The following is a 144179-nucleotide window of genomic DNA, read 5'->3' as shown; positions in this document are numbered from 1 at the left end:
TTTCAAGAAATTGTTGACATAATTGAGGCGATATAAAAAAGAAAAAACGAATTTGTGGTAAATTAACTTGAAAATGGAAATTAAATAAGTTGTCTTTATTAACTAAATGGAAAATTCATGTACAAAATTATTCAATTTACACCGCAAAATTGCTCGTTATAATTGCTGTTAAAAAAAATACGTCAACAATTTTTTTTATTAATAAACCTATCAAAACTGAAAATAAACTAAACACTGGCTATATAATCTGAAAATACCACAAGAAAGAAAACTAGATGTCATATAGTGGTGTTAAGCTTGTCAGACGTGATTCTAATTGGTATGTTGGGTATGTTGTAACATGTTGGTGGTGGTGTGTTGACGATGCGTTCAGCTGTCAATTGCCCCCTTTATAATTTACTGGATATATCAGTTGGAACGATGTACAAAATAATTCACCAAGATCCAATACAGTTCAAATATTACACTTCATATTATTACTGGCAAATCATGGTAGAATATAAAAATATATGTTTTTCCATCCTCTTAAAAAACTAACTACTCTTAAATAGAACGATATTTCATGTCTTCATTCTCCACATTCTAAAATGCAAGTTATATAGAGTTTAAGGTCATACACAATCAAAATGACTTTTAAACATTTTGGTCCAAAAAATATACTTAAATTGATAAGTTCTGAATTATAAATGACGGCATTTTAAAGTCTATTGATTTCACATCGCCATCCCTATGTATCTTAGTTAAATAAAGTAATAATAATTGTTATTTTTTTGTACAGACCATTCATTCTTTGTTTAGCCTCAAGTGTTCTTCATCACACAATGGCAACAGTTTGAACATTAAAATAGTACATACATGAACATGTATTTTTAATGTTTAAGATAATTGTAAATAATCTGGCCCGTTAGTGAACTTTGATCGCTGGGGTTTTAAATCATTTGATGATAGGACGTAGTGTACTATAAATAAATATTCATTTTAGCTGCCTAGAAAACTTGTTGAAATCTTTTATTACCAGACTGTCTTAATGTCAAGTCATTTTTTGTCTCCAAAAACCAATATTTTTAATAAGAGAGAACAAATATTTTCATATTGATGAAAAGAAATTTCACGTATTGTGAATCTATTCTATTTACTGCCAGATCGTCTCGCGCTGTGTCTCGTGAATTTCTTCCACGTGACTACTTTTGAGTGAAATATTCGAGATATTTGACAGGGAAATAATTTGTTGAAAACGACGGATTTATAATTCACCGATCTGTAGTCTCATCAAGCACATTTCTTTATAGCAGTAGCTTTTGCAATAAAACTCCAATGTCATTTTGTGTTTTGGGTTTGTCTTTTGTTGATTGCGCGGTTTGTTTACGGGTATTTTGTTTGTTTTTATAAATACGAATTACACTAAGATTGATGGGGATATTAAGTTACAAAGTTGTGTTTCAGTGAGAGTGTTGGCTAATTATATCCGGTTAATGTTTTAAATTTCCGTGACCTCGGGGTCATCACACCTGGTTGTGGTTTGTTCACACCTTGACGTCAGGTAGTTAGCACCTGTAATAATGACAGGTAAACCGCTACATCTGTAGGATCATGTTACACACAGGTATAGTTGACTTCTCTAACCTCTCAATGAGAAGTAGGCCTAGAATGAGTTAATGGGTTTAAAAACCGTCATTGAGAAACGTTTGGTGAATATACGTAATAATAATCTCTAGAGCAAACTTTCAGAATTATTATTTTTAAAGATACATTATGGAAGATTAGATAAAGAGTTGACGGTTCTCACTATAATAGTTAAAAACTAGATAATGTAAAGGCAATTTGCTGAAAATTTCAGTCAAATTGATCCACTATGAACCGAGAATTAAGCGATTGAAATTTCGGCATAGCCTCGATCATCATTACAAAAATCGGTACGATAAAAAAAACATAGTCTCGATTATCCATTTCATGATTAAATCAGAAAATTATCGGCTGGTATTTCAGATTATGCATCTACCTCCGAGTTCGGCTCATGATAGGCCATACCAAGCTCAAACTGATCTCGGCTGTTTATATTTTTACGACAGATTTGAATTTTAAAGCAGCAATTTCTATTATGAAATATTTTTCTCATTTTCGGAATCCGTAATCGATTCCCACTGGAAAGTTATATTATAGTTACAGGTCAAATAAACGCCGCAGCAACACTACAGAATGTATTGACCACAATTACAACTAAGATAATACAAGATACATGTAGATCTAGGATAAAACATCTACAAAATGCAAGAGAGATCTAAGATAAACAGCAAAGAAATTGCAAGATATAATGAACATAAAAGAGTCAGGAAAATACAAGATAGATCGATACAGCTTTAGAAGAATATACAAGATAGAATGAAACAACTTTAGAAGAAAGTGCAAGATATATCGTAACAGCTAAAGAAATACAAGATATATAGGAACAGCTAAAGAAATACAAGATATATAGGAACAGCTAAGGAAATACAAGTTATATCGAAGCAGCTACGGAAATACAAGATATATCGAAGCAGCTAAAGAAAAACAAGATATATCGAAACAACTAAGGAAATACAAAATATATCGAAACAGCTAACGCAATACAAGATATATAGACACAGCCAGGGAAATACAAGATCTATCGAAACAACTAAGGAACTACAAGATAGAATGAAGATAAAACAGTAAGAAAATACAAAATAGTAGACAAAACATTATGAAAATACAAGATAGATCGAAACAGCTAAGAAAATACAAGACAGATCGAAACAACTAAGAAAATACAAGATAGATCGAAACAGCTTTAGAAGAAAATGCAAGATATATCGTAACAGCTAAAGAAATACAAGATATATCGAAACAGCTAAGGAAATACAAAATATATCGAAACAGCTAACGAAATACAAGATATATCGACACAGCCAAGGAAATACAAGATCTATCGAAACAGCTAACGAAATACAAGATAGAATGAAGATAAAACAGTAAGAAAATACAAAATAGAAGACAAAACAGTACGAAACAGCTATAAAAATACAAGATAGATCGAAACAGCTTTAGAAGAAAATGCAAGATATATCGTAACGGCTAAGGACATACAAGATAGATCGAAGATAAAACAGGAAGAAAATACAAGATAGAAGGTAAAACAGTAAGACAACACAAAATATATCGAAGATAACCCGTAGGAAAATACAAGATAGATCGAAGATAAACAGTAAGAAAATACAAGAAAGATCGAGGTTAAAACACAGCTAAATCCGTTACTATTTGGCGATGGTTGGGTGGAAATGAGTATAGGATGGGAGCACCTGGACAATTCTTTAATGACCCTTTAGCAATTGGTAAATTGTGTCAAGAGTCCTGAAGAAAATAATACCCATCACTACTTGTCTGATTGAAGCTGCATCTGTAGCTAAAAATGATTTCTGGAAATTTTTGGATTAGATCATTAGAATTGTTTTATTTTGCTTTTGACGGATTGTGTAAGTATCCCCTGTTTGCTGAAATACATTTATACCAAAATTCCAAAGTGTCTTCCGATAATTCAGTTCAGTTTACACCAGGGCCTGTGTGTCTTATGAACGCGACTGGAATACTGAGATAATAAATTAGTTATTGGTCTAATATTGTTGTATATTTATCGACAAAGGTGTGGTTTCCATTTAATCTGAGCGAAAATAAAATATACTGAGATGATAAAATAGTTATGGGTCTAATATTGTTGAATATTTATCGACAACAGTGTGGTTCCATTTAATCTGAGCGAAAATATTGAAACTTTAAGTGCCATCGGAAACTCACACAAATCAACACTATAAACACTGAACACCTGCTTCCGTATTATACAATCTGAATTAAGTATTTTGTACTTTACCACAATTTCAAACAGATAAAATAAAACATATATAGGATATCACCTTTAATTTGATTGTGATAATTTATTACCTGTACCGAGATTAAAGGTTACAAATAGGTACTTGTCTTAATGTACCTGTGTACTAATAGATACTGACATATACACCACATGGTATACGATCCTTTAAAAATGGAGTAACATCTATAGTACAATAAGTAAAGCTAAGGTATACTGTCATTCAAGGTAATCTAATTTATTACCTTTTAAATCGTTAAAGTTTAGAATAGTTAATTTATGTTCAGGTAATAGCTACCTGAACCACACGTGGTGCGATACCTACCCAACAATCACCTAATTAAAATCTTTTCTTTACCCCAAACTGTTACCCAGCATCATTTACCTGTTTCTTTATATACCATCATCTGTCGGTTCTCTTTGAACCATCACTTTTACCGCTACAATGTTCGATCGTGCCTTTGATGTAGCCGCCGTCATCATCGGAAGATTAAAGATGAAGTTATCGATGACGGATGAAGACAAATGACTTAAATCTGATTATCGTCACGTGAAACCTATATCGTTATTCTTAGTGTTTTATGACTTTTAACAAATTATCCATTTCTTTATACTATTTCGTCTATCCTGTTCTTTTCATTCCAAATTAATCGACAACCGATAATGTAAAGTCACGTTTTGTATCCCCAAACTTATCAATAATTATGATTTTCAAGACAACAGCTAAGGTTCGGGCCCTGTACTATAGGGCGAATATGTCCTGAAATTTCTCAGTATATTAAAAATAAATATTACAGAAAGGTTAGGTCCTGAAATTTCTCAAAATGGGGTCTTTTTTTGTTCTCAAACTACAATTTGGAATTATCCCAAGGAAACTTATTGTTTATAGAAAAAAATAATACAGAAAGGTTTTGTTATGTTTTGTTTTTAATTAATATTTATATTAATTTGAACTAGAGAAAAAATATTATAACAATCATGCGAAATTCAAAAACAGAAACTTTTTATTTTTTATTTAGAAATGAGAACATCTAATTTTGTAATCTTTTAATAGCAAGGTAAAATGAACAAAATTCGAAAACTGAATATAGAACAAACGGGAGATAAAAAACCTCCTACCCATTACCGATGGAAGATAGGGGTCTTCACATTAAATGTCCATCGATTACGGTCCAAAGCTAGATTCTTTGCTTCCGCCATGAGATACCAATCGTCTCATATGAAATAGATCAATTTGAAAAGTGTGAATTTTTACGGCTTAATTGAAGAGTTAACTAATAAAAGGCGGGAAAACAAGGCTGTTTATGAGTTTAATTGGCTACTAATTGAGATGATAACAACATAGTTAATTAAATAATTATAGTTTTTGTACACAAGAGTTATCCTCCCAGGGGGCTGTTTGTTCTATTATGACGTAATTTGATGTCTTGATTTATTAGCTATTGCTATTTGCAGGCCTATTCGAGAGCAAGAAAATAACACCTCGACGCATATAAGGCATATAAGTACGTTTTAGATAGTGTTTTCTTTTCTTCATAAATTTTGAAACAAGGGTACTGTCCTTAAAGATAAGGGGGATTCAAAGCCCCAAATTATTAAAACAATTTTAGTGGTGTATTGGTCCGATACTTAAAGAAAAGGGTAATATTTATTTGTTAAAAGAATACAGCGTAGAGGTCATATTCTGTTTGGAAGGCTCATATTATTCGACTTGCCAAGAAAATGTTATTATAAGTTCTAACAAAAATATCTAATATTTTGATTAATTCAATATTATATAATGGATTCCCCCTAATTTAGTTGTTAAGGCAATTTATGTAAATCCTGTTTGTTGCCTTTAAACCAACAAAAATAAATAAACAGATCCACGTGTTTCGGCTGATGATCAAAGACGTTTATTGCCGACTGACTCATTCCAAAACGTTAATGGCTACTTCATAAATGAATGTGTTTCATAAATCGAAATTTGGGGATTTACGCATGTAATTTTAATTTAATTAAGACTGACCGTTTTAGCATGAAAACTTCTTGATCCTTATTTTGATTTAACAAGCAAGTAAACAAGAGTTACACCATTGGGTGAAACAATGTTTCCCAACCTGGACTCCCGACCCTTTACGGGTCCTTGAACAACTTGGGGTGCGGGGGAGGGGGCGCGAGTTAAAAGGAGCTCGGTAAGCAACTATAATTCAGTTTGAAATTGTTGGTATTCGGACAATGTATTTCAGTAGTGCCGGACATCTTGCTATCGGTTTATGCCCAACGTTTTTGATCAGAATTTGAATTGTCGACAAACAGGAATGTATGATGTTATCAAAATACATATTGTTTCATTCATATCTGTTTTATAATTTAATTTTTCAGATTAAGATGGTTCAAATGTAGGTTTTATCAGCTTAAGATGGCCCATGTTAGGGTTTATCAAAGATTCATGTGAGAATATAACTGGGGTTCATAATGAAACATGGGTTCGGCGAGTGGGAAAACGTTGGAAACCACTGGACTAATGTATTCTTATAAATAAACTAGAAAGATGTTTTATTAGAATTGTGTGCCGTATATAATCTAAAATTTAACAATTCATCAGAAGATAGTTTCTTCATCAATGCGAAACATCAAGCCACACCAATCAGATACCTCAAGATACATTCTACAATATCAATATGACATATTCTACATCATTATGATACATTCTCTACATCAATATGATACATTTTAGATCAACAATAGAAATAAGATAATTCTACATCAATAACATATATTCTACATTAGTGAGATACATTCTACATCCATAAGATATATTCTACATCCCTAAGATATATTCTACATCCATAAGGTATTTTTACATCAATAAGATATATTCTACATCAATATACATTCTGCATGACTACATTAATAAGATACATCCTACATCAATGATATACCGTCTACACAAATATCAATAAGATATATTCTACGTCAATGTGATACATTCTACATCAATATTAATAAGATACATTCTATGTTAATAAGATATATTCTATGTCAATATCAATAAGATATATTCTATGTCAATATCAATAAGATACATTCTACACCAATAAGATACATCAATAAGATATAGTCAATATGTCATCAATAGGATATATTCTACACTAATATCATCAATAAGATAAATTCTACATCAAACATCAATATCAACAAGGTACCTTCTACATCAATATCAATATGATACATTTCACGTCAATATCAACAAGGTACATTAATAAGATACATCCTACATCAATGATATACCGTCTACACAAATATCAATAAGATATATTCTACATCAATGTGATACATTCTACATCAATATTAATAAGATACATTCTATATTAATAAGATATATTCTATGTCAATATCAATAAGATATATTCTATGTCAATATCAATAAGATATATTCTACACCAATAAGATACATCAATAAGATATAGTCAATATGTCATCAATAGGATATATTCTACACTAATATCATCAATAAGATACATTCCACGTCAATATCAACAAGGTACATTTACATCAATATCAATAAGATACATTCTACATCAATATCAATATCAACAAGGTACATTCTACATCAATATCAACAAGATACATTCTACATCAATATCAATAAGATACATTCCACATCAATATCAATAAGATACATTCTACATCAATATCAACAAGATACATTCTACATCAATATCAACAAGATACATTCTACATCAATATCAGTAAGATACATTCTACATCAATATCAACAGATACATTCTACATCAATATCAACAGATACATTCTACATCAATATCAACAAGATACATTCTACATCAATATCAGTAAGATACATTCTACATCAATATCAACAGATACATTCTACATCAATATCAACAGATACATTCTACATCAATATCAACAAGATACATTCTACATCATTATCAATAAGATATATTCTGTTTCAAGAAGATGCATATTCTACATCAATATCAATAAGATACATTCTATGGCAATGAGATAGCTTATACATCTACACTCTACACCAATATCGTTTAATAAATATGTTTTGATTTATTCTAATGTTTAAGTTTAGTAAATGAGCAGAAATGTCGAACAGGACGTAAATAAGTGACCGGACCAAGTCTGAGTTAGTAAAACAACACTAAAACCCATCATCGGAGTAGAATATGAAATTGCTTTTACATTTCCAGAACACATAAAATACACCGCTAGTTGGAATGGTCATGTTGTAGAATTATTCGCCCAATGGATTTTAATGTGTAACAGAACCGATTGAATGCGATTTATATTTGTTGTATGGCGAACAATATGTTGGATATTGAAATATGTATACCACTGTTACTGTACCGGTAAGATTGTTGTTGCGACCTAATTAATCAAGTCTAAGAACAAACAAAATAAAACCTGTTAGTAATATTTTTATTTTATTAATACAGACATATATTATATTATATGCCATACTATTTTCAATTGGGTATAGTCTTGATAAACTGTTTTTGAGGAATAGGTTAACACGTGATATGGTTGCAAATTATGAATATGCCGAGCTGATTATTTAACACGTGGGGTCACGTTGGCAAAGTGGGTAAGACGCTGGCTCGCTAGCTTGGAGGTCGGGTGTTCGATCCCTGCATTCGCCGAGAAAGTTCATCCAGATTTTCCGGCGTGATACCCCCTTATCAGTGATGCAGGACGCTGTCTAGACGTTCGGATGGGACCAAAAACCGAGGTCCTGTGTGTGCATTGGCGTGCACGTAAAAGATACTCTGACAGTTGGAATTCCATATAAGAGTAGGCTGTAGTGCCGCTGTCCGGGCAAAATTTCCCTCATGGCGTATGCCCGTCTTCATTAGCCCAGTTCTGAGCAGAACTTGAAGACGTTAAAGCCCATTTCATTTCATTATTTAATAATAGGAAGGGGTGCGATGTGGATATTATTGACCAACTAATCGATTTCCATATATTCTATCATTTAAGCCACTCGAGAAAATGCGTGTCACTGGAAAAATATTGTCAGTCCAGATAATGCTATTCATACTTGATCTTGAAAATAAGTAAAATTTTTATTTTCAGAAAAAAAAGCCTACTTGACGATTGCGAGATATGAATATTGAGATTGGTTCCAACCCCTGTATAATCTGACTCTACATGGAACTAAAATAGTTGGTTTAAACAGGTAGCCGGTTTATATATGTTTGAAACTTTAAACAATTTATTAATTAGAAATTATTTGAACCATATAGTTGTAAAGAAAAATACCTACTAAAAATTGCTAGTCTAAAAGTATCTCATGATTAAACCCCATCAATTACACTTAAAAAGCTCCACAGCTTTCTTTCATATGAGAGAACGTAAGACAGAAAAGTGCTGAAAAAGTACATTTATGAAAAAAATTAGAATCATTTTATAGAACATATTCTAATAACACTATAATTTATCTATGAAGTCTGCATATAGCGTAGTCCCGAAATGACACCTAATCTGTATCGAGTGGACGTTAAACCCCATTTCTCTCTCTCTTTGCATATAGCGAAAATGCAAAACAGAAAATTGCTGAAAAGGTGCATTTATGAGAAAAAATAAAATAAATTTAACATCTAATAACACTATGATTAATGTACGAAGACTGCATATACCTATCAGATGTAGGCTGCTTTCGTATTTCAGAAGATAAAACACCATTATTATATTTCATTCATCTTTTTATTTGATCATCACCATATGGTGTTTTGAGATATACATGTAAATATATTCTACAGTATATACTAATAGCATTTATTTAAATATATGTATTTTGACAATTCATTGTTAATGATATAAACGATCAAGGGATAGAAGCAGTCAGTGAGTCAAATCATTTCTATAAGATATTATAAAACGATTTAAATATTTTCTGCATATACATATATTAGTATACATGAGAGATGGAAACAGGTTTTTGAATATGGATCATAATCTAGAAAGAAACACGTGGCCAAAATTTACATGATCTATTAGCATCTATACACATAAAATACATATTCTTTGGTTTGCTTTAAAAACGGGTCGAATATGGAATAACGCAGACAATAACGATTTTTTAAAGAAGGAAAACTGGACCACAAAAACAGAAATTAGAATTTTTGTTTTTGAAGTATACACGATCGATAAAAACGGAGACGAATCAATAAAAGTGGAAAAGACAATCAGGTTTTTAAAAAGAAAACACAGGAGGTGTTTCTAGACAGGGGCACACGTTTAGTTAAATTGCTTAATAAACAAATTATCCTAACAAAACTAATTGCAAATAAATTCTTTAAAATACTTAAAAATCGTGTCATTCAATTTACAACATTTGTACAAAAAAACAAATAAAATTGTCAAAAAATTTGTGAGATCATAAAAAGGGTGGCAGGTTCAAGTTGGTTGACAAGATTTTGATGGTCTTTTAACGACTATATAAAAGTTCATCTTTTGAACAAAACTGTAAAAAGACAACAGTTTTGTTGCCTCGATACTGCTGAATGGCGTTGTTTTGTTGAGTGAAATCTATTGAAATAGTTGGTCTTTATTAAGTCATTACTAGTCTTACCGTATTTACAATCTATGGTCAAACGCAGCCACATGTTATAAAAGAAGGGGATTACCCCTTTGTCATCATATTGTAAACCAGGGATTGGGAAAAATAATGAAACGCACATCATCAATTTTTGTCTCCTATTCTGCTATTTTTAACACCATACAACAATTGAATTTCGTTCCGTTTTGTCAATCGACCGCACGTGTCTATTTAGATTTGTCAATTGTTATTTTTTATTACGCAAGAATCGTGGAACCATGGAAAAACGAGGCAGTGAACCTAAATCGCTCAACTGACGGGTTTGGGACGTATCACAAAAGGCAAAGACAAACGAAACGAAATTATGAACAGAATTAAAAAAAACATACGGTGTGTGATCTGGTGCTGATTAAATTATCAAATTTCTTCTAAACGAATAAATGAGCAAAGATTCGTTAAACTAAATGTTAGTCAAGTTGCATGGGTTAGTGAACACGGCTTGACAATGTCCTAGCGAACAATACCGTCTCATGAATAACTGGCTCCTCCCACTCGACTCTAATTGACAGGTCGATAATTGCATGGTTGTCGACTTAGTGGGCGGGGACGAATAAACACGTTTATTTTGACACGGAATGCGATAATTCTCTCATTTGTCACAACAATTTGAAGGCAATATGTATGTTTTAGTAGCGAATGAAGCAGCCAGTGATTAGTATCATCTTCTAACAATATCAACCGCATTTTATTCAATTTTATCTGAAGAAGGATTTTCCTGCAATCCGATGATGGTATGAACATACTTGATGAATATACAGCCTTTGTCTTCTATGATTTGAAGCGAGAAACCGAAAGACCGTGTACTGTATTTGGCATTCGTGTGTAAAATTCGTGTTTTGTGACAGATACCTCAAGAGAAACATTTGTTATTTTGAAAAATGCCTCGACCAGGCCGTAATACGTACGATGAACAAAAACCGCCGTATTCATATATTGCTTTAACAGCTATGGCTATTCAAGCCTCCGGTGAAAAAATGCTGCCACTGAGCGATATTTATAAATTTATCATGGACAATTTTCCCTTCTACAGAAAGAACACACAACGATGGCAGAATTCTTTACGACATAATTTATCCTTTAATGACTGCTTTATAAAGATACCTCGTCGTCCTGACCGACCTGGTAAGGGCAGTTATTGGGCTTTACATCCCATGTGTGGTGACATGTTTGAAAATGGAAGTTTCCTCCGCAGAAGAAAAAGATTCAAAACAAAGATGAAGAGTCTGTCGGCATCAATGGAGAGTTTAAAATCTGAATTAAGTTCGGCGGCGTTCATACAGGAACAAGCAAGGATTAGGCTGCAGATGTCGCAAGATTCTAGTCGATTCCAGCCCTACAGTGTCTCTAGCTACACAGCACCGCCCAAGCAACCCTTCACCATCGAGAATATCATCTCTCCTCAGTATAAATCTACTACCCTTCTCCCACAGACCCTCCTCCCCGCGCACCTACCGGGATTTACTCCCCCGTTTCCAGGGGGTATCCCTAATCCTGGACTCCTGTCAGCGTATAACGGTGATTTACCAACGTCCCTTGCGTCAACGTTTTCGTCGATATCATCCAGTTTAGCTTCAAGATTTGGACATCTTGCTTCATTACCCAGTGACTATAGTTTGTTAAAACCCTCAAACTTTGAATCGTTTCCTCTAGGATTCAGGGTGCCGATAAAACCCGCCCCTGTTAGTGCTCTGTCGTATTCAAGACCAGGAGTGTTGATGGGGACAACAGGGCTTTCCCTAGCTCTCCCCAAAATACCATCCTCTTCTGAAAATATCGTTTCTAGTGCGACCCCGGCTTTACCGGCACCACCGTCAGCGACTCCGTTAGCTGTAAGCTGATCTTTTGGACAAATTTAGGACATTTTTGAAATTTAAATTATAGATGAAAACACTGTGTTAAAAATTATACAATATTTGTGACATTAGAGAACGGTGCCCCCCATAAGGTATTGTTATTTTAATTTCTGTGTTTAAGAATTATTTGTGATGAAAATTGTGTTTAATTTTTAAAATATGGAACATACTAAGGTAAGAAATACAGTTTTACTGATGAATTTTATCTTATTTTTTTTTAAATACCAGGAAATATACATATTTTGGATATCTCAAAATTTTATTTGAATTAAATTGTATTCTCGAAATATTATGTTTTTCGTGATTAATGTCTCTGATTATGCTAAAATACTAGTCAAACGTTGTACCTTTCTATTCTTTAAAGAAAAATAATGATAATGTCGCTAAAAATTAAAATGAATTTAAGAAGCAGTATTACTGTCAAATTAATAGTTTGTTTGGATCCGTTGTAGTAAAACTTGTATTTGAACACATTTACTGGGAAAGTCGATTAGAAATTTTGCAATTATTCAGTTAAATGTAGAAATCATCAAGGATTTTCTACTAAATAAAATTTTGAAACTAGATTCAAAGTTTTGTTGATATTTTTATTTTTATTTTTGTGAATTTTGTAAAATTTGTCATTATAATATTGTTTGTTTATGTGAATATAAAATATTCTAAAATTGAATTTTATTGTTTGTTTAATATATTTTTTATTTTATTTTTTGGTTTCCAAGGAGATAGAATTCTATCTGGGAGAAAACAGTATTAAAATGGCTCATTTTTATCCATCAAGTTCTTTAAAATATATGGAATTGAACTGGAAACTTGTGCTTATAGGCGACAATAGACATTATTGTCGTAACGTTTCCCCATATAATTGTTTGAATAGATTTCGTACATATTAAAGGGCCGATAAATCTATGCAAACCATAAAAATCTGTTGTCATTAATCAACCCTATATCATGTAAAAGTCCCGTAGCTTGTTTTAAGCGATATAGCAATTCCTTGCAAACTGCAATATTTTATCACGAATTCTTTAGATTAAAACGTAATAAAATATATGTATAATCTGTTTCAAATTCTACGAAACTATATTGCATTGAAAGGAATTAATACATCCATCATGTATACAATATTCTACTGATTCTTGGTCGCGTTAATTAGATGTGTTTAATTCCAATACCAAGTGTTGAAAACAACATCAATATCTTAACCGCAGTTTAGTATTTATTTACATTTCTCTTAAGCAGTCTTCTTCAATATGTTTCCAAAGAGAAATTTTAGACAATGATTCGAAAATTGGTATTGATTTTATGTCCTCTTCAAATGCTTTTATCCACTTGTCAAATTTCAATTTTTTAAATCCAAGTTATCTATCTTTTATAAAGTTTTGAGAGGCAATTATTACCCAGCGAAATATAGAGTTATTCTGATCAATGCAGTTTTGATATTATTATGACAATTGCGATACGTCTAAGACGAAGCATTTTTATCTTTATAGAGACAAGGGAAATTCGATCTGTTACAACGATATTTATCGGAGATTTAGTTACAAAACAATTATCTCAAAATGACATACTTAGTAAAGTAAATGTCATTTTATTCTCGCTTATTTGTTTTCTTTTCAATTCTTTAGAATTTATAAGGATATACACAGGTTTGCTTCTATCCATACAGAATGTCACATTCGCATAGAAGCTTGTCTGTTCATATTTTTTTTAATTGGGTATATTTGACTTCTGATATTACAACCAAGACCTGTGATAGTACGTGATTTATGATTAAACATATCGTTATTGATTTTGACTAACTGTTTTAAATAAATCAGATCAAAATTGATATATTAATACCTTATCTTGAAACAGAAGACAGGACGAGACATGGGTCTTATTTCTAATATACACTGTGAAGACAAAGGGTGGTAATCGGTTATTATAATTAATCAATCTTTGATCTGGTAGATTTTATTATAACCAAATTTCAAGAGACCAGTTATGTCAACCATTCTGTATGCGGGAAACGCATATATTTGAATGGTTGAGGCAAAAAAGATGAAATCTAAACCCCATTTCATTTTATTTCACCTCACAATTACGTATTAATTGAAGCAGGTTTTTTATGGCTTATCCTCAAGAGTCTGATCATTCATGACATCATTACTCTTTCTCGCATCAAAACTTTATCATCTTAGTATCATGTAACTTTATATTATCGCCTCTATTGTCATATTTGATATGCCTCTTGGAAAAATAAATAAATAAATAAATACATCGGACTTTTATATTCCCAAGAATGTATATCTTCTCTATTTTTAAAAATAAAAAAAAAACTGATTTAATTTTAAATGAAATTATTCTAAAATTTACCTATAATCATTCTAATAATATTATTTGCCCGTAAATTTACCCAAATCAATTGAATATTTTTCTTAAATGTGATTTAGATAATAAATATAAGGTTTAAGATAAATTTTAGTATGTAAATTGAAGATGTTATCTCAATGAAATCAAATATAAATTATACCATTTAATGAATGAAGATGTTATCTCGATCAAATTAATATAATTTACATTTTATCTAAACATTAACAATATACTTAACTAATGCAGAAAGGGAGAAAAACAAATTAATTTTAATTTAATGCATGAATACCTTTTTTTTTATTACTAATTCGATTAGCACTGATGTGAGAAATTATAATATATTAAATGTATGGTAACAATTCCGAGACCTTCTTAAACATAATGAAAGAATGATTGCATTTAATTTGGAGGACTGAAACAGGGTTCCCAGATCCCCAGGTATCTTCACGTAATTATTTATTAAAAATAATTTTAGTTTGGTCTCACAAATGGAACCCTCGCCCTCATCGGTGTAATTTATTGACTGTGCAAAATTAAGAGGACTGAAATAGTATTCCTAAGCGAGGGGTATCCCCAAATAATTAGTTATAAAATAATTTTAGTTTGGTAGCAAAACGGGAATCCTCGCCCTCCTCGGTGTAATTTATCGACTATTCTAATTTCTGGTATATTTAAGTTTGGGCGGAAAATGTTCACAGGAGAATTCAAAATGCTCTAAAGAAATGGTCATTAAACAGAATTTGGCCAAACCTATTTACCAATAAATTTTAATTGATTTGGAATGGTATACATTAGATTTTCCCACTAGACTTCCACATCCAGATGTATTGGTAATCGGAACAGTAATCTGTCGATATATGATATAGTTTTGTCAGTTTCATTTCGGAAAATGCTAAAAAAAAATCGCGGAAATAACGAAATACATAATATTATATTTAGCCAATATCGGATCTAATTAAATAGCTTCATGGTGCCATCTTGAAATTTACAGAACTTACCTACAAATTGAATTAAATATGGTTTGAATGAAAAGATGATGTGTTTATAAACGTAGATGCATTGGTAATCTACTGGATATTAAAGGGGTGTCTTTTGATAAATGATGCACCGGTAATAGTTAGACAATGGTGGGAATTTTGAAAAAAAAAACAACATTTATTTAGCCAACATGGGATCTTGAATTTAATCAGACACCTTTTGTGCCAGTGTTGGCGTTTATACATTAATCATGTTAAGTTGAATATTATACCATCATACCTCAACAAAAGACCGTTTCTTATTTCACATTCATATTGATGACTTCACTCATTTTATACGTTGTTAAAGTTAAAATTATTACAACGCTTTCGGAAACAGCCATTAACCCCTCTGCTATTTCAGCTGTCAAACAATTTTTTTTTAATCTTTAACTTAAAAGTGCATTATGTAAGAGCCAAATTTTCCTCTTGCGGGTCTTTATTTTGGCTTCAAATATATAAACTATTAGTGATAACTTCGCTCAGAATAAAGTAATTTGAACGAAATGAAATGAAATGGGGTTTAACGTCCTACTGTTCTGCTCCTAATATGGGCTAATAAAGACGGGCATACGCCATACAGTGTGCTATGAGGGAAATTTTGCCCGGGCAGCGGCGCTACGGTCTACTCTTATATCGAATTCCAACTGCCAAAGGGATCTTTTAAGTGCACGCCAATGTGTACACGGGGCCTCTGTTTTTCGTCCCATCCGAACGACTAGACAGCTGTCCTTGCCAGGCCCTCTATCCTGCATCACTGGCAAGGGGAAACCACGCCGGAAAATCTGAATGAACTTTCTCGGCCAATGCAGGGATCGAACACCCGACCTCCAGGCTAGCGAGCCAGCGTCTTACCCACTTAGCCACGTGATCCCCTAATTTGAACGAAGTGCCGTTGTTACGATAATAAACAATCTATGCCACATCTTGTCAAAACTTTAAACAGCGATAACTCCGCTCAGGGTAAAGTTATTTGAATGATATTTTCAATATTTTAATTTGCATTATCTATCTTTGAACTATTATAACAAGAAAGGTCAACTTTTTTATCTAAATATTACATAATACATCTTTAAGAAAGACCGTAAATTGATGCCTGACTTCAAACAGTGATAATTTCGCTCAGAGTAAAGTTATTTTAATGAAATTTCCAATATATTCATTTTGCATTAATAATAAAATAATAATAATGTCATTTATATAGCACTAGTCCACACAGAGTATGCTCATAGCACTTGTGATTCAGTTCTGTACAATAAAAGTTCAATACCAAGGCACCACTAAACATAACGTTTAAATAAATATGTCTTCAATAAGGTTTTGAATGCCGAAAAATATGGGCATTTATCTAACTTTGAACTATTATAACAAGAAAGGTCAGCACTTTATCTAAACATTACATTTTGTATCTTTAAGAAAGACCATAAATTGATGACTGACACTGCTATAATATAAATAATTAATTTATATGAAGATATCATCGCCACCAAGAATATACATCAGCTCTGATAAAATCGACATCTTGCTTTATTTGTTAATTCTCATCAACTGTGGTGGGCGTAGACAGAACGAAAGAAATATGAAAGCCAAACTAGTTCTCTCCTTAATAAATTACGTATCACAATAATTATGGATGACTGAATTTAATTGCATGAAAATGTAAACATTAGCATGCAAACATAAGCAAATTGGTTAAATTTTAAACCAACTAGTTAGTTCATCTAATTACACTTTGATCTATTTTTTCATTTCAGTTTTTCTACTTCGTAAGCCTACACCCCAGAAAAAGGTAATGACAAAAAAAATATAATTAAACGAAAATGGAACGATCCGAAAATAAGGTCTGATTTCAATTAGGGAGCATTATTGAGAGTTTTGCATAATACCAGTCTTCATTTAAAACATTTTGGTCATGATATAATGAAAAAGGGTAAATCTAAGTAATACTCAGTTTTTATAATTTCGTTGGCCTAAACAGCATTAAAGGTTAATGGCAAAAATTTAACGAAAAGAGAGAGAGAGAGAGAGAGAGAGAGAGAGAGAGAGAAAGAGAGAGGGGGGTTAACGTCCACTCGACACAGACTAGGTCATTTCGGAACTAACATTTGGTTCAATTTCAATTCAATAATTCGCTTGCGCGTAGGCTTCTATAGCAATGGGAGGAATCCGGAGGACCCGGAGAAAACCCACGAGGTTGGACAGGCGACCCTACTCTTTGTCACGTACAAGCGGGGAATCGAAACCACGCCATTTGACCCAATGACAGACCTTATGATGCAACGCGCACTCGATAACCATTCGGCCAAACGAAAAAAACAAAACAGAAACGAAAGTAAATTCTGATTTAATTAGACGGCATAATTGAGAGTTTTGTATAATACCAACCTTCTTTTAAATGATATTTATGATGTTATTATAGAAATGGTGGAAATATAAACATTGTCCTGGCAACTTAATCTTTAAAGTAGCTAAGTCTCTAACTCGGTATCATCCAAAGCCTTCGACATTGAAAAATTGAATTATTCGTCAATTTAAATACACATTGATGTTGTGATCTTACCGGGAAAAGATGGGCTTCTGATATCCAATTTTAAAGACAAAATAAACATTTTACTATTGGTACACGAATCGTGTACCGTAATACGTTTCAGCGCCATTTGTAACAAGTCACTCGAAGAACAGGGCTAGACATATTCCACAAGTCATGTTAAACGATGACGCTATTTTCGTAACTGGAGAGCATGCTCAATAAATACTATCGGTGTAGACTGGAACATAACTGGTTTGAAATTAGGGTAAAACGGAAACGATTGAATGTAAATCAGTTTATATACATTCATATTACATTATTATATGCCTTGCGACCCATTTGGGTCAATTTCTAGGTCCCAAATATTAGCGATTTAGCTCCTTTAAATACATTCAAAAGACAAAATGTTACTTTATTTTGTACAATAATAAATACGAGTATTTCATTGATCGAACAACAAAAATAGCTTGACATGTTATTCAAGAACGAAGAATAGAGTTTTTGACTTTCATGTTACCTCAAGTACATGTAAAGTTATTATTGACAAATAGTGTCATACACATTTATACATATAATCTATATACTTGAAGTTATTGCCATTATATATTTAACACAAATATATAGCGTAAAATAAGTATACAAAACCCAAATATATAGCGTAAAATAAGTATACAAAACCCAAATATACATAAATGAATGCACAGGATTTAATAAATGTCAATTGAAACATTAAATGCGATGAATTCATTCTGTACTTCATTGATATTGAATTTATATAAGTTTCTCTTTGGTGCGATGTTCATTCATATGTACTATTACAAAAGTTCGTATATGAAGTTCTTTTTAAATGTGTTATTTTTGTTAATTTAGTTGCAATCCTGTTTTGAAATATTAATTGATCTACACGATAATTTGAAGCTAGCAAAAGATATGGGTACATAATGAATGATAAATCAAGAAAGCCGTGTCGTTCAAATGGGCAATGGGATGTAAATGGTAAATAGTTATTGAATAAAATCAGGGTTAAAATATAATGCGATCTATTTCCTCATATTGTATCATATACGACTTTTATATACCATATTGTTGAAAACGTATACGGAAACTAGACACCAAGGCGCGTGTCCGGAAGTGGGTGGCGATGGGGTGGGGGGTCCACGATATCCATTTCTCTCACTTTTTTTTAACAATTTGATCCTGAATTACGGGAACTACAACAAGTGATCTGGGAGCTAGGACTTTCTAGAGATATGTCCAGCAGATGACGGAAAGAATTGGGGTAACTGTAGTCGATTGGCAATTCTACCATATTTCTGAATAAACTCAACATAAAAATCTTATAGTTAATAGACATACAACTTAGATCACCCTTTCAAATAAAAATAAACTAGAGGAATCAATCAAAACATGAGCTACTAAGGCGAATGGAATTATCTTCAACAATGTTCAGGTACTTCTACATTTGTATTGTTAAGTATGCAATTCCACACGCAGAAAAGAAATGCACATTATTGCCCCGTCATCATATGGGGTTTAGCTTGCTATTTACATGCACAGACCGGGCTAATGAAGATGGACATACGTCATGAGGTGAATGTTGTCTGGACAGTGGAGTTTCCGCCCACTCTTCATCAAATTTCAACTGTCAACCTGAGAAAGTCTGCAGTGGAGAATAACACAGTGACAGAATCACTAATGTGGGGTCGCTAATATTAGAAATGATATCTGCTAACAAAATGGAAGATACTCATTGGAAGCAATTACTAGAAAATAAAATAACATCTATGATCACTTTAAGATATAGTAGTTACCTTCGGATATTGTGTGACATTGAGTAGTGTTGTAATGGCATTAGATGATAAATATATCTACACGGTCACTATTCAGTGCTTGGACTAGGTGGAAATTAGCCATTTTTCCTCAAATTTAGGAATGCGACCCCCACAGACAATACAGTTCTGTTGAAGAGAATCTTGTCATCAACTTGTCAAAGACAATATGTTGTAGCCTAATTATCTGATACAGATGATGTGGTGTTTAGGGCATGCTAAGTATCATATTACACTTCTCTATATTTAGATGGGTTTGGATCAGTTTCTATATGAGACTATTAATTCACATTCAAATTAAATGTAGAAAAAAAAGTTAAAATAAAAATTTAATAAATAAAAATAACATTTGATTCAAATATCACATAAAGTTATACTAAGCTTTTTATATTTTAAATTTGATGTAATAGAAGACGTGTTATTGCATAAACAAATTACAAGGTTGTGTGCATATACAAATAAAAATAATAGAAAGATGCATGCAGTAAGCAAAGATAAATATACATGTACATTATTATACAAAGATACACAACTTTACAAAGACATGAACGAATTGTATACAAAAGCTCCCAAATATTCTAAAATGTCTACATTTTTATTGATCATCAGTATCTTAAATTGTTGCGAGCCACGGTTGCTATGTGGTCGAGAAAGTTTGTTGGGATTTTCCGGCCTGGCTTCCCCTTGTCAGTGGTGCCGGATGGGGGGACTGACAAGGACAGCCGTCCAGTCGTTAGGATGGTACCAAAACAGACTGCCAGAGTATACATTAGCGTGCACGTAAAAGATACCTTGGCAGTAGGAATTCGATATGAGTAAGCCATGGTGCAGCTGCCTGGGCAAAATTTCTCTCATAGCACACTGTATGGCATATGCCGTCTTCATTAGATGGACAGAACAAGCTAACAAAGGGGTTTTTTTTACAATCAGTGGTCATAATCCAGCAAGTTACGGTCTGAAGTATCAACATTAGGAACCCAGATCTTCGGGATTTAAATATATAACTGGATGAAAATTGTGACCTCTAGAGGATCCACAAGCTAAACACGAGACCCAGTCTGGTACGCCATACAGTGTGCAATGAGGGAAATTTTGCCCGGACAGCGGCACTACGGCCTACTCTTATATCGAATTCCAACTGCCAAGGGATCTTTTACGTGCACGCCAATGTGTACACGGGACCTCGGTTTGTCGTCCCATCCGAACGACTAGACAGCTTTCCTTGTCAGCCCCTCCGCCCTGCATCACTGACAAGGGAGAACCACGCCGGAAAATCTGGATGAACTTTCTCGGCCAATGCAGGGATCGAACACCCGACCTCCAGGCTAGCGAGCTAGCGTCTTACCCACTTAGCCACGTGATCCCCCTTGAATAAAAAGAATATGTTATGTATTGGGTTGGTTAGAATATTGGTTATATGACAGTCTCCATATGTAATAAGCTGTTATCTATCAACTTCATCATTAAGTTAATTCACCATATTTGAAATGACAGTTTAAGAAATGTTACTTTAATTTTAAAATGAAATGAGCATTTTAAATTTTTATCTAGTTAAAGGGCTAATCCCGATATTTCTTGGAGAATAAAACTGCTTAATTTTGTGTTAAATCCCTTAAAATACTCTACCATAGGCCCGAGCAACTAACTCAATATTTGTGATACGTTTTAAAACAACTTAAACCCGTCAGTCTTTATCTGGAAATGGAGACCGGTGTCCCAAGATGTATTATGCGGTATCTGGATAAAACTAGACGTTTATTTTATAAAAAATAATGTGTAGGTGAAATTTACCTTTTGTTATCAAGTGCAGCACATGGGTCATTCACAATAAAGACCTCCCAAGGAACGGAAATCGATTATCAGATCACCCAACGAAAAAACTGATCCGAAATCTTAAAAGGGTTATGTGTCGGGATAAGCAGTTTTGATGTTCACGTCCAAACGACCCAATATTTTGAGCTGGAATTTTGAGAGAAGGTATATACATCATTCCTCTATATTTTGTCGGTTAAATTTCATACGTACTCTGACTTTTATTTTTCTGACTCTCTTGAAATCGGGATAGTCCCTTTAAGTATTTGCAAATTCTGTGCGAATACCCACTACTACAGTACTTTGTCTCTGGTTTAGACATGCAAATCCTTATCCAATTAAACAACACAATACATATGTTCTGTTTTCAGAAAGAATATAATTATAATTATAAATAGCTCACCTTTATTGAAAGATGTCAATTCTTTATTCTGGCATCCACTACCATTATTTTTAATGATAAAACTTGGTTTTTGGAATAAATAAACAACTAATTTTCCCAGAAATGATACCGATTATAATAAATGATGTCATTTGATACTCCCAATAGCAGGCAGGTTTATAGTTGTCATCATATAAGGTTAATAATACCATCAAATCGGACATGTTGTTTAGATTAGCATACCAGCCAATTAAATGTCAGTGAACTGGACACAACACAAACATCCAAAATTTAGCCCTTTTTCTGGACCTGGTCTACAGACTCTATTGTATGTAATAAACATACTGTTTATTCTTAAAGGAGCTAAAGGTATTATCGTACACGATTTGTGTACCAATGGTAAAATGTTTATTTTGTCTAAAATACTGTATATCAGAAGCCCACCTTTTCCCGGTAAGACCACAACATCAATGTTGGTTTAAATTGATAAATAATTCGTATTATCAATGTCGAAGACTGTGGATGATATTGAGTTTAAGGCTTAGCTCTCTAGTCTTTATAAAGCCATGATAAAGTATATAATGTGACGGGACAATATATACATGTAAAAACAATACTTGGTTAATAATGACCAATTAAAGACATTCTACTGGTTACTTTACTGAAACCTAACGTAATTAACGTACAATTATAATTAAGGCTGATTAGGGTAATGCTAATGAATAGACCGTCTGTAATTCTGATATTATGCCTTCCCGGATACAAGCGGTGTGATCTGATGATACATTTAGACTATTTAGATGATTTATTTATCAAAAGTTTGCTTCAAATCCCCCTCAAGAAAACCAATCTATAAGGTTCAAACGTCGGCTTCCACCGAGGTCGATATCACAGACAAGTTGTCAAATTTTTGTTTTCTTAGCCCACATGTAGGGTCCTTTCCGGGGGAGGGAACCGGAGGAGCCAGGGTAAATCCACGAGGTTGAGAAGGCGCCCCTATCTCCGGCCACATACACTCACACCAGGGATCGAAACCACAACCGCAAACCAGAGGTGACCGTCCAGCCAAAGATCGAAGCGCGACACTCTAGACCACTAGCAGTACAAACCACCCAATGCCGAAAGACTCTGTTTTAAGGAGCTGTGACCCGATTGAGGGAGAATCCATTCTGCTTCTATTAGTAGCTTAAGTAAATTCTTCGATTATCCACTGCCAACACCCTTTCCCGCCGTTTCATCGCGAATCTATTGGACGATTATGTCAACACATAAGAAGCATGCCTTGCATCAATAGATACGACATGCTGCCAGTTAGTGACACCTTTACATTTTTGACCTGTGGTTGCCCTGTGGGTGTTTTTCAGGACATTCAGTATTGTTCTAGTAAGACTGGGTGTCCCTGTTTTCCATGAATAAACAATATGATATACTTTTATTGGAAATATTACCCTATAAATACTTTCGTGGGCACGTGTCTTTAAATAACACGGCTGTGATGATACCTTTTTAATATAAGATGCCATTGAGAACTAAATCTTCGATAATGATTACATACTACATTTAGAACTAATTCGTCTATAATGATGCCATACTGGCAATAGATGGCATTGCTAACTAGATGGCCTGCAATGATTACATACTGGTATTCGATGGCATTGGCATAAGCTGGCATTGATAACTAGCTGGTCTGTAATGATTACATACTGGTATTAGTTCGTCTGTAACCATTGACTTAAGACATTAGATGGTCTAACGTATGATATTAGTTCGTCTGTAATCATTAACTTATTATATATAATATTAGCTCGTCTGCAATCATTAACTTATGATATCAGTTCATCCGTAAGCATTAACTTATGATATTAGTTCGTCTGTAATCATTAACTTATGATATTAGTTTGTCTGTAATCATCAGCATATGATATTAGTTCGTCTGTAATCATTAACTTATTATATATGATATTAGTTCGTCTGCAATCATTAACTTATGATATAAGTTCATCCGTAATCATTAACTTATGATATTAATTCGTCTGTTGTTATTAACTTATGATATTAGTTCGTCCGTAATCATTAACTTATGATATTATATACTATTCAAAAAAAGTAGGGGATATTTGATTTTTAAGTGTTATTAAAGTCACCTAATGAAACTGACGAAGAAACAAATGACAAAATGAAATGAAGTTCACATTCATCGATTTATTCCAAATGATCGTTAGACTAAGTAAGGCACAGACTGACCATTATAAGGGTAAAATGATACCTGGGGTCAAACAGCAAAGTTACCACAGCATCACAACCAAGTCAGTAACGGGTAAATCCTCCTCTGTTTGCCAAACAAGCATTGATCCGACGTGGCATACTCCTAATGAGACGTCTAAGGTCATTTTGGTCCAGATTGTCCCATTCCTGTTGCAACGCAGCAGCAAGTTCTTGGACATTGGCAGGACGTTGTTGACGTTGACGTAACCTCTGTCCAAGCATGTCCCAGACATGCTCGATGGGGGAGAGGTCGGGACTCAGTGCTGGCCAAGGTAATGTGGTGATGTTCTGTTGTTGGAGGTAACCTGTAACGATCCTGGCCCTGTGACATCTTGCGTTGTCATCCTGGAAGATGAAACGGCGGCCATGACGTCGTGCGAACGGCACAACATGGACTGCCAAGATGTTGTCCCGGTAGTACTGGCCTGTAACACGCCCTGCAACAACATGTAAAGCCGTTCTTCCAGCAACAGTGATGGCTCCCCACACCATAACAGAACCACCCCCAAATCGATCATGTCTGATGACGTTAACGTCTTGGAAGCGCTCGTTTCGACGACGCCATACCCTCCTACGTCTGTCCAAAAAATCAACAGTGAACCTTGACTCATCTGAAAACATCACATTGCTCCAGCGTCGATTATCCCAGTGTTGACGATCCCTACACCAACGACGTCTTGCCTGAATGTGATGATCTCTCAAACAAGGGATCACGCGAGGACGTCTGGCCACTCACTCTCACACCAGTGTCTGTTTGAAGACGAGCGCTGATCTGATTTGCTGTGATGACACGATTTCTCAAGGCCAAGGTACGGATAAATCGATCCTGGGCTTGAGTTGTCGCCCTTGGTCGACCTGAGCGTGGTCTGTCCTGTACAGATTGTGTATCACGGTATTTGGACCATAGCCTGCTTATGACAGACTGAGAAACATTCATCGTCCGCGCCACAACCGCCTGTGTTGTGCCGATCTGTAGCATGCCAAGGGCACGTAACCTTTCATTTTGGGTAAGCCGACGCATATCAAAATTTGTTTTCTGGTCACTAAAACAATTAAACTGATGTTTCCACCCTGGAATTCAATGCCACAATGACTGTAACATTCAAAGTCAGAGTCGTGCAAATCTTGGGTTGGACCCCCATGATGATCCCAAGCATCACCTGCATTCCATGCGGTAGCTATTGGTGCGTTTGGGCGTCACATGTAACTGGAAATGTTTCTTCTGTTAGGTTCTATAGTGACTTTTTTCGTAGTCATTTGCATATTTTAGTATTATGCCCCCAAAATCAAATATCCCCTACTTTTTTTGAATAGTATAGTTCGTCTGTAATCATTAACTTATGATATCAGTCCGTCTGTAACCATTAACTTATGATATTAGTTCGTCTGTAACCATTAACTTATGATATTAGTTTGTAATTATTGTATTAATTTCTTTGAAAGTAAACACCACATGTTCTGGATGATATCGATTGTAGAAATGACCTAATTTTAATTTCGGAAGATATGACTGAAAATTAAAATAAAATGTACCGACCTCTATTGTATTCTCATATCGAATACATATAGACCAGGTAATTATAGTATATTCAAATCATCACAGGTCATGATGTCCTTTAATCCAATATGTGGTACGAGCATACCTGTTCTCAAAACACATGTTCGTTTTTTTTATTATTTCATTTGTCTGCGTTCGTTCCATGTATTTACAATAGTTTATATTCTTTCATGAGTACAGGATCATCGTGTTAGGTATTTCATACTAATATTTCCCAATCATGCATTTCACTGCAAATTTAAATGCATCAAACAAAGAAATAGATTTAATTACTCTAAATTAATTTTAACAGGCCTGCATCACAGCAGATGATATTCAAATTCATTTTTGATTTAAACCTAATTGTGAAAGATTATATGGGTATTTGATACTAATATTTCCCAATCATGCACTTCACTGCAAATTAAAATGCATCAAAGAAATAGATTTAATTACTCTAAATTAATTTTAACAGGCCTGCATCACAGGAGATGATATTCAAATTCATTTTTGATTTAAACTTAACTTTGAAAAATTAAAAAAAGTACTTTGTTGCATGGTTGAGTAATATAAAAGCTTGGAGGTAAAAAAAACAACGCACAAAAGTATACACACAAAATATCGAGAAAGAAACTTACGGCTTATATTTCAGGTTGTTCTGTCAACATGCTTGCTTAGTGTTTTTTTTTATTTCCATTGATTTCCATTTTTTATTATATAAAAATTCTATGTAAGAACAACGCAGCGTCATCAAAGCGATACGTCTAAAAAGCTAATAATGAAGAGTGGGATTTTTTTCCATAATGTAAGAATCTAATACTATACAGTATATTTATATAGCTGTAAAGAGATATACATCTATATATGTAGGAGTTTTAAAATTTTATCTTGTAGACCGTGTTAAGTGTATCGGAAAACATTTGGTATATTTACACAATGTAAAGTCAGTGTTTGTAAAGTTAATTTTACACCTGAATGCATTGAAATGTGGGCTAAGCTTACTCGTCTTATACATATTTCATTATATGACCGACTGGCTGATATTATTTTTAACCCAGGCTTTGCCTTTCTTATTACAGTTAGAAAATATATAGATAGAATGAAAACAAACACATAACATTAACAACAATTATAATCGCGGACGTAGAGGGGTCTTAATAACCAACTAACCAGAGGACAGTCATGATTCTTCCTGCTTCATCAGAGAGGTTTGGCTATAAATATAGGCGGATTTCTCTAAGGACGGAGAGATTGAACGGAGGGTAGAGATACTTAACCGAGGGTAGAGATACTTAACTGGGGGGGGGGGGGGATTTAACTGAGGACAAAGAGGTTGACTCAGGGTAGAGCAATTTAACAGAGGGTTGGGAGATTTAAAAAAAAGGAGATTTAACTAGGAATGGAGAGATCTAACCCAATTTGGAGAGATTTAAATTTAACCGATTCTAGAGAGATTCAACCGAGACAGAGGGATTTAACCGAAGATTGAAAGATTTAACACATATCCTTTCGTTCAGCAACAAAAAAAATCAGTCCATCGCTTCAAAACCAAGGGAGGTAATTGACAGATTTGTTTTTCTATTTTGATAAGTATTCTCCAGATATTCAACAGAAAAGAACAGATTCATTTCTAACTATCTGAAATATTTTTTATGTCTTTCGTTGATTTATTTGAAGCTTCTTTCTTTAAATGTGTTCTCGTTGACTTGACAAATCATGTTTTGTGTGGAATGAGTTTTCTTGTAACACGCTCTAGTACCTTTAAATCACTACCCAACTTTATTAACGACTCCAACTTTATTAACGCGATCCTCGTCAGTGTATTATACTCAACTTAACCACTCTTCTATTTATTTTCATTCTAATTATTTCATTTGTGTAAAAATATTTACTTAAAATTAACTGTGTGCGTGAGATAGTGAGCTTTATTAGAACACAAATGATTAATCCGCTTATGAATGACTCTCGACATGAATATTGAACTGCTATCAATAGAAGTGACATATGTGCTACACGACAAATCAACAAATCGCATTCATTTGATCATGGCAAAAAAGAATCAATGAAGCCAAAAGTTATTCTAACAAATCTGCAGCAAAAGAAACAAACTTGTTTGTCTATTAAAAAAATGTGTAAAGAACGTGAATTAATATTTTGATATTATTTATATGACTTGCCGTGTCACGCTTCGTTTTCGTTTTTCATTAGTTTAAAGTCGAATGTTATAAGTGATTTCTATAAGAACATACCATTTTAGGCGGGTCATGTTTCGAAGTTTAAGTTTAAATTTCCCAATTAAATGGTTATTTTGCCAACCACTAAACAATAATAATTAATAAAACTCTCGTTTTAAAAAAAATGAAAGGAAGGTATTCGTCGTAATAGATATTGTCGTTCAAATTATTGGGTAGTTTTATACCCCTAAGTGATTGCCTGACCCATCTTCCAATAAAATAATGACCGACCCAAAATTCCAATAAAATGATGACCGACACAATATTCCAATAAAATAATGACCAACCCAATGTATTCCTGTTTGTGTAAATCACGACCTACCCAATATTACAGTTGGCGTAATATGCAGACCTACCCTTACTGCGGTTTGTGTAAAATGGTGACCTATATACGAAATATTCCCGTTTGTTTAAATTTGTATCCTCCCAAATATTCCGGTTGATAACTGGTAACCAACCCAATATTTCGGTTGATGTAAAATGGTGACCAACCCAATATTTCGGTTGATGTAAAATGGCGACAAACCCAATATTTCGGTTGATGTAAAATGGTTACCAACCCAATATCGCGGTTGATGTAAAATGTAGACCCAATAAATAATTATGTCATTGTTTTATGACACGCTACTGACAAAAGAAACGCTCTTGACGACCTTTATCGGTTCTTGTCGGTACCGCCGCCATATTCCAGTGATTTAAATGCTTTCTTGCTCTCCCCTGCCATATACTTCATGGGCGAATGCATACATACACTTAAACATATAATATCTTTGATCAGCTGTCTGGATGACGACGCAAACACTGGAGGGCAGGGGGGCGGTTACACCATTTGCCTAATATTCCGATATTCAATTACTCCGACAATCCAGGTGATGGGTGATGGGTGGCCGAGTGGTCCAACGCGTGCTCTTTAGATCATATGATCTGTCGAGGTAAGAATGATGGTATCAAGAAGTAGGGTCGGCTGTCTAAACTCACCAGTTTTCTCTAGGTCGCAATAATTGAATAAAGATACATGCAATGACCCAGTTTTTATTGACAGGACAGTCACATCAGTCAAAACGGCTGGTGTACTGTTTGTTACATTACTTATAGAACCCGGACACCAAATCCAACTAAGATACATGCACATCCATGACAGATTTTTTTACTCGAAATCACTAAGCTTCTCTTTGTCATAAAATAAAATAAAGAAACTGGATAATAGTTTGCCCGTGTGTAAATCTGCATAATTTCGACCATGTTGTTAACCAAAACGACATCTTGGCAAACTTCTTCTTACTTAATATCGAAACCAAACAATCTTTTTTGTAAATTAATGACCTATCGATCTAAAGTAGTGTATTTCCAAGTAATTTGTGTAATTCATTGGATTTTTCTTTCAAATTATTCATAATAAGATTTAAAACTAGGTAAACAAATCATTGCGACTTAATACAATCATAGGTCACAGGTGGCTGATGAAAAAATATATTAAAAACATGTCAATATACAAATAATGTTGACACGAAAGGTGAAGTAAATTAAAATATCTCAATAAAGAAAAACGAATATTTGAATAAAGTCAATCGAATGAATGACATATATTATATGTGAAGACTAGACTTGTGGGCGTGTCGTACTAGACCACTGATTGACAGTTGACTGTAACACCTTCCGCCTTTATTAGAGATCTTAGATATACAGCCATCCATTGGAAAAAAAACTGGTGTTCAAAATTCCGGGAAGAATAATAAAACGGAAAACAAAGCAACACATTATTTTGGGACAATTAAGGAATGATTAAGACGTTCACTGGATAGAATTATAAGCACTGAAAGGATTATCGGGCACAAATATTTATGTGATACAAAATAGCAACGAAAATTTTATATAATGGGATTAATTTCCTCTTCAATAGTAATAATGTATTATTATTGATAATAAATAATATATAATGTTGTATTTGTATGTACATGTACAAGAGTTATAGTTTTATCAGACAATTAAAGGAGCTTATCTCTTTGGAACCTAAAATGAATGAAATTGGGTCAAAAAGCACATATTAATGTAAACTAAATTACATGCATTTATTGTAATTTTAAACCAGTTTGGTTTGTCGAAATACGTGAGCAATCCAAATTGAATGACAGTCGCTCGCGTCTGGTTAGTTTAGTCTCTATCGGAAGAACGTTTTGACTCGTTCATCAATACGTCTAATTACATAAGGCGCACGGGAGCTTAGAGCAGGCAATAATTTGGGCGCTTTTGATCCACCAAAAAATAACTCTTGTCGGTAATTAATGGGGCCGTTTTTGTCAGATTTTCAAAAATCTAGAATTTTTCATTTTTTTATGAAATGGTATACATTTTATATATGTTGTGCAGAAATAACATGCATATCTATAATCTATCTTTCTTTCTTTGTCAACCACCTTTTGCAATAGTTTTAACACTATTGATAAAAAAAACGCTTGTCGGTGATTACTATACAATATAAGTTTATTTATAATGTTCATTAAAAATGTCATAATTTCAGATAAAACTACGAGACTGCCCCTTTGATCAAGTGTTTCTCTAAGATTCGAAGCTTTCAGCATTCAGTTTATCTTAAAGACATTACAAATTTGTTTGAAATACTAAGTAACATTTTTTGATATGGCCTGTCCAACCTTGCGGGTTTTCTCCGGGTCCTCCGGTTTCTTTCCACTGCTAAAGACCCTACGCGCAAGCGAATTATTGAAATAAAACTGTACCATGTGTGTGTCCCGAAATGACCTAGTTTGTGTCTAATGGACGTTAAACCGCATTTCTCTTTCTATCTCTCTGTTTGATATGGTGTAGTGTCAAACCTTAAAGATCAGTTACCGGGAGGTGTTAATTCGTTATCTAGTTCAGGTAAAAAATATTGTTTTCAAACGAGCGTTACCTGTTACTTTTTCTAATAATTAATGTTCATTTCAATCAACAAAAAGTTTAAATGTATACGGTTAATGATTCAACACTAGTTTTTATGTTTTTCACTTGCCGAGAAATATGCCATTTGCATTGATCACTTTTCAACATTTTATATCATAAAATGCGTACCATTTGATTTACATAACATTTTCAACATCTGATTATCACCAACAGTTGTGTCATTTTGGAATATGTTTATATTTAATCTTCCATACGAATAATTTATTCAAATTATAAATCAACAAATAGAATCTTAATAACTTGTGTCTCAAGTCCTTTGTAATTGGACAGACATTCGAGTAGTTATTCCGATAATCCAGCAATACTCTGGTTAACCGTTAACGCCATCTTGACAAAAACGCTAAATTTGAGAATTTCAGAACAATTTTTAACTTGCCAAGGTGAACATATAGCACATATTATTATTCCTTAGACGGAATTATCCGAACTAACTAATATCTTTCAAAATATAATTAAAGTGGTTATTTAACCTTGGATCTCTGTATGCTGAATCTGTCTTCCTTAGCCCAGTCGGAGCAGAACAGTGGGACGTTAAACCCCATTTCATTTCATGTCTGTATGATGAACCCCTTGTCTTACCGCTTTGTCGATCCCTGCATTGGCCGAGAAAGTTCATCCAGATTTTCCGGCGTGGTTCTCCCTTGTCAGTGATGCAGGACGGAGGGGCTGACAAGGAAAGCTGTCTAGACGTTCGGATGGGACGAAAAACCGAGGTCCCGTGTACACATTGGCGTGCACGTAAAAGATCCCTTGGCAGTTGGAATTCGATATAAGAGTAGGCCGTAGTGCCGCTGTCCGGGCAAAATTTCCCTCATAGCACACTGTATGGCGTATGCCCGTCTTCATTAGCCCAGGTTAGGAGCAGAACAGTAGGACGTTAAACTCCATTTCATTTCATTTCATTTACCGCTTTGTAACTACTTTAGACTAATATCTGTATAAATTTAATTGATATTTCTATATTTTTCTTGACAATTTCCATTGGTACATGAATTTACATCGTTTAAAGATTAAAGGACATTGGTGAAATCTAGCATAACTGCATCACAGGACTGGTTTTTATTTTTTAGTAAAGTATATGTTTTATTGAAAAATAAAATTGACCGAGACGAGAAATTATTTGTCAGCCAACAATTGCCAGACGAAATTTTATGTCCATGAAAGACCACTGTTAGTTACCAGAAGAAGAAACATATTTCATATTTGTAGTGTCGTGTATACACTGTTAAAAATAATAAGGTAGTTTACAAACTAGTTGCCACATAAATTAGGGTAACTCCTAACCTTTAGTGGGGTACACTGATAACCCCATATTCAAAATAGTGTATAATATTACACCAATCCAGGTGGTGAGCTGCCACATCCAGAAGTGTAACCGGATACACTACATTCGGAGTATTGTTGAACAGTGTAATTTTACACTTAAATAGTAGATTAAGCATTACACCTCGTGGATGTTTTATAAATTACACTTCCATATTAATTATTACACCAAAGCGTGTGTAATTTTTCTTTTGCTGAAAACACTGTTGTTTAATTCAGAGTTCATAGGATATATCTTTTTTTTTCAGCAACATAGTTTTCCACTTAGTTTTTTCTCATATAAGCGACGCCATGTAAATAAAAAGTCAAATCTCAAAAGAAATGAATCTTTAAATTAAACAAAGATGTTGAACATTTTCTTAAGGAGTCAATCGATGAATAAACGTTAAACAAAATACCCAAACCGAGAGTAAAATTCGAGATATATAGATGGAATGTATCTTTAAATTAAACAAAGGTGTTAGACATATGAGTCAATCGATGAATAAATGTGAAAGAAAATACCAAACCGAGAGTAAAGTTGAAAAGTTATAGATTTAATTTTAAACAAACGGAGTATGCAAGTGTATTTAGACAGGTAATTACAGGTGAATAGATATATCAATATATGTATAACGGACACCTGCTTCAACTACACTCAATATAATATATATAAATGATATTTTATCATCTGCGGCGCCAATATAGTATGTCTGCCTTATTTAATAGAAACTTCTTATTGGCGAAATGTATTTCATCACATTAACACTACATTATCAAACGTTTGGTTGAAGACAGTGGGGTTTAGCATAACATTCGGTTACAAGAGGTTATCTGGTATATTTTTGTGAATATAACAGTTTAAAGCTGTGCGAATAGCTTATAGAAACCTTTATCGTATTTCTGTGTAAACTGGCTGCACATCTATGGGTTATTCTCACAAAATGGCCGCCATCTTGGATTTTCGAATAGCAAATGTTTTGGGGTTTTTTCAAAAGAATAATCCTCACTTGTATCCACTATTTATCGGTTTTATGCAATTAGCTGCTGTAACACGGGGGTCTGCAAGAACATGTTCGATGGAAAACTATTCCTGATTTGCATTGATTGCTGTCGAACTTCATTCGGGCCAATAACACAAGAGATATTTTACGTGAACGCCTTTGTGTACACTGGACATCGGTTTTTCGTCCCATCCGAATGACTAGACAGCTGTCCCTGTCAGGCCCTTCATCCTGCACCACTGACAAGGGGAAACCACGTCGGAAAATCTCAATGAACTTTCTCGACCACTGCACATTTTGTTACCCAGTCTGTAATTTAATAAATTAAAATTAGAAAAAGAAACAAATATAACATAATGAGTGTCCGTCAAATCGACAGGAATGATAGTTGTACCTAAGTTATAGTCGGTCAGATGATCGAGAACTGTTTACGAATAAAGATTACACAAAAAAACACCATTATATTACCTAATCACCGTTCAGACAATAGTTTGCCTGACTATGAAATCACCTATAGAGGTGTAGGAAAAAATCGAGATGGTCAGCACCCTTCCATACTTTCAGTACATGATTTTGACATGTTTGGGCTTTCGTTGTAATGAGGATTAAGATCATCGGGGCGTTTAAACAAATGTTCATCTCCAAAAAATATCATGGATTTAATATTAAAGTCAACGCTGAGATGATTACTAGTCTCAACCCATACATCACCATGGACTGGTCTCAATTTAATCTAAACAATATCCAAACGGTTTCCTTGATTGTTGTGCCTCTTAATTGAATTGAGTAAACAAAGAACCCTGCGTTAAAACACGTTTCATTTTTGGAGACGAATGATGTATGTTTTTAGGAGAGGAAAATATAAACCAGCGTTTGATGATCATATCTGTAAATACTGCATATAAAATATTCATAGACCTGTTAATTTAGGTTTCTTGCTGACAAGGTGCTCATCGCAACTTCGCTAGATCAAGACAATAGTTAGAGATGACGTCAACGATTAGAGAGAGAGAGAAATGGGGCTTAACGTCCACTCGACACAAACTAGGTCATTTCGGGACTAACACATGGGTTAATTTTATTTCAATAGTTCGCTTGCGCGTAGGGGTCTTTAGCAGTGGGAGGAAACCGGAGGACCCGGAGAAAACCCACGAGGTTGGACAGGCGACCCTACTCCTTGTCACGTACAACCGGGGAATCGAAACCCCGCCAGTTGACTTAATGACAGACCGTATGATACAGCGCAGTGCGCACGATAACCATTCAACCATCTCAACGATTAGAGATTAACAAGATATTTGTTTTAAAAATATGAAAAAGTGACTAATGGGGTTGTTGGAAGCGACAGATTTTGGACGACCTTCACGAGAAAACTCCTTTGTACTAAGAAATAAATAAAACAAAGCTGTATTTTGTTTAATGTATCAATGGCTAGCAATCAATAAAACGTACATTATTTATTTATAATAAACAATGATAAAGAATGGTGACGTTGATAGTTTGTGGAAATATTAGCTTTATGTTGATGATTGGTATTGTGTTTAATCTGCTAGAACTCATACTGTCAATAGAGGAATTAATTTCCCATGTCTTGTTGTCTGATAACGCGAATAATATCTTTATGGGCTTTATTCTAAACCTTCTCATTTAGTATTGTCTCTTATAAATTATTAATACGAGGCCATATCGAACTATCGAGCATGATCTGGAAGGCCATTCTTGTATTTTTTTTTTTTACAATGAACAAAAAAATCATTGAACTTTAAATTTAAAGGTAACTGTAACTAATCCGTCTAATTTCATACAATTTCAAACTGTCACAAAACATCAATACATTTTTAAGATATTTTTTAGATCTGTCTCGTAATGAACATCTGATATTTAAAGGTAACTGTAACTAATCCGTCTAATTTCATACAATTTCAAACTGTCACAAAACATCAATACATTTTTAAGATATTTTTTAGATCTGTCTCGTAATGAACATCTGATATCACTGATGGGGGGTTGGGTGGCCGAATGGTTAGCACGTGCGCACTGCGCTGTATCATACGGTCTGTCATTAAGTCAACTGGCGGGGTTTCGATTCCCCGGTTGTACGTGACAAGGAGTAGGGTCGCCTGTCCAACCTCGTGGGTTTTCTCCGGGTCCTCCGGTTTCCTCCCACTGCTAAATACCTCTACGAATTATTGAAATAAAATTGAACCATGTGTTAGTCCGGAAATGACCTAGTTTGTGTCTAGTTGACGTTAAACCCCATTTCTCACTCTCTCTCTCTCTCTCTCTCTCTCTCTCTGATATCACTGATATAATTTCAATAGCGCTTTCTCCAGAGGACGTCACACATTTTGACGCATTGCCTGATGGAATTGTAAGTTGGACCAACAAACACATATGGGGTTAATATACGCCTCCCTTAAAGGGGTTAAATCGATATTGTTTGACATCTAGAAATGGGTACAAATGGGTAGCAACGCATATAATAATGTAACATGAATATATATAAACTGATACCTTCAATCGTTTCTGTTTTTACTGTTATTTCTAATCAGTTATTTTCGGCGAAATACACGAAGAGTCCAAATTGAATAATAGTCTTTGGCGTCTGGTTATTCCAGTCTACATCGGTAGTATTCTATTGTGGGGTATGGCTAAATCTATTTGTTAAGGTCAGCCCAATTTTTGTCAAGGTTGCTGAGATGGAAATAAGGTTAGGGATCGTGATTGTTGGCGAGATTGTAGCTTAGGGCTAGCGTAAGCATTGGGGTTAGGTCCAGAGTTAGAGTTGGGATTGGCGCTAGCCCTGTTTACATCTCGTGACATATGACGAAAAATTGAGCTGGCCTTTTCATTTAGCATTAACCGTGGGGTATGTTTAGCCTCGTTCATCGAGACGCTTCAATAAAAATGGCGCTCGAAAGGATTTTCATTGTGACTTAAATATTGGATATCAGAAGCCTATCTAGTCACTGACTATCAATGACTGTTGGTGATATTGAGTCAAAGACTTGCAAAATACATTTTTCAAGAGTTGTTTTTTTTTTTCGGACGATACAAGATATGGAAGATAAACTTTTAGAGGAAGAAAATGTTTCTGGTAGGTGTTTTTCAGAAGATCCTGCATAATATTATGGTAGAGCTGATTAAAATTAAGGCTCGAATATATCGCGGTGTAAAACGAACAGAGGAGAACTAGGAATTGATAGACATTGTGAGCGGTTAATTGCGATCTAGAAAGTAATATATCCTACAATTGATGGTGGAAATGTTGGGAAATTTTTTAAAAATCCAACGCACGGAATTACCAAAACAGCAAACCCGTAGTGTAAGCCGAATCATTGGCCGCTACTAAAAATCAAATTCTATTTGCAGTAGAAGATGTACATCATGTTTTTCCCCCCTTTAATGTAATTTCATGCCAACATCTCAATAGTGAATTTTCGAATCTGGCTGTCTTCAACGCCACGAATCCGAGGTAGGTATAGTAAGGATGCCCCATTTGCATATCTCGCTAAAATATCAAATTTCACATGGCTAATTCCACGCTAATAAGTACTCAGATTGATTATTTAACCCTTTAATAAACCACCACCCCCACCACCCCTTTCCATTACAGCAATGAACGATTAAAACAAATTGCGAAGGACCGTAGTAACCCATTTCTGACATTTGGTAGCCGTATTTGAAAAATCCCAGTTTTGAGGACGGCAAATCAAGGTTGGTAAAACATTTCTTTATTTGGTATACCAAGTATGTTCGACTATGTATGAGGAAGGTTTGTTAGTACGAACCTACATCCCATAATACTTTTCGGCTAAACGCCATAATCTATTTTTATCCTTTGATAGAAGCACTATTTGATTGAACCTAATGGGTCTAATAATATATAAAATACAACACAAAAACATGAGCAGTTGGGGTTGCTGAAAAGCAAGGAATTTCATCAGGACAATGAATCAACGGGATAAATCATTTTCTGGCTGTTATAAAATAGTTACCACCTGAAAACGGGAAACCAATGATGTGTAACCACTGGATTGCCGTGCGCAATATAAACAATTGAAATCAGGTACCTGGTCAACTGGAGTTGTACTGATGTAAAAAAGAAATCACAAGGACAATGAATCACTTTCTGGCTATTATAGACGGTAACATATGATAACGGGAAATCAATGATGCGTAACTACTGGATTATCGTGCGCAAAATAACTGATTGAAACCGGGTACCTGGTCAAACTGTGAGAGTTGTACTGATATAAAAAAAAATCAGTTCGGTTCAGCCCATTCCTGTAAACTGGTCATTCTAGATATTCATACTTTCAAAACCATTTCTTATTTACGGGAAATAATTAACTGTATTTGTATTATTTATCTTTACCTGAGTATAGCCACAGAAACAACAGATCAACTAGTTACAAGTCGGTAAAGATGAAAGAAAATCAATGAACATAGACCATCAGCGACACAATCAATTATTTATTTTAAACTCTGAAGAAATTTTATCGCTGCATTAAAGCTAATCAACGCTACTAGACCCATTCATCCACGGCCACCACCTACTGGCAGATTTTATAACAAAATCTATTAATAATTCAAAAATTATCTTACATTCAAGCTAGTTATGTCTAATCCTTGAAGGTACACGCTCTTTTAGAACAACTGTTATCCCTTTGCATTTGCCCACAAGAAAATGCAACCACACTCATCAAAAAGACATAAAACTAAAAATAACATTTTAGAAAGTTAAAGATGAGCCGGTATCTGTGGGCAGTTAAAAGGGTTAGGATATCAATTAAGATTAAATGCTAAATATGGAGTAAATTTCATTCAAATCATTTGTGTATGTTTATGCGATTCTATATGCCATAAAATAGCCATTTCGTCTAATGTTTATATATTTGTAAATGTTTAATTATGGGATTTACGGTGCTAAATGTTTATTGTTGTGACAGCCACTACAACTCACTGATTATAATACAATAGATTTAATATATGGTAATAAAATTGTTTTCAACTCAAACTAATTATTATTTCATGAACTTGTATTACACAAATAGATGTCAATCCATCTACCAATAACGTTAAAGCTGACTCTCTTCATTTGGAGTGAGTTGGAAAATAGCTTATTCGGCAAATATTAAGGTATATTAATTAGTCGAATCCGTTCCAAAAATCTCGATGATCCATTATACTTTGTTAATGTATAAGTGTCATTTTCAAAAACACCATGTGAAAACAAACGATCACATTGTTAAAAGTTGGATGGCAAAAAGAAATGTGGTCCGTATGTTCCCTATCACCCGATAAGAAACATAATACGGCATAATGATTCTAACCCATATTTCTATTTTCGTTTCATTCTCGAAGAATTTTTCGGGGTTTGTATTCAGCGAGTTATCTTGACTATAAGAAAACAAGATATTTATTACAGTTAACGTCATTATTACAGTTAGCGTCATTTAACAGATACTACTAATGTTATCCCACAAGGTTATAGATCTACAGTAATAAAAGTGTTTATCTCTAAGTTATTATTATTTCATGAAGTGCTATATTTATATAACTTTAGTAGGGAATTAGCACTCGATTTAATGTTAGATCGGCACGATATTGACCGCTTTCACTGTTTCTGTCTATAAATTCTAATATGTTGCGAATAGATTTTAAAAAAGTTAGCACAGTATTGTCGTTTTCTACAAAACTCAACATGCCATATGGGTAGCTTTCCAGAAAAAAAACACCGCAACATGATACAGGTACATTTCTGTATAGCGATTCAACGTAGATCATTGTTTAAATGAAATACATGGAGTGAAATAACGTTGTGAAACGTTTAAGGACTCATTATACAAGACGTTGAACCCTTCATCTCTATGGGTAGCCGTGTGTTTAATTAAGACATGATAAACTCTAACATCAAATGTTATCACATGACATTTTTATATGTAAATGTTTAACTATTAATTAAGTTGAACATTTAAAGGAATGGCATCATCATTTTAGGGAGTCCAGGCCCCGAGTTCACAAAGTAATCTCGGACTTAAGTTAAGAATTTACTAAGAATTGTTCACCCTATTTGATCTAAAGTATAGCCCTGTTGTTGTTTTAATGTATCAAACACGTCAATAAGAAACTATGTGCAAAATTTTGTGTTTCTGGACCAAAGATATTTTTCATAAACAGTGATTGAAAGTTATGTAAATTCTTAACTTGAGTCTGAGAATGCTTTGTGATCTCGAAACCAGATTATGAATTCACTCTTAAATGTGTTTGATTTTGTAACCTGTACCTGTCTGAATATTCTTGTTCGGTTCATCGTCTCTATAGAAATCGGGTGCCAATGGCCAAATCGTATTAGTTTGGGGCCACGGTAGTTGGTCACAAAGGCAATGGCCCCGTAGACTACAATGTTCCGTTTTCGAAAAGTCGTGTGGGCCGAGAAGGCCTTTCAAGCCTGTGGTGAGGCCCCTCGGCTGACAAGGAAAGTGATTAGTGAGTCGATGTGTCGAAAAAAAGAAATGGGCCTCTCTGGTTAAACCAACTTAAGCAGTTGATCGGTTTCCTATAAAAGGGACAAGGTATGGATCGCTTTCTTTAACAATGTACATGTATATGATATAGATAGTTTTTTTTTATATAAAATATAGACCGGTTTCTATAAAATTTTACAGTGTATAACTCCCATACAGGTATTAAACGGTTCATAATTGGGAAAAGGAAGAAAGCAAAAGTAAAACAAACAAAAAATAAACAGCTGAACGAACAGACAGAAGAATGCAATAACTGGTCTCTTTCAGAACGGCTATACCAAATAGCTAACTGTTTCGGCACAAAGCATGACCACAAATGAAATGAAATCCACAAATGAGCACATTGCATTTTGTCTTTTATTGAAAGAGTCTGGTTATTCTTTATTAAACTTTCCATTTCAATTGCCCGTCATGAATTATTCATGTGACCCGGGTTAACATATGGATAGCATAATAGGCTTTAGTAGGCTTTGATCGGTCAGCAAATCGATGTATAAAGTAGCTTATGGCGTGTACAAAGACCATATTAATTACCACTAATACAAATATGTGTATATGTACCTCGATAACACATGTAAATATATGGATACAGGTAACCGATGCATGCTGGGAGTAATTATACGGACTAGTGTGATTGGGGTTAATGATGATATTCCATGATAGGTTAGGTTTTACATAATTAAAATAAGATAATTAAAATTTACATTACAAAATATAACTTTAGTCATGAGCAAAGTTTTGACCTTGTATAACAAATTGTCTTTTATATTAAAGTCCTAATTCTGATAAAGCATGGAACTAACATTTAGTCTCGTGAGTTGGCGATAAAAGATACAATAGATCCGAATGCCTATTGAATAAGCACTACTATACCAGTGACAAGTGGAAAGGCCCCCTTGGCCCTTTGAAAACAGGATATTCTCGACTACTTCCGCCCCATATGATGGCCACAGATCACTAAACATTTGCCCATTGACTTTAATGTTAATTCTCGTCTCTTAGACCGGCTCTAACTTTTTCCCAAATTTTCGTTGGGTAGAACGCTTTCTACCACAGATGGAGCCACATGTGGCAACCTCTTGCCCAAAAGCACGTATGAGGTTCACCATGGAAAACTTGAGAAACACAAGTTGGAAGTAGAGACAAGAAAACATGCAATTTTGGACCCTACATTTCAACCTAACCAACCTCTAAACTCTTGTATCCTTCCGCCTCAAAATCATGAATATTCACCAAAACCTGGTAGAAAATGTATTTTCAAACCCTTTTCTTCGATTCTACACCAAAAAGTCAACAAAAATCGCCATGCAAAAGGGGGAAAAGGGAAAGAAAGACTAAAAATAACTCTCGCCCTACATTCGTGGGTGACGGCGTAGAAATATTTGGTGAGCTGTGTCCTGATGATGGTTTCCCCACCCTGTTTGTTGCAAAAGGTGTATTATTCAGATACTTTATATTTTATATTTATTCCCTAGTTACTGATGTTCTCGATGTTGTTTTAATGAGTATAATTTATTAATCACATGATTGCAGTATAAAGAGTAAAACAAGAGACACGTGGATTATATTTTATTTACTAGATGTCTATTAATCACGCTCAATGTCAAATATCAATAAACACACAGTATCCATGTCATATAAACATCTCTTGGGTAAACTAAACTACATCAAATATGTATTGTGTTATTTTTATAATAAGTAGCTATATACAATAGTAAACAATCTATTTAGAAATGTAATGTCACCTTCACTTCACGGATCGCCGATTTCTCCTAGGTAAAGAGAGGAGGGGGGGGGGGGAACATGCCTGGAATTTTACGCCCACTTCCACCAAGGGTGATATCGTAGACAAGTGTTTCCTAAGAAACCTACCAGAGGAAGCCACAAAGTAGGCTTGATCCAGTTTATTTTGCTCGGACATATTGTCTTTGCAGGGAAGCGACCAAGGTATATTTCACAGAAAGGAGAAGCTCCGGGTGTAAGAAAAGAAAGAATGGCGAAAGTGCGTAATCTGCTAAGATCTTAGGTGTGGTAGGTAAATTTTGGTTTGACTATCGGCCGGGTCCTAGGGTCCGCCGCCTGTCCGACCTAGGTTCAGGAATGTGGTAGGTAAGTTTAGGTTTGACTGTCAGCCGGGCCCTAGGGCCCGCCGCCTGTCCGACCGAGGTTCAAGGATGTGGTAGGTAAATATAGGTTTGCCTGTGCATGCAATGTTTTCCGGGCCAAGCGTTGTCGTGCCGTTGGCCCGATCCACCAAAACCAAAACGAACCGGCCCCACAGGGCACCAGACATCCCTTCACGTAGAGACGTCCGACTACCAGTATCCCTCGGGATGATCACTTACGGATCCCGTCCGTTGGGTCTTGGGGTAAAACCTCAAATCTTCACAGAGTAGAACACAAACGAGCATAGGGTGAATGAGAGAGAGAGAGAGAGAGAGAGAGAGAGAGAGAGTGTAGAACACTATTTTTGTCCCGGGGGGGGGGGGAGACAGACGGGCATAGAGCAAAAAGAGTGAATAAAAGTGTGGCGTACAAGCCAGGGGGACAGCTGACCCCCTCCCTAATTTTGGACAATCACACTTTTCAGGCAGACGGATAAGGTGGGTGGGGGGAATTTTGATATAATCTAGTTGGCAAATAAATATATACAATGGTTTAACCGGATATTCGTCAATCCTTTTTATTTACTTTTTTAAAATTAAAAATACAGCTTCTTTCAATGTTTTTCCGTACTCAATCATTTCTGTTCGATTAGTCAGAATTTATTATGCAGATATTTAGAATTATTTTGCGGCGATCACTGGGATAAAGTCGTGATGAACTGAATCGGTTTTTTAACAAATGTTTTAACAAGAATAATCAATAATCTGATTAGACTGACTTTTATCTATAAATGGACAATTTCTGTGGATTTTCAGGATGAAATTTACACAATAGATGAGCTGAAAGGTCATGATAATCAAAATCTTAGTTTTACAGTGTTATAACGATGGTTAAGATGGCCCCCTCGAGTACAGACAGGACCACTCAACCGATACCTGGTCCAAGTCTACACAATGAACTCAACCTCATAACGCCCGTTACTGCGCCATTGTTATTTATCAAATGTTTTAAAGCACCAATAAGAGAACGGACACGGAACGCGGTAAAGACTCTCTCGAGTCCGATTCAGACGAGAAACTAATAAAGATATCGCCGAATTGATTGAAGAAAATAAATTAAAATCACTGGGTTTGTTTAGTCAAGAGGATGAAAACTATTTTTCATGTCAAATTTAAAATGAAAGAAAAGGTCTCGTGTCTCATTACGTGACGTTTTAATGGCTGTTATATTATGACGACCAACTCAATCTAATGTTTAAGATCATTATTAGCATTTTAACCATTCCCTTCTCGTAAAATTTCCCATCTCATGTTATTTTGAAATATGAAATCACTTACCATTAATATACATGCCGATTCTTTTTTATGGGATTTCGATAAAACAAATGCGGGCTTAATTTACGAGTCGTTAAACAGATTTCGAATGATACCGTTTATTAGTAAAGTCGTTTAGGATTTCTACACAATTAGCCACACACTACAACTCTTAAACTAATAATAAATATCAAGCTCATTAGGTTGTTTCAGTACAAATGGATGTTTAAAAAGAGAAACAAACTAGATTTGAAAAAGCATTTACAGAAAAACTGTGAAGTACTGTCTCGGTATTAAAACAAATTTCATGGATTCTGATTTTGGTAAGTTTTTCTATGTAAATGACCACAATATAGAAAATTTTCTACAATTACACACTCTATTTTACCTATGTCTTTTGTACATCTAAGTGTTGGGTTGATCAGGAATTACATAAATCAAATCAGGAAATGAATATTTGTATTCTACCAACTAATAGACTATTCGGGTGTCTGTGTTTTCCCTTTAAGACAGTCATTATTAGTTATTCGATCAGCTACGTTTACCCTCCATCATTCTTATGTATAAGTTTTGAATTGTCCGATTTCTGAAATTACGGAGCGGAAAACACAATTTATACCAAATTCGAAAATTTGTCTGTAGAACATAAGAAATACTGTTAAATTTGTTGCTTACATCAATTTCCAGGCAGTGAATACTCGTTAATGGTTAATTTAATGGCCATTACATGAAATGGCCAGCCATTTGCTGATTTGTCGCCATATTGTGTAGTGAATTGTGGGATAAGATAGGGCTATAAATGTTAACACGATGAAAGCGGTAAAGATCGTTCAAGTGACACATGTAATAAATGGCCATTTGACCAGCGTTTGATTGATAGAGCTATATTCAGACTTGGAAAGACTCCACGAAACGAAATACTAATCTTCTTGACTTGAACAAAGCGTAAAGTGTTGGCTGCTCGTCTTGAACAAGATAACAAATTACTTTGATAAAGACCCGAACAGATTCACACCAGTCGCTACTTAATAAAACCAGTGTGATTCGTATAATTGAGTCGCGCGCCAATAGGTGGGCTCTAAATCCCCGCTAAATCTGCTTCGACACTAGACGTAGTCCTTGTCAACACGACGTTATCCAATTGTAATAGTGGCGTATTTAAAAGACGCGTTAATCGTGACTGTATTTTAAGATGGTGGCTATAAAGTGGAGGGGTTTGGAACTGTCAAGCCGTAAGACCAAGTAGCTATCACTAGTTTGACTGATCACTCAAAGCGATTTGATTTCAATCTGCAGATTTTAGAATCAGCCGTAACGTTCAGGCTGTTCCACTCGTTGACACTGAAACCGTTTTAAACAATATAAGGGAAGCTTGTGTTTTTATACGCGAGTCGAATCCAGGGATCAATGCAGCTCAGGGCAGGATAAGAATGAATTACAAGGCAGGGGTAATAAGATTTGTCATGTAAATTGAATTGTCTGGTCGGTTCATTGAACAGCGGTATATTAGTTTCAAATATTTATTGTTCGTCTTAAATGTAATTTGGTTTTAGTTTTACTGGCTCCTTATTAGGATGATTTAGGGTTCCACACATTGTAAACATGTTCCAATAGGAGATGTTAACATGTAAAAGAAAGGGTTTACGACTCGTGAAATAGTCCACTGTTTGCATTGTTAAAATTTCCAACAGCTAATGGATTTTTAAATTATATTTATTCTGAATAAAAAGACAGAAAACGACGTATGCTAAATCCTAATTCTTGACTATGTTTATATCCTGAATTGCAAAATGGAGCAATGGAGAACCTGTGTTTGTTCGAAATCCCTATCTATCTATCTATCTATCTATCTATTCTTTCTATCTTATCTTATCTTCTCCTATCCTATCCTATCCTATCCTATCCTATCCTATCTATTTTGCTCGAAATCCCTATTCACTTGTGCGAATGTACTTATTTATTTTGTTGTTTAACGAAAGCATGAACATAATCTGGTAATACTCTAGAAGCGTGTACTGAAACCGTTCAATTTATTCTATAGATTTTAAAGGCAAATGTGATTATTACCTGGAATAAACAAAAAGAGAGAGTTATTAAATAGGTGTGTTTACAATACAGGTGAAATTAAGCGTGCTATAAATCGATGCTATAATCCAGGAAGTAATTTCATTCGAACTGACGATAAAACACAACAACTCAATCAGTGTTTATTGGCTAGTTCCAAAATAACTAACAATAAACAGTACAATAATAGTTTCATCTCACAGTAAACAGATAAATAGATATCTTATCGTGTCCTTTATACATCATTATCGGTGGAAGCGGGCGTTAGCTTCCAACTAACAAACTGCTCTATAACTTTAACAATATTTAAAAAAAATTACGAAGAAGGAGAGGAGTAATTATAAGAATACGCATAATGGAAACCAATATAACTGACCAGTGAAGCCGAACCCTTTGGTCCACAATTAAAATACACGATAAAGTATGTCGAATTTTAGCTACAAATATATTTGAAACTGGAATCAACCGACCTGTGTGAATTAAAGCTCTCAGCATGCCAGAATAAATGTTAATTATAGAGTTTATAACCAATAGTAGTTTTTGTTAAAATTTGGTCCAAAAAGTATTAAAATCAATTTCCGCCACCGGTTGGTGCATAAATGTGGAAGTTAAACCCACTTCATTTCAATTTATTAAAATCAATCCAGTCTAACTTAAATTCATGACCATTTAAAGTTTGCACTAGCTACTGGTGATTTCTCCCTGCTATCTGTTTATGTCTAACTAAGACCTACCTAATACCAATTCTGCTACCTTTCTGATACACGTACAAACCAGCGAGAGAGAGAGAGAGAGAGAGAGAGAGAGCAAGAGAAGGGGGGTTAACGTCCACTGGACACAAACTAAGATTACATAAAAGCAACAGTCTTGTTTTACTTTGAGATACATGTGAAATATTTAATTTGTTGTGCTTATAAAAAACATTTAGTGAAAAACAGAAGCTGGTTGCAGTAAAAAAAAATCTTATTTCATCGGATATGGAGACTGAAAACCACGCTTATAAAAGAACTGAAACATTTAGTGATTATTGCTTTATGCAATCCATGACTCGAATATCACCTACTTTAAAAGCATCCAACATTATAAGTGTCACCTGCGATAGCACCGTCTGTTGAAGCGGGCGTTAAACACTAATAGAACCATGCAGAAGAAAGTGTAAAGTCCCCATCCACCACGCCATCCAACCCTGACACATTCTGCGGACTAACGTTGATAACTATTGGCAGATCTAAATCTGCGTCTTTGAATATAAAATAATGCGATTTGAAAATAAATCACAAAGAGACTTGTTTTTACTCCTTGTCTTCTTCAATTTATGTAAATCCTATATGTGAGCGTTATTACCTAATATTGGATCACGTTTTTTCCACCACTAATTCCCTAATCGTCATTCAGACGGCTGTAAAACCTATTCCTAGCCAAGGTTTAAACCGAAAGATGAAACCAAGAAAACGATTCTGATAAAGAATGTTGAGACTATTGTCTTTTACAGTGAATTGTTGTCAAGCTTAGATAAAAACACTATTGTATAATTTTTATTTATATCATTTATATACAACCTTTACAAACAATGTCTATACTGGTTTAAAACTACACCAATCTGATTAAAATCCAGAGATACATTTCGCTTCGTTTTTTTTAATATATATTTAGTGGAAGGTAAATCGAAATTTGGAACTATGAAATGAAATGAAATGGGGTTTAACGTCCTACTGTTCTGCTCCTAAACTGGGCTAATGAAGACGGACATGCGCCATACAGTGTGCTATGAGAGAAATTTTGCCCGGGCAGCGGCACTACGGCCTACTCTTATATCGAATTCCAACTGCCAAGGGATCTTTTACGTGCACGCCAATGTGTACACGGGACCTCGGTTTTTAGTCCCATCCGAACGACTAGACAGCTGTCCTTGTCAGGCCCTCCGTCCTGCATCACTGACAAGGAGAAACCACGCTATAAAATGTTGATGAACTTTCTCGGCCAATGCAGGGATCGAACACCCGACCTCAGAACTATGAAAAACGAAACGAAATAGAATCAGATTGTAACTACAGAGGTACAATAACAATGATTAGCTATTAGACAATGTCGGAAATCTGCAAAAATAACTGTATGAACGGAGGGTAAAAGGGAGTATCTTGCTTAAAGTTTGCATTTCTATCTTTAAACAACAAGCGGTTACCATGCAAGATACGCCCACATTTTGCGATAGATGAATGGGGAACACGAAAATTCAAGAGGGTTCATTCTCCCAATGTCCCAATAATTCACTGCGGATTAGAAACATATGTGTTAAAAAGTGGTTTATGATTTACCTTTTTAAAAATAGCATCCTTATTGGTCAAGGCTGTTGTCCATTGTGTGGACAATAAATAATGATTAAAATATACATTGTTTAATGATTTGATTATAGCATTCAGTAAAGGGGGCGTCCATTTTGTCGGGCAGCTTTTGTCCGATTTTTATAAAATTCGAATGCAACCGTAATTTTACGTTTCATCAAAATCGAATAAAAACTGTGACCAATAGAGGGTCCATAATCCACGACGTTACAGTCGGATACATGCCAATATCGAAAGAAATCGAGATCTTTTGGATACAAACCTCCATTCCAACCTTCGCTAAAATCGGATAAAAACTGTGACCTGTAGAGGGTCCACTAAAAAAATTTGAACGGACGCGTGCGGCGACTCACAGACAGAGGCAACGACATGATACGTCTACATCAAAATGTTAGCGTTTAAAAGCCCAACAAAATGAAAGAAAACGCTATCAGATAAATTCCATGTAAATAATGTGTAGTGGTTGGTGCTAGAAGTAATTTACAGACTTCACAGGTGAGAAATAAGGTACATCAAAGGGGTAATGCCATGAAAGGGATGTTCAGATTAATATTGAGGCCAAAGCCTTTAGAACGACATAACAGAGAATCTAATATATAGTGCATCATATAGACCAAAAAAGTAATTAGATTAGTTAATAACTATTAAAGATACATTATGGGAGATTAGATAAAGAGCTGGTAGTTCTCACTATAATAGTTAAAAACTAGATAATGTAAAGGAAATTTGCTGAAAATTTCAGTCAAATTGATCCACTCTGAATTGAGTATTTAGCGATTGAATAATGAGCCTAGCCTCGATCATCATTACTAAATTAGGTACGATAAAAAACATAGTCTCGATTATCCACTTTTTGATTTAATCAGAAGCAGCAGAGCGGGTTCTAATCCAGTAAATATCATAGGCTAGCGATGCCATCGAGAGTTGATTATGGCCAGGATAAGTTAATTAATGTCTAAGTAATAATTTAGATAACATTTCAGGCCTAAAAAAAGACCTGCAATTGGCAGATTTAGCTCTTGCATAATGTATGTTTAGATATTGATATTGAAGTAGTCATTGTAATATCTATACAATTATACATAAATATATAGAGTATAGAGTCAAACAGATGATTGTTAACAATTACTAATAAATAATAGTAATTTAACTGAATGAATCATTACAATGTATGTTAAATATTTACAGTACATTAAACAATTCAATATCTTAACGAGTCAATTAGCCTACATGTTTTCATCCCCGTGAACACTGTATTATGACCACGTTTAAGGCCGTATCCTTCCATATTCCAATCTATCAGCATTTAAAAAAGTAGGCCTACTCTCAATTTCGCAATCTTCACTGATTGGTTCCTATTTGTTATGGATTTATAGATTGTGTGCAAAATCTGATACAAATCTTCTAAGCCATTGCTAGGATTTAATTTATGCGTCGTACACATTTCCTTGTGTTTCCAATTTTTGAATTTAACTGTGGCTTGCGCTATATAAACATGAAAGGGTGAACCGTATCGATATTCAGCGTTCCATGACCTTCCGTACAAGAGTTATCCCTCTTTTCCGAAAACCTTGTGAATACGATAGGGGCTGCAGTTTATAACAGATTTTTTTTCAAATTTAAATGAATTAGGGTTATGATAATAATATTCAGCGTTCCTCGACCTTCTATTCAACTAGTCCAGAGTTACCTTCATTATGCCGAAAACCTTGTGAACGCGACAGACGTTACAGTTTTTAGTGCACGAAAATCTGACACAAGTCTAACATATCATTGCTGGGATTTAATTCATGGGTCATGCACATTTCAGCTGTGTATGGTTATTTAAATATGATATTATATGAAATTAATTACATGTACTTGTATTTACTTATTGGAAGTAGTAATGTCCCTTTAACTTGAAGACACGAACAGGAGAATGCATACCTAATTTGCTACCAGATGGTAAGGTTGTCTATGAATATTTGCAGAACACGAGATCCTATGTATTATTTACGAAATGTAAAAGTTCCTAACGGAACCCCAAATTGTCCCGTGCTCACTTTCTTTTAAATCTACACGTATATTATTAATCCACGAACGAAAAAAAATGTGTCTCTATAAAATAGATTTGAACACCGTGATTTAAAGAAAGGGAAATAATTTTCAGTTTTGTTTCCACCAATTACTATAAATATTACAATGGAAATTTCATGGTGATTATTGATCTTGTTTGTGTTCGCTAAACAACATACACACTTTTAGTAAATGCGACAATTTAATCGAAACGTTGAGCTACTAAAACAGTACCAATAGTTATATATATTAATGTTCTTTAAAAGCGAATCTACTATAATGATAATATTGATATAATTAAATATATAAATTACTATAGCTAATGTGTGTATATTTATTCATTATTAATAATTACTCCAGCTAATGTATGTAAATCATTACTTATTCATTACAAACCTTTTATCCCTTTAGCTAAACCTATCATATATTTATATAAAGTAGGAAAGGTAATATTAATAAGAATCCTAATGTGCAGGTACTATTTACACTAATATAATCACTTCATTGATTCTTGTGTATATAGTAGTATGAATTGTATTAATATTCACTTTAGAGGACATTCTGCACACACAGAATATCTACTCTACTTCCAGAATAGATCTCTGTCCTAAATGACCGCCATATCCAAAAAGTAGTATACTGTTTTTTAATACGGTTCTACTCCATTTTACATGCGATGCACACACAGGTTAATAAAACCTTTTCAACTTAATTAAATGGGAGCAGAATAAATACTTCTCAAAATTCCCGCAATATACTTAGTGTTTGCGACTAAAATCGTCGATTTAGGACTTAAAATGTCGGTCAACTAGCTTAGTGTCTGTTCTCAAGCGGAGCTAATAATTGTAGACAGACAGAGTAAGTTTAGTATGTTTCAGTTTAGGCGAGGCACGGTAACACGGTATGATGCTAGCTGGACTAAGACTAGTAATTATTCCCCTTATTTCATGATGGACGAATGTAGTGCGAGTTATAAATAGACAATTTTTCCCTTAATTTTTTTCTCCCCTCTTCCTGCATTTTTGGGTTGACTTTTTGGTCTAGAATAGGAGAAAAGGGATCAAATTTGCAATTTTATAGCAGTTTTGGGTAATACTGATGATATTACATCGGAGGGATAGGGGGTGTAAAATGTCTTTCTGCCGAGCAATCATTGTATCGGAAGTGAGATTTTCACCCCAGTCAACTTCAAATCCCCGTAGCAAAAAATCTAAACGGTCAACCCCCTACAAGTTTATGATGAGGAGATTGCCAAATATGGTCCCCATTGTGCCTATAAAGATTGGAACCAACGGAATGTTGAGCAAAAAGCGACAGCCTGTGATGTTACAGCCATTTAACATTGAAGTCAATGGGCAAATAATTACTAGTCTGAGTCCAGCTCGCTAACGAGGGTAAAGTTCCTTGTAATTTTTCCAGTCTAGTTTACCCATGACAAGGGGACACTGAAAAGCATCTAGTCTTTCACCCGCGACGAAAACGCGATGAAAAATTTATGCCATATGCAGCACATTAAAGACCAGCTAGAAATCAAAATAAGAGTTAACAGTAGCGCTGTTGATAAGCCAACATTTTCCGTAACAGCACACTGTATGGCGTATACTCTTCTTCATAAACTCGGTCAGTCCAGACAAGTAAAACCCTTAACCCGTTTTAAACAATGATTTACGTGATGGGCATCGAAATGAAATGAAATGAAATGGGGTTTAACGCCCTACTGTTCTGCTCCGAACTGGGCTAATGAAGACGGGCATACGCCATACAGTGTGCGATGAGGGAAATTTTGCCCTGACAGCGGCACTACGGCCTACTCTTATATCGAATTACAACTGTCAAGGGATCTTTTACGTGCACGCCAATGTGTACACGGGACCTCGGTTTTTCGTCCCATTCGAACGACTGGGCATCGAGTACGAAGAAGATTATTACATCTTCCTAGAATAACTACTGTCAGTTCCAGGATTAATGTAGATTTTCGACTATTCTGTATAGTTTATACCACTAGGTATATGTATTTGGTGTAATATAGATGTTGCCATTCTACATGAAAGTATGGGTGGCCATGAAATGAATGGAAATAGCTTTTTTTCTATGCATTTATCAATCGCATATTTCGTCATGCATAAAGACCTAGTCAGTAAGGGCGTATGGCAATGGTTATAGTCTTCAAAATGCTTACATAAAACTTAAAGGAAACTCCCACCAATCACATTTTCAACTTTCCTGAAGTAACACGCAGAGAAAGTTATTGAAACTCTAAATGGGCTGGATAATCAAGACTATAAAGGGTACCCGACTGGTGGTGATTATGGTAATGAGGCTCGAACGAGGAATCCCAAGAGGCCGACGATAAAACAACGCTTGATGAATTGAAACAATTGGGGGACATTGTTAATCTGAGGCAATTGTTAGTTAGAATAGGGTGAAAATAATGTGCTATTGAATGTTAAACAAACGAGTTGAAGTCCAAGTCAAATAATCAGTGAGTGAGGAGTAAACAAAGACATGGTTTCTACTTGAGACGAACAGTTACTCCCGAGAAACACCATCTTGTGTGCCATGTTATTAGCAATGATAAATAATAAACATCTCGTTTATCATATGATTTGCGGTGACCAAGCGGATTTCTCACTCCACATTATAGATAAGACTCGTGTTTCTTGGTCATCGTTTTATAGGCACTTATTTTAATGAGGGGGGGGGGAGGGTTGGATGGCCGAATGGTTAGCACATGCGCGCTGTATCATACGGCCTGTCATTGAGTCAACTGGCGTGGTTTCGATTCCCCGGTTGTACGTGACAAGGAGTAGGGTCGCCTGTCTAACCTCGTGGGTTTTCTCCGGGTCCTCCGGTGTCCTCCCATTGCTAAAGACCCATACGCGCAAGCGAATTATTGAAATAAAATTGAATCATGTGTAAGTCCCTAACTGACCTAGTTTGTGTCGAGTGGACGTTAAACCCCATTTCTCGGTCTGTGGTTACTTGACGTGTTCATCAACGTTTACTCTGTTCATTTCATGTATACACACATTTAATAACATAATAAAAATGAAATGAGGATTAATGGGAGAACGCTAGATCGGAGACGGTCTAGCACAACTGACGTCATATGTGGATTGTGGGTTAGGGTAAGGTTTAGGTCTAGTTAGAGTTAGCGCTAGCCCTGTTTACATCTTTGAGACCGTGACGAAATCTGCAGTCCTAACCCTTACCCTAACCCACAATCTACATATGACGTTATATTTGCTATAGACCGTCTCCAATCTAGCATTCTCCGGTTTAACACCCTACTGTTCTGCACCAACCGGGCATACATGATAGAAATTTTGCCCAGCATTTTCTCACCGCATAGAGACCAATAACCAAAGAAGAGGATTCTGGAACTCGGCATCACTTTGATACATTTTCGTGATGTTTTTGTTACATGAGGGCCGTGGCGGTTAAATTATTCTAAAATGTCACTCCAATATGATCGTCAGATGAAATTGACAGTTCGGTTTCCCTTCTGTAATGTTCGTGTCATTACGTGGCCATTCTACTGCGCTACTTTGTTTATCCGTGTATAAAATCTTCATACTGTAATATGTAGTGACGAATTTAAAGAAAACGAAAGAAAAACCTACTACCACCCCGAACATTCGTACCATCCAGGAATTCAAGGGTTAGGTACGAACAACGAGGACATGTTGTAATTTTTCGTGAGAGAAACAATCGCGCATCTGATTTATAAACAGACTTCAAACCTTTCTACTGAAAGCCTCCATTCATTCTTAGTCTGTCAACCATTTTAAATCATTGATTAAGCTAAAAGGTTATTTATATTTGGTCAACTGGATTTGAATGTTGGTTTAGAAAACATTTTCTTAAAAACCACTTAAACAATTTTCCTCGTTGTTTCTCGTTGACCTGTTCCGTACAATTCTGCCATTATACAATCTTGGGATCATTTCTTTGACTTGTTACCCTGGTTTCCCCTGTACGTGGTTCACATAAAAATCGTCTCATTCACGTGAAACCAGTGATTCAAAACGTAAATATTTATCCATTCTTCAATCGACGCAAAGTCAATGAAATTAATATCACTTTAGTTACAAAATCATCCGGCTTGTCACCTTCGCTAAGAAAAAATCGGAAGTGACGTTATCGACTGCCTTGTTTGGGTCAATTGGTAAATTAGAATTCAAACAATCTCCTGCCTTATTTCCGGTTAAATACAGAAAAACCGAAGCCATTTTCTAAAGCTATAACAAACACTCGATCAATGTGTGCATTGAAATCGAGGCGATTATCCTCTTAATACCCGCCATCTTGATGGATAACCCTAATGGAACTCTCTAGTATTTCCGTTATTTCACTTCCGGGCGACTTCTTTCAAGCGCGAAATGTCGCGTGACCCAGAATTCCGTGCTAGAATGGCGGGGATTCTAATCGTGGCGGAATCATTTCAATGTCTTCCGGTCGCCTAATATTTATCTAGCCTGACAATTTTTATATGTAATTGATACGAACTCGCCTTCCTATTGGAGCGAACTGCATGACTTTACTTTAATCCCTATTCATCGCAGACTATCCATTATAAATAATTCCGTTTCTTCATTATACAAAAATCGAAGACGTCAATACAATCTTTCTCGTAGACAATCGACCTATAGGCCATTATTAGTACACAATAAGTTTAAACAGAGGGAGATGGGGATTATCAATGACTGAGATTTATTTTCTAATGTAATAAAGTAATCAGGGCGACTAGACGTTTCCGTTTAATTGTTAGTTTAAATAGTATGATATCTTTACCTGTATTGACTGGACACGCTCTGTTTATATGAAAATATAAAGATGTGTATTATTAGATATGATCAACTTATCAATCTAATTACAATCTGTCCATCATACGTCAGTTTAACTTTTATTATTATATCGATTTCATACTCTCCATAGATAAATAATGACAAGACTCGGGCAGCAAATTTTTAAACCCAGATTTGTTACATATCTATTTGCATAGAACAGTGAGCTTATTTTTGTATTTTGAATTCATTTGATGATAAACAGATTAGTGAGATCATTTGAATAGTCGAGATTCCATAAATAGATCATTTGGGCTTATTTAAGTATTTTTAGTTCCATTTAACCACCATTCATGATTAGTAGAATAGTGAGCTTCATTTAGTATTTTAAAGCAGCATTAGGGGAGATTAGATAAAGAGCTGACATTTAAAAAAAAGTTAAAAAATAGATAACGTAAAGGGAACATGCTGAACATTTCAGTCAAATTGATCCACTCTGAACCGAGATATTAGCAACTGAATTTTAGGCCTAGCCTCTATCATCATTACTAGAGTTGATACAATAAAAAAACAAAGTCTCGATTATCCATTTCGATGTTAAATCATCCATCACAAAATGTATTCAAATCCAATAAATATCGCTGGCAAGCGATGGCTCCGAGTGTTGATTGCGGTCTGGATAAGTTAATTAATGTCTAATTATTAACATAGATAACATTTCAGACCTAAAGAAAGACCTACAATAGGCAGATTTAGCTCTTGCATAATGTATGTTTAAATACCATTGGTAAAACTAATCAGCTTACTTTAGTATCCTGCTAATATAAGTACCATTAATGATTAGTTGATTAATCAACTTACTACAGTATTCTAAGTATCATTCATGATTAGTTGATTAATCAACTTACTTCAGTATTCCAAGTACCAATTATGATTGGTACATTCAATACATTCGTTGCGATATTATTGACAGGAATAGTCAGCTTGCTTTAGTAGTTTGAGCTCCATTCATAAATAGTAGAATTACCAGCTAACTTTAGTATTTAAGTACCATTCACGATTAATAGAATTACCAACTAACTTTAGTGCTTTAAGTACCATTCACGGTTAGTAGAATTACCAACTAACTTTAGTATTTTAAGTACCATTCACGATTAGTAGAATTACCAACTAACTTTAGTGCTTTAAGTACCATTCACGGTTAGCAGAATTACCAACTAACTTTAGTGCTTTAAGTACCATTCTCGGTTGGTAGAATTATCTGCTAACTTTAGTGCTTAGTACCATTCATGGTTCGTAGAATTATCTGCTAACTTTAGTGAAAGTACCATTCACGGTTCGTAGAATTATCCGCTAACTTTAGTATTTTAAGTACCATTCACGATTAGTAGAATTATCCGCTACCTTTAGTGCTCTGAGTACCATTCGTGATTAGTAGAATTATCTGCTAACTTTAGTGCTTTAAGGAATCCTTCACGTTTAAGGGGAGCTTTCGCTCCTGCTCCTCTCGACGCACGTCGGCTTTCCTTCGAAGGAGTCATTAAAGACTCCTGCAAATTAGCTAAATCGCTCTCCTAAATATTGAGATTAATAAACTACTTTCAGTTTTTGTTTACTTTTAAACTGCATATATTCAAGGTATCAGGAGCTTTTTATGGCTCCCGCACAATTTTATAAACATGAAGGACTGTTTAAATACCATTCATGATTAGTAGAATTATCAGCTAATTTTAGTATTTTGAGTATCATCAGGAGCGTGTCCAGGAATTTGAGTAGCGAAGGGTCCAAGGTAAAGGGTCCAAGTTTGGCGTTAGGTCAAAGGGAACTACCTGCGAATTTGAAAAAAATCAGACAATATTTCTGCTCATTTAGGTGCGTACATGTATAGGATTACAGTGGAGTGAATCATAACGGCGTTATTTCCATGAATGTAGGACAGACAAAACTATTCTTTGCGCCAGCAGGGGTGGGGGGCCGGATCCCTCGACCCCCCTCCCCCGGACACGAGCCTGAATGTTCATGATCAGTAGAATGGCCAGGTTACTGTAGTATTTTAAGTACCATTTATGATTAGTAGAATAGTCAGCTTACTTTATGGTCAGTAGAATAGTCAACTTACTTTAACATTAGTAGAATAGTCAGCTTACTTTCATATTCCTGAAGCAATGGCTCAAACAATCATCTCTAGCCATTGCTGTATTGAGACTGGAAACTTGAGTCTTTGGCGGAGCGTGTCCATTCTCATCGTCCAATCAAATCTCTCCTGAGTACAATATAGTGAATTTTCATGACTTAGCCGGGGTAACCTCTTTAAAAAAAATCATAGTGTTTGTTAGTGTTGATTTCAAGAAAAACTTTACCCTTGGATGCATCGGGAACACACATCGATACTCGCATAGGTGAATTTGGCCGTCGTTGAAACTCGCTATTGGAATGAAAATTTGATCTCCGATATAAATTCTATAAACGTGTACCAATTATTACTATTTACCTTTAAATATTCGATAATATTTATCCATTTTTGTGAAGACAATCCATAAATTATTTATTTTATCAAAGAAGTACATGCCGAATTTCAATCCAGTTTATTGAAACCACAATACGTAACATGACAGTCCTTCTCTTTGATCAGCTGTGTGGTCCAAGAGATGATAAAAAGATTCCACGTGCGCGGCGATTACCAGTTTACATTGTAGCTATTTTGGATAGCCTCGTTCATCACACAATTAGATTCTCTGCAATATTCTGTTATGTACTAATTTTAATTGAGCGTAATACATTTCGCGCGGTCTGACGTGATGTAGCCACGTTTGTCACCAGACACTTTACGGTAACATATTTAGAGCTCTGGTTAATCCCCATTGATTTTGTTACGTGGTTATTTACTGGTTGTTGATCGGACTGTTAACCAGTCATAATTTGGGACAGAAATTTACGCTGGGTATGGCAGTGTTTGAGTGGGATTAGGTCTAATCAAACGAAACACTGCGAGGAGTATGGTTTAGTTTAGGATTAGTACATATAGAACACAATAACATCAGATGGTATTCCATTCATGCCTCAAGATGGTCGTCAAATATTCTCTATGTGTAAATGTCAGACAGTTGATTTAGTAAATATTCTACATATTAATTATTCATTGAGAAAGAAATATAATAGTCAAATTTATTGAGGTTGGCTTAAGTGTTTATAGTTGAGTTTGGTTGAGTTTGATTACTGCAGAGCAACTGTATAAAGTGGGAAAAAAATAACTGCTCGCTCGTTTAATACCCGCCCAGCCCCCACCCCTTCACCCCGCTCCCATATGTCTACCAAAGAATAAACAATGGTGAATGTTATAGACTTTCCCGTCTGCATTATCCAGGAAGGTGCATAAAAGTAGGATTTTAAACCGCATTTCATTCATTCATTCTATAAACTTTACAATCAAAATAAAAGCACTATACAGTATTTTATTCCTCAACAATTATACAGAGTAGTCTTTAGCCTATAAATGGTTCAATTATCCGACTGATAATCCAACCGTCAATATTGGGATAAGATCACAAAGTCATTTGTAATGGAAATCATAGAACCAAGAACTGATTCGACCAATCATCAAATTCGGCTAATTAATTATCGCTTTGTTTAATAATTAGAATGAATAGGCTTTAATAATGGAGTGTGTTTCCTCTCTCCCGTAAGGTCACGTGTTTAACCAATCAAACCTCGACGGGTTATTTGACAAGTCACGTGTCATGTTGATAGTCATGTGATATTAAACCGTCTCGCGCCATTTCCCGCTATTTCAGCCATTAAATAGTAAAGACTGTTATTGGGGCATGGGGAGAAGTAAAATATGTGCTTTTAACCATCAATAATTTAATCAAATATTGTTATTAGATAGACAAATGGTATTTTCATGAAGAAAGGAAAATTAGATAAGTGGTATGATATTCAATAGTAGCAATTGATCAGAGATGAAAAATATGGATAGAATAAAAAAACATTGTGTCGCGGGTTGATTTGGTTCCCAATTTGACTCGGTTCCTTGCGTATCATGAGGTAGCTGGTAGATTGTTTCAACGGCAAAGAGTAACTGAACTGGAAATACATAGATCACATACATACAATAACGTTTTATTACTGAGCGACGTTTCGGCTAGGCTGATCATTGCTTGATAAATACTAGAGAAGCCTAGTCGAATCGTCGCTCAGTAATAAACAGTCACTGTATTCCATACCGTGACATGTATAGAGAAGAGATTTGAAACAACGTTAATTATCGCAGTGTCTCGTTTGATATGCAAGTGATTAGTAAATTAGTAACTCTCGATTGGGTACACCTCATGGCCCCCATGTTAGTGTTTATTGGTGTAAGACGTCCTAGGCCACGAGAATAAGTTAGTGGATCAGTTCATTTCCAAGGTTAAGGCGGTGTAATGTTCGACACAAGTTAGCATGGGTTAAAGTCATTGGTAGTGCAGTTGTGTTAGCCAAATTCACACTGACATGAAACCAGTATATTGTCTGTGTTACCCAAACACCAGTTGTTGCCCGAGATCTAATTTTGTGCATGTTTCCAAAACTCATTTCCAGACTCATGCTAACAGACTAGTTGTGTTACCCAAATTCACACTACCGGGACGTCTGTGTTACCCAAAAACCAACCGATTCCTGAGATCTTCATTTTCTGCATGTTTCCGATACTCTTTTCCAGATTCATGCTAACAGACTAATAGAAAAGTATCATCACAAGCCGGGCTTTATGAAGCAAGTTTGTGTTAAATAGGCATTATGTAAGAGCGAAATCTGCCTATTGCTGGTCTTCCTTTGTCCTTAAATGTTATATAAATTATTAATTAGACATTTATTAACATAACAAGACCCTAATCAACTCTCAGTGTCATTAGATGGCTCCGATTTTAAGTAGATTAGAACGGTTCGGACATTTAATGATTTAATTTAAAAATGGAGAAGTGAGACTAAGACTCCAGTGATCAGTATTGAAATTTTCAATATATTCATTTTGCATTATCTATTTTCGACAAATTATAGTGAGAACGGCCAACTCTTTATCTAAATCTTACACAATGCCCCTTTAATGTAATTCTAATAATTAAATAAAGCTACCGGCTTTAAAAAACACAACAACATTCTAACACTAGCCCCTCGGGATTAAAAGAAATGTTCGCTTCAAGTCAGGTTTTAATCAAGCTTGTATGCATTTATTTATACAAGCTTATTGAATAGACCGATATTAATTAATAAGTAACTGAATTGTTTATTATTTAGACTTCACTAAATTTAAAAAATAAACAAAAGGGAGAAATGGTGTCGACTTTGATACCAAATAGAAAGGAACTGGCAATGAAGCGGGACTACTTCTGAATAAAATTTATCATGCCACTAATACTATACATTATTTGTGCGGCATTACCCAAAGGAACAAGGAGCCTGGGTGGCTAAGTTTGCAAGACGCAGAGTCGCTAGCCTGGAGGTCGCGTGTTCGATCCCTGTATTGGCCAAGAAAATTCATCGGGATTTTCCGACGTGGTTTCCCCTTGTCAGTGGTTCAGGACGGTAGTCCTTTCGGACGGTACGAAAAACCGAGGCCACGTGTATACATGGACGTGCACGTAAAAGATCCTTTGGCAGTTGGAATTCGATATAAGTGTAGGCCATAGTGCTGCTGCCCGGGCAAAATTTCCCTCATAGCACACTGTATGGCGTATGCCGACTTCATTAGCCAAGTTGGAGCAGAACAGTAGGACGTTAAACCCCATTTCATTATCCAAAGGAATAATATAAAATGGCACAAATGCTAATTGTAATTAAGTAGTTTAATCATATAATCAAATCTTCTAAGGGGTCATTAATAGTACTTTTAAGAGAATTCAACTTTAATTTTATTCTAAATATTGAAATAGTTCTTGAGACAATTTCTAAGTAAAACTTATTTGAAACCAGGCACAAGCCCCTATTCTATGGAACCTTAAAATAAACGAAATTGGTTTAAAAGCACATATTGATGTATATAGTGATATACGACTATATTCAATTTTGCCCAAAAAATATTCTAATTTCTAATCAATTATGTTAGGTGAAATACGTGAATAGTCACAATTGAAAGACATTAGTCCGTTCTACACGTTTTTATTATTATTATTATTATCTTGTCGTTTGTGAATCAGCCATTACTAATTACTTCCGCATTGTCTTGTAGGGTATGGTTTTCTTTGTTCAGTACAAATTGTGCCCAAAACCATGGAATACACGACACGTGTACTGATTATAAAATGTTCATTGTGTCTTTAATATTGGATATTAGGATAGTATATTTTCGCGACAAGATAACAAGATCAATATTGATTGTGATTGAAATGGGCTATTATTGAATTCTAATTCGTGTTTTTAATTTCAAATATTATGGAAACCATTGAGTTAGGGATTTAGCTCCTTTAATATTACACTATTGTTATAGTTAACACTGTTTTAACCCTAAATTTTTATCTGATGAATTTTGCGTAAAAGGCGATTGACGTTAACTCCTGGGCCTGCGATATCACCTCGGTGGAAGCGGACGTAAAATACAACTAACTCATCAACTCCTGGGCCCTTATTCACGAAAACTTAAACTAAGTTACAACCGAAATTTTAAGAAATACTGCAACTTCATTGGATATATACAAATTGATTTTACTGGTCAGCCAATTGAATTGCTGTATTTCTTAAAATTTCGATTGTATCTTAGTTTAAGTTTTCGTGAATAAGGGCCCAGAACCCACCTAAGTAAGAACTAGTGATACTTAACGCTAAATATGGTTACCTCTAGAGAGTCCATAACCTTGGTATTACATACTTTTACACTATTTCCGTCAAGCGGAGCGGCCATTTGACAGAATGTTTCGGCCCGATTTTCAGAAAAATCGGACTCAATCATAATTATGGTGTAACGGTGATATATTTGAACGATTTTGAAAATAAGATAAAAAAATTGCTATCTCTAGAGGATCCACAAGCTAAAAACGTGATTTTTCGTACAATCAGGGTCCATCATCTAGAAGGTTGCGGCCCAATACTCGCCAATCTGATTAAAACACAGATCCTATTTCGTTTCGTTTTTAATAGTTCAAAATTTCATTTTATTTGTCTTCACAACAAAGGATCTAGAAGAGTTGTTATATAACAGGCGTCCTGGTTGATGTGAGGAATTAGCCAATGAAGCGGTCTGTTACGGCAAGTTCTTGGCGTGCTCTGTACGGAACTGTAGGTAAGCCCCTATAGAAATGTCAACGCTGATTGATTAATCAATGATTGACGTCATAGAGTCAAAAGCCTCGCGTAAGCACTTAACGCGACCTCCCGGTACAACTGGTCAGGTCTTCGTGTAATGTGGGCCATCGAAAGTATTACAAAAAACGAAACGAAATATAGATCTGTATTTTAATCAGATTGGATACTCGCAAATCGGATGCAAATTGTGACCTCGAGATGGCCCACAACAGGTAGTATTATGTTTTTACACTATTTGCGTAAAGGGAAGCGGTCACCGCTTGTGCTGCTGTAAATAGTACAAACTGACTGGATCTGATTAATGCCGTTATTGTCTTTCTTTACTTTAAATTTTCAACAAAATGCTTGGTGATAATTTTAAAAAATATTTCAGTGCAAATAACACATTTTTAGAGATAACAGCGCGTGGGATAAAGGACCCAAGCCAAGGACTAAATTGACGAGCGCGTAATATCCGACAAACGGGAGACAACTCCACTAAATTGTTATTATTCATTACCGAATAAATGAAACGTTTTCAGTCTAAAATCGGACTCTATGGACGAATTCAGCCTGATACCTAGGTCCCACTGGGCATATTTTGCCTCGGGGATGTACTACCGATGGAAATTTTATTCCAATGTGTACACGGGACTTCGGGTTTTCGCACTTGAACCATTAACAAGGGTAAACCATGCTAACGATGCAAAAATCTTTCTCTCTTTCTCTTTCAACACCGGTATCGAACCCCGGAGCTTCTGGTTAGTAAAAACCAGTGCTGGAGTTGAAATGTTTCAGGGAGAGCGGGGTGTCTGGTACAAAACCGGCGAAACAGTGAACTGCATAATTACTAGATAACAAACCTTAAACTCTCAACCACATCAGTATATCTCAGCGTTTTTAGTTACGTTCTCGTAGCTACATAATTACGTACACAAAGGAATAAACAAAAAGCGTGCTAAAAGTGAACTTAATGTTTAATTTTTCTTAAATATTGGATATCAAAAGCCCATCTTTTTCCGGTAAGATCACAACATGAATGTTGATTTAATTTGACAAATAAATCGGTTTTCAATGTTGAAGATTTTGGATGATATTGAGTTAGAGACTTAGCTACTTTAAAGGGTGATACAAACATATAGCATTTAGACGACAAGAGCACAAAAACAGGTCAGTTCCAGGTCTCATAGACCTCAATTCAGTCCGCGGAACGAATTTTTACATATAAATTGATTTATACATTTGTATGTATAATATGTCTCATTTATTTGAAATAAATTCGCAGTATCCTATATTTGTGTTAATTTTTGTCATTTTGTTCGCAAAATTACATCCTTCTTTAGTAAGCAGCCTTAGGCTTACAGTAAACTGATGATGGCGAAACACGTACCGGTAGACAAAACAAACATAATTTTGACTGACTAAAGGGAAACAACTCTGTATACATGCTGGAGGCAGACCAACATTAATTTCCCCATTGACTTCAATGTTAATTCTGGCCTCTTTGCCCACCTCCAACTTTTCCCCAAATTTTCGTTGGGCTGAATGCTTTTCACTACAGACAGAGGAACAAATGATCATGTCTTTGCACTAAAATTTGTATGAGGTTGACTACCAAAATTTTGAGATACACAAACTTGAAGAAGCATACTAAAAACATGTAACTAGTTGCCGTACATATCGCCGTAGCTAACCTGATAACCCTGTTATCCTTCCGCCTCAAAATCATGAATATTTACCAAAACCTGGCAGAAAATGTTAATTCAAACCCTCTTCGTCCATTCTAGACCAAAACATCAACAAAAATGGGCATGCAAAAGGGGAGAAGAGAGAGAGAGAGAGAGAGAGAGAGAGAGAGAGAGAGAGAATTGCTATAAATAGACGAACTACAATTCGTGGTACCGAGATGGTGAAATTTAATGGTGGTCTGCCTCCTATATGGCTTTATATGTTCATATATCATCAAAATTCTTTTCTTTATAGCTTCACATTTATTTTTGCAACATTATTATAATACAGAATCCAAAAAAAATTACTGCAGAAATGGTGACCCTTTAAAGTTATGTACTGTTTTGTATACCGGATTGCAGCTCAGGTCCATGGGCCTTTTGTTCTTGAATTGAAGATTCTTTCTTAATTTTGTGGAAATGTGAGTTCTGCGAAAAGATTTAAAGGTTTCAAACAAGTCACATCAAAAATATTCAAAATATTGGAATATTTTTCAAAAATTGACTTTCTTTTACTTTTTTCTACAAAATGGTCCATTTTTGAAACTTTGTATGCCTCAAAATGCTAATATTTCCCTATTTCTGGGAAAGTCTGAGATGAAAGGCATTTATTTCTAGAAATCTTGGTCGGTATACAGGAAGACAAGCTGCAATTGTGTTGCATTGAAGGTAACTGTAAGGAACTATAGTGAAACCTGTAAGCCCACCCCTTAAAAATGTTGGTGTGGTAACAAATTCCACTTGTGTCCACATAAGTAATACTGTTGATGGAATATGGCTAAAAGCCATGTTCTTCTATCCCTGGCTTATATACATACATATAAACAGAGTTTGTTATAAGAAGTATGAATTATTTATTAAAATATGGATTGATAAATGTAAAATAAATGCTGTATTTAGGTGACAACCAGCCACTCTAATAAAAGGGTCGCAAAGCACTATTTATTTTAAAAAACGGGAATATTTCAGTTTTTAAAATACTTTAACAATCAGAGGTATCCTTGAAATTACATAGTGTAAATATTATGTGAAAGCAAGTTGTTTTAATCTTTACATCAATGTCCTGACAAAATGAGATGGAAAAAGGGAGTTCTGACATAATTCATAGCATAAAAGGGGTGTGAAAAGGCTATTAATTAATATTTTATTGCCCTGCAAGTGCCACATTTTAAAAGATCACCACAAATAATAGATTTACATCCAAAATGTAAAACATTAAGCTGCAAAAAACACATCTACAACATATCCATTTTGGGGTGTGGACTCATTTGGAAGAAATGTCATAGGATTACATGTTTGACCATAAACAAAAAGTCTTAGAAATCCTTGAAATCTTATATGTAACTATTTGTTTGTGTCAAATAAAATGCTCGGTTACAATTCAAGCACAAAATCCAATTACTGCTAATTTGGAGTCAACAAATGTTCAATTGAATATCCAAATATCATGTTCAAGAAAAGGGGTGGGGTGGGGAGGGTGAGCCAGTCTAAATGAAATGAAGACAGAGAAATTTCCCTGCAAACACATAGATTTTACTTTCTCGAGAAGGGAAATGCAACAATTTCAGGTTTTGAAAGATTAAAATTGTGTTAAGCCAGAGGAAAACAGCAGCAAAATGCAGTTCACTCATGTTTTGAAAATTCTAACACACCTTAGCAGAATATAATTAGACTAAATTTCTTAATTTTTAAATTTTTGAGAAACACATGAATACTTTTTCAATATCTGACAAACACATGGATCCTTTCCAAGTTATTTAACAATGAAAATAAAGACATGCAAGACATTTTGTTTCATTTTACAACAGATGAATAATTAAAATTTTGACAGCAACATTGGGGGGTAATCTGAAGAATTTCAGACAATTTATCATGATTTTTAGGCAAAATTGAGTGAAATTATGATACTTTCTTCCCGTCTAACCTTTATGATGCAGAAAAAGTAAAAATCATACATTAAAATATTTTCCACTAATTTTGAAAAGTAAATAAACACTGAAAATCACAAAATTTTGACTAAAATCAAAATTTCCCCTCCCAAATTTGTCAAATATTTTTGAAATTTTACCATTTCACATTTTTTACTATCAAAATGCCATATACCACATTTTCTGACAATTTGGAGATCATATCATCAAATTTGAGCCTTTCATCCACTGTCAGGTTGTTTTCATGCAGGAAGACCACCAATTTCTTCCGTGTGTATCCTGAAGTGGAAATGAAATGAAATGAAATGGGGTTTAACGTCCTACTGTTATCTGGAAGTGGCATTTAGGGATTGAGAACAATAAAAACACAATTTATATGGAAAACAATCACTGGTAACGTCAACGGGACACATACTAGGTCATTTCGGAACTAAAATATGGTTCAATTTTATTTCTATAATTCGCTTGCGCGTAGGGGTCTTTAGCAGTGGGGGGGGGGGCGGCGAAGGACATGGAGAAAACCCTCGAGGTTGGATAGGCGACCCTACTCCTTGTCACACACAACCGCGGAATCGAAACCACGCCAGTTGACTCAATGATAGACCTTATGATACAGCGCTAACCATTCGGCTATCCATCCCCGCCTCCACCATAACCAAGAGAAGGGGCGTAAATGTGTGTGCGGGGGGGGGGGAGGCTACCCCCCCGGAAAAAAATAGTCGGTCTTAAAAATCAGTTAAAGCAGTCTTTCGTTGGAACGTGATTTAACGAACACGATCGTATTGGACAAAATCGGTGGTCAAACTAGATTAAGTGCGGACGCTTGATGAAAATATGAGGACTAATGTTGTAAGTGTTTTCTGACCATCAGAATTCTGCAAAATCCAGGAAAGGACATTTCAGGGACCCAATATTCTCTCAGGGGGAGCTTGCCTCGGACCCCCCCCCCCCCCCCCCCCTAGAAATCCGCGCTACCCGTAACAGGAGCCTGTGCACCAGTCGGTCTCATTGTTTCTAAACACACCGCAAACAAAATTGATATGTATACGCCCCTGCTAGGTGCTGTGATGGTGTTTGTTTTCGTGTTTATAGTAAGCTACTTCAAATCACTTGAAGGGATTAAAATAAAACTTCTTACTACTGCTTGTTACTTGAAGGGATTAAAATAAAACTTCTTACTGCTGCTTGACTATATATTATAGTATATACTGTAATATATATTCAAGCAGTAGTAAGAAGTTTTATTTTAATCCCTGCAAGTGCCTGTGCTTCAAATTTATGTACAAATTCATTGTCCAGCCTCATTCAAGATTTGGAACAAGACATGACTAGATGTTGCTCCGTCGGCTGTGGAGAGAGCTGAGTCTAAAGAAAAGGTTTACACATGCTTCCCCTGATTTTAAAAAATGAATTTCATCTTTCTGTAGCAATTATCTCTTTTACCCTTTCCTTTTCATATCCTATGGATGACAATTTATGTCGACGTTTTGGTCTGGAATAAAAGGAAGTTGTAGGAATGTACAGTTTCTTCAAGGTTTCGGTGGTGTATATTCATCATTTAGGGGCGGAGGGATCAGGAGGGTTACATCTTTTTCATAAGGCCAACTTCAAGTTTGGTCAAAGGTCACGAGATGTAAACAGGGCTAGGGCTAATTCCAACCCTGAACCTAACCCTAACCTACAATCTCGCCAACAATCGCATGCCCTAATCTTATTTACATCTTCACGAAATCTTGAGTTGGCCTTAAGAAATAGATCAGGAGGTAAAGAGACATGAATTATTGGAATCACGTATGACAATGGTGTCTCAGCCTCTAGATTCTTCCAACTGGACTTTAACATATGGAGGTGTTAACAAGTCAGTTGGGAGAGGATTACTGGGGATATGACCAGGGGCGGATCCAGGAAATTTTGCAGGAGGGGGTATGCCAGGTTCCTGTTGAGAAAATTTGACAGTTGACAATGCATGATGCCACCATCGTCTCAAAATTACGTAGGCATACATACTCCTTGAACTTGTTAAAGATTTTTTATAATGAATTAATAGGATCATATTGTGATTCAATTTCATTGATGCAAAGCATTAATGTGATATCACATTTGTCTGTCTATAGCATTATTTGTCTGTCTTTATCATTGTTTCGCGCTTTGAATGCCAATTCCATTCTACCATCTGATGATAAAGGGTAAAGCACACAAAGATCTGTGTGTCTATTATAGGCAGCCAGAACATCAATTATATTAGTATATGAACTAATATTAGAATAGATTTTCTTTAGCGTATCTCGAAATACTATATACATAGACGAAGATTAAAGGATGTTTTGCTTGTTCTCGTATCCCCCAACAACCAAGGTACTCCACGATTCAAACCACTAGCTACACCATGGGTCGTTGCAACTTACCTGATTACAATTATTATTAGATTGCTACGTCGATAATATTTTCACCTAGACGTGAATGTACATTACTATTAATAATTTATCTTGTTGTAAACACTTTAGATACTGATTTATATCTACTCAAATAACAAAATCGATACTGTTAATGTTTGAAGTGTTGTAAGTTTGCATTATGTTTATCATTTTATCTTCTCTGGGTAAATTGAAAAGCTTGTCTTTCCATGTCAACTAGACAATATTGCGGCTTAACCGGAAACTATACTTAAATCAACCTAAATGTTTATCAGTAACGCGAAAATAAAGTGTATTTCATAAAAAAAAAATAATATCTCTCTTTAAAGGTACATTAAGTAAGAGCTAAAGTTGCCTATTGCAGTTTTTTATTTTGGCTTCAAATGTTATATAAACTATGATTTAGACATTTATTCAAAGGACAAGCCTTTGATTAGCTCTCTAGAGCATCGGATGGTGGAGATTTAAACAGATTGAAATGCGATCGCAATTTAATGATTAACAATGACAAGTAACACTACAATAATGCACTATCTATGCCACATCTTGTCAAAACCTGAAACAGCGATAACTTCGCTCAGAATCAAAAAATTTGAATCAAATTTTCAGTATATTAATTTTGAATTATCTATTTTTGGAACTATTAGAGCAAGAACGGTCAGCTCTTTCTCTAAATTTTACATAATGTATCTTTAAGTGTTACCTTTGGCCTTACTGTTCTTGTTTATGCACCCTTTGTTTGTATATAAAACAAATAAAAATCATAATGACAAGCCAAACTCATGTCGATAACTTCTATCGATTTTACATCGGTTTATGCACCCTTTGTTTGTAAATAAAAAAGATAAAAATGAGACAATGACAAGACAAACTCATGTCGATAACTTCTATCGATTTTACATCCACTTCACTCAATACACACTGGAAAGATGATTAATCATCATATTATATAATAATTTTGAAAATATTGAGTGAGGGACCCAGTAATTGCTTATTCCGTTCCGGCTAACTCCCCCTGTGACTTTTGTTAGGTCAGTTCATGAATTAGTTTTACTGCAAAAATATTTTACACCAATTTAAACTCTTTTGTAAATATATCTGATAAGATTCTTTCGTATTCATGCACAATATAGTTTGTTATTTTTATAAATATTATAGTTGATTACCTTTCAGATAAAAGTGCATTCACAAGGTAAGTTACATAAAAAATTACGAATTATTTAGAGGTCGAGGTAAGCATCAGATATATTTGATTTTTCCGGTGATGGGAATTTTAGATTCTGCCACAGCGGTCTCTGACGGTGAGATCTAATTATTAAGGCCACTAGCCGATCTCGTCAAGGTCACGAGATGTAAACAGGGGTAGGGCACGCGATTGTTGCCGAGGTTTGTGGGTTGGAGTTAGGGTTACGGTAAGGGTTTACATCTCGTGACTTTGACGAATTCTGCAGGTGGCCTTAATAGTTAGATCTAACCGTTAGGGTTAGGTAAGGGTTAGCGCTAGGACTGTTTGAAAGAATATTCATTTTATTTTAGTGTAATTGTTTTATCTATTGTTTGTATATACAAGTGGTATACGGGTTAAACATGTAACTTTATTGCGTGTTTGATATATCCGTACCCGAATGTGGATTTCGGTGTCGAACTTTATATTCAAATGGCGATCGGAGTTTAAATTTGACTGGAAAGATAATAAATAAAGTATTTGGGCGAGTTTCTCACAAGCCTTGACAGATCTTTTGCGTTTGCTGCAAATGTACAACAAAAATCAATGAATGAAATGAAATGGTGTTTAACCACAGGCACTTGAAGGGATTAAAATAAAACTTCTTACTACTGCTTGGCTATATATTATAGTATATAAGAAGGTATTTCAGCCGCCATCTTTGTTTTCACGTCTTCAAGGCATTTCGTCTGCTAACATCTCACAATACTCACTAGTTCTAACACTACCCGTCGTTTTTATTGCCAACGAGGCCTTATTTGATCATTATTCAGCTTCCGATGTAATTAAATTGGCCATTTAACAGCGTTATTAATTACAAATCAAACTTGAAGCGCTGTCACTTGCCGATATTCGTCTTCATCAGCCCGGAAATAAGATTTGTTTGTAGCAGTCTGTATCACCCAGTCCCTTATAATCCTATCCGTTACTCGAAATTTGGTCGGTAAATGATCGAGCCTACGAAGCGAGGCCGCAGTCTGGATCACCCAGTTCCTAGGAAAATTTCGAGTAACGGATAGGTTTATGAGGGACTGGGTGATACTGTTTGTTGCGACTGGGCTAACGAAGACGGGATTTAGTAAGTGACTAAGTTGTCACGGGGGGATGCAGGCGATCATACGACTATAGTTATTTTATATGAATTGTAAAAAATATATAGTAAAAGGTTATAGTTAAAGCTACTCTCAGGTGTTAGATATTAGAAATAAAGTTGTTTTAGGAAAGAAAACAAGGTTTTGCCAGTACTTTCTACTTTATTAAGCTTCTTCAGGCAAACCTTACCAATTGTTGGTATATTATTATCAAATATTTTTGAGTAACGTTCAGATGGATATGTAGAAAGCAGCTCAAAGTTATTTCAGTGGCATTTAGTAATTGAATTGGAATATACGGGTCACAATTCCATGGAATACAATTACTCCTTATTAGTTGATAATAACTAGAGACGCCTAGCTGAAACGTCGTTCAATAATAAGCAGTAATTGTATCCCATTGAACAGTGACCTGTCTAGCTCAGAGTTAATTGAATATTATCGCCCAACCCCTGCCCCTATACAGATAAATTTCATGTCGTTTAAAATATTCTGTGACCTTTATCATGATAAAGCTCTGACCTTTAATCTTTAATCCTGAATATTTGAATGATTGTATATTATCCGATTTAAAGATACACTGTAGTGGAGGATGTTTGGTTACTCTGTAGTAAAAACGTTTGCTATGTGACATTATTGGAGGGGAAGGGGTGTTTTTTTTATAGGCAGTGGTGGTCAATCACTATTCTGGTACGCCACGTCATTAAAACTGATATTTAGACTGAAAATCAAGTACGGTATTTATCTGGTTATATATTTTAATCTCGCTGACATGGTCGATCTTATCAAACATACTTTTAAAACATTGCAGATACTAGCATGTTTAAGAAACTAAATCGCTATTCTTTGGCAACTAGAAATGAACACAAATAATAATGTAATATGAATGTATATAAACTGATTTACATTCAGTCGTTTCTGTTTTTACTGTAATTTCTGATCAGTTATATTCGGTGAATTACGCGAAGAGTTCAAATTGAATGGCAGTCTTTGGTGTCAGGTTTTTCCAGTCTACTCCGGAAGTCTTCCCTTGTGGGGTATGTTTAGCATAGTCGCTTCACTACAAATGGCGCTCGGGAGCATTCTGGCACGGGATTCGTGTTCCAAATTTGACATTTTCATTGTGTTTTAAATATAGGGATACCAGAAGCCCATCTTTTCACGGTAATATAACAACATCAATGTTGATTTAAATTGACCAATAAGTCGTGTTTACAATGTCGAAGACTGTGGATGATACTGAGTTATTATATACTAGCAGGATACCCGGCTTCTTCCGGGACCCTAATTCGACTGGGGCCCAATTCGTCCGGGGTTCAAATTCGGTTTGGACCCAAATTCCCCGGGGCCCAAAATTCGATAGCCTAAATAGTTTCACGGAGTCATGTTGATTAATTGGATACCAAATATGTGGGGATGGAGCGCGGAGACGAAGTGTTATTCGCCTGGGGCCCAAATTCAAAACCCTAAAACATTCACGGGGTCATGCTGGCTAATTTGATACCACATATGTGGGGGTGGAGCGCGGCGACGGACGAACATACACACACCCATACATATATACATACTTTACATACATACACACATCTTTGATATTAGTTATATAATTATCATATATAAACCGAGATTAATCCACCAATTTAAAATTGTCCACAGTAACAGGAACGTTGGCATAAAATCAAAGAAAATATACGTTATGCCATCGCGATTATACATCCGCTGTCAATATGCAAAGTCACACAAAACATAAACAAACACCCGCACCCCCCCACCCAACACACACACACACCCACACACACACCAAACATAAACGCGAAACACTCCAAAACATAACCAAAAACACCCCCAAAAACAAACAAGCAAAACACGCGAACATAAAGACTGACCCCCTTGAACATTATGGTCGTCAAGCATTATCAATTGTTTCTTCCTTCTTCGCCCCTGAAATAAAATAGATAACTATATCCAGACTCTATATCATTCTTCGACTGTTTTAAAACTTGCTTTAAATTATGATGTTCAATTTATAAGTCATTTAGAACATATTTAATTGTTTTATATATTTTATTGTTTGTATAAACATGTAAATGTCATAATATATTTCTTTATGTTCTGTCCTTACAGATGGCCCAGCAACATTAGACACATGTAGTAAACTGACAATAATATCCTTTATATAACACGACAATTCTATAATATTCAGATTATATTTTAAAGTTCTGTTCTAAAACGTGAAGCAATTTGAATGAAATATTGGAAAGAAAGTCAGCTACATTTACATAATTTCTGAGAAAAACGATATATTAGGTTATGAATATCAAATAATAATTTAGAATGAAAACAAAACCAAACATTTTTACAAAAATGCCGGTGAATTTTGTTTAAGAATTATTGTCTTTACATTTAGATATGTAAAAAAAAATGAAATCTCCCTAAGGGAAGTCAGTCTATACATACAATATAGTTTAAAAAGCGACGCGCGTACCGCAAATCAAAGGGCGACGCAGGGCTTTATAAAGGGCCACGTCGTGTTAAAACATCGACATCGCAAAAAAGCGACGTGCGACACGGGAAATGGCTGAAATAGAACATGAGTTTATCTAAAACAATAGTGTTAGGTAAACAGCTTGTTGAAATACTAGGTCAGACAGACAGAGTGCTGCTTTAAGTTAAAATGGAAGCAGTGTGAAACATGACACCGTTTAGTTGTACGGTTTTAATGTGTTGGCAGTCACTGCCACATCAACATAACGTCTCTAGCTGTGAAGGAAAACGTAACAGCATTTGTTTCTACTCATACATTCCTCGCAGACAATGTAGGAATATTTATGTTATTTATTTTATTGTGTTTTATGATAACCATGCTTTGCGATTTCAATTCACCGTTATATTAGGAACTAGCTGGCACTTCAACTAAAGCCACGACTTGAAATAGACAGGAATTGGGTTACTCTATTTTGTGTGTTTCTATATGATACAATATTATGATAACTACAGTATTGTGATCTTTTAGAGGCATGTAGTAACAGGATAGAGTAATAAACTATGACAGATACACATAAATAAGTAGCTGTTTTCCATAAGTATGTGTTATAGTTTATTACTGTATTGTGATGTGATAACTATTGTATTATGGTGTATGAAGTAAACTTCCAGTATTTAAACACAAATTTTAGATCGTATATGTCTATAAAATTCTTAGATTTAAGTCAAGACAAAATGCTGATTTGGGTTGAGCTCGCGTATATTGCGATTGGTCGTGGGGCAAAACCTACGCGATTAAGCGGAAGTGGGTTTGTTTTCTAATGTTTGCTTCGTTTTTGGCTTAAACTGTCGACAGTTTGAATGAAACATTTATTGAAGCCTTTTGCTACAGTTGTTGTCAACACTTTTTACATCTGTGACTAGTGCATGCATTAGCTTAAAAATCAAGCCATGTTTAAATACAGAAAGGTATCGTGCACAAGACAATGTATTTATACTATTTATAAATTGGCTAACCATTTTGCCCGAGTAGTGGCTTGTCTGCTTGTTCTTTGCATTATAACTATGGCGCTATTGCTTTGAGAGTATGTTCACAGATGAAGAACTTATCGCTCCAACAGAACCACTGAGCTACATGTGCGACACGCAATAGCACCATACACGTGGGGGGGTTTCATTGTCAAATTTGACACTTCAAGGAAGGGTTGATGAAAACTGCCGCGGGCTGGTTTATTCTATCCATGTTTGCTTTCCTATCGGTTCTTGCATAAGATTTTCTGTTTAGCGTATCTTTGCTTTAGTGTGTTACGTTTAATTTGATCGGGAGACGTGTTCGTCGACGTGAACGTCAACCGACAAAATAGTGCAAGAATTGACCATGGCTCTGCAAGAAGAGTGGGTCAGATTGTCCCAAATCGTGATTGGACGGTTGATTAGGAGCATGCCACGACGAACTGCTGAATATCTGAGGATTGGTGGAGCAATTACTCATTATTAAGACAAAAATCAAAAACGTCCATTTTCACTTTTGACGGTGTATATCTTTGCGAGTGAAGGGGTTGTTGGATGGCCGAATGGTTAGCAAGTGCGCGCCGTATCATAAGGCCTGTCATTGAGGCCACTGGAGTGGTTTCGAATCCCCGGTTGTACGTGACAAGGAGTAGGGTCGCCGCCTGTCCAACCTCGTGGGCTTTCTCCGGGTCCTCCGGTTTCCTCCCACTGCTAAAGACCCCCACGGTCAAGCGAATTATTGAAGTAAAATTAAAACCATGTTAGTCCCGCAACGATCTAGTTTGTGTCGAGTGGACGTTAAACCCCATTTCTCCCCCTCTCTCTTTGTGAGTGAAATGGGGCCGTCAGAGAAGCCTCCCATATTAACTGTTTATGTTCATGTGTAGGCAATTGGCCTGTTACTTAACATACACTGGTTACCTCTAATAAAAACAGCAGTGCATTTCCGCAGTTTTGTATTGATTCTGAATATCCCCTACTTTTTTTAAGAGTATATTATTGATCATGAATCTACCTATTCTGGGTTGTATGCCACTGGGTTCTGAAAATACCATTATATTACGATAAAATCATTGATCATGAATCGACCTATTTTGTAATATTATGTTAATTGTATTTTAATATCAGTTTATATCTATACACAAGCACGAGATTGACATTATGATAATACCCTGGGAAAACATAACGGCGTTTATATAAAAACGTTAAACCGAATTAAATAAATCAGCGCAAGATTGGACAGTCATTTAGAAAGACATATACATGTACAACGTGTATCAGTTAAAGATACATTATTGGAGATTAGATAAAGAGCTATCAGTTCTCACTATAATAGTTAAAAACTAGATAATGTAAAGGGAATTTCTGACAATTTCAGTCAAATTGATCCACTGTGAACCGAGAATTTAGCGATTGAATTTTCGGCCTAGCCTCGATCATCATTACTAATGTCGATATTATAAAAACATAGTCACAATTATCCATTTTATGATTAAATCATGAATGGAAGTTGATCAGCAAATCGGATCCTAATCCAATAAATATCGCAGGCTAGCGATGACATCGAGGGTTGATTATGGTCTGGATAAGTTAATTAATGTCTAATTAATAATTTAGATAACATTTCAGGCTTAAAGGATGACCCGTAATAATCAGATTTAGCTCTTGCATAGTGTATGTTTAAAGGATCCAAGTCTTTTTAACTCAATATCATACACAATCTTCGACATTGCAAACAAATTTGATGTTGTTATCCTACCGCGAAACGTTGGGCTTCTGATATCCAATATTTAAGACAAAATGAAAATTTTAAAATTGGCACACGAATCATGTGCCAGAATGCTTCCGAGCGCCAGTTGTATGAAGCGACTCGGCGAACGAGACTAAGCATATCCCATGTAGGAGAATACTACCGGTGTAGACTGGAATAACCAGACGCCAAAGACTGCCATTCAATTCAGACTCTTCGCAAGAACATAATTAGAAATTACTGTAAAAACAGAAACGATTGTATGTAAATCTTTGTATATACATTCATATTACATTATTATGTGCTTTGCGACCCATTTGTGTCCATTATTTTTAGGTGCCAAAGAATAGCGATTTAGCGCCTTTAAATCTACGATATGTCTGCCATACTTTATCGTAATTACACTCTAGGGGGGTATGTCATATATCGACTGTTTTATAACACAATTAGACGTTTACATGAATATATTATGTCGTTTACATTTTTGATAATTACTTCGATAGCTATTGCCCTTGATCACTTAAAAGCATTCTATTATGGATGCTTTAGGCGGAAAACCTTTATGTGCCATGTATGCTTTGTTTACTAATTATGAGGGAAAAATCCAGATCAACTCAATAATTATTTTCCGGGTTGTGGAAGTTCCCATCACATTCTTCTCAAAGTTATAAACACCCTTTGTTTTAAACATGATAAATTATCGGCGTATTACATTTTATAATATTCATGGCTTCAAGTCATTGATAGTCTATGTTCTTTTAAGATGTTGAACTAGATCGGAGCAGAACAGTAGGACGTTAAGCTCCATTTCATTTCATTTCAGATGTTGAACGATCTGGTTGATTATCAGCATGTGATAAATACAGCTTCCATTTTATTTCGACATTACTATTCCGACATCAAACCGTCTTGCCGACCAATGTTTCTCTTCCTGTTAAATTGTTTTAAAATTTAGGATATTGTCATCAAGTTTCTCCTCATAAATGGTGTAGAAGAAAGTCATACAAGCCAAATTTTAACAAATGAAATGAAATCAAATTAAATGCGGTTTAACGTTCTACTGTTCTGCTCCGACTGGGCTAATGAAGACGGCAAAAATTTTAACTAATATATATGCATGTTTAAATTTCTAAACCGTCAAAAACATTAGGAAATAAATTTGAATCAAGTTTCTTCCACACCCCGTGGAAACAGCGATGGCTCAGTGATTAAGGCGCTGGTTCAATAACCAGGTACCGAGTTAGATTCCTGTGTTAGTTTTCTGAAAAGTCGTTCGGATTGGACACGTGGGTGTGCACGTAAAAGAATCCTTGATAATTGGAATCCGGTTAAGAGTAGGCATCTATTTATCTCATCTATTGTGCAAAAAGTATACCCATCGTAATTAGCTCGGTTGACGCAGAAAGTAGGGCGTTAAACCCCATTTCATTTCAAACCCTTAGGCATTCAACATCATCACCAGTTGACAGTTTTTCAACAGAATCAATATAAAGAACTAAAATCAATTATATGCGTTAATAAAATGTTGAGAATGCTGACGTGGGACTTTATCATTAATGTTTGTTGAAGAGGAAGTTACAGTCTTCAGTTATTGGTTAGACACGTCGTATAGACAAGAATCGATGTTATAAATTATGCTAATCTTTCAGATCTAAAAGTTGAATATTCCATAAACTATGATGATTGCAAGTTGATAATAGGTCTGTTAGAAGTGTGTGCAGTAATCCGTCTAATGTGAATCCTAGTAGTTTATGATATTTGACTATTTGTTAGACTTCAAGTATGGACTGCAAGATTTTATACGTCACTTATCTACTACTCATTGTAATATATAACAATATTATATAGCACTTAGTATTGTAGATCAATAATTCATACTACATATGTTTACTTTATACACAGGGCTAGTTGTTATTTTCTCGGCCGATTTATTTTAACTGTGTTAAAACGGACATTTTTATTGAAAAGTTAGAAAGTGTTTCGGATTTTATAAACATTTAACGGTAAATATATCGTACAAAAGTGTGATGCTGTTTAGCTTTTGGAACGTTGGTCACGTTTCTGTGATGAAGTTGTGCGTAACATTACACGAATGTGTCATTTTGTGTTTTTGAATTTGAATTTGATTGCATCATTGCCGTGTAGTACTGATGGTATCTAATACATCGTCCTGGGGTTTAAAATGAGGTTACTGGAGTGGTCCTGGTATTTGTCTATTGTATAATTAGCTTTAATGTATGTTAAGATATAAAACTGTCATCGAATAAATTTAAGAAGTACGATTACTTTGTAAATCGCCACGAATCGGTAAAGCATACGTGTCGTACTTTGAATATTCAGTTAAGTAGGTTAGGTTTAAGTCATATTTCAGTGATGCAGGACGGAGGGCCTGACAAGGACAACTGTCTAGTCATTCGGATGAGACGAAAAACCGAGGTCCCGTGTATACATTGGAATGCACGTAAAAGATCCCTTGGCAGTTGGAATTCTATATAAGAATAGGCGATAGTGCCGCTGCCCGGGCAAAATTTCCCTCATAGCACACTGTGTGGCGTATGCCCGTCTTCATTAGCCCAGTATTGGAGCAGAACAGTAGGACGTTAAACCCCATTTCATTTCATTTAAGTCATATTCTTTGCAAAATTTGATACAAATCAGTCAATGTTTTTAATATGATAAAAATATTTTTTTGTTTTTAATTTTTAGGTCCAACTGATGATGACTCGTTAATGAATATGCAATATGAAATATAGATTTTTATATTCATAACATATACAGATTACCTAGCCCAGTGTAACGGAAAGGAATAGGAATCAACTACCAGAACCGTGTGTTCATAATAATCAGAATACTGAATGCCAATGCATTGTGTCAGTGCTTAGCTGCATTAAAATCGTTATACGAACTACTTTTCATAAGTGAAGTTTTACATGCAGTAAACGCTTTATTCAGAATTGCAGAATTAAGAAAGAAGGGTTCAGACCGAACTTTAACTTAAGAACGAAACGTAAAGCCGTGTGAAACTAAAAGTGTACTATGAATGAACTCGAGTGAAAACAGGATTAACTATGTCTTGTTTATGTGATACTGTCAGTAGTCCTCTCAGTTGACATTTTAAATAATTAGGTTACATGAATTTGTTCTAAATCAAATATTTAAACCCAATTAACCTACTCGCAATTACAATGGGTTGTGGAAGTTGTGAAACACGTCTTAGTCTACAGAAATATCCAATATGCAGGGAATTTTTAGCAGAATTTTTAGGAACATTTATTCTAATGGTAAGCCATTTTAAAGATTATAGCATTTTAATTCCCCACAGACATATTTTGGTTAATAAAACCTGTTAACTCCTATAATACATTTACCCTTGTCCTATATTAATATATACCATACTACCAACGGAAACGTTTAGTAAATAATCATGTCCATAAACTAACCGAAGTTTGGTATAGTTGAATAGACCAAATTTTCTTTATTTGGGTTATTTAACCCCGTTATGCAATTTAGATGCTGATTTCTGAATGGCTCCACATTTTAAGTTGAATATTTCCGACAAGGTAAATAATATGCCATATCTTTACAGTTTGGCATTTTCTTTAGGACTGATACCTGTGAAATATGTGACTGTCTCTTTAAGCGCCTCGTCAACTCAACTTAAACATTCTTGGCATTTTTACGCTGACTTATTTTGCTTTCCTTAGCTTCGTATAAAATAGAGAGGGGTTTTGGCCAAAAGAAAGGTTGCCAGTAGATTCAGGAAGCCTCCAATCTTTAACCACAATCAGTACTTAGTTGGCTACATTAAAGGGGGATTGGGTAAGATTAGATAGAGCTGATAGTTTTTGCTACAATAGTTAAAAATGAACAATGAAAACAGAAAATGCTAACAATTTCAGTCAGATTGCTTCACTGTGATCCGAGATATTACCGATTCAATTTTCGGCTAGCCTTGATCATCAATACTAACGTTGGTTCTATATAACAAAGGCTCGATTATCCAATTTCGAGTTAAAATATCCATCACAAAATGTATTCAAATCCACGAAAGTTCAGAGACTAACGATGGCATTGAGTGGTGATTATGGCCTGGATCAGTTAACTAATGTCTAATTAATAATTTAGATAACATTTCAGGCCTAAAGAAAATCCTGCAATAGGCAGATTTAGCTCTTGCATAATGTATGTTTAATATCTTTTAAAATATGATTTACTTTTAATTATGCACCTGGTAATCATTTGCGTTAGCGTCGGTTAATGTTTCGGGATAGAATACCAAACTATGGCTTGTGATGACACAAGTGCAATAAAAACGCCCCATTAAACAACTGCATGATAAACGATAAATACACCATTATGGTAAAGTATATAATCCAATAAAACAGAAATCAAATAAAAACCATTGACAATACCACCATAAAACAAGGTTTACATAAATTTCTAAAAGAATATAAAATAAAATGAAATAAAATGGGATTTAACGCCCTAAAGTTCAGCTCCGACACGACTAATCTAATAATGGAGACGGGTAAAATAATATTAAATTATATTTATGTCTAATTGCATAACAAATGATTATTTGATGTCCATTAACGGACATTGTATTATCGTGTATACATTTACCAGCATTCAATAACATTCATGTTTACTGAAAACGGGACCGTGTGGTTGTTATATACCAAATGGGTTATTTGTAGAAACAATTTTTATAATTTTTATCTTAATGTTGGCGAGGTATCTTAAATATTTGGACTCTGTTTCAGACATTATCTCCCAGTTGTTACTAATTATAGCATCAATAAAAAGTTATCCATCATTAGCTTTTTACAATTATTATTAAAGAGTCATTATGTAAGAGCTAAATGTGCATATTGGAAGTCTTTATTTTATATGTATGTCGACATTAGTATTTAGACATCTATTCACATGCCAAGTCTATAATCAGCTCTCTGGATCATCACATCCCGGAGATTGAAACACGGTCGCGATTTAATGAATTTAATTAAAAACTGCTGAATCAAGACAGGATAGCGATTAACAGGTACCGTTGCTACCATAATAAACAATCTATGCAACATCTTGTCAAAACTTCAAACAGCGATAACTTCGCTGAGAATAAAGTATTTTGAATAAACGTTTCAATATATTGATTTTACGTTGTCTATGTTTGAACTAATATAGCAAGAACGATCAGCTCTTTATCTAAATCCAACATAATGGAACTTTAATTTAAGAAACAGGTGGGAATTAAATTTATGTTACATAAAAACAAATCTCAACTAACTAATACGACTGACCTGGAAACTAGCCCAACAGAACGTCCATAAATATATATGTTAGTACAGCTGGGTACATAATACAAAACTCGATTGCGTCATTTATAGTACAGAAAATGCCTTGTGCATTCATTGTTAACAAAATACTATGTTATGTATACCCAGTGTCAACAAAGTGTATCACCCTCTGTTGAAAGACATTCATGAGTTGCCTGGAAGTCAATGGAATTTTGGAAGATACGGAACCGGATTAAGACCTATGGAGGCTCTAAGTACTTAGAAGATTTTGGTGGCCAAAATGTAAAAAATAAAAAAACATAAACAATCCGTCAAGCACGTGGTTAGAGTTTTTCTGAGCTTTTATGTACGTCATTATATATTGTGACAAAAAAGGTAACAGTAAGAAAAGACAAAAAAGACTGAAAAATTAATTGAAAGTTCTTAATTCATTTTTTAATAAAATATTCTGAATTAGTCATCTAACAAAACAGAAATTCTATGGTGCCCCTCTTCCCATGGTGCTTTTAGCGCGTACTTATTTTGCTTAATTGTTAATCCAGCACGGGGAAGATACACAAATTATTGAGATATAAACATTTAAAAACGTTTACTTATAGTTTTAGCAAAACATCGAGGTTTTTTTTTTAATGTAAACAAATTTACGATTGTTTAGCGAGCTAAATACCCCTGAAGCCACGCATCTAAGAGTACCTAATTCTGGATTAGACGTCAGGGTAAATAAGTTATTTTTGGACCAGCAACTGGGCCCTAAGCGCCACTGGTCTAGGTCTTTTTCTTGAGGGCTACACGCTTCTGAAAAAGCCTGACGGCTTCGTCATTTCGAGTACAATCAGTATGAAACTTTGCATGGTTGTTCCTGGGACAGACTTCGATTTTTGATCATATATGTCACAATTCCAATATGGCGGTGATTATAGTATTATCGTACAAGTTTCCACTTCCCGATTGAGCCATATAATTTTTGTCCTTTCATCGATCAAATCGTACAATTGAATTCTCGGATAATTTTTACATTTAAAAAATGTAAAAAAAAAGTATCCGAAAATTCAGTTGTATGTTGCATTAGATCCAATATCGCTGCCCCTTTAGTACTAGGTGGTGCCTTTAAGTTAGGCCATGGTCTCTTTTATGTATACATATTTAAATCGTTGCAAAGAGAGCGAGGGGTGGGAGGTTAACGTCCACTCGACACAAACTATGTCATTTCGGGACTAACATACGGCTCAATTGTATTTCAATAATTCGCTTGAGCGCAGGGGTTGAGGTTGGACAGGCGAGCCTTCTACACCTTGTCACGTACAACCGGGGAATCGAAACCACGCCACTTGACTCAATGACAGGCCTTATGATACAGCGCGCACGCGATACTGGGGAATTTCACACAAATTACTTCACTCTGAGCAATCGGCGATATATATAATTATAGGCTAGCATCGATGTGTCATAATTTAATATTGTGATTTAATATTAACAATTTAGTTTATTTCACCATGGACCATGTACTCTAATATTTAATATAACGTTATTCGGCATGTGACACGTCTAGAAAAATTTGAAATCATAAATAAAAATTTGACCTTTTCCCACACTGCCGCTTTAATTTCTATAGTGTCCGGTTAAATAGTTTAGCCAGTATAAGACCTCTTTTAATATAATGTGGCGTCATTTGGGTCATAGAGAACTGAAACACCCCAAGAAAGATCTAATGTACCATTTCCGTCCGGAAGATGTGATACTGACACACATTCTTTCACTTTAAATATAAAGTAACACCTCTACAATTACAGTGATATGGCGTGTGTAGTGTACCAAAAATATCGGTAAATCTATGACAAGTTAGGACTGATGCAATGAATATGATGTTTGAACCCAGAGTTATAAAAATATCATCTTATATTGAGTTTTACCTTTTTACAAGATCATGCCCGAAAAATTAGATAACGTTTTATAGGTCCTCGCCAGGATTCCAGTCAGTAAAACAACGATGATTTTGGATTTGATATGATATACGGTTATGCAGTTTGCTTATAAATGTACAAATTATATTGATATAAAAGAACCGAAATATGTGTGTCATTCCACCGCTGATAATATAGGGACTAGTTGGTTTTAAATTTATAGTTAATAGTTATAAAGCTATACGACTTTAAACTAAAATATAAAATAAACAATTGTACTTTGATCATTAGTAATCAAATAGACATATTCGTTATTAAACAACCATAAAGTTACTATTTATATTTGTTAAAAGCCTCAACATGCCAGCAAAAAGAGGTTAAGACATACATAATCGAAATTTATTGGTTCAAAAATTATTCTGATCTGTTAATTTTAACTTAAACGGGTATTATGAAGGGGCTAAATTTGCCTATTGTAGGTATTCCTTTAGGTCCGAAATGTTACCATTGTTGGATGGCCGAATGGTTAGAACGTGTGCGTTGTATCATAAGGTCTGTCACTGAGCCAACTGGCGGAGTAGGATCGCCTCGCTCGCTCTCTCTCTCTCTCTCTCTCTCTCTCTCTTCATTCCTCCCACCCGAACGACTAGCTAGACGTTTGTTAGATCCTTTGTCCTGCACTACTGATAAGGGGAAACACCGAGATCGAACACTGATCCAACGTGTTTTTAACGGAGGGTGGGGGATTTTTTTATTTGGTCTCGCCCACCTCGTAGATGTAACAAACGAAATCGAAAGGAACCATTGGCTCTTTGCCGCTTTTTCGTACCTTTACATTGAACTAGTTTTCTGTTCCAACTAAATTTCTATTTAAAAATCCAAAGAGACTCAATAATGTTTTAGCAGTGTGGGGAACCCCCAGTAACGTCTTTATATTATGTGGATTAGCTACTAAAGTATTTTTTAGATATGTTTTTCTTTGTTCAGAATGTTTTACAACTTTGACAATTATTTTCATGGTTTGTACTTTTAGTTCTTCTTTTCACTTGAACATAAATCTTAATAATCGTAACAAACATACATGCGCCAACGTAGATGTAAATTGTCACCATTCAAAGCTTGACAAAAGTACTTTGAAAATAAGTCACGTTTCAGACATGTTTACAAATTGAATTAATAGATTGATAGTATTTTTTTCCATTCAATAATAATAAACCTCCTATTATTATACCTTGGGTTCTTTCATTGTGTTAGGAAAAAATGCTGTATGTGATATTCTGAAGCACTATTAATATTTAATTGGCCATGTGTAGTTGTTGTACATGTATTATTTGACAGGTGTTAAGGTGTCGATCTGTTGAAAAGACCCTTTATATCTACAGCACGGTAACCTTTATATCATTTATTACAATCAATAACTAAAGTCTATAGCCCACAGCCCACCCTACTTGGGGAATTTTAGTAAACCCGTGTGTGAGACTTACGCGTCACTTGCGTGTGTTCGGCACCGTAGAAGATCGCAGACTAGCCGTAGCGTACTGTGCTCGTACTATTTACAGAACGTTCACTCGGTTTCCTGCGGCAGGTCTGCGAGCTACCAAACCACGATCTGTCCGTGCACAAAACACCCACGGCTGGTTGTGAGCTATGCTTAAAGTACACTCCTTTTAAAGGAGCTAAATCGCTAATATTTGGGACCTAGAAATTGACACAAGTGGGTCGCAACTCATATAATACCGTAATATGAATGTATATAAACTGATTTACATTCAATCGTTCCGTTTTTACTCTAATTTCAAATCAGTTATGTTCCGTGAAATAAGCCAGCAGTCTCAATCGAGTGCAAATTCCTAGCGTCTGGTTATTCCAGTCTACATAAGCCGTTTGGTTTGGTGCAATATGTCTAGTCTCGTTCCTCTAGTCTCTTGCTAGAACTGGGGCTGAAACGCATTATGGTACACGATTCGTGTACCAATGGTAAAATATTTATTTTGTCTTAAATATTGGATATCAGAAGCCCACCCTTTTCCGGTAAGATCACAGCATCAATGTTGTTTTAAATTGACAAATAATTCGTGTTTTAAATGTTGAAGATTTTGGATGATATTGAGTTAGAGACTTAGCTCCTTTAAATGAAAACATTTCATGGTACTATACTGACGTCCAAAAGAAAGTATACACACTAAAAGTATGACTAAGTTTTGTTTAGATTAAACACATTTGATAAAGAATTGCTGAGTTTGTCTCTTGCGTACAAACTCAACATTTCTAAGCAAAATAAAAATGTGAAACAAATTGACATTCTACCCAAATACCGTATACCATGGAAAAACGACTTTGGTTGATGCAGCACAAAATGCACAGTGTATACTTTCTTTTGGACGTCAGTATAGTATTCAAAACGTAAGGTAAACATTTCTTTTACCAGTAAGTAGTTGTGAGTGTCGTACACGATGCAGGGTATGTATAGTCTTACACATCATTACCATCGCTGATTCGCCAAGAGATCTATGATCTGAGAGGGAGAAACACTTCTTTGTGGAATTTGAAAAAGCACTTTAAGGCAGTCATTCTGATCTAATATTTGAATAATATAGTTTTAGGCAACCAGGTTTAGGACATTCATTACTACTAGGCTGTGATTTAGCCCCGAAAATCGTTTCATCTCGTCCCAGCAAATTCCGGGTGAAAATCTGACGCTTTGTTACATAATTTAACCAGTAGGCCGTCACTGTCGCATACTTTTCTGTTCCGATGCATTGCACAATACGTCTTGCACTTGAATTAAGTCTCGCACTATATTTGTCAAGTGTAGCCATAATCGGGTGAAAAAATCAAATTCTAAGCCAATCAGAAACCATAAAAGCAAAGATCGTCATAGGTCAAGGGTCAATAGCCATAAATAGACCAGTGAATACCTTTTATGAGACGGAACACGTTGGATTGTTTACATTTGTCTGAGATAATTTCTCTGCAAATATGCCGGGATTACTGGATAATATCACCTGTTAAATGTTGCATTGACACGGTAAAGACGACTTACCCCTGATCTGTGGCATAAATATGGCCAATAATTAGGAAATAGCACCAATGATTGAATGAATCTTTTATTTTCTGGAAACAAGTATTTCTTCAAAACTATTTCAGTGAAACAATATCCAAAAGAAATATATACTTAATACAGATGAAAACGATTTTGGCATGCTTGAAATACTGGTTCCGTCTTATAATTATATATAATGCTAAGAAAAAACAAAAATAATAATACCATGTGATCTGATCGATACAATTAATAATAATTCACCTTCATCAATTTTACTATTTTTTTAAAACGAGAAAACAAGAGTATAGAGAGAGAGAAATGGGGTTTAACTTCCACTCGACACAAACGAGGTAATTTTGGTTCAATTTTATTCCAATAATTCGCTTGCGTGTAGTGGTCTTTAGCAGTGGGGGGAAACCGGAGGACCCAGAGAAAACCCATGAGGTTGGACAGGCCACCCTTCTCCTTGTCAAGTACAACCGTGGAATCTAAACCACGCCAGTGGACTCAATGACAGACCTTATGATATGCTACCCATTCGGCTACCCAACCCCCTATAAGAGAGTATAAGATTACATTTATTTAAAGAAAGAAATTTAAAAAAATAAACAAATGCAATTATATAAATTTCCTCGTACACAACAATACCATACACCACTAGTATTAATGAAAAATGTATATAATAATAATCAGGGGCGTGCTGGCAGGGAGTTTAGGAGGACGGTGTCCTCCCAGGCCCCCATGAAACAATAAGTCCACCCGTATAAGCGGGCCCCCCTGAGAGCTCTAATTTTCACGCGGAATCCCTAAAAAAATTGAGAGTGCGCACGCGAAAAATCATACATACACAACGATTAGTAAAATATATTAGATTTCTCCCAGAAGTGCTTGCAAAACGCGTTTCCCGTTGTCAAAGTACAAAATTGAAAGATATATACCAACCAGTAAATAAAAGTACATATAAGAGAAAAACAAACAGTAATTACCTAAGTAAAATGGTTCTAGTAAAATGAATTAGAAATGAAATGGTCTAATGAAGATGGGCATATACGCCATACAGTGTCCTATAAAGCAAATTTTGCCTGGGCACAGCACTATGGCCTACGTTTATATCAAATTACAACTGCCAAGGGATCTTTTTACCCGCACACCAATGTATACACAGGACCTCGACTAGACTGCTGTCCTTGTGCCTTGTCAGCCCTCCGCCTGCACCACTGACAAGGGGAAACCGTTGGAAATGAATTAGAATAAAAAAAGTAAAATAAAAACATATAGTAAGCATAAAGTGACAAAATATAATATGAAAATTTATTGACATGTACAGTACATTCAAGTAAAACATATTTAAAATATGTAATATTACAAAAACGCTTACAAAAATACATGTATACAGGTGTAGGCCTGCTCACATAATTTCATCAATATCATCATCACTATTAAAATCAATGTCACTGTCAGCATATGTTGGGCTGTCACTTTTATATTCGAACAATATACACAAAACCATACAAGAAAGTTTTCACTTGTAACAAGTACATCTATTACTGATCTATCTGTAAAAGTGTAATGCAGCTTGATTTACATTCACATTGAAAATTTTGTTTGGTGCTTGATCTCTAGTCACCCTAACCCTGTCATTTGTTCAATAGAGTTTAACAAGAGGGGTTTAAATTTCCACAGCTACAGTCAGGCAACCTGGGAGGAATGCGCCAGAATATGCCCCCTTTTTGACTGGTGATGCAAAGGCAGAAATAATTCTTCATACATATTTTTTTCAAAAAAAGTAAGTGCACTTGTACCAACTCATCTATTTCGGTTCTAATTTTCTCCATAACATTGGGGTTGGATGGCCGAATTGTTAGCACGTGCGCACTGTATCATAAAGTCTGTCATTGAGTCAACAGGCGTGGTTTCGAATCCCCGGTTGTACGTGACAAGAAGTAGGGTCGCCTGTCCAACCTCGTGGGTTTTCTCTGGGTCCTCCCCTTTCCTCCCACTGTTAAAGACCCCTACGCGCAAGCGAATTATTGAAATAAAAAAAATAAACCATATGTTAGTCCCAAAATGACCTAGTTTGTGTCGAGTGGACGTTAAACCCCATTTCTCTCTCTCCATAACAACTTGTTGGGTATGAGTACTGCACATTGTATTTCACCTCAATAATGATGACAGTACAGTCTTAACCATAGTGGTCTTCTGTCTTTGACTGAGTGGACTTCTCTATTGGTCTGAGTGGTCTTGGGCGGAGTAGTCCTTGGTCTGGGTTGTCATGCATTTGGGAGAATATATTCATCAGCTTGCATTTGCAAGAAAATGGGGAAAATGTTAAGATATGATCCGATCCCCTTAAACAAATTAACCAGACCTATTATTTTTTTTTTTTTTTTTTGTTGCTGCTGCTTGTTTCTAAACATCACTTTCTTCAACAATTTAGGAATCGTGATAATGTTTCATACACAGTTTGGTAACGTGGAATGTGATAAGTAGGCCTAGTAGCCTCTACCATACCCCAGTCCAGTGAGAGTTTTGTCTGCACATTCCTGACTGGAGTTCTGATTCAGCTTTGTCCAGCAAATCGGCATTTGTCTCTGGCACATTTCCATCTAATTTGATCCACTGGTTAGCACATACCTTAAATTTTTCCCAGCTTGTCGCAGTGAACGGTTTTAGCTCAGTGTTATAACAAAATGTACTCGAGCTATGCAGTTTTACTTTAGCTATCCTTTCGCCATGTACCGTTAATATCAAAACGTAAACAAAGAGCAGGTGACCTTTCACCGCATGACCTGTTGAACTTTTTGTCGTGTATGTTTGATTGGCCAATTATGTCACGTGATCTGTTTAAACCGAGTCACCGCGAAATTCAAATACCATTGCACATTGACAAGTAAGCCCATATTTAATTTACGTTTTCTATCAAACGTCAAAGAACTGATAAAAGAAAAGTTGTGTGACACTACAAAGTAATACTAGAAGAATTAGATGATGTAGTTTTTTTTCCACCCGAAAATGGTCGGAACGGAGAAACAGAAGCAAGCTAGCTAGAAATTTCAGACCACGGCCTATACGTGTGACTCACAGTCGGGGAGTATTATAGCCTTAACAACAAACTATTTCATATCGATGATGTAAAGTCTAAATATACTCAACAACTATTATAGTTAAGTGCGGGTAAACCTGTGTTTGTTTAATACAAACTACACAGACATTGCCAGAAATAAATAGCAAATATCAAAACAAGTAAATAGATCCCAAGGCCAGCTGTAAGCGCCCTCAGCGGTGTAGAGTCCAGGGCCTGTAATGACTTGACACAAAATGAAAATCAAAACAACGATTTACAAGAAGGAAGTAATTGAACTAATGCGACAGGTCTTGAAAGTTTTCTTCACATTGAATGTAGGTTACTATGGAATATAAAAAAAGTCGTCAAACTGTTAAAAATTCTAAATTGGTTTGTTAACACAAGACAGATCAATACTGATAAATTGTATCTTTTTACTCTTTTTATGTTCGAGTCAAATGGCGTGATTTCCATTAACTGTCAATTTTCAGTAGATTTTATATCCTCCAGCACTGTTCCAAATCTCGGCATTACGGAAGTCGATGATCAGAGATGACATTATATCCAGACAGGGAAGTGCGGGTAACATCTTATTAGATCGAATGAGGGTTTCAAGTTTTTCAAGTAACCGTATTCCACTATCTCGTATTCGAAGACGTGTCCAGCAACAGAATTCCGCCTTATACGACAATATTTGGTTCATAAAATGAGTTAGCAAGACCGCATGCTGTCCAGGAGCCACGGTGGCTAGGTGGTTAAGACGTTGGATCGCTAGCCTGGAGGTCGGGTGTTCGATCCCTGCATTGGCCGAGAAAGTTCATCAGGATTTTCCGACGTGGTTTCCCCTTGTCAGTGGTGCAGAATGGAGGACCTGACAAGGACAGCTGTCTAGTCCTTCGGGTGATACGAAAAACCGAGGTCCCGTGTATATATTGGAATGCACGTAAAAAGATCCCTTGGCAGTTGGAATTCGATATAAGAGTAGGCGATAGTGCCGCTCCCCGGGCAAAATTTCCCTCATTTCTTTTCGTATGCTGTCCAACACCTGCTCTTTAGAGCTCGAGGCCCGTTACCATTGTGATAACGGGGATGTACTTATAGGGGTAAGATAACAGTTCTCGCTTTTATAATTAAAAAAAATAGATAATGACAACAGAATATGCAGAAAAATTCAGTCAAATTGCTTCACTCTGAACCGAGATATTGTCGATTCAATTACTTTATTCTGGCCGACGTTATGGGTATTGTAAGACGTAGCGCAGGTTTTTATTATCGTGACAACGGAGCTGGACAATCGATACTTAGTCCCGTTTGTCCATTTGTTAAATTGTTATATCTCGCGGGCGTCTTAATGTATTTAAATCTCTGTCAGCCGGTTGTCTAGAGAGTTGATTATAATGCCTAAAATAATTTACATAACATCTGAAACCAAAATAAAGACATACAATAGGCAGAATAAGCTCTTACATAATGTATCTTTAACAATGAGTATGGGCGCCTTCCTAAGAGGGGCTAAGTAAGTTGATGCAATGACGCACTTTGCGTCATAGATTTGAGTTTTCTTCCCCCCCCCCCCCCGATCAAATGACCTCAACAGGATCTTATTCCTCACGCAAAAAGAGCCGTCAGCATAACTCTGCTTCTTACTAGATAACCTGGTTTCCTCACAGTTTTAAAGACAAATATATATTTAATGAGCGGAAGTTGTAACTTACTGATAGCAGAATTACCTTTCCTGTTTAAAAGAGGCTATACCATTCTGATCACAAGAATCACGCAACCTGCGGAGAAGTATCTAGCTATTCAGTTTTCGAGCATTAGTTACGTATGGGATGCTACAATATTAAGAATTAATGAGTTGGGTTAAAATTAGACATATTATGATGGTATCAGTTTGATAAATACATTTAAGCTTGAACGATTTAAAACATGCTCACCATGCCTGACTCTGGTCTGTATAAATTAATCATCATTTAAAAACTAATGATGCCTGACAATACAATTACCTGAAAGAGCTAGTTCATCTCTTACTACTATCTATGAACGCCTTCATTAATAATTGACTGAAACCGTTCATGGAGAAAAAATTAATGAAATGATACACTGTAACAAAAATTTCCGTGAAAAAACGTAAAAAATTCCGGAAACAAAAATTACCAGGAAAATTTTATCCGTATTTGTTTTTCCTGTAATTTACAGAAATTCCTTCAATTAACATAAATTCCATTTTCAAATTCAGAAAAAAAAATCCTGGTAAATTTTCTTTCCTGAGCATGAAGATGATAAAAATTTCATTGAATTAACCATTGACTTTATACCCGTGCGTCAAATAGCTTTATCTAACGTCCGCTTCCACCGAAGTGATATCGCAGATAATCTTTAAACATAACCTCTTTTCGCAAATTTATGAATCGAGAGCAAGGTATCACAACCCGCCACTGGTTGGAGGCTCTCAGTGGTAGACTCTGCTATAGAGACAACCTGACTTACACTGGCCAACGGGTTGTACTATCTGAATTTAAGCCTGCTTGATTACCAGATATTACAACCTTACCACACGAGGCATTAAAACATATTTTTACATATTTATGAAAAAACTTACAATTTGATTTCCGTATGATGAATAACAATACACTTTATAGATCTTATAAATAATGGAAATTAGATATACATTTCAATTAATATACCAAACGTTACAAAATATGATTCTTCATATTATGGTTAATCCATTGAAATGAATACTATAACATGATCATTATATAAATGATTATATATGTATATGATTACTTATCGTTGTACCGCTTATCCCATAAAATAACAGAATTAAGTCCATTACAGAACGGAATAAAACATTTTATCCCTAAATTTCACGGAACTTCCTTGTCATTCCACCGTTTATTCCGTAAAATAACAGGATTAAGTCCATTATAGAAGGGAATAAAACATTTTATCCCTAAATTTCACGGAAAGTTCCTGTTAAATACTGAATATTCCACAGAAATATATAAAACACGTAATTTGAAGAAATAATTCATGCTTTTAACACAATTTTACCAAAAAATCCTTCGATTAACAGAAAAAAGGTGTTAAACTACGGAATTCGGCCACATCAAAAATGGATATTTTTTACAGTGTAGATTGCTATATTTTACAAAATGTCATAATAATATAATAGAATGAATCAGAATTCACAATGTATTTTAACTGAAGCGTAAACGTTTTGAACTAGAAATTTCAATTTTGAGACTTTTTTTTCCACGCGATATATGTATATTTTTGTGTATTTTCAATGTTTTTTCGTCGAGATATATGTATTTTTTTGTGTATTTTCAATTTTTTTTCCTCGCGATATTTTATTTTTTTTTTTGTATTTTCAATGGGTTTTTTTCGCGCGATACATATATACATGTATATATATTTGTGTATTTCCAATGTTTTTTATCGCGAAATATATATATATTTTTGTGTATTTTCAATGTTTTCTTCACACGATATATATATATATATATATACTATTCAAAAAAAGTAGGGGATATTTAATTTTTAAGTGTTATTAAAGTCACCTAATGAAACTGACGAAGAAACAAATGACAAAATGAAATGAAGTTCACATTCATCGATTTATTCCAATGATCGTTAGACTAAGTAAGGCACAGACTGACCATTATAAGGGTAAAATGATACCCGGGGTCAAACAGCAAAGTTACCACAGCATCACAACCAAGTCAGTAACGGGTAAATCCTCCTCTGTTTGCCAAACAAGCATTGATCCGACGTGGCATACTCCTAATGAGACGTCTAAGGTCATTTTGGTCCAGATTGTCCCATTCCTGTTGCAACGCAGCAGCAAGTTCTTGGACATTGGCAGGACGTTGTTGACGTTGACGTAACCTCTGTCCAAGCATGTCCCAGACATGCTCGATGGGGGAGAGGTCGGGACTCAGTGCTGGCCAAGGTAATGTGGTGATGTTCTGTTGTTGGAGGTAACCTGTAACGATCCTGGCCCTGTGACATCTTGCGTTGTCATCCTGGAATATGAAACGGCGGCCATGACGTCGTGCGAACGGCACAACATGGACTGCCAAGATGTTGTCCCAGTAGTACTGGTCTGTAACACGCCCTGCAACAACATGTAAAGCCGTTCTTCCAGCAACAGTGATGCCTCCCCACACCATAACAGAACCACCCCCAAATCGATCATGTCTGATGATGTTAACGTCTTGGAAGCGCTCGTTTCGACGACGCCACACCCTCCTACGTCTGTCCAAAAAATAAACAGTGAACCTTGACTCATCTGAAAACATCACATTGCTCCAGCGTCGATTATCCCAGTGTTGACGATCCCTACACCAACGACGTCTTGCCTGAATGTGATGATCTCTCAAACAAGGGATCACGCGAGGACGTCGGGCGCGAAGGTGACCCCTATGCAGTCGATTCCGAATCGTCTGGCCACTCACTCTCACACCAGTGTCTGTTTGAAGACGAGCGCTGATCTGATTTGCTGTGATGACACGATTTCTCAAGGCCAAGGTACGGATAAATCGATCCTGGGCTTGAGTTGTCGCCCTTGGTCGACCTGAGCGTGGTCTGTCCTGTACAGATTGTGTATCACGGTATCTGGACCATAGCCTGCTTATGACAGACTGAGAAACATTCATCGTCCGCGCCACAACCGCCTGTGTTGTGCCGATCTGTAGCATGCCAAGGGCACGTAACCTTTCATTTTGGGTAAGCCGACGCATATCAAAATTTGTTTTCTGGTCACTAAAACAATTAAACTGATGTTTCCACCCTGGAATTCAATGCCACAATGACTGTAACATTCAAAGTCAGAGTCGTGCAAATCTTGGGTTGGACCCCCATGATGATCCCAAGCATCACCTGCATTCCATGCGGTAGCTATTGGTGCGTTTGGGCGTCACATGTAACTGGAAATGTTTCTTCTGTTAGGTTCTATAGTGACTTTTTTCGTAGTCATTTGCATATTTTAGTATTATGCCCCCCAAATCAAATATCCCCTACTTTTTTTGAATAGTATATATGTGTGTGTTTTTGTGTATTTTCAGTGTTTTGGAGAAGGTTCTGTAGCTCAACTTGTATTAAGTGGCGGTAAAGCTGGTTCCCCGTCCACTATATACTGGAGTTGGGGTATTGGCGTCACAATGGGGGTTTATGTTGCTGGTGGTATATCAGGTCAGTTATCGTCCATTCAGTACAAAATTACCAGAAAAGCCAATCCTGTTAAGGTCGAATTCTGAACCCTTGCTTGAGCGGGTACCTGTAAAGTACGAAATGAAATCGATAGAAATTTACCGAGACGAAACGAAAATGAAAACGGAAGGATAACTCCCCAAAAAACTCTCTGAAATTAAACTATCTGAATATTCGACAGGATTCCTGCTTATACATGAACATTTCACCGAGTTTATAAAATATCTATCAAGAACTCTGTTCCGAAAACTCCTTAAGTCCGGACGTAAATGGGGAGATAACTCTGAAATTTTCAATCGCAACATTCGTAAATTTCGATCACTTTCTTCCTATTTGGACAACTGCAATTATGACCCACAAGAGCTCTGACGTTCTACGGGCGGAGATAACGACAATATACGTCCTCATTTTTAATTTCTTGATTTTATAATACATATAGTATTGTTGTTATTGTAGACTGATGATTTATTTATAATTACAGGTGGACATTTAAACCCAGCTGTTACATTAGCTACGGCTATTTTAAGGAAATGTCCGTGGAGAAAAGTGCCTGTTTATATGTTAGGTCAATATTTAGGATCGTTTGTAGCCTCAGTAACGGTGTTTTTTGTATACACAGGTAAGTGATCATCAGAGACACGAGGAATATCATATGTTTATATCTATGTTTATAAGCCTTTTCAGTTGCTTCACCTAAGCTATGCAATAAACTTCTTTATATTATTCGCAGCAGCGTGTCCTTACCCGTTTTTGAGAGTTAACGTAAACTTTTCTGTTTAAGAAAGCTTTTAACTAGCTCCTGAAGTTATCTGTTGTTATATATATTTCAGATCAAATCTATTTTAATTTTTTTATTTTTAACAGATTTTAACTTTTGTCATTTCTATTTCTGTTGTTATACATATTTTAGATCAAATTTATTTTATATTTAACAGATCTTAATTTTTGTCATTTCTATTTTTGTATTTTATCCTATCTTTGGATGTATCATATTGTAAAGCACTTCTGTTGTTGAAGTAGCGCAATAGAATTATTGTTATTTCTTTTAAAAGAATCAATCAAGTCACACGTTGTTCGGTTTCGACTGGGAAGCCACGGTGGCTCAGTGATCCCTGTGTTGACCAGGAAAGTTCATCTGGATTTTCCGGCGTGGTTTTCCCTTGTCTGTGGTGTACGACTGACAAGAGACAACGTATAGTCGTATATAAGGGTAGGCCATAGCACACTGTTTGGCGTATGCACGTCTTCTTGGCCCAGTCGGGCAGAACAGTAGGACATGAAAGCCCATTTCAATTCTTTTTCCACTGTAATAATTGAGTATCTTCAAAGCTTAATCGATATCCATTTACTGAGAGTCAAACGACATCGTTTCAAATCCTCGACCAATCAGATTGCATTAGGTCAATTAAATTTAATCGGATAGTGTTCTATTGTGCGTGTACATTCCATGTTTTATCAAAATCCATTCGCAAGAAATATTGTTATATTTAAAGAATGTGATTAAAGCATAGAAGGGCGGGTGGGTAAGATTCAAATTACCCCCCCCCCCCCCCACAGCACCCCACAGCACCCCCTTCCGGTTCCCACCCTCTTGCGTAGAATAGTTGTACAAACAAATACCAGTATTTGCAGGAATTTTTGAACGGAACGAAACGCTTTTTTCTGTCATTTAAAATCGCCTATATATACGTATATATACTGTATTTTCAGATCTTTACATTCTCTTATCCGAAATTGCGTACGGTGGCCATTTTGGTGTACATCTTATATCAAAAATAGTAAATTTATTTTTTAATGTACTTTTTAAATATTTTAATTTGTTATTATTTTCTTTAAAATGTCTAGAAAAGGGTTCGGGTGATGTCATTTTAAGCTTCAAATTTAACTGAGGGGGGACTACTCTATTTTAAAACGTTTGGTGGCAGACCGCCATTAATTTGTCCATTGACTTTAATGTTAATTCTGGTCTCTCTGCCCGGCTCCAACTTTTCTTCAACTTTGAACGATTTGAGGATTTATACTAAGCTTGACATTATATCCTTTTCATATTTTAAGGTCGGCTTTTGTTACTAGCACCAAATGTAATTTTAAGCTTCAGATTGAACGTAGGGGAGGCTACTCTATTTTAAAACATTTGGGTGCAAACCACCATTAATTTGTCCATTGACTTTGCTGTTAATTCCAAATTTTCCCCAAATTTGAACGATTTGTGGATTTATACTAAGGTTGACACTATATCCATTGCATATTTTAAGTGCATGCCCTAGGTCGGCTTTGGTTACTAGCACCAAGTGACGTAGGTGGTGCTCGGACGGCAATGATTAGCACAGGTCAAAGTGGCATGGTAATAATGGCACCGAGTACTTAAGAAAGATACAACTGGGAATATATTGTAAAAAAACTGGCACAATGCTGAAAGTGTACAAACATGCAAAACAGTTCGTTATTATTTTTATCACAACGTTTGATTTGGATTTAAAAATAGACGAAATGAATGAAATGAAATGGGGTTTAAAGTACTATTCTCCTGGGCGAACGATGACGGGCATACATAACAACATGTGCTATGCTATGAGGGACATTTTGCACGGACATAGGTGTTACGGCCTACTATTATATCGAAGTCTTAATGCCAAGGAATATTTTACGTGCACGCCAATGTGTACATGAGACATCGGTTGTTTGTCCCATCCCAACGATTATACGTTCTCCCTTGCCAGACCCTCTGCCCTGCGTCATTATAAAGAACCAAACTTTCTCTAGAATAACAATACATACTTATACTCAATTAATTATTTTCAGATGCTCTTAATAATTTTGATGGAGGTGTGAGGGAGACTCAGGGGTCAACAGCCACAGCGGGTATTTGGTCAACTTATCCTCAAGCGCACCTTTCAACTCTCAATGGTTTTGGTGATCAGGTGAGCACTCGGGAACTCGACTTTTCGTTCCATCCGAACGACTAGACGTTTTCCTTGCAGGTATCTCACAAAATTATTTATTAATTTATTAATTTTAGATATTTGGAACAGCACTATTATTAATATGTGTATTAGCCATCACAGATGACAGAAATATGAAGACACCTACCGGTCTAGCACCAATCAGTATAGGATTAGTGGTCGTAGCTATCGGTATGACCTTTGGATATAACTGTGGTTATGCCATAAATCCTGCTCGTGATCTCGCTCCAAGAATATTTACTGCGGTTGCCGGCTGGGGAGCAGAACCCTTCAGGTACACATTCGATTATTATATGTTTCCAGTAAACAGATTTCTTTACACCTGCATTGAAACCTGACTAACTTTACTAAGATAAAACTTAACCCGCCTTACCTATGGTTGTATATAAAATTTGTGGACAATTCTTACTACCACCACCCCGCACCTCTCTATCTCTTACCAGGGAAAAAAATGTATGAAATGTTGACGCAAAGACAGCGAATCAACTACATTTCCCCAGCTAAAGATTATTATCATGAAGTCTGTTTGAAGTTGTTGTTTTTTTACAACAAATATTTGTCTATTTATTCCTAAAATGAGTTAGACAATTATATATTTGAGTTTAATTTACTGTTAAAGGGACAATAACACTCTTGCTGGCTTGACAGCTCCAGAAAATTAAAAAAATAGCCTTATTCTAAGTACTAGATGTGTTAGAGTCCTACCTGTGGTGTAAATTATCCATTAAATCCTTTTTTACTTGTCAAAAGGGTTCAAAAATATTTTTAAATCCAAGTCACATTTGAAAAGCTTTACGTCAGGCTTTTCAAATCATTTAGTTGAATTTTTCCAATTTTTTAAATTAGGTGTGTTAAGATGAAATTTGTATCATCAATTAATTGGAATATTGTAAAATAGTACAATTTGTTGACCAGAATAAAGATTGGGACATATTATTCAGTTACAACAAGAGTGGTATTGGGTCTTTAAGTAATATTGTATGAGTAATAAATTCATCAAAGGATGATAATGCTGATACATAAATAAAGGTAATTATATATTTGTGTTGCAGTTTTCGGGATTATAATTGGTTCTGGGTGCCTGTATTTGGATCTCATTTTGGAGCTATTGTAGGCTCTGTTGTATATCAGTTATGTGTTGGCCTCCATTGGCCTAATGAAAATGATGAAGTTTATAAAGAAAAAGAAATTGGTATGTATCATTCTGAAATTGCAATACAATGCTTTCTTTTCGGCTTTTATAAGCTAAAGCATAAAATAATAATTAATGTTCTGCTTTGCTTTTAATTTCTTAGAAACAAATAATTCCAAATTAACGTTCCACCTAGCATTGTCTTTCATCTACAGTAATCATCGTTATTATTATTATTATTATTATTATTATTATCCCATATTCTTATACCCATTCTTATATGGAGTTAAAATGCAAGCTGTGGACCAATGAAAAAATCATTAAACTTAAAAATCGTTTGGTTTACGTATTCATAAATAACATCGGAGTAGCTTTTGCCTTCCTTTTTAAAATCGATGTTTTACAGTAGCCTATTTCGTTCCGGGGTTGTATTTTTTTATTCCGCCCAATCTTGTTTGTGTGGGAAATAGCTTTATTTTTAATGTGTACTTCCACCGAGGTTGAGGTGTACGTCATTTCAAATTGCTATACAATAGTAACAGATCAAGTATCATTATTTACTGGGTTCGCAAATCTCCATATTGATCAACTGATGACCAAATACAAATTATATGCGGACATATTCGCATGACATGTTTTTGCTTTAGTTTGATACGGAGACTGGATATATATATATATATATGCATTTCAGTTTGAATACAGTTTTTGTTCTCTATAGTGATAAACTTACATCCCTAATATTGTACTAATCTTGTAGTTGCAGATGATGAAGACCAATCCACAACTAACACTGTTCCTCTTCAACCTTTAATACCATTGACGATCTAAACACCCACCGTTTCATTTATCCCGCTTTATGTCATATCCGGCTTACATAATATATAGAATAGAATCTATAGTTTATATGTCAGAAGACTAAAATCATTTCAAACTAAATGTTGTCCTGCTTTTATTACTTAACATTTGAGATTAATAAAGACTTTTTTTATGTCAAGTAGTTAAGATCATTTTGCGGGTAGACAACGTGATTTTAAGGATTGTCAGTCACAACGAGTCCGTTACCTCAAATCAGATTCTGGCCTGTGTATTTGGTTAGTGCTAAATGATAAGGCCAGCTCAATTTTCCGTCATAGGTCACTAAATTAAACAGGGCTAGCGTTAATCCCAACTCTAACCTTAACCCTGGACCTAGCCCCAATGCTTACCCTTTATAACCTACAATCTCGCCAACAATCACATGTCCGAACCTTATTTACATCTCAGCGACCTTGATAAAAATTGAGCTGGCCTTAACAAATAGATTTAGCTCATTGTATTGTTTCAAAATGGCCCGGATACATTTGAAACCTGTATTTCATATGTGTACGCGGTCTCATGCGAATTTTGCTGTAATAAAATTGCATCAGTTCCGACTATTCATCATTGTGCGTTGCAGTGAAATTCGGTACATTTGTGTTATTAAAGTAAGAGATCTATCTGCTCTGAATCTTCTTATAAAGTAGTAGAGTAAGCAGACGACTGGTTTTAACAAAAAGGAAAATAAGGGTTTCTTTCATATCAGTTCCAAAAAACGAACACTATAACAGCATCTGGAAAATACCAAATTATTTCGAATGGGATCTGAAGTTTCTCCCACGGCAATCGAAATATTGACAATTCCGGAAATGGATGTTAAGTGTTCGTATAACATCACTTACTACGGGTTATTAGAACCTCTACGGGTATGAAACCAGCATTTCATGATACCAGCTGCACCAATACAAATACGGATTTGCTCAGAGCGACTTAATCATTCCTGAACGCAATTTCTATTTGGCGCAATGCCCGTAGAGAAGACCTAATGACAATAACGTGAGAAGGTTGGGGACTTCCAGATTCTTGATGAGATCCGTATTGTATGAATATAAAATTTCTACTCTAGTTCCATTTTAAATATAACACCATAACAATTTAACCATTTCTAAAACCCAAAATCAAACCCCTAGTGTAATAACAGCATCTGTGATTAGAACCAATCAACTAACAGACTAACATTTCATCATCCTGCTTGCAGAATTGCCTAAAACCGGTACTCACCAACTCTTTAGTAAGTTGTATATTGAGGGATACCTAATCCCATATTATTAGAATACATATACCAGACATCTGCATCTAGCTGGCTTCCACGTGTGTACACCACAGTTTGACCTCGCTTATGGAGACTTGGTGTTACGCATATTTGATGCTTTCTTTCAGAGCTTAGCAGCCATTTAAACTTCCTATTTATTCATTGGGTTTATATTGATATTTATTTTACAAACAAACGGCTAATTGTCGTTAGTTAGAAACTCTGAGTTGCTTTATTAATACCAAAAATTGATATTCCATTGAATGGGAAAATCCCATAATAATTTCGACAATCGCACTAGGTCTTTAAAGATGCATTATGCAAGAGCTTAATCTGCCTGCCTATTGCAGGTCTTTATTTTGGCTTCAAATGTTATATAAACTATTATTTAGACATTAATTCACATGGCAAGCATGTATCGGATGACCGAGATTTAAATCAGTTAGAACACCCATGAGATTTAAAAATTAGTCTAGATTGTCTAGTACCGTTGCTACGATAATAAACAATTTACGCTACATCTTTTAAACTTCAAATTCATAACTTCCATCATAATAAAGTAATTTGGCTGAAATGTTCACTATATTCATTTTATATAATCTACTTTTGAACTATTATTGCAAAAACGACCAGCTCTTTTTATAAATCTTTTATAATGCATCTTTAACACTATATGCATCGACGTTGGAGAAATATTTTGTTTCTTTATGTTAAACTTCAAGTAATAGTTCGATTCATTAAGTGTATTCATGTATTTGAAACTCTTGAAGAGATAGTATTCGGAAAAAAAACCCAGGAAATATTTGGGCTTAATGTAAAATATTTCAAATGCATATCGTGCCAAATGTAAAACACAATGCGTATGAATAAAAAAGAAATCATTGCATTTCTCTATTTTCAGATATAGGAATAAATGAACCCCCAGTTGTAAATACCCATATGTAGCTGGTATTTCATAACGGTAAAAACATCTGGCGAGCGATTGAAACTGCTAAAATATGTAAATTATATTGATGAATCGCTTTTAAGGGCAGTGTGGTTTTTCATTTTATTTCATTAACAATATAGTATTACTACATGATGTTTACATAATTAATATTGCAAATTTAAACAATTGCAATGCGCGGACAGTATTTCTTCATTATGTTTTGTCTACGGCGAGAACCTTTCACGCCTTTGCCACACTGGTCAGCAGTGAATTTTCGCTAGGCCGCTACAATTAGAAGATCTCTGTGAAACAGATTGCGCCTTTGCCTCCACACCTCCCTAATAAAAAGAAATAAAGTGTATTATTTTTTATCAACCCATGTTTTTAATACAAGTATCGCGATATGTGACAATTGATGGGCGGTCACTTTTCAAAGAAAAGGCTCAGCAGTGAAAGGGTCCTTTTGTTACTGATGCTGGATACCAAGAACAACTACTATATTATTTGGATCACCAGACATTCTGCAGGGTACCTAAATAGCCAAAATCTAGCTGTCCAATCCCACAAACACACGAAGGTGCTGTCTTAAACAATTACATTATTCTAGCTCTATGTGATCTTCAATAGAAGGCTTGATCTCACTTTAACTCAGTACATCTTATCAATCCCTTCACGTAATACCCCGCATAATTCGGCACTAATTTCGTTTGGGTACTGACTCAGCTTGAGAACCTATCAGATTCCTCGGTCATCGCGGACACCAAGTCACCCACTTTTCAGCTAAAATGTCCGCCTGTGATAATCGAGTTGCAATGTTCAAGTTTCGTTCAATGTCAAGGTTTCCGTGGAGGTCGCCATGCTTGATTTGAGTGTGTTTTTGTCACAACCTCTGATTGGACGCTACTGTTCACGTCTCTGCAGAGCTCTCACATGCCTATGTGACGTCCCACGGCAAAAATTTCAGTACCCCCCCCCCCCCTGCGTACTGTAATTGCTTTGTTGTGAATATTGTATTTGATTATACAATGAACACTTTATCTAAATAAATATTTACTAAAACAAGTGCCTCACTATGCTCAGTAATTCTACACTCTATATTTGCTGAAATATACTCTTCAAAACAAAAGTAGGGGATATTGAAATGCAAATACCTATGCAGGTTGTGATATGATAAGTAGTCATGGACACTTGACATGCTTTGATAGTATGTTCACAGATGAAGAACTTATTGTCCCAACAGAATCACTGAGCTGCATGTGCGACACGCAATAGCGCCATACACGTGGGAGGGGTTCATTGTCAAAATTTGACACTCAAGGAAGGGTTGATGAAAACTGCCGCTTGCTGGTTTATCCTATCCATGTTTGCTTTCCTGTCGGTTCTTCTATAAGATTTACTGTTTAGCGTAGCTTTGCTTTAGTGTGTTACGTTTAATTTGATCGGGAGACGTGTTCGTCGACGTCAACGTCAACCGACAACACTGCAAGAATTGGCCGTGGCACTGCAAGAGGAGTGGGTCAGATTGCCCCAAATCGTGACTGGACGGTTGATTAGGAGCATGCCACGACGAATTGCTGAATGTCTGAGGATTGGTGGAGCAATTACTCATTATTAAGACAAAAAACAAAAACGTCCATTTTCACTTTTGAGAGTGTATCTCTTTGCCAGTTAAATGGAGCCGTCAGATAAGCCGCCCATATGAACTGTTTATGTTCATGTGTAGGCAATTGGCCTGTTATTAACATACACTGGTTACCTCTAATAAAAACAGCAGTGCATTTGCGCAGTTTTGTATTGTTTCTGAATTTCCCCTACTTTTTGGGAAGAGTATATGATCAGTTTACACAAGTTTAGGGGAAGGCCGGTGATTTGTTATATCAGACCCCATGACCCCCCTTGAATATTTCTGGGATAATTTACCGCCCCCGGGCATTTGCCCCCCTCAACCCTCCCCTGTGTCTGCGGTAAAGAGAGATAACGTAGTTCGGGAATTCCAAGGCATATAGCAACGTCTAGATGCTGTAGAACTCGCAGTCGTTACTTCAGGAACATGGCTTTATGTATAGTATAGCAATAGATAAAATTAGCATTCCAAGTTTAACCAGGTAGCATTATGAAGGTATCCACCTCAATAAGACTTGGTGACCTCTATAGTATTACATTAAATTTGTAGAGACTCATGAACAGCTTAACAGCACAAGTCATCATCTGGTGTTCTTTGTTTGAATTATTGTCATGAATTTCAATTACAACAATCTCTGATAATTGAGTTATTGTCGATAGAGGGCCCAACAGGGAGAAGTGTTTGGTCGTTTGGATGGGAAGAAAAACTGGCTATTTAGTAGTGGAAAGAAACAGACAACAAAAAAATAAACCCCACAAAGTAACACAGATCCAACTCCCACATTTCATAGATGACAGGTGATTTTAACACTTTAAAAAAATAAACAGTACAAGTTAACACATATATCAGAATATGTCACATTTTTTATTTATGCTCTATACAGACAGGCAGACAGACAGACATTTCATGATATCAAACATATAACAGTGAAATAATCTCTTTGAATCATTCGCTCAAACTGTACATTGATAGTTCTTTAATTAATACATCACACATACATTTAGTTTTCATAATATTTATTCATTGGCATTGATAATCGTTCTCTTTTTACAAAATAGATCAAAGCACATACCACAACATTCACGTCACACAAATGGTAAAAATCTTTTTTCTTTACCATATATCATTAAATACACCATCATATCCATACAATTTTTTTAACTAAGCCTTGCTCTTAGGACCATAGTTATTATGGCCTTAGTTGTGAGGTCTTACTGTATTATATAAATAATTATTAATATTGTGAAACAATCCAGTAATTATTCATAAATTACAAAGTTTTCTATAATCTAATGATTTATACAGGTTATGAATGTGGGGATTGTTGTAAATTAATTTATGAAAAGAAAGGGGAAAAGATAGACACAATGGATACTTAGGGACATTCAACACTTAGAAGACTTACAGTGAGGAGAGGAATTTTGAACAAAACCTATTACTAGAAAAAAGTTATGGGCATTTAATAAGATACTGGGGGTAGGAATGCTAAGGGGTTTGTTTTAGTGAGGGAGGGTAAGGAGAGATCATAATATAGATTGAAAAATAATATTAAGTAATAAAGAAGAGGTCCAGGGGGTTTAATGTAAAATGTCTAAGATGCTTAATTCAACTATAAAATAGACCACATATTGATGAAACTTTATCTTTAAGATATAAATTTTTCAGTTTTATTTTTCATAATATCCTTTTATATATCAAATGAAGAAATTTGTTGTTAAATCCGACATATTCCCAATAAATATAACATATAATAATATAACAAAACATTTATTAGAAGATATAATCTTGAAAACAACGGTCTCAAACAGGTTCAGTCATATTAGAATATACCCAATTTATTGCTTACATATGCATAACCATTGAAGTTCATATATAAAACATATTTGTCCGACAGACCTGGCTAAATATTATGGGTCTGGATGAATCAAACTATAATGAACAAATATATGCTTCAGATTGTTTTTTTTTAAATGTCTAAATCCCTGAAAATCAGGTCACAATTTGGCCATGACGGAATAAATTCCCTTAGCATTTCTTAATGCTGCCTTGTGAGACCAAATTTTTCTGTCTCAGTCGTTAGGTTTGGCAATCAAAACTTGACAAGTGCTCTTACAATTTTAATTTTCTCACATGAAAGAATATTTGTAAAAAATACACTATTAGAATAGAAGGGACATATTACAGCCCCCATAATTATCAAGCCAAATTGAAGATGTTCCATCTTTCTCTAAATGATATGGAAACATAGCGAAAATTACAGATAAAGATTTGAGTTGAGAAGACTGGTTTATTTTGATTGCTAAAACTGAATGGCCTAGACAGTTAAAACTATAAACTGAAAGAGACTTTATTAAAGAAAAGAGATTATGCATCATGTAAAAGACATTGAGGTAGAATGTGCACAAGGAAGATTAATTTAGAGAATTCAGTTTCAACAAAAAAAATCACACAAAAAAATGTTAAAATCAGAGGCAAATTGAGAAAAACAAACAATACAATTATAAAGTTCATGTACAAATAGCCTACATTAGTTGATATACTACACTCAGCTAAAACTAGTCTTGTTTTAGTCTCAGAATCCAAACGAGAGAGAGAGAGAGAAATGGGGTTTAACGTCCACTCAACACAAATCAGGTTATTTTGGGACTAACATATGGTTCAATTTTATTTCAATAATTCACTTGTGCGTAGGGGTCTTTAGCAGTGGGAGGAATCGGGAACCTGGAGAAAACCCACGAGGTTGGACTGCAACCCTATTTCTTGTACAACCGGGAAATCAAAACCATGCCAGTTGACTCAATGACCGACCTTATGATACAGTGCGCAGGCACTAACCATTAGGCCATCTAACACCTCCGACCCCACACAAATATCTGTGGCTACTTGTACTCTACATATGTTCCACAGGCCATGACAATAAGTTTTACTCGAGTTTTAAAACTATTGATTGATCAAGTGAACAAATGTATTGAACTGTTAACCATATGTCACAGTGAAGTTAACTCAAGTGGTTTTCCGTGCTCATCTCAATCTTTAGTGTTCATTTGAACTACAAGAAATTATCATGAAAATACTACAAATAGGCCTATTATCTTGCATATGATCTTTTCATCCTTCCGCATTTCCTATTTACTAGTCACAACAACAATTTCCTAACAACAAATTAGAGCTTATTATGATTGGAATGATATCAGCAATGAGCACATGATAGTATGATAAATCTTATTATAGTTGCTAGGTGTCAATTCATAACTTATGGGCAGACAACTCAGTACAATCAATGATGAATATTTTGTAGGACAAAGAACACTTGACACAGTGAAGATATACAAATAAAAGCGCATTAGTCTGTAGGGTACATGTACATGAAAACCATAGAGAAACAGAACGACTTTCCCCCGATTAGGATAAATAAATACATACATAAATGGATATATAATACTATGTTCATTCATATTTCAAAAATTTATTATTAATTTTGCATGTCTCAAAATTTGCTGCAATGGAAATAAGAACAAAAATAGAGGGTGAACAAATCTAATAAATTATAATGTGAGGTTAGATATTCACCAGAATTCTAGTTGCATTTTATATCATTTAAGATTTCCTAGTTCAAAATATTTTAATTCATAATTACACACCAGGTTCATAGATAATATGTTTTTAAGTTCAAAGCATTTTAATTTCTATTACATAACAGGTTCATATAATAAATTCAAAATAAGCAAGTTTCATCATTAACCTTTATTCTTTAAACATTGGCAATTCTTTTAATATCACTTTGTAGCACATGAAAGATAATTTCAAGGAAAATACCACAATTTTTTTTTTCAAAATAATTTAATTACTGTTGTTATTTGGAGATCTTAAAATGATTCTAAGATTGAATTCCAAGATGCATACTTTATGAATGTTGTTATACATGTGTTTCATGAAAGAGTAGAAAAACACAAGACTCCCTTCAAAGAGTACAAAATCATTATAAGCCGGTAAAAATCTATCATAAACTCATAGATGTTCAAATTAGATGGTATGCAAAAGTCAAGAGAAATTGGTCAATCCATTCATGAGTTATAGAAGTTTTAAAATTCCAAGGAGCTTAAATATTCCCCTTGTGCCTTACTATAAGATTTGAGATAAATGATGTATTTTATTTTGAATTATTATCCAGGTGAAAGTGCTAATGCTAGTGTTTATTTGTATAATATATAATAGCTATATAAACCTGAGATATAAAGGGCTTGTTATTGCTCTAATTATAGGAAGTTATAACTACATTATAAAACCTATTCTTGCTAAACCATTGTATCTCGCCAGATAACACTTAAGGCTTGCGATCATATTTAAAGGGATTTTTTTATGAGGGTTTAAGCTGATACTCCCATGGGGTCTGAAAACGAGAACCAACCAATCAATCAGTTTAACAACTGCCATAAAAAATAAAATGCACACAGAGTAGAAGGGTCTAACGAGATACAATAAATTATCGAGGATGATAAGGTAGATAGTGTGTATATAAATAATATTAAATTATGACTTGATTTTAACCACCTAATAAATGTATTTATAAATTTTAGTAACATAATGAGTCTATGCAACACTATCACTGAAGCCACATTTTTATATGTGCTAGACTGTAATCCATGGCCGGTAGTTTTAGAGGTAATCTTGTTCGTATTCTTCACAGAACAGCTATTATTTTAAAGAACAGTTAAAGTTCCGTTTTCATCCAGACCTTGTATATCATACTTGAGTCAAATTTCAGATTAACCAAGACTTTAACCTTGTATATCATACTTTAGTCAAAGTTCAGGTTACTCAATACTTTAACCTTGTATATCATACTTTAGTCAAAATTCAGATTAACTAAGACTTTAACCTTGTATATCATACTTTAGTCAAAATTCAGATTAACTAAGACTTTAACATAAAGAGCCAGACAATAAGCATGATATTAGTATAAAACATTATCCAATATTGATATAAGAAATTCCTAAAAGCCAGCCAGTAAGATTGAGGAAAATGTGTGTGAGAGAGAGAGAGAGAGAGAGAGAGGATAAGCTCCACTCCACACAAACTAGGTCATTTCGGGACTAACATATAGTTCAATTTTATTTCATTAATTTGCATGCACGTCTTTAGCAGTGGAAGGAAACGGGAGGACCCAGAGAAAACTCACAAGGTTGGACAGGCGATCCTATTCCTCGTCACGTGCAAGCAGCGAGTCGAATCCATGCCACTTGACTCAATGACAGACCAAATGATGCAACACGCACTTGTTAACCATTCGGATACCCCCCACCCCCATGTGTCATAGATATAAACAAATGGAACATATTCAACAATAATCTATTTGGGAATGAGGTTACACATTTCAAGATACTAAATCTATAATTATTTATTCATATAATTCTAAAATATTAAATGATCAATTTCCCACAGAAAATGTCTAACTTAGATTTCATATTTATCCTGTATTTCTTAAAATCGTGAAAATGTTAGAGTTTGAATATTTAGAAGACAATATTTATTGATGAGTGTAAGGTGAATTAATACTTCTACAGTAGGGACTAATTCTTGATTTAAATAAATTTCTGGTATGGTAACACTGACAGATACATTTGACACCTTGATGATTGGAGTACTTAAAGCATTTAATTTCTTCTTAACAAGTAAAATTATTTGTAAACTTAAGTAAGGCTCTAAATTTATCAATATATGCATGTGCTGAACTAAATGGCAGGTGAAATTAATTCAATATGGAAACTAGACTAAATAGTTTTGAAAAATATGTTGGGTAAACATATACATGTCAACAGTGCGAGAGCCCCATCTCGGAGTTAAGATATTGTCTCTAATGCTAAAGCTATGCTATATGTATTGTTTAATGGTCGAGAGCAAGACATTAAGTAATATATTGTAACAACAAGAGGGCCTACGGCCCAAGTGTTTTTAAAATATATTACGCAATGTCTTAATACAGACACTCCGCACGTGCTTTAACAGTGAAATACGTCACGCGAGTCCAATATTTCATTAGTATAAATAATGTATGATTGGCAAGTTGCTCGTACGATTTTTTGAAATAATGGTATGCCAACATCAAAGGGTGATGTCACATCTGTATTTTAACCACGTATAATGAACAAGGCGGGGTAAATGTCCTGTCAATGTGAGATATAATAGTGTTTGCTAATTATCTCAAATACTGTTTGACAATAACATTAATATAGTGATAATTTCTGATGAACCTTTAACAACATTTACTAAAACAGATGTCCGTGTATAACCTTACAATATTATCATACACAACATTAACATGATGAACTGATTCTCAATTCAAACAAATTCAAAAATAAACAACGGACAAAAAAAAAAAAACACTAACAAAAAATCTTTCATGCCACACTAAATAATGAAATAATACAGGTTCGTTCTTTTTACAAAACGCCCATAACAAAAAAATAATAATAATAATATAATATTCATACATAATAACACTTAATAAATTTATTGCATTCAAATTTGACACAAAAGTTCATACGATGCAAGTTTTTTTTAATAATAGCACTGAGACAAAAATTCTCTTCATAATAAAATGGTCCCTGTAACATTTAAAATTATTCATAAATTATCATTGTTCTTTTTTATATTGGTGTCCATCGATTTATTAATGCTGTAAAAAGTTTCACAAACCAAACCGCTCCTTAATAAGGTACATCAGTTTCTTTTTTCCTTTATAAACTAATTTCATGTTTTCTATCAGCTGAGCAAATTGAATATGTCCATCTTGTGCTAATAAAAACGTTTCCCTCGCTTTACTCAGAAACTCGATAAAATCTCCATAATGTCGCGGACTAATATGTGTTAATTTGGAATGTGTGGTGTTGATGTAAGCATACATAGTGGCGTCCATTAGCTGGCGTAGAGGTTGTTTGTCATATGACAATAATTTAATAACGCGTCGTTTGCCGTCATGGCTTGCCAACCCCGGTGCCGTCAGCGTACAACGTCGTAAAATGTCTGACAAAACAGTAGCACACTGCACATTTTCCACCAATAACGGAATCATACGCGATAGTTCATTTTTTCCTAGAGAATGACTTAAAGCACACGCCCAGTGGATATCATTGATTGCAGGATGTGTGTCTTGATTGTAGGCCAATTGTAAATTTTTCATGGCTAATAACGCAAGTGTGTACGCTCTGCTGGGATATCCACGATGTTCCATGTATCTTGCGATAGTAAATAACTGACTGGAATTCATGACGTGAGCCGCAGCATCTATGACTATTTGGTAAGCTGTCTCGAACGCCATTGTGTCCTTTTCACACAGAGTAAGAGAACATAAAGCACAGTTTTGAGGATCTTTGGTTGCACACTGTAGAGCTAGTTTTCGCGCACAATCGGCTACTTCCTCCATCTGATGGTAGGTCAGGTTCAGTTGCATTGTAGTGGCTGGTGACATGATTGTAGATGCTACCGTACCTGAAAAATACAGAGGTACATTTATTGGTTATATTTATCTAATGACAATGTAGGATAACTGCTCAACAAAACATAGAAAAAATACAGCGATGTACAAGTGATTTTACCATATTACAACACCCACGGCTCAATCAGGTTTTCAGTCATCTTTCATATAACAAAGAATAGAAATGTACAATAAAAAGTCTAAGAGTGACCCGATCAATGAGAGGTGATATCGGGTGTTCTAAAACATGCAAGCATACATGTACCATCCAGAGGGCATTACACAGATTTCAGATGACAAAGGTAATATTCGGGTAAATATGGCCACCGGTATTGTCACTGACCCAGTTAAATACATAAAACTTGCCTTGTTACTATTATGTGAATGATTTTTTTAATTTAGCAGTCTTGCTTTATCTGAAATTTTTCGCCCGGTGCTAGCACCATACAGGGTCTTATCGTTGCTCATGTTCTCTTCTTGTGGACAGTTGATTTGTTACCAGAATCAACCCTTCATGATCACAATTAGCCATTCATGATCAGAATCGATGTTCATGATGATAATCAGTTGTTCATGATCAGAATCAACCCTTCATGATCATAATCAGCCATTCGTAACAGCAACTTGAATAAGCTTGCTAGAAACCACATAGTTGTTCTAAACATAGTCAACTTGCTTAAAAAATTTTTAACAATGGCAATCATTTTGTCCAACTATTTTAATTTCTCAAGAATTCTGTTTACGTAATAAAAATAAAGAAACTGATACTTACTAGTAGCTTCTATCGGAGCAAAATATTGATACCAATTCTGAATGATCGAGATAAGGGCTTTCACTCCAACTTCTGTAGCACATGTAACTAACCACCTTACCATCTCCCGTCGTCGCCAGTTCAAGGTCATCAAGGTCATTCTCATGACCTGTAACCCAAGTTCGAATGCGACATCAAGAGTAGCTTGATGTTTTGGACCATCAGAAGGTGTGGCTATTTTAAAAGCATCCTGAGCTAGTTTAAACAACTGTGAAGAACTATGAATATGTCTCTGAGCACATTCTAAAACTTTCCGTAATCTTGTTATATCACCTGTAATATACAATCATGTATTTAATTATAGTATTTCACCATTTCTAACAATATTGTTAACATTTGACATATTTTGTCTTTTGACACTAACATCTGCCTCAGCTTATCAACAGAGCCCCATTCTTTGTGTTATGGGGGGTAAATGGAACCGTGATTTTTACCCCATCCGAATTAATAGATGCTTTCCTGTGCCAGGTGCTCCCGTCAGCCAGTCCTTCACTACTGATAAGGGGAATCCGGGCTGGAAACTTCCTCCGCCAACAATAGGATCTATTCAAGGAGCTTGATGTCATACTCAATGAGTCACCCAAATGATGAACTATGTGATGAAATATCAAATTCTTAACTTCCTTTCTATCTTCTAAATGTCTATAACAATTATGAAAATTTAACATCCCAGTATATTTATTGGTATATTCAGGTTTGGTTTTTTTTTATAACGAAAGATTAAATTTCCTACCTTTTGCAGCAGCTAGTAAAGTTGAAGCCAATTCACACTGTTGTGATTCAACACGACTCAAGACAAACCAACGTGGAAACCGACTCAAGATGGCTGATCCAATATTATTAGCACCCTCGTCATTGTTTAGCTCTTCTGTATTCTCTAAAACTGGTAGCCTTAAAAGAAAACAAGTAGGAAAGATGCTTACAGGTTCCTGACTTTTTATATCTAAACTGGCCAAAGACTGCCAAAATAAAAAGATGCAAACAAAACTGTTCCCATCAGCATACAATCAAACTGAATCAACAATAACAAGTTTCTATTTCGAAATATTTCATCAAGAACTCTGTAATTACTCTGTCCTGTATTACTTTCCAATCAAAGTTTGAATGTAAAAAGGCAGATAACTCTCTGATCTGTATTTTGATAGTGTTTTTCATTATTACCAATTCAATTTAATTCCTGCAGAACTCTGACCTATAAAGTGCTCACAAGAAATTATGGCCAGACGCATGTAACAACAATATGTGGGTGTACAAAAAACAGCTTTATTCATAGCTGTTAAAACAAGAGAAAAAAAAATAAGAAACATAAAATTCTTTTCTACCTTACCTCATAGCTCGTGTACCTATTTTAAAGGCTAAATCTGTATCATGGACTAGCAAGGTTGTAAATAGGTATCTAGCAAACGTATGCATAGGATAACTCTCATGATGTATACCAGAACCAAATCCACTCTGAGGTCCACCTACATAAAACATAAAATATGTTACAAAAAACTTCTTTCTCAGCACTCTAATTCTAAAACTTTATCTGTCTAACTAAATTGTTCTTTTTGCACTTATATATATATATATATACATATTATATATTCATTAAAATTCTATAACAACCACAGGCTGTTTTATCTTTTTAAAATAGCACAAGTTGCGGGATAATAGTGATAGAAAACATAGTTCACCTTTACACAATAACAGATTGATGGGGTGCCACTGAATGTTCATGAAAATGTGCCTTATTTGTCTCTATTAGTCTACTTGTTGCACCGTCTATCATGGCAAATATTTTCCAACTTGGGAAAAGGGGAGTTAACTCCCTTAAACATTCATCCCATCCAACCAACCAACCAAGTTTAACGTAAGAACATTTTGTTAACATACTAATTCATAGCCCATTATCTGAGAACTAAAATTCTACTCATTGTCCCAAACTTAATTTCTAAATGAATATCAATATGTGTACATACCTTCCAGTAATAAATTAGCTTGTTTCGTTATAACGGCCAGAATGCGAGGATCAGGTGATATATTCTGTATTTTTGACAATAATTTTTCTTCTTGTTTACAAGATTTTTCCTGAGCATAAAGACCTGGAGGCATGATTCTTTGTTGACCGAGACCTGAAAAATAATACATACAATATAAAATGTGGTCTATTGTATAACTGCAGTAGCTTTGACTCTACTCAATCACCCACCATTATAAGATGCATGGAAATGAAACAGGGTTTAACGTCCTACTGTTCTGCTCCTACTGGGCTGATGAAAACAGGCATACAAGAGGAGGGAAAGTTTTCCCGCCTACTCTTATTTCGAATTTCAACTGTCAAGGGTTCTTTTACGCAATCGCTAATGTGTACAGCGGATCTCAGGGGTTTTTTTTTTGTCACATCCGATTGACTCTACGTTGTTCCTGGCAAGGCCCTCCGTTCTAAATCACTGACAAGGGGGATCAATGCCGGGAAATCCTGATGAACTTTCTTGGAAATGCAGTGATCAAACATGGGAGCCAACATCCTACCCACTGAGCCAATTGATAACAATATATTGCTACTTCAATGGAAGATAATGTATTTTCTTATTAAGTAAAAGTTTAAAAGATCTTTAGTGTCAGTTAAATATAAAGAGTCTGTCAAACTTGTTGTGCAAAGAATTCAGGCTACATAATAGGTGTCTTTAAACTTAACTGGTTTGTAGCAATATACCACATGACATGAAATATGTCCAACCTCTCTGCACCTTTTGGGTTAATGAATACAGGTAGACATGACATGCTTGACAAGTTCAACCAGACTCTCATCACATTTGTCAATTCCAACAATTGATAGTCCTGTTTAACAAGTCACAATTCATGTCAGACGGGGTCAATGTGTAAACCAGAAGGTCATTATTCTTGTTATTGTAGGTCTTGTTAAACAAGACAAAGCTGTTATGTTGTCTTGTACATCCGTGGAAAAACACACCAATAAACTGGTCAGACCACAATTTCCCATCAGAGACTTGTTAAACAAGACTTTTGAATTGTGGGAAACTATTTAGTGTCTGGATCAACAAGACAAGTTTGAAAATTAAGATTCAGTGAAGAACAGGAACCAAGAAGTAATTAACTTGATTTAGTAAGATAAAATTAACCTTGGAATACACGCTTCTCAACTGTACAAAGTTTTTACAAAATATTAAAGAGCTGAAAACTGGCCTCTACCTGGGAACTGACATTCAGAAAAATGTCAATTTTGCATAAATACTTTCTTTTTATTAGGTTAAACAAATCTCCATGCATATATCTTTCATGTTATAACTTACCAATCAGACCAACTTCCATGGCGAGAGTGAGGTAAGATTCATTATTATCCATGTTGCCTGGTAACGGACCATGATGATATCTGGATGATGATTGGCTAGAAGATTCTCCATTATTATTAGTGCTGTTTGAATTACTGTTCCGCACTCCCCAATCTACAAAAATATAAAACAATCCTTTAATATCATAATGACCGAAAAATTGATAAAAATTTGATGTATTAAATTATAAGTTACATCAATTCATACATTTCTAAATGAAAAGGACTAGAGCACCAAGTCACAAATATCACATTTACGCTCGTAAAACCATATCTTATAGATGGTTTTTAATATTACATTAATCCCTGGCATCCGACAGCCCAGTATTGTGACCCTCTGATTAGCCGGTAACCAACTACGACACCGACATTCGGGCCGTATTTCACAAGCTCAATAACCTTTATTTATTGTATTTATTTCTTAAATAAATGCTGATTGGATGATAAAAATAAATCCTCCAATGAAAATGATTATTATATTCGCCAAAACTAATTGTTTCAACAAAGGATCTCCTGAAATTTACGTAATAGGTCAAAGGTGAAATTTTACACAGTGCCATCCATTTTGGTAGGATTCCAACATTATCAATATGTAACTTGCGACTAATAATTCTACGGTCTGCCATCAAACTTGATTGATAATAGAGTTTGTGAATGGAGAGAAAGAGAGAGAGAGAGAGAGATGGGGTTTAAACTTCACTCACACAAACTAGGGCATTTCGGGTTCAATTTTATTTCAATAATTCGCTTGCGCGTAGGGGTCTTTAGCAGTGGGAGGAAACCGGAGGACCCAGAGAAAACTCATGAGGTGGGACAGACGACCCTACTCCTTGTCATGTACAACCAGGGAATCGAAACCCCATCAGTTGACTCAATGACAGACCTTATGATACAGTGTGCACATGCTAACCATTCGTGCACGTGCTAACCATTCGGCCATCCAACCCCCTGTTTGTGAATGGAGTACCGCACACCAAGCTAACAATGGTAGATACTAACCTATTCTATTGTCGTCACTTGGAGATGTACAAGCTTCAATCAACGTATCAAATAAAACACCTACAGGATCTAATGGATGTCCTACCCAACCTTCAGCATTAGATGGTGGTGGTGACCTTGATGTGCGAGAGCTACAGGACCTTGAACTCCCTAAAAATAAACATAACAGCTATACATAGATAGACAATTTAAAAATAATACTCATTTCAGATTATTATACTGGCATTTACAAGGTGATATTGGTTCCATCATGCACTATGACCGTTATTCAGTTTATCTTACTACCATACTATTCCATACGTTTGACAAACTTTTTTTACAAATCATTTTTAATTCTAAAGAGGTGCACCTTAAGCACGATGTTAACCAAATCTGGTTTTTCATGAGTCGACACAGAATTCTGAAGATGAAATAATAACTACTCAATAATCAACATAATTCGACCATTTGAGTTCATCACAATTAAACATTATGATCAATAGACAGGATCTAAGTCTACAAAACTTCATGTCTGAGTGGAATCCTAGACAATATTTTCTCGAATAATTCAATATTTCTCATAAAACTTAAGTCAATATTCTTTACCTGATCGAGTCTTGTTTCTCTCTAAGTTAATCAGCTGTTCTGCTTGCATTGTTCGTACAATTGTAACAGCCAATCGTAAAGCTTCTCTTGTATAACCATGTGACTTTAATGCATCGACACGTGCACAAGCAGTTGGAATATGCTCTGAAAATATAAATAAATTCCCACCATCATATTAGGATTTAAATATTGTTAATATCTTACACCCAGCAACTGATAAAGCTTTCTGTAAATACAACTTGAGCAGTACCATACTCAGAAATATTTATTATGTATTTTTTATAACATTCAACACACCATCTTCTATGGTCTATAGCAGTGGTTTTCAACCTTTTTTTGCCAACGGCACACCTTGGAACACATGAAAAAATAGTGGCTCACCTGGCTAAATATATATGAAAAATATTTGAATTTTGCAAAATAAAAATATGGTAAGTCAGACGGAATACAACCGTAGACAGAGACTAGTCATAGACACATAGAATGACTCAAACTAAATAAAGAAAACACAGCTATGAACTTATCAGTAGATGCCAGTGAATACCCAATTGGGATCACATAGTTTTTCACATTTTCTTAGTGTGCCGTTCAAAATTTTGCGGCATACTTAGGAAGATCTCTGATTGAGAATCACCGGTCTATAGTATTTGGAAACATTTGAACATATAAAGTCTACTGGTTCTTGAAATATCTAGCATAAAATAAAATATATGTAAACAAAACTGGAAACAGATAGGAATGACAGATTTAAGACTTTTGTTCAAACTCTTTCATGACTTAGTAAAGATCTATTGCTTGCACTACAACATCAATGAAAACCAAAAATGAAAAAACTTGGCGGCCACACCCATATGCTGAAAATAAACCATTATTCCATTTCAGATAAAGTAATCTCGCATTATTTCTTACCATGCCATAATGGAAGTCCACTAGAATCAAATAAATCTTGGCAATGTTCGGAATCATCTTCTGATGGATAAGATGATTTGAGGATATTCTGCAGATGTTGATTATCCCATGTTAATTGACTAGCTTCTAGTGATCTATGGAAGACCGTTCTTGGACGAGGACGAGGTGTTTGCTGGAAGGAACCTGTGAATTATAAAATAGACATCTTTAACCTGTACAAGTTACAGACACTAGAATTAGTTATTTTATGTAATAATAGCGGTTTTATTTTTCTCTAGAAATAACTTACAGAATATAAATAAATAAATACCACTTGATGGATTAACTACTTCTTAGTCACAAGATAAATAATTTTACAGGTATTTATATCAAGAGTATTAAAACTAAGTTATAAATCCTTAAACTTATGTTTTTATTACTGTTATATACGTCGACTTCTAAACGTCTGTTAAAGATAATATAAAAACTTGTATGATTATGGATTTTGTGGGGCTCGTACCCTCTGAATTACTGAATCAGAATAGTAATGTTGAGAATAGTCAATAGAAAGTAAAAAGCTTAATGCATTAAAAAAGGAATCATTTTTCTTAGTTCCCTAATCATGTCCATAACAAATTGTGGAGAAATTATAAACAACTTACTATGTCCATCACCCATTAATAAATCTCGAGTTAGGGGAACATCAGGCATCTGTCGACTGTCAGCATCTTCTAGTGGACATAAACCATTCATAGACCACTGTTCTAATAATACATGCCAGTGTTGTTTTTCTAGAGTTGAACTGTTGGGATTTAATACCACACACACCCATAGTGCCCCTACAATTAATAATATCAATAAATGAAATAGAATTTAAAGGCTTACTTTTCTGCATTAACCAGATTACTGAAGATGTGCAGTACACTACACAGAGTGCAATAAGCGAAAATTTGCCCAGCAGTGGCACTACAGTCGACTCATGTTCAATGAAGTAAGCACTCACCTAATTCATCCCATAATTGTCGACATTTGTCACTCATAGATGTTCCTTGTGTTTTCCACACAGATAAACGAGGATCAGCTAGAAACTGTTCTGTAATTAACGTTAACATCCGCGCTCCATTAGAATCTCTTGCTCGTAACATTTCCCGCACCTATAAATAAATAAATATAATGTTATTAGACAATTTGGCTTTTTTTGGATATTTAAGATTTTTTAAATCTGAATCTAGATCAGAATATCGATAGAAATTATATTATGAAGTCGTACAAATATAGATTCATGAATCAGTTTTTCATTAAAATAATTGTATCATTGGAGTAAAACATACCTTGGCAAACATTGAATTAAGTTGATTTGAGGCATGTAGATAAACTCCCTGAGATAAAAATGATCGAACTTGTTCCTGAACCTGCTCTTCATCAAGATGCCAACTATTATCATCATCTACAGATGCTCCGGCCGTTGGATCAGGGGCACCTAATAATATAATCACATTTCTTATAGTTATTAGGTCTACATGTATATAAACCATTATACGTGAAGTTTTACAAAGCACCATCATTCTTTTACTGTTTTAAGAACTTAGATGGACTCTTCACATTGTTAGACCCAGATCATACAACACAACAGATGATCTATTGAACCCTGCCCAGTGTTAAGACCCAGATCATGCAATACAACAGATGATCTACTGAACCCTGCCCAGTGTTAAGACCCAGATAATGCAATACTACAGCAGTCTATTGAACTCTGCCCAGTGTTTGATCTGGAAGATCAGTTTCTTTAAGTCAGATTTCAATTTAAATAAGTATAATTTTGCCTCTGAATCCACCCAGTATTAAATTGCAAATAAACATTTATTATTTTATATAAATTCTCTTAGTGTTTCTATAATATTAATTTACTGTTACAGTGTTCTGTCAAATATAGAAAATGTTTTGCGTGTAAGATGTATTAAACCGGTCTTTGATTAAATGCAACCTGGAAAGCTTGTTAGCTGGAGCACTCAGCGCTATACAAATTATTATTATCATTATCAGTCTTATTCTGGATAATTCTACATGATGTAACAAAACTTTAAATTTTCATTAAAAAAACCCAAAACAAACCCAATTAATCTTATCTAGACATGATTTATCTTATTATCAACACCTAAGTACAATAAACTTCCAATTCATTTTGACATCTCATAAATCTATGTTATTTTATTTGTGATGTATTTAATGAACCGGTATAAATCATGACTTTCTTTAACAACTGTTGCCACAATCCTATTCTTACATTTATGACGATGACATTAAGAACGGATTATTTCATGTCAGTAAAAGTTATAGGATTTAAACTACGTAGATGCAGTTAAAGTAGCAATGACAAACGCAAGTCCGAAATTTGTCGTCATAAATTGGCCTTCAATCATTCTTGAGAAATTCTATTAATCAATTACAGTATATTCGAATAATGCAAATTGTTTATCTCTCGAAATATCATGTCAAATGGTGTTGTGGGGAAATGTGATGGTTTGAGAGATTCAATAGGTTTGTAGATATCCATAACATACCATTGATACTAAGAGGTTGAAATGTTTTTAATCTAATAATCTAATGATGTTCTGCTAGGGTTAGTACTCAGTTATTTAATCATTTATTGGTGACCAAGCCTGGAAATAAGGCACCTGCCTCTGACAATGTCAGGCACAGTTTCAAGCTTTGTCAGGCACTAAACCTCTGGTGCCTGTCATTTTGTCCGGCACTGATTTGTCTTTTCTATTGATATTATTAATACATGTCCGGCACTAAGTTGAAAATGTCAGGTACTATTTCATTAGTGCCTGACATTTTGTAAGGTACTGAGATTATGACTGGAGAGCTATGCAAATTGAAGTGGGAGGCTACTGGGTCTTCTCATTTATGACTAATAACAGCAAAATGTTGTTTCAATTTCAGCCTTACTCATACAAAACATTATTTTTCCTACATATTGTTTACATAGATAGATACATGTGGTCAATATTCCTACAATAATGTTACTTTAAATATCATTCTATTTTTGTCTGGATTACCTACATGAAGTTTTCTATTTTAATATCGATAAACCGTAAAGATCATTATTTTATCCTTTAACTATTGTTTTCACTCAATATAGAAACTACGCAGGTTGCCTTTGTTGGATATCAGTGAAGTTGTGTTTTTAAAACTAAAAATAGTCATCTTCAATAAAAATTTTAAAAAGAAAATACAGAAAAAAAACTATTACAAAAAGATTTCCTAAAATATAAATCCCTCTCAAGGCCTTACATCATGAATGCTGATAAATGAAACTTAATAATTAATGAGGCTTATTAACTAAAACAAGGTGACCTAACACCAGTAACATTTGTTTAAATATTATTTTAATATGCGAACTGTTTTCAATAATATAAGTCTCTAGTTTACAAAGTAATCCTCTTACAGGATGAATATTTACATTTCCAAAGAAATAATTTATTTTTTTTATTTAAAAAGGCATTAAAAGTAAGCTATTAGTTTACAATGTAATCCTCTTACTAGAGGAATATTTACATTTCCAAAGAAATAATTTATGTTTTTTATTTCAAAACAATCATTTCTTCTGAATTGTACATGTGAATTAATTAATACTCCATTGTCACCTAGTTACAATCTACAATAGATTACTAAGTCTAACTTATAGATGTGTTTACAGTATGGCTCTTATTTCAGTTAATGTAATGACTCCTAGTCTTACTCTTGTCTTGATTGACAGGCAGTGAAATTAATCAAGCTTAGAACTTACAAGTACTTTAAAGTCAATTTACCTGCCAACAAATCAGAATTTCAAAGAACACAATAAATTAGTTAAATTTAAATTATAGTTTTTATGTGAAAAATCTGAATAATGCTAAAATTTATCACATTCTTTGGAAAAAATATCATGTTAATCTGAGCCATACAAAATTGATCAACTGGCTGGAATTCTGTAAAGGCTCAAACTATACTCTGGCATCACACTTTAGCATGGTTTGTTACAACTCAGGGCCCAAGTTCACAAAGCATTCTCAGATTGAATTTAAGAATTTACATAACTTTCATTCACTGTTTATGAGAAATATCTTTGCACATAGTTAGTTTCTTATTGATTTATTTGATACATTAAAACAACAAAAGTTTTATAAAGGGCTATATTTTAGTTAAAATAGTGGGAACAATTTTGAGTGAATTCTTAACTCGAGGCCAGGTGTTCCGGGAGTAATCATTGCAATAATTAAGCTGTAGAAAAAAACTCAAGAAGATTTAGTTTTTTTTACAACCTCCACACACATCACCCCCTCAATCTAATAATAAATTTATCATTTTATATAATTAATGAGTGGGAACAAGATTAAATAATTTTTCTAATTCACCTGGTAATAAATTAATCTCTGATTTTGCTTGAAGAATTTCATCAGCAATTGTTTGAGCTGTGGGAAGAACCTCTGTGTGATGTTCTGATATTAAATACTGCGCAAATTTCTGTAACTGTTCACGATTCATTTGTAATAAAGTTTCTGAAAAATAATAAATAAATTTTTTTATTAATATCATAGAGATATATGTATATGTACATGTATTGTGTATTTAATAACAGAATGGTGCAAAGAAATCACCAAGAATTTATGATTTCAAAATGGAATGTTTGGTTCATTATGGAAAGAAACATTTTCATTGGCAGTTTTATACTTTCATTTATCTTCTCAAAATGAAACAAAATGAAATAACTAAGCTAATGTAGAAATAAAAAGAAATGGGGTTTAATGTCCTACTGTTCTGCTCTGATTGGGCTAATGCAGATGGGAGCTAATGTAGAAGGACATACAGTGTGCTATGACTGAGGGTAATTGTGCCCAGGCAGTGGCATTTCCACCTACTTTTCACCACAATTTTTCAACTGTTCAAGGTCCCTTTATGAGCATACCGATGAGAACACAAGACCCAGGTTTTTTTGTCTATCTGTCTAATTAGACACAGTTCCTTGCCATACCCCCGGTTCTGCTTCACTGAAGAGGGAAAAAAATGGTTGGAAAATCCTGAATAACTTTCTTGATCAACCAGGATCTAAACCTGAACCCTCACTAAATCACTCTATCTTCTAACCAATACAAGTTTTAAACATGGTTGTCACGGATACAAACAAAAACTTCAACATGTCTTACCTGATATAGGGACCCGTAATTCCACAATCTTGGCTTTTCTAATACGATACAGAGACAAGGCCACAACGTGCTGACACCAAAATATATCTTTATTACCACAACCACATTTTACTGACGTTATTTTACATCTGAAAAAATCAAAATTAAAACAGTTAAAGAGCTAATAAAAACTACATGTATAAACCATGAATCAAATCATAATTCATTCATGACAAAATATATTATGCATCTGAAAAAAAACAAATTCAACAGGAAAGAGAGAAATGGGGTTTAACGTCCACTCAACACAAACTAGGTCATTTCGGGACTAACATTTGGTTCAATTTTATTTCAACAATACGCTTGCGCGTAGAGGTCTTTAGCAGTGGGAGTAAACGGAAGACCTGGAGAAATCCCACGAGATGGGACAGGCGACCCTACTCGTGGTCACGTACAATGACAGACCTTATGATACAGCGCTAACCATTCGGCCATCCAATCCCCACCCCTAAAGTCAAAGTAATGAACACAAATGGATCACAATGCATATATACATATAATAATGTAATATGAATGTATATAAACTGATTTATATTCGTTCATTTCTGTTTTTACTGCAATTTCTAATCAGCTTTGGCGAAATATGCAAAGAGTCTGAATTGAATAACAGTCTTTGGCATCTAGTTATTCCAGTCTACACCGGTAGTATTCTCCAACATCAGATATATTTAGCCTTGATCATCCATAATTTAAAATAATATCAAATAACAAGAGAGCTGAAGGTCAAATGAAATTATACAATGAAATATTATTCATCAATACAACCATAACCATATTCATTTATTGACATTAATTGACAAGGAAAAACTTCTGAACAATGTATTTATGTCTATTTATGTTTAATCGACTCCTCAATAAGGAAAAAACATGTGTCTAACAATCTTTTCTCTAAACATTGATTATTATTATTGAAAAACTAAATTTAGCTCTTTGTACAATGTAGTGTCAACAACTAAGAAAGAAATATTTTGTCTTGGAAAACATTGATTTCAACCAATTACAGTGACTTCAGGCTGCTGATTTCAAGCAGAACCTGCAACTGATATGGAGGCGGTCTGTTTCTCCGATAATTAAAATTGGAGCAAAATACATTCTAATCTTTAGCAGTGAAAGGAATATGGAGAATACACAAAAAACACCAGATAAGGAAGTCGATCCTATTTACAGTATTCATCATCTGTTGTCACTCACATATGTTATTGACAATATTATCAATATAAATATGTTATCATATGACAAATGTGACGTCACTGGTGACGAAAAAGTTGTTTTTGAAAATCAATTTCGTATCACAGATACATCATAGTTGATTTTAATTAATTAATATTGTAAAATCCATATTTAACCCACATGTAACCAATGGGATTGTCAGTTAGTTTGACACGATGCTCTCCTGTAGAACCTTGTTTGTCAGGTCATTGATATACAATGAATACTAGAATTGTACATACATTTTCTAACTTATTTTGTACTATTTGTATCATTAATACCTTTATGATACATATTTATTTATTTTTTCAGTGTATTTGCTATAAAGTTATGTAACTTTCAGCAATCCAAAAATAAATTACTAAATTAGGGCTGGGTATAAACAGAGTTTTCAAAATAAATTGTTACTATTTCCATGCTCTTTAATTCAGTTGATTTGTTTTGCGTGTAGAGCGGTTCTCCTCCACTTAAACTAGAAAGGATCTTTTTGAAAAATTCAAGATATATATAGCCATGCTTTGAAGTCCACCATTTTAAGCATCATACAATATCATATGTTACGGAACATTACTATTCATTAAAGATACATTATGTAAAATTTAGATAAAGAACTGACCATTCTTGTCATAATAGCTCAAAAATAGATAATGTAAAATGAAAATATTCAAAATTTCATTCAAATTACTTCATTCTGAGCCAAGTTATCACTGTTTGTTGTATTGACAAGATGGTATATTAAATTTTTAAATGGCGAACTGTTCTAATCTAGTTAAAATCTCGCTAGTATCCGTTTTGTTTTGTTAATAAATGTCTAATTAATAGTTTATATAACATTTCAGGCCTAAAGAAAGAACTGCAATAGGCAGATTTAGCTCTTGCATAATGTATGTTTAAGGAAATTTGTATCACATACATGTAATAGGTTATATACCCATTTCTGATATTTCCTTAAAAACATGTAATAACCTATAATAGCACAAAAATTGAATAATATTTAAAAGTACATGTAACTTAATCTTTTAACCAATACACATATTTTCAACCCTGATGCTAGAAAAATTTACATCCAAAAATATATTCTTGATTTAATAAGAACAATGCCACATCAAGACACAATTGGTTACATCTAACAATGGCTATTTATGTGCGCATTAAATTTTTTATCAAGGCAAATTGTTTACCAAAAACAACCTATAAAATCCAACGTAATCCACAAGAGTGGTTGCCATTTTAAATTCAATAAGGGATAATATTTTTAAAATAAATGTAGTGGTCATATATCATTTTCTGTGACAACTGGATATAATACAGCTGTTCTCATTGTTGAATTATTCATAACTTGAAAAAACTGAAAAGAACCCTGGCCTTGTGTTTTTAACAAATCAATTCTATTTAAATAAGAGTAGTGATGACAGAGTAATTATATTAATCCTATTAACTCTCTAAATAAATAAATTTATTTCTTTTTAAGCTTTATACAATATAAATCTCTCTTCAAGGTCTTTATAACAATACATATATAACTCTTAACTCTGCACGATGTCATTTGATTCATCATCGTGTTATAAAATATATAATAACTTAAATAAGCACAAAGGTTTCATTCAGCAACTTTAGATTATTGGTTTAAAAAATATTACAATAAGGCATCCATTACTGTCAGTTGATCTAGTATTAGTTTTTAGCTTTGTATTAAATATAAGACATGTTAGATATGATCATCTTGACAAATGATGTACAAACTGTATTCAAATTACATGTTGTCAATAGAAAATGGAATGAGTCTTTTGAAAACATTGTCTTCTTTAAGATCTACTAAACTATTCTACAATATAGTGTGTGTGTTGCTGGTTTAAAAAATACCCTCAAAACTCATTACCCTACAAGTCAGCAAGAGAATGCACTATATATAGTACAGTGTACCCACGTACACGTATGTACTTGTATTTATTTTAAAGTGTAAGAAATCTAGCAACAGGGGTATCAACATAAAATATTATAAATATCTTGATATAATATAATGTGGGTGGTCTAACTCGTGCCCTCTATACACTATTCAACTATAAATGTATTCACTATTCTGGTATTGTTAGCCTATAATATCATGTACTTTACGCTGTGTCCTAACTAAACTCGGACACTCCTGTAAGATATTGTACTTGGCCCATGTTATCTTTCGAACTACAAGAGAAGAATCACTTTAAATTTCCTATTATCGGTATATAATAACACTTCTCATGTAAAGTTTCAACACCTTGGACACTATTTTCTATTACAAGAACACTCCTAATGTAAAATTTCAAGAACGGGACACTTACTGATCGTCATTCATTAGTCAATAAAGCAAACCATGAATATTCATTAAATTTATCAATAAAGCTAGATCTAGTTCCAAAAATCAATTACTCCATTGATACTATCTGGTACAGTAGCATACAATGTATTGTTCTCTTATCATTATTGAATACAGCTTCCTGGTCATTTTAACTTTAAATTAGCAACCTAGTATTACATTGTTATCGTTATTATTTCTTGTATTCAACATGTATCATCATGAAGCTGATTTTCACTAATTATCCGACAACCTATCGACGAACCTCTCTAGTGCTAATTCACGACTCGCTTATTCACTAAAGCTCATTTCACTCAACCATGATAATTCAATATTTTACACTTGAATAATGGCTTACACATGCCATTAATATAATAAGCAAGCAGCGTATCAAACAAGGTCATAGGCTTGTCTTGGTATAAATTGTGCAGCGACCGTAGTACCTCTCTTAGTGTTAGGTCTTGTATTGTAGATATAGTCTGAAGATTAATTTTCATGTCTGAATCTAGCAGTACAGAATAAACAGCTTATCAAATTGCTCACAGAAGCAAAGACTTGAACAGTTTAACGTTACAAAGGGGGGGAAAAGGTTGCAAAGATTCGTCTAATTTTGTACCATGAATATCAAATATTTACTTTGAATGAATTTTTAACATATTCTTTGTGTGTGTTTGTGTCCTTTTTGAACTAATATGACGAGTCTTTATATGCTTACTATGGGGTTAGACAGGCGATGAATTTGCCTTAGTTAAACTTAAATTCACATCCATTATAGTCAATAATATAATGTGGATATAGAATAATGGTTTGTAGAATCAGGCTTATACTTTCAAAAATAATTTTGTCAGCCCCACCCAAGCAAACTACATGTATAAATAGATTTATCTTTCTATTTCTGTACAGTTACATGTACGGGTAAATATTCTTGGTTTTATCCAAATATATCACAAGGCTTTCTTTCCACATAAAAAATACCACAAAAGATTTAACTAATCCATAAACTTTGTTTATAGGTATGTTCACAGATTAGAGCTTAATGTGTTCACAGTTCGCAAGGTAGAAATAAATAAATTATCCGATTTATTTAATCATGTGATAAGAGTCTAAGTGTGAACATGCTGTGAAAACAGTTGTGGAGTGAACACTGCCCAATATGTACCAGGAACAGATAGAGTGTAAAGGTTTAGAGTGAACATGTACCTGTAAGATATAACTAGGCTTTGTTTAAATAACAATGTAACAAGTTTAAACATAACCCTACCTTTTATATATTAAGTAAATAAACACTGTCTACCTTTATAAAACTGACTTAAAGAAAACTTGTTCCTTTCAATTTTAATGTGCACTTTAAAAGTAAATATTTTCCTTTAAAGGCTTTAATATTTTTATACATTTTAGCCTATGTCTAATTTATTGCTTTAGTACAAGGTGACACAGTCTGCCTTATTTTATTTAAGTTTAAACTGAATTTCATCATGTGTCGTAGCATATTCCATCATAAACCATTCATGATATCGCTACAATACTTTGCACACATTACATCTGACATCTACATGTGGTTATAATGACAGTTGTGGCAATTAGAAGTTTTGCACAATAATTTTTATGCTTACGCAGTTTACATGAGAACAAATTTTAGTTTTCTTATTGTTTTTCTTGAAATAAAAGTGGTTATGTACAGTAAACTTTGCATAAGTCGGATCTAAGTGGACTGACCAATTTCATCGAAGTTAAGCAAAGATCCAAGTTAGCCGAAGACCGAAATTCAATCTTAGCTCGATTAGAAATAAACTGCAAGAGCAGGATAATAAATGTCCTAAATTTTCACAGAAAGTGTCTCGTACAGCAGACAGCGAGATTCGAATTTTCCGGGAAAAGTCTATTATTGCGTTGCGTCGCGTCAAATAGGCCGACTTGAGTCAAAATGATAGGGGAAAGTATTTTGGGGCTCTGTGCATGGAATACCTAACCGCGTTTTAGAACATCGGGACAAAACTGACTTAGGCGATGGAAAAAAGCCGGAATTAGATCAAATGGACCGAACGTGCTGGATCAAAGGGTCCAAACGATTTTATCCGAGTTGTGTGAAAATCCGACTTATGCGAAGTCTACTGTACTATAAAATATATTTGAGCAACAATGCACACAAGACATTTATTTGAACATATTTTTATACTACAATCCATGCATGCAGAATAGTAGGACGTTTAGGTTGAACCCCATTTCGTTTCACAATCCATGCAGTTCTTAACAATTTGCTTTAAAATATTAAAATAAGCATTGACATAATCTACATTGTATTTTTCCTTGATGAAGAAGCAAAATCATCAATAAAATGTAAGCCATGTTCAAACTAAACGAACAAAGGATTACTGACAAGCCTATAGAAATATTATTTCCTTTACTCTGAATTGATAAAAGATAAGACTGGGCGAGGTTTTTTTCTGTGATGCCAAAGACCTCAGAGAGTACACAAAGAAGTCACATGATCTAATTAGTTCATGACCTAGTTCTCTCCATCCAGTCAATCTGTAACACATGTTATATCAGTTTCCTGTTCAAGTCGATATAATTTTCGCCTTGATACATTTAGTAATATAAGTTCATATGAGGAAGCCTGTACATGTATATATACACGAAGTTGGTTAGTGGTTTAATTATTAAATTATATCTAGGTCAGTGGTTGTATTAAAAAATATATAGGACATGTATTTAATGAAACAATGGGTGATATTTATTGGCCATATAAACCTATGGTGTCAATTTCCTTTAATATTACAACTCAATTCTGTATTAGTATTAGCAAAGGCTTTTGATCTTGGCTTTCAATTACATTTTTGGACAAAGGATATTAAAAACAAATGATACATGTATGTAATTTGGGAATGAAGACATCAGTCCTAGACATTGTCACACACATTCAGTCTGTGTCAGCAGGGGCGATTCCAGGATATTCAGAAAGGGGGGGGCCTGAAGCCCCCCGCTTGGGAGTGCGAAGCCCGGCGCTCGGTAGGCGGACTGACAGGCAATCAACTAAGTCACCAACCGGCTCGTTTCGGAGTAAATTATGACATATGACAGGGATCACTACCATTTTTAAGTATTTTTGTTCTCTTTTCCTGCAAATTGTTCGCCACCGCAAAAAATAGGGGGGGGGGGGGGGCGTGGATCCGCGCCTGGTCAGGAACAATCCCTATGGTACCTGTCCTTTTTCTGGGTTTTTATTGTTATTATCAATACATGTCAAAGTTCAAAATGCCAGGTACATGTACAACTGAAACCATCATTCCCAGGCCTGCATACATGTAGAATATATTCTAAACATTAGTAACTGGACCGACTGAAATCCCTCAGACACTCCAACTACTGCTTCCTCTAGCACCACAAACATCCGAATCATGTGAAAAGCTGGTAAACTTACCTATCAAAACTTATAGACACCTTTATAGGCTTCTCAGGCTCGGAAAATAACGGATTGGCCGCCTCAGTTACTGTACCGCTCAAATGAAAACCTGAAAAATACAAAATATTGAAATTAAATTTTATTTTATTTCAAGTTTAAGACAATCTCAAAATGTATTTCACTTGCCTGGGTTTTGAATTCTTTGCAAACTACAATACTTTGAAAGTTGGGACTCTAAAAATGTATGGAATTCAATTCCATTCATTCAGTATTTAAATTATTCAGCTTACATAAACAAGCCCACACTGATTCGCAGTGAATATTTGCTAGGCCGCAACAATCAGTGATAAGGATGACATCGATGCAACTTAATGAGCCACAAATATTAACTTTTTTCCTTCGACAAATTAAATTCTAAAACATTTCTTTTATGTATTAGAAAAATAAATAAAGACGAGTGAAGTATTTGTAGGTTAAAATTACTTCCTATTTTAGTATAAATGGGTATCAAATTGAGTAAAAGGCGCCATTCTGCTCGAATCAGTAACATCTTATGTAAACAATGCACGCGCCATTGAGTTAATGTTTGACGCCACGTGATATGACGTCATGTGTTGAAGGCAGTCGTCTTTTACAGAGATATTAGATGACTTTCGTAATACTCTGTGAAACAGATTGAAACAAGTCAGCACCCTAAATGAATTGGGTCAAATCTATTGACTGGTACCTTTTAAAACCAAGCCAGAAGATTACTTTTCGACCTCCGTTGACAGTGTGTTTCTGTTGTCATGTTAAATAACCATGTTAAATAACCAATCTGAGTATATTTCATGAAAAACTACATTTTGTTCAAAAATGCACATTAAAAAAACAGTCCTACATCTATACACATATTGTAGAATTTATCAAACAACAGTGTAAACAGGTAAAGTTGATGGCACTTGAGGAAAGAAAATTACAAAGATATTTTCTTAAGAAAGGGAATTTTAAATATGTACTTTCCTGTGAATATTCCAAGGAAGTATATTTAAACTTTCAAATATTCTACATGATGTTTTATCTATATAAAAATTAAAAAGACACAGATGAACTTTTCTTTAAATAACGACATATTGGTAGTGGTACTGTATTTATTCACAGAAACTGGATTGGAGAATATGCAGAAACCTATAGACCCTCTCTCCCGCCATACTGTATTAGAGGAATACATGAAGCATTACACGTCATGTTAATGTCAGCAAGACATGTTATGTGTCCGACCGGTCAATAATGGCCACTTTACATTCGGTGTAGTTCTAACGACACTTATTTCATCTTTATTGTGTTAACCATGGCAACGTGGGCCTTAAGCAACAAAATCGACAGAGAGTAAAGCATTAATAATCAGTCTAAATCAACTAAGCGTCGTCTTGGATTTGTTGCGCTGTGTTTAATGAAGAAAAATTCACATTGATTAAAAACGTGCAATGAAGACAATTGGCCAAGTCCTCTATACAAACTAGGCATATTTATGGGAACAGAAGACGGCTTCACAGGGATTCAAGGTGGATAAATTCTGTAAAATAAAACAACGCAAGTCGAGACCAAGTCCTACATTTATCAAAAGAGTATCAAATTCTTTAACAAACATGCTTTTATTAGAGATTGTGTGAAGCCTGGCCTCTGCCTATTGTTGCACTTGAATACTTGCTGGCCCACATATCTCACTGTAGGCCCTGTAATATGTATAATCAACATGACCTTCTATTTGTGGCTGCGACTATCCTTGCTTCATATTAAAGCTCTAACAGACAATATCCAATACATGGGGATAGTCTTCTTCTTTCTTAGTCATCTCATTTTAGATGTTCTACGATTTTTAATGTCTTTCGTCAAGTAAACACCACTAAATACATGTACTACTAAAAAATCCTTGTTATGTCTTCCCATCATTTCGATCGATAAAGTTATCTCATTTTTGATGTTTTACGATTTTAGAGTCCTTCAACATTTAAATACAGTGAAATTAAAAACAACTAAAAGATCTTCTATGCTGTCTAATTAATTAGATAAACCATCTCATTTTCGATGTTTTACGAATTTTAGTCTTTCATCATTGAAATACAGTCAATTAAATACAACTAAAAGCTCCTCTGTGCATTCAAATTGCTTAGAATGACCAAGAAACAAAACATTCTTGTTCAACTATTTCTAGTTGATAAACTAGATCTACCTACATGAACAAGCTACATGACAACATTTCGCTCTCACACACACACACACCAAATAAATCAAATTCCATTCTGTCCATCAAAATGATTTAAGTTTTAGTCTCTTGTGTTAATTTATAAATAATGCGTCTTATTTTATATAATGGGGAATATTTCTATTCCATGTACAGTTTGTTAAATTCATCACATTATTCATTGAATAAAAAATGTACATACATGTACTCTATTTTCATACAACCCTATGTACTTATGTAATACATGTACGTAGAAGGTCTGTTGCACTATTTCTCACGAAAAGCCTGATAAATAGGACAAATATGTCTACGTAGACTAGATGTTGATAAGACAAGTTAAATATACACTGGTATCTATACATGAATGTACTGACATTACTTTCAAGAATGGCAAGCAACTTACAGGCCAGAGACTGTACAGCACTGTGGTTGCTTATCGCCCCCCCCCCCCCCCCCCCCCGATCCATTCACTTGATTTGGTGTACATGTATACATTGCCTGCACTGTAATTTGAGTATCTCATTGACATCTAATTTGTTAGTTTTTTGGGGGGCTGTAGTGAGGTCCTTTTGCACTGTACTGACAATTGTGCAGCTTGTCATTCTCACAAAATCATTGTCTCTCCCAAAGACACAGAATTTAAATGTCTGATACATTGATACAAGTAGCAAAGATTTATCTGTGGTTGGTGTAGCCATGTGCACTAAGGCACTGTTGTCTGAAATTTCATAGGCCACTTCTGTCCTTAGTCCACAGATATGATCACTGCATGCCGATTTAGTTAGAAATAGAATAGTCACAGAGGCCTCCTATCAAATCTAAACACAGAAATTCACCCATGTTTTACTACATGTATCTATTGTATAATCTATTTTTACTTTTAATGTACACGTACAGTGTGTATAGAATTATTTTCAGAATATACATGTACTAAAAATGTTAATATTACTACATAATTAAAGTGAAACAGATATTGTACAGTGTCATTTACATTTCTGGTTGATGTAAGATGATATTTATACTCTACATCATGGTAATAAATTTCATCTATTAACCCTTTAACTGTCATTGTTTTGGGGTTTTGAATAGAAAAAAGCATATAGTTAAGAATACATGTATATCCTGTAACTCTTTAAATTTAAGAATAAATCATATAAATGTATATATTTTTGTAAAGATCTTGAATTCTTCTATTCAGTGGTATGAAATATTTAACATTTTTTGTCATTTTTACTTATAGGTCATGACCTGCAAAATGGCCTCCCGAAACGTTGTCTGACAGTTAAAGGGTTAATAAACTAAAAGACTATACACATGTACAAGTACTTGTATGGATCATCTTAGCACAAAAAAATCACACGCAAAATACAATATTGTGAAAGATGAATCTCTAATAGGGATATCAGTCAAAAAATGGTTCAATTTGATTCAGTATTTACAGAAAATTGACAAATTAAGATGTGAGAAATTGATATCTCTGAAAAATACAAATCACACAGTAGGGAAAACAAATATTAAAGTTAAATATCGAGTTAAACAAGTCAGAATAATACAGTTAAATATCGAGTTTAAAACAATTCAGAATAATACAGTTAACTAAATTGAGTTTAAAACAAGCCAGAATATTAAATTTAAATATCGAGTTTAAAACAAGTCAGAATATTAAAATAATAAATAATAAAAATGAAATGCATTGAAATAAAATGTGGTTTTCTGCACAGATTGGGCTAGTGAAGACAGTCTCTGCCATGCAGTGTGCCATGAGGGATATTTTTCCCACAGAGTTGCTATATATATCAAAATAAAAAGTTCAATAAGACTACCTTGTTGGGTTGTTTAGATTAGTCATAAGGTAATATAAAAGAATTTTTATTAACAAATATGCGGATGTTGGTATTTTTACTAGTTTTAGTTTCAATTATGCCCCACATGATGTTTGATTCAAACTCGTGTACCGTTAACACAAAATTGATTGTACATGTAATGTCAATACTGTCACTACTCTACCTACAAACATCCATGTGGTAATCTTTTAATGAACACATCTGGTAAAGTACATTAACAGATCTAAATTTACTCAAATGTTGTCAAGCTGCCATCATTATGTTTACATAAAACAATGATAATTCCGTTATCTGTTCCATGTACCAGCCAGTCCATTCTTCATTGTACAGTATTCAGATATGCTTAATTAGACGTACCCGTAGATTATAACTGTTATAACAGAGAGAGAGAGAGAAATGTGTCACATGCTATTGTATTCTGTATGCACGACTTGTGATCAACTAAATTGGATACTTTTATATATAAATAACATCAAAAGATATTGTACTTATGTAATTTACTGCTAATTGTGTATTATAATTCTACATATTTGGTATTCAAAACACCGAAGAAAATACTAGTAATATTGGTAGACTGAAGATAAGAATAGCAAATAATTGAAATATCTATTTGTCCAAGATACATCAATAGGTATGTACAGGTAAAAAAATTGACCAGTACATACATAGTTCATTGTACAAAAACCATACATTGTAAAAACATGTACATGTATATCAACTTGGAAAGTGGACCTGTGGCTCCATCTCAGGATAGAGGTCACACTTGTATTAACCCCTGAAAATATTTCTTGATCACATTTTTTGGAAAAATTGGTGTATTGTGTGCTAAGTTCATTGAAAGTTATCTAGGTTACAAAAGATAGCTAAGCAGGATAATAGACCAGGTCATGGCCAAATATGGAAGACAAATATAGGTCACGTACAAGTTGCTAAAAACATAAAACCTGTTAAAATTCTCACGTATCAGCATTTATTTACATGGTATTTATTCTGTACATATTAGACGAAAAATAAATAAATTAAATTCCTAAGTAGAAAATATTTTTAGCTTTTATAGGCTGACCTAATTAACAAATTTTGCATGAACTCTGTCAAAGGTTAGTACATGTAGCTATATGTAGGTGTTCATGCTAAGCAGAATTGTCTGTAGGTGACAATACACTGCACATGTACATATTATCAGGTCAGCTTACATTACCTGTACTGTCCAACCTCGCGGGTTTTCTCCGGGTCCCCCGGTTTCTTCTCACTGCTAAAGACCCCTACGCGCAAGTGAATTATTGAAATAAAATTGAACCATGTTAGTCCTGAAATGACCTAGTTTGTGTTGAGTGGGCGTCAAACCACATTTCTCTCTCTATATATATATATTACTTGTAGGTACATATAAAATGTAAAACTGATCATCATTCATCACTCGATGAATCCTCTAAGCAAAATATTTAAGCCCTGGTCAAATGTTGGCTCAAGTTTCCAGTAAAATAAATCATCGATCACAATTTGAAACCACAGGGAAAGTAAATACAGCATCTCACCATAAGAAAATATGTGATGAGGTAAGTATCGCTCTTACAGGATTTTATTTCAAGGCGTGTATGTGAACATCCTGTCATAAGTGTATATTAGACTTGCCATTGATTCCATCTATATCCAAGACAAATCAGGGTTCCCGCGGCTTCGTCAAACATTTTTTCAAGGATAAATATACGTCAAATTCAAGGATTTTCATGGACATTTTTTAGCCTAAAGTTACAATTTTTCATCTTAAAAATAACCAAAACATTACCAACTATCGTTATAATCTCATATTTAAAAGGAATTGAAGACATTTGAAACAAAATTAAGGATCTCAACTGAAATTCAAGGATATTTTCCTATTTCTGCGAAATTCAAGGATATTCAAGACCTTGAAAATGAAATTTTAAATTTAAGGATATTCAAGGATTTTCAAGGACCGCGGGAACCCTGCAAATGGGAGAATACTCTTCTATTTTTCAATTCAGGGGGAGGGTAGTTTGGGGTGGCAAGAGTGAGTGATCATACGCCCTTTATGGCATGGGATTTCAAAAAAAACTTTCAAAATCCAGAATCTGCTACATGTGACTACACACATGTACATGTACTTGTGTAGAATGAAAAGCACCACAAAAGTCAACCGAAATTTCAATCGATCCTGTACATCATATGTATACATATAAAAACATTGATATTACCTCTAGGTATTTGTGACCTCTACTTGTCCTGCTAAATTTACTTATATTCTGATTATATTATAAATTACTTTCATCATTCTCATCTCTCATGACTCTTTATTTTTTGTCAACCTTTTTTTACTTAAGACGTACATGTATGCAATCGCAAAATTACAAATGCTATGAAAGTTGCTTAGGTTGTACGTACAAATGTACAGCAATTCATATTTGGCTTGTTAGAAAAGAATCCTCAGCCAGCAATGTGATCATCTGCAGTTGAAATACCGGTAATACAACTGTACCATCTTCTGGTATACACAGTACTTATATCGAATTCCAACTGTCAAGGGATCTTTTACGTGCACGCCAATGTGTACACGGGACCTTAGTTTTTCATCCCATCCAAACGACTAGACAGCTGTCCCTGTCAGACCCTCCGTCCTGCATCACTGACAAGGGGAACCACGCCGGAAAATCGGGATGAACGTTCTCGGCCAATGCAGGGATCGAATACCCGACCTCCAGGCTAGCGAGCCAGCGTCTTACCCACTTAGCCACCGTGATCACCCATATAAAAATGTAGGAGTATACAATGTAGTACAAGTGCATACAGTCTGGTGAACACAGTGTACGTGTATAGTGCAAGTACCTCCAGCACTTTCTCAATAATAAAAGTTAGAGAATATTTTCATATTTTGATGTACATATTCTCTAACCCAAAGTTGAACACCTAACATAAATTACACTCAAGTGCAGCATGAAGGCCTATACACACATGACATGTATAGTTAAAGTGTACTTTGAACAAAAAGCCAGTTCAGCTATTGTATAAACCACATGTGTACAGTACAGTTACACCTCAAGGAAATGTTTGCTTTATAATTTATTTTCACAACTGAAACCCAAAGACTGATATTGAGACAAAAGCTTTCTTGTTGTATAGTAAGCCAGTAGCCATCAAAGTTATAGACATGAACACCTACATTTTACACAAAAGATTTTCTTTCTCTTTCCTATAATTTATTTCCTCCATATTTTCACAAATTTGAAATGTACATTATATGCCACTGGAATTCTAAGACTGTACTCTTATACCATAACAATCATCACGTTGGCTTGATTTATAAGCTACATGTATGTGATCTGACACTAGTTTTTTTTTCTATTTATGCTCAGGGAACAAATTGTTAGTTTTGTAATATTACTCTGTAAGTAGTTTTGGTTAATCCCCAGTAAGTCAGTTAACCCCTTGTTGGTCCATCCAGTTTGCTGATGTGTGTGTATGACCCTAGCACTAAAGCATTACAGACACTGAGAGGGTTAACAAAACCAACAAGACAATAACACATACATTGTGGACCATAATAGAACAAGTAAAACAAATGGATATTCAATTTGGCCATTTTTAAAAGTGTCCATGGAACTCCACAGTCCTGGTTTTGTAACCAAGCATACTTCATTAATTTACATTAAAAGATCTGGAATGATTCAAAGTGCACCCTCATTATTTGTGTAAATTTTATTTGATATAAATGTCTGGTGACATTTCCAACAAATAGTTTAATAGGCCACCAGGGAAAAATGGTAATACATGTTGAATATACCATGTATATATTATAATAAATAAGCTTAACACACTACCATACATAATAGGTTCTTAACAGTGTACATTTCATCTAGTCTACATGTATCTGTAACTTAATTGTATATTTATCTAAGTAAAATTCCTCACATAACTTCAACAGTATTTCATACTTCATACAGTTTATACCATGGCTTTTGGTTATTAATATTTCATGGTTAACAATAATCTATTCAATCCTCATACTAACCCTACATGCAGTATAAATTACATGATAATAATATACTGGTATAAAACATTCATTGTATACGACAATAGGTATTATAAACGTTTAATCCATTATTTACGTAATCAAATGATCATGTTCTTAATAGAATATTATTTAACTAAAACCACTAAAGATTATATTTATTCTACATCAGTACATGTAATTGTCTTTGCCAGATTGTTTGCAAATCAGAATTTTATGGTGTCCCCATGGATACATTTAACGTACATGTATCTCTTGTCTTGACCCTCTGTATCTCAAAAAGACATCAGATTATCTCAATAATTTTTAACCATGTTCATGTATACACATGTAGCTATTTCTCTTAAACTTCGAAGTCAGGTGATATTGTATGCTCTACAGTAACAGTATGTATATTGCACATGTAGGCTACAAGTATCTATAATTTTCAACCAACACAATAGGTTCTTACATGTACAAATCATGTGTATAGTAATAAAAAGACACAGTAGCAATGCCCCCTTTGTGATTTAAGTGTATAAAGGTAACACAATTTCTACCATGTCTATTATATTTATACTTTTTGTAATGTGTAGTCAAGTTCTATTTTTAAAGATATTCATACACTGCAATACATCATGGTACATGTACATGTACAACTCTTTGCATAATTATTTACTGTCAAGCTTAGGTTATTGAACTTGTTATTCAAGGGGAAAAGTCAAAGTTCATGATATACATGTACAATGTACATGTACCATAATGTTGAATACAGATCTTATCCATTTGATAATGATGCTGTACGTACATGTAGATACTGAGTACGGAACACGCCATATCTAGCCATCCCAACCAAGTAAATATTATAAGCTACATGTATGTAATTTTCTTTGTACACATACAATTCAAATTTCAACCACTTAATCTGTTGTCTTCTGTCATAGTCAGTACAAGGTGCTGCTATACTTACACATTATGACACTGACGTCAATGGCGTGTCATATACACAAAATATTTATACGATATCCCATAATAAAGGTATTTTACTTAATTTTAGAGAATGGGTCTTGGTAACATATTTCTATAAAGCTGTCAATTGAATTTAAGGAAAATATTACTCAAACAGGGAAGTTAATATTTAAAAAATATTCAAATTAATCTTTTTGAAAAATGCTTGAATTTTACGTCAATACCTTCAATAGGAGCAATGTAGTGCTTGGCTTTCAATTGTATCAACATGTACACTCCAAATTTAAAGGTTCACACCCAAGGTGTTTTTAGTTATAAAGTAGGCAGCCAGCCAACTAAACATATGCCCACAATGCCTCCGAAGTCTTCCAAGCTGTCCATAAAGGTTGTCACATGGTAATATGTTTATGTCAAAAGATACAGTACAAAATCTTTATATTGTAAAATATCATAGCAGTATTGGTAAGATTCTGTGACCTGTACATGTATTCACCACAATAACATGTAATACCAATTCCACACAAATTTGATTGAAATTTATATCTGATAAACATGACCATTAACATAACTTGGATATGGTCTGTGTCACTCTCTATTTGCTTACATGTACCATTACTTACATGTATTCCAGATTTACCATATAACATATGTAAATTTAAAGTTAATACAGAATGAATCAAATATGGCCAAGGAATGTCAAATATGGCACAGGAATTTAATCCATTAAATTTTTTAAAAAATTTGTTTTTTTCAATATTCAATTAGATAAACCACGCTTAAATACAGTCGTGTGACGAAGATTACCAAACACATAAAATAGCTGTGACGACTTCCTTGATTTCCCAATCAACAATCTTAATCCTCTGAACAATCAGTTGAAATTAACAGAACAGAACTAATTATCATAAATAATTACAATAACGATTAGAAAACTATTTAAAACTTTCTTTACACATGTATATCACACTTTCTCTAACTTGTGAAAAACAATGGACCATGCTCTAATTGAGTTGTTCAAAACCATATCCCTGTGGTAGATCCAACAAAGAAAAAAAACACCTAATATGGTCAGTCGTTTTCATAGATTCTATAAGGTGAATCGTTAGGAAACGTGTGAAATGCTTTTGTAAATGCCAACCTTTGGTTATACACAACAGTGGTGTGCACACAGTACTAAACATTTTGCCAATAAGAGTCCTAGTCTATGGCATAATTCTACTGAAGTTTTCAGATTATGAAAATAGGGAAAGGAAACCCTTTACTGAGTTAACATAACACAGATTTTATGGGAAACAATCACTGGTTTATTCTAAAAGCACGATGTTTCGTCGACAAGTACATGTATCCTCTTATCGTTATCAAGCATTCCAATCCAACAATTATGCAATTAAATGTTCAGCCATAAGTATCCATCCTTTAATATCCTTATAAATTATTATCTACATAAAGCTTTGTATGTATACATTAAAGGGACTATCCCTTATTTGAACAGTCTCAAAAATAAAAGTCTGAGTATATATGAAATTTAAACGCCAAAATATAGAGGAATGGTATATTGGCCGTATCTCAAAATTTCAGCTCAAAATATTGAGTCGTTTGGACGTGACCGTCAAAACTGCTTATCCGGACACGCAACCCTTTTAAGATTTGGGTAAATTTTTTCGTTGGGAGACCTGATAATCGATTCCCGTTCATTGAGAGGTCTATACAGTGAATGACCCAAATGCTGTACTTGATAATGAAAGGTAAATTTCACCTACACATCATTTTTATGCAAAAAAATGTCTGGTTTTATCTAGACACCGCATAATACAGCTTGGGACACCATTCTCCATTTCTAAATGAAGACTGACGGATTTCAGTTATTTGAAAACTTATCACAAATATTGACTTAGTTGCTCGGCCCTTAGGTAGAGGATTTTAAGGGATTTTAAAACAAAATTAAACAGTTTTATTCTCCAAAAAATTATCGGGATTAGCCCTTTAAGTTAATCAACAAAAAAAAAAACATTTTAGAGCAGCAATATACATTTATCCTTGTAATTTCCTATTCTGAACAGATAATACCAAAACTAATTCAAACTCTATAAATATAAATTCACAAAGTAGTTTATTAATAGTACATAACCTTGCCAGGGAAAGGTGCCAAATAATTTGTTAAACGATGTCAAAGTAGTATCAGGTGTTTCGAAAAAAGTATCAAATGTTATTGCTGATTTCAGTTTTACATGCATTGTAGCATATTCTGAATAGAATCTACATGTACATGCAAATCTAAATAAGCCATTCTTTCGGTATTGTCTCGCTGACTTCATATAAAATAAATTAAGAAAGTCAGACCTGAATGGATATACATTGTCACTGGCTAGTATGTATAATGGTATGAACAACGTACATACAATGTACTGGTACAGAGCATTATACAAGTTCTATTCTAATAACTATTTTGGTCTCTGTGATGACATACCCATGTTTAGGTACATGTAATTGGCAGAATTATTATCTGGGGTGACAACAATAATATAGGATACAAAGCTGTATAAATAGAAATATTCTGTATTATATAAGAATGGAGAAGACTACAGTGATCAGTAAGGATGTTTCACACTATAAAATGTAAATGTGTTACATCTGTCACTACCAGTGTAATTTAACATCAACACTGTTATATACATACTGGTTCTACCAGTTTTAAAGGCTGACTTTGATCTAATACCTCCATCTCTCTGATACATACATTTGCATGTATTAAACTTTTACCTAACAATAGTACATGTACATGTATACTGTAGAGAGTGGGAGAGAAAGTCTCCATTCAACACAAACTAGGTCATTTCAGGACTAACATTGAATATATACTGTTTAATATTGGGAGGACAAATGAGGTTGACTTAACAACAGACCTTATGATCTAATGTGCATGCATAAGACCACTCAACAATGTGGTTATGATGAATCACAGACCCAGTCGAACATAATCTTGGCTTGTTTTGTCGCTATTTTGCTGGTAAATGTAAATGGTCACTAAGAACTGTAAGGCTCTTAATATACAAAGGTTGTCTCAATACTCAATGGTGATAATTAGGATAATTTTATTTATTGATGTGTTTCATAACATAAATAACACCACAATTTTACGTCTAATTTATGTAGGCACTTGCTGTGAAAGTTTAACCAATTATATGTATTCATAAAAGTCAAACAAAAGCTAAAAAAGTACATGTAACTCTAAATTAAAAGCCTTGAGGCTAGTAGAATTTGAAAGCACATGTTACTTTCCAAATCTATTAAACATCACATGACTAACATGTATTCTGTAGGGCAACCCAATCCTACACACACAGCTTTGTTCAAAAAACATTCTACATCCAAATTAACACTCTGGACAACAGATTTGGGATCTAAATCAAAACCACTTTTTTGTTAAGCTTTTAGTGATAGAATTTGTAGGCAGGCATGTTTGACAAAAAAATAGCATATCTGGTGAATGGTTGAAATTTCTTATAAAAATGGATGCAATTACTGTTTAATGTCCCAACTACTCATTTGGACATTCAATAATCCTTAATAACAGACCATTCAGAACTAGTGTGTGTATTTAATAAAGGACAATCTGATCTCCAGTAACTCATATATAACTCACACCTTACAATACACAATATTTTCAAGTGTGGGTTATTGATCAATATACATTCTGTATGTATGTATAAACAAGTGTATTCCACAGTCAAATATACATGGTATGTAAGCATCCATACTACACTGTATCACACTTATTTTTTGTGCAATACTGTACATGTATAACCAACAAATAAATACCCCTTAAATCAATTGGAATTTATTATGACCCATTAAATACTGAGCAATCCAAGAGTCCTGGTAAATAGGAGGCAATTCGCACTTAATTATACATGTGCATTTTAATAATATTTTAATATATCATGTAAATGCCACGCTGTTTGAATCTGCTTACAAAATCTCACAATAATATAGCGATCCATCATAATACAATCCTAATGTACAATCTTTTAAAAAGGCAAGAAAAGTAAATAAAAGCAAATCAATGCCAAATACATCAATCATTTAGGTCCTTATGAGGCAAAATCTACAAATTGTGAGATTAGTATGAAACATTTCGCTCAGTTAACTTTGTATAATACCGGTACTGTTTCTTACGTAAACATAATATGCAGGACAGGCCTATTATCATTTGAAAGACGTTTTCAAAATGGGGACATCCAAGTACCTGGGAGTGTTCTCCTATTGATCAAAATCCTGGTTTAGCATTGATACTGAAGGTTTAACTCTAAAATGGAATTTACATCCACATGACAGACAACTGGTTCCAATAACACAGTTAATATACATGCTAATAGAAACCATTTCAGTGAGTACTTAATGCTCCTGTAATAATTAATCTGCTATACATGTGTGAAAATCAAATTGCAATGTATTCACTGGAAACCTGATCATTAAATTAATCATAAGGCAGGATAAAATTGTTAATGTGTAGTAAAAACATTGTTATCTATGTTTCTAACTCATTGGAGTTTTTCACACAAAGAAAAAAAGGCATCATGCTCATGGCTTCATTGACTATTCAAATTACATTCCATAAATTACTGAGAATTAAATGGGTTGGGCCATACATGTATTCACTGGCTAAACTTTGCCCCTTTAAATCAGTTAATGGGGTTCGTTCTGATGCCATAATTGATTTTTTACAAGAAGGGCAGTATTCAAAACAATTACAAAAGGCTATATGTATCCTTATTTTCCGAAGCCAAACTTCTATAAAGATTTATAAAACTCAATACTGACAAAGGACTACATAAGTAAAACTTTGTGAGCAAAGGGGCTTTAAATGGATTTTTAGTGGGGTGATTGTCCGTTTGAATTCTTCTTCAAAGGAAATGTTTTGGCCTGGCAAACAAAAGTTTATTCCTTAATTCACAAGTGCACATCAAAAAGGAGAAATTTGATAGGTGTGGGACATGTACATTTTGCACGCTACGAAGGACAAACAGTGTGCGACGAGCACGATAAATTTACCCCATTTCCAATCTATTTCCCAACGATCCGTTCACTCTGGTGAGCACACTTAGCTTTGCAGTCGAGTTCCGTTAAGTTTGTGAAATAAATAAAGCGAGCTTATGGCTCGCAAATGGTTGGTAGGAAATGAAATGATTAAGTTGACACATGTTTAAAATATGGGAGACCATTTACACAGTGAAATGATGACTTGCCCATATCGTTTCCTCTCCAACAAGCAAACAAGGCAAAGCGAATGCAAGCCAACGATCTGCTATCAACCAGTCTCGACAGACGACGAGCCATACTGGATTCATAATGGGCAGATCGATGTGGGGAAAGAAGAGGAATTTTTACTGTCCTGCTTACCTATTTGTAAAACATTTCCAACAGCACCACTTTCTAATAATTTAATCCCTTGATAAAAAGGCAACTTTTGGCTTTCGCAGCTGTCCTTCACTGAATGTGCATAAGATGAATACATACAAATATCGCGTTCATTCCGGGGAAAAGACCAATATACTATCCTATTTTGAACTGGCTCGGGTATCCGATCGTATTGCTGTTCAATCCGTTGAAATGGTATATTTTCCGCCACAACTTTGGCCGATATGTCAAGTAAAGATTCCACATTTTTCCCGTATTCCTTTTTTGAATTAAATCCATTAATCCTGTGTCCGTTTTCACCGTAAGAATTTTGAGAGCGCAAGGTACACAACCTTTTCGTGGCCGCCATGGGGAAACATCTGATACCGAGCACTGTGTATACATGCGCAGACGAAGTAACAGTAAATATCGCGCATGCGTATCTATGTAATTACAGAATTATACCGATTCAGGGCACGCGGGATTCCCTATGGGGATATCCCATCAACTGAATGAAAGGTCAAACTAGCACGGAATCCGGTTACACCAAAGTACTCATTCATAAGC

The 144179-nt window shown here is 34.7% G+C and overlaps 3 protein-coding genes across 6 annotated transcripts; 2 read left to right on the top strand and 1 right to left on the bottom strand.

Moving 5' to 3' along the window:
- The first annotated feature begins 11096 nt into the window (after positions 1-11096).
- LOC126818468 (forkhead box protein B1) lies at positions 11097-13013 on the top strand. Its single transcript, XM_050545896.2, has one exon. The coding sequence runs from the start codon at positions 11369-11371 to the stop codon at positions 12326-12328; it is 960 nt and encodes a 319-aa protein (XP_050401853.1). The 5' UTR covers positions 11097-11368; the 3' UTR covers positions 12329-13013.
- Positions 13014-73061: 60048 nt separating this feature from the next.
- On the top strand, positions 73062-101663 carry LOC126818471 (aquaporin-7). Of its 4 annotated transcripts, none has more exons than XM_050545916.2 (8): positions 73062-73213; positions 78349-78923; positions 94014-94140; positions 94640-94777; positions 96961-97079; positions 97178-97395; positions 98174-98313; positions 101262-101663. In XM_050545916.2, exons 2-8 carry the CDS (start codon positions 78828-78830, stop codon positions 101303-101305), a joined length of 882 nt encoding a protein of 293 aa, XP_050401873.2. In that variant the 5' UTR covers positions 73062-73213; positions 78349-78827; the 3' UTR covers positions 101306-101663. The 4 variants fall into 4 exon arrangements, with proteins under 4 accessions (XP_050401873.2, XP_050401870.2, XP_050401871.2 ...); XM_050545913.2 differs by lacking the exon at positions 101262-101663 and adding an exon at positions 99011-99547; XM_050545914.2 differs by lacking the exons at positions 73062-73213; positions 101262-101663 and adding exons at positions 77532-77645; positions 99011-99547.
- Positions 101664-103757: 2094 nt separating this feature from the next.
- LOC126818461 (zinc finger SWIM domain-containing protein 5) lies at positions 103758-143979 on the bottom strand. Its single transcript, XM_050545886.2, has 16 exons — positions 143616-143979; positions 129194-129284; positions 122193-122320; positions 121404-121547; positions 118335-118483; positions 118007-118157; positions 117666-117842; positions 117025-117207; positions 116116-116259; positions 115531-115680; positions 114494-114646; positions 113159-113311; positions 112525-112660; positions 111931-112088; positions 111159-111470; positions 103758-110400 (listed from the first exon to the last, which is right to left on the bottom strand). Exons 1-16 carry the CDS (start codon positions 143728-143730, stop codon positions 109601-109603), a joined length of 3144 nt encoding a protein of 1047 aa, XP_050401843.2. The 5' UTR covers positions 143731-143979; the 3' UTR covers positions 103758-109600.
- Between the last annotated feature and the right edge of the window lie 200 nt (positions 143980-144179).

This window comes from Patella vulgata, chromosome 4 (assembly GCF_932274485.2).
Source record: "Patella vulgata chromosome 4, xgPatVulg1.2, whole genome shotgun sequence".
NCBI lineage: Eukaryota > Metazoa > Mollusca > Gastropoda > Patellidae > Patella > Patella vulgata.
Note: the sequence above shows the minus strand (reverse complement) of the source record. Positions and strands in the feature narration are given on the sequence as shown.

What these genes read in the sequence shown, in the direction of transcription:
- LOC126818468 (XM_050545896.2), top strand. Translation starts at nt 11,369, where the DNA reads ATGCCTCGACCAGGCCGTAATACGTACGATGAACAAAAACCGCCGTAT.
- LOC126818471 (XM_050545913.2), top strand. Translation starts at nt 78,828, where the DNA reads ATGGGTTGTGGAAGTTGTGAAACACGTCTTAGTCTACAGAAATATCCA. An exon ending in TCAATGGTTTTGGTGATCAG is followed by an intron (nt 97,080 to 97,177) that starts GTGAGCACTCGG and finishes TATTAATTTTAG; the next exon opens with ATATTTGGAACAGCACTATT. An exon ending in TGGGGAGCAGAACCCTTCAG is followed by an intron (nt 97,396 to 98,173) that starts GTACACATTCGA and finishes TTTGTGTTGCAG; the next exon opens with TTTTCGGGATTATAATTGGT.
- LOC126818461 (XM_050545886.2), bottom strand. Translation starts at nt 143,730, where the DNA reads ATGTATTCATCTTATGCACATTCAGTGAAGGACAGCTGCGAAAGCCAA. An exon ending in TTAATTCAATGTTTGCCAAG is followed by an intron (nt 118,158 to 118,334) that starts GTATGTTTTACT and finishes ATTTATTTATAG; the next exon opens with GTGCGGGAAATGTTACGAGC. An exon ending in AAGTGACGACAATAGAATAG is followed by an intron (nt 114,647 to 115,530) that starts GTTAGTATCTAC and finishes ATATTTTTGTAG; the next exon opens with ATTGGGGAGTGCGGAACAGT.